Genomic DNA, 143,365 nt, shown 5'->3' with positions numbered 1-143,365 from the left:
GAAGCAGTCTTTCTGATGGGTGGCTGAAATAAATCCTATAGAGTAAGCAGCAGACTATCCTCTGCCTTTACAGCTTCAAAGTGGGTTTTTTTTGCTGGCAGTCACAGAAATGTTTCTGTTGTCTGGGACAGAGCATTGACTCTGGGGAAAAGAAAAAAGCAGCACAATGTGTTTGATTTGTCAGTGATCAAAGCATTTCCTTTTTTTTTTGGGGAGTGTTTTATACCTCCTTCACCTGTTAAACTTGTCTCTAAATAGATATTCTGTAGGAGCCACAGCGGGGAAGGCAGGCAGGGTGATGTTAAGAATGCTGTCCTCTGAAGGGCTGTACCTGCTTTTAGCAGTGGATTCTTGAACAAGTGCCTTGTGCTGTTGCTGTTCCTGTGAGGAGGACTGGAGGGGTGGTGTAGATGCTGCAAACCTGCAAAGTGAAGGGAGTGCTTCTGCATATTCCTTATGAGATTTCAGGTCGCTCAACTTCTTTAATGTGTTGCTGATTGCTCACAGCTTCTAATACTGCCTCTAAATAGATGAAAGTGGTCAAAAGCACCTCATCAGTAGCTGCAGTATTGCAGGATAGAGTCTTCTGTGCTTGGCTAGTGTTTGTCCTTTCAGTTAAGTGTAATTTTTGCTTTGAGCTCACAGCAACACTGGGCATGGGACTAAACTGTGTTTTATGGGGTGAACAGTGATCTTTAAGACAATAGAAAAAATAGAAAAGAGGTATTAAAAGGTCTTTGATTTTATCTTGGTGAGTGAATTTTATTGCAGGCATGTGAGTGTTAGGCACATGAGAAAGTGATAAAAAAACATCATCTGGGCAGCAAAATCACACAAAATCCTGAGCTCGTGTTGCTAGGAGTGCTCTCTCCTCTCAGCTGAGTGCCTAGCACCAAAGAGACTTAGGGATGCTGAAAAGATGCTGTCTTGACAGACAAAAATGCTTTATTTTGAAGCCACATTCAAGTGGATGCACATGATTGAAAACTGAATCCTTTGGGCAGTAAAGGCAGCAGGGTTGCTCCTGTCTGTGACAGGGTCACAGGCTGCACACCAGGAAGTGGAAGGCTGAGCCCCTGGATGAGCTTCAGGGATGCCACAATCTCAAAGGCTATGATCTGAGGACAGAGATACAGGCAGGAGTTTGCAATGCAGCCTGAGGAGGAAGAATTAACAGAAATATTTGGTATGTTTTCAAAGAAATCTCTCAATGGAAAACCCCATTGTGCTTTCAGAATTGACAGCCTCCAGGAAAAAAAAAAAACAGAGGAAGTTTGAAAAGGCTAGCTCCTTGGGAGGGTCTCCCTCAAATGATGGCACTAGTCTGATATGCTCTGTGTAGAGAAAATGATGGAGGCAGCATGGATTGCCCTCTTTGAGCAGCTGTCTCTCCTATTTCCTTCTAGTGGTGTTTTTGGTAATAATGTTTGTTCTTATTTCATGTTCTTATGGGTTGTTACAGTTCTGCACAGCCTGGCCCAGCAGAAAGACGTCAGGGCTTTTGCTGAGCTACAATCCACCCTTTCAGGATTCAAAAGTATATACCCCTGTGCCAGGGCTAGGACATAGAAATGACATAGGCTGCACAAAATATGGGGAGAGTTTCTGGCAGCTGAAGATCAGCATTGAGAATCTGCTCTTTAGTGTTTTTGTTGGTCCTGCACGACCCATATCCACAGTGCTTTGCCCCTGCTCTTTTTTGCTTTGCTCTGCTCTAGTGTGTCAAACCCACTCAGTTATTTCTTCATTTCTGTTTTCACTGTGTCCCAGATTGCAGAGACCTCCTTCCTCGTGCCTTTAAAATAAAACATTTCTTTCATGAAGTCCTGATCATCTCCTCAGATGCTAAAAATAAATCTCCCAGAGCCTTCAAAAGGTTGTTATTACCTGGCACTACACCTATAAGCTTTTGTTGCTGACTATATCCTTTTTTCCTAGCAAATGCTTTACTGACAGTGTTTGTTTCTGCGACTCATCCAATAATAGTTCAATGTAAAGTCTCGTGGATCTTGTGGATGTGAGCAGGCTTTATGTGTGAACTAGCTGAAGAGAAATTGGTGGTTCAGATTATATTTTACAGCAAAGAAATCTGTGCTCGCTCTTTTCACTCTACTGGATCTGCTGTTTTCATAGTGCTGGAGATAAGAACCTGGCCAAAAGAAGTTAACTCTTCAGAAAGGACTGGAGGAGCACAAAATGCAGTCATAGAATCATAGAATCATTTAGGTTGGAAAAGACCTTTAAGACCATGGAGTCCAACTGTTAATCTATTCTCAATTAAAAAAAGCTTCACAGATTTTAATTCCTGCTGACAGGAGTGGCAGCAGAACTGGCCTGATGGGTTTTCCTCCATACAGGTCTTTACACTTTTTTGCCAGTGGAGTGATCAACTGCAAAACTGTAGCACAAGTGTGAAGGACAGTATCAGGCTGGTTTTGAGCTACAGAAAGAGATGACTTCTAAGGGGAAAAAGACACGTTTCTCAAAAATAATAAAGATTTCTGAATTTGTCAATCTTTTAAGATGTTTTCTCTTCATTCTCAGAGTAAAATACAGCATTTTTCAAGCCAAAATAGTGTTTCAAACAAATATGATAAATGCGAGAACAGGGCTTTTTAATAGACTGGATGCATTAGTACCTACCAAAAACCTTGGAAAATTCATAACATCTTTATGTGTACCAGGAGGTGAAAGATCACAAAACACTTTTTTCAGTGTCTTGAACAGATTTCCTGTTTAGAATGTGTGCATGTGTGTATATGGGTAGTAATAATACTAGGAATTATGCAGAATCAAGAAGAATCTATCTGATTAGAATGCTACTACATATGAGAAAATGTAGAAGAAGAAAATCAACAGATTAGGTTAGCACTGAGGCATCTGTAGCTTGAGTCCTGTTAAAAGCCCAGGCTGTCTCTTTGACAGAACATGCAACTTAAGCCTCCGTATGAGTGTGAGCAGTTCTGTCTATGGAGATGTAACTACAGGTTGCGTTTGATCTGCTGTGAGTAGGACAGACAAATGGTTTTCCAAGCAAATGTTTCACAGACCTGTCTGTGAATGCTGTTGCATAGGAAACAAGTTTTCCATAGTCCTTTTGGATCTCTACAGAAAAGAATGACCAGATATATCAAGGGTTTGGCATGCCAGTCTTGGTGCATTGTTTGGTGTTAGAGTTTATGCTAGCTGTTTACAAGACCCAGGAGAGTACAGGAACAAGGCATGGAAATAGAAAATCAGTATTTTCAGAGCCTCCTGAACTTACATATCTATCTGCATGGTCATAAACTTATGAAATTCATTTTTACTCTTTATCAGGAACAAAGTTCGTTATCATGCTCACTCTCAAGCAATTGTCAATGGGGAAAATACTAATTATGTTCAGTGCTTGAAAATACTGAGTTTTTTACTAACAGCTGCAATTGCAGCGAGTTCCATGCTCAAAGGAGTTCTGTATTTAGCTGCCTCCCTGTGGTCCTGTCTGACTTCTGACTTCTCCTGAAAGCTGTCATACTAACAGTAACTGGTGAACAGAACAAGTACAACAAGATCTGTCTCATACAACGACTGTGTTCAGTGGAAGGCCATGACAGTGAGCAGACTGCGTCTGCTGGATGCGATACTTTGCTAGTAGACCTCTCTGTTTAGTATCACCGTGATTTGTATTTATCATGGTTTTGTAGGAAGCACATAGCAGGTGGAAATCAGGCAGTAAGGGAAGAGAGGATCCCACAAGCCACAGCCATGTCTCAGGGCACACACAGTGGCAAAATTAGTCAGATGAAGCAGCGCTGCAACACTGGAACCTCACACTGTGTAGCACCACCTGCATCACCAACCTGGGCACATGACAAAACAGTGCTAGCTGTAGTCAAGTCAAAGAAAGAAATGGCTTGGGACAGCAAAATTGCAATGGCTCATTTTAGCCTGTGCCAGGCTGTTGGGAAGCTGGGCTGGGGGTGCTGCTTCTGCCAACATGAGGGGTTGAGGTGTGCTGAGCTTGTTCCTCCTGGTGGCTGCACACCTTTTCCCAAAACCTCTCACAGCTGATGATAAAGGTGCATCAAGATTAACTCTCCACAATCCCTCCCCACTGCTTTTTCTGTTTCTGTGTTCATAGCAGCATGAGCTTGGTCCAGTCCTGGATCTTGTTGCTGATGTGGCCAGACAAGCCTCAAGGCAGCTCTGTGGCAAAAATACACAGTTGAACCTGCAGTGCTGGTTCTCTCAGGCATGGGCTGTGGTAACTTTGTGTTCGCTGAAGAGAAAAGAAAAGAAAGAAAAAGAAATAGAGCTCTGTTGTGCTCAGACACAACATGGAATAATTCCAAGACTCTTCTCTCTCTCCATGTACCTGCTGGTCAGAGGCAAAGAAATCTGAACAGTTCCTTGGCCATTATGTTAATCAGAAAGGCTGATCTGCTTATTATGAATATGTTTTGTTGCTGAAGCATCCAAAGTACTTGGCAATGCCTTCTGCATTCCAACCCCGTTGGCATTAAGTAGAACAGCTGGCCCAAATCAAGTTTGTAGCCAAGGAGATGGCTGCAACAGGGAGAACAGGGCCATGTTTGCTTTCAAACTGTTTAGAGATACCCTACATTACATTGCGCTGCAAAATGGAGCAATGAGCACTGCCAACAAACAAACCCCACCCATTTCACTCAGTGGCTAAATAAGCCGAATCAGACCATTTGGAATTACTGGATCCTGTTTAGACAGCTAGCCTCAGGCAGGCTGGTCTGCCCTGTATCTTGCTGCCTTCTCTATAGGGAACATAGGCATTCACTTTAGGAAGATGGCTTTCCTATGTACCTAGAATTAAGATATGACGTGTTTCAGTCAAGCAGAGTAAAGCCTACCCTGGGATCCAACAGAAAGCTGGGCTTTTCTGGCCAGTGTACAGACAAAACTAAAGTGTGTTTGATAGAGTTCCTGTACTAACTTGTAGAAAAGGCAGTACTCATTAACCAGGAACAAAAGGGAATAAGGAGAGACAGCAGTCTGGAATGATTTGTTTTTATTGACAGAAATGTCCTGGATGCAAATTAGGTTCCTTCTCAAACAATAACAAGTCAACTTATTTTACCTGCCTTTAGGTGAGAACTGCAAGCTCTGCAACAGGCTGTGGACTGATACTATTACAACTTGCTCCGTGATCTACAAATACCTGTGGTCCCTCAGGTCTCATCAGTTTATGTCTAACCCTAGTATTCGCTAGGTCTGAAGAGGGTTTCCCCACTTCTAGAGCTTTGCCCTTCTCTTCCATTGCTGCTTTTCTTACAGTAGTGCAAGACACAGAAATGTCTGGCTTCGCCCAGTTCTCACAACTGGTACCAATGAAGTAATACTGTTACACGGTGGTCTCCAGTGAGCAGGGTAGCATCTCCTGTTATGAGTATTATCACATAGATATGATGAGAAAAATTACATTAGGGTGTATGTCATCTGTTTTTGGTTTTTGAATTTGCTGCTCACTGCTGTGATAACATGTCATGTAAACAAGGTGTGGGCAAATTGGTTCAGAAGAGGTGGGGACAGAAAGCAGTTAGAACATGTGCAAGGCAGAAATTGTAGTTGTTTTTTCTTAGTAATTAGGGAAGCATATTTCTGTGATTCTAGCTACAAAAGCCACAAAGTTAGATTACATTAAAAAGCTTTCACACCATTTGAAACACTGAATTGCTCCTGGAGGGACCTCCTTAGACTTAACTGGAGAGCCTAATGCTCCTTATTTAGGCAGCAGTGTTTGTTGCCAAAAATTAAATGGTGTGACTCTTCTGCTGGCTTCTACCTCAGACAGATGGGAACCAGTCATACTCTCCTTGTAAGGCACAGTGCTGTGGAGCAGATGAGCAAGCATAGCTGTGCCAGCTCCTTACAAGCCATGTGATTCTCCTGCTGCTTCCACCACATCTTGCCATCCTTTCTGTGGTCCTCCTGCAAAAGATTATAATTTCTTCACAGACGCATTTGCAACACCAGAAGACATCAGATGTCCTAACCTGGTCAAGAAGCTCAGGCTCCTCAGCACACAGACAGTAATACCTGTTTCTGATAAATCAGTCTCCAGTGGACCCTGATTAATGGTGACAGAGTACAGATGTAATAAATCTGCCAAGTTTGGGGTAGCAGAGCACTGGAACAGGCTGCCCAGGGAGGTTGTGGAGTCTCCCTCTCTGGAGACATTCAAAGCGTGCCTGGACGCGTTCCTATGTAACCTGCTCTAGGTGGACCTGCCTTGGCAGCAGGGTTGGACTAGATGATCTCCAGAGGTCCCTTCCAACCCTTCTGTGGTTCTGTGGTCCAACAGATTCTGTGATTCTATGAAATCTAAGTGTAGGGCATAGTTCACTGGGGCCTTCATGAACACCCTTTAAAATGATGTGGTGGTTGAAGTCCTAGAGCCTTCAAGACGCCAGTGTAAGTTGTTACAGAGGCTAACAAGAAACAGTGGACTCAAAAAGTACGTGGAGATAGATCCTTCAAGGAAAATGAACCAAAGACAGCTTCGAGCCCCCTTGTGAGGGTAGTGCTGGGTCAAACTAGCCTGAAGGGCCAATAGTTAGTCCCAGTTGCATGAAAGGGGCCCTCAGGAATATTATAGCAGGTTGTGCTTACCCGTGCTACCTGCTTCACTGTGTACCCTTAACACTGGGAGGGTGATAAGAGGAGCATGAGGAGATGCAGCAGGACTCGTTTAAATTCCTCCTGCCAGCACAATCTCCTGGAGGTATCTCAGAATTTTTCTAGGCATCAGATCAACCACACAGCCACATGTAGGGGGAAGCATGAAAATGCTCTGCAGATTTTCTACCTTACTACTGAGGCTGTGGGCAAATGTGAGTGTTAGACAACACGCAACTTGATTAGGGAAGCAAGTTTCGTATCTCTGTGGCAACGCAGACAAAACCAAACCAAACCAAAGCACCCCCCGCCTTTGCTCTCAGTTTTTGCCTTCTGTAGAAAGCCGGAAGTGTCTCTGTCCCTGAGGGCAGTACTGTAAGAAAGAAGGAATTTTCATCATTCATCAGTTTTCCTTTCCTCAGAAGTTGATTACTCAGGTTTCTGCTTCCCCCCCGGTCTTTCCCAGCCCTGAAGGGGAGGCTGTCCTATAAGCTTGTGGGGTTTATGTACTGTGCTTTGAGACTTGCAAACCAAGTTTATTAACCCCACTGTAATCTATAAATCCCAGGCAGCTCAGCTGAACAGAACAAAGCTCGTGAGTCTCCTGGATGGTGTCTTCGGCAGACAAGCAGGGCAGCTGACACCAAGCCTGTTTGGAGTTTTTGCCTCTTACCATCTTGGTGTGCTGGGTCCAACAATCTGTTCAGACAATCATTTTCACTATCTATTGCTAAAGAAAAAACAGAGGTCAAGCTTCATATGGTCAGAAGCCAATGCAGTTTGTTATGAGTTTTGATTAGTTACTTTATGCATGTTACTTGATCTATGCATGCCTCTAGTCTGACTATGTCTATGGCTGAATGAATTAAAAAAAATAGTTCTCACAAAGTAGAAAAGCAAAAGTAGGAAAGTTCTCACAAAGCAGCTCCTCTCCTGATTTTCTAACTAGCTTCTTGATCTTAGTCTATGATTCTATCTACAAGGATGCTGGGGAGGGACTCTTTATTAGGGACAAGGGGTAACGGGTTAAAACTTAAACAGGGGAAGTTTAGATTGGATATAAGGAGGAAATTATTTACTGTAAGGTTGGTGAGGCACTGGAATGGGTTGCCCAAGGAAGCTGTGAATGCTCCATCTGTGGCAGTGTTCAGGGCCAGGTTGGACAGAGCCTTGGGGGACATGGTTTAGTGTGAGGTGTCCCTGCCCATGGCAAGGGGATTGGAACTTGACGATCTTAAGGTCCTTTCCAACCCTAACTATTCTGTGATTCTATGATTCTTTCCAACAGTAAAGCACAGCAGCTATGGGATAAGGTCAGGTTGAAAAGGTAGACATCTATCACTTGAACTCAACCGGGGACCCATTACCTGTGGTAGCAGAGTGCTGTTGCTGTTGAGAACAGGCAAGACAAGGACACAAGATCAAGATACAGCATTTTGCAGTCAGAAATTTGGTAGTGATTGTGAGGATTGTGAAGTAGACCTGTTGAGTTTAGTGATAAGGGTTTCATGGAATAGTGAAGGGCAAGAAGCAAGCAAGAGTACAGAAATGGTTAAAATGAGTTTTAAGATACACATGAAACTGATGAAAACAAAATTTCCTCTGAAGTATTTGCTCCTTGGTAAAGGACTGTGAGGTTTTGGGCCCCCACCATGGCAGAGAGGAACGGCTCTATGTTCCACAGTACCAGTCATTGGTCCCATTCCTGCAGAGGAAGTGCCCACGGCTGCCTCGCTCTGACATGTACGGGACTGGCACTGCAAGATGCACCATGGCAAAAGCTTGCAAGGCATTCAGGTACCCAGCTGCAAGGCTCCTCCATCCCTACCCGTACCTCATTTCAAGGAACAGCATTTACAAAGAGCAGAGAGAAATAGAAGCGCATATGTGGCGGAATTCCCTCTGCATGTGGATATTTAGAGACTTTTCCCCCAGCTCTTCAGTGCATGAGTTTGGGAACAGGATGGTGACAGTAGGCAAGCTGCAGCTTGAAGCAGAAAGATAGGCTAAGGCTGTGCCCCTCCTAGGGTGTGGTGCAAAGTACGGATTAACAAAGGCTGTTTGTGAATAGATACTGCTTGTGAATGAGGGTCACCTCTGAGTCCTAGTGAAGAAATGATCTCTTGATGTCAACATAATGTTTATGTTGGGCTGCGACTTTGTCAAAGCATGCTTTAAGCTTCACTGCTTTGCTATGTTGATATCAATATGCACAAGCTATTTTAGTATTAAAGCTTAAATGTACTTCTCTTTGAAAGGCATATTTATATTCAGGTGCTGCAGCTCATCGCAATTGGTTGGAAGATTCTCACTACTCTAGATGAAATACCTTTCTGGTTTTTCAGTTCATCGGATGTCACCTGGAATTTCCTAGAGCTCTAGACTGGGAATTTTTAATTTCAAATACGAAACCTCAAATGCACATTTTTAGGAGGCCAAAGCCACCTGGATTTTTTTGAGTTCTGTGTGTGTGTGTGTGTGATTTTTAGCCAAGTCATTAGAAACAAGAAGGCATAAGATACCATTTAGTTTTGTTGGTGGGACACTAGTGGTTGAATTACCTTCTGGGAGAGATTAGGTCAAGCGAAAGGTGAACGCAGTGTCTGGAAAGCAGTATTAATTTTAGGAGGGAGCTAGCAAAGGAAACTAGAAAGGGTTGGTACAAAATTGCAATGGGAGATACGGATAAAGCTTTGTGGTCTACATGTAAGGCTTTTTGCTCTTATCTTAGAAATGTGAATGGGAGATCTCTGCATGCCAGCTTTTTAGTGTAAACAAAAGTAGTCAATGATAGTGCTTATGATTCTTGAACTGTGAGTTGCTTCACTTTCTAATTGTGGGGATTTTTAAATGACTCAAATTCTAGTGTGCTGTGCTTCGTATTACAAGACTCTTTTTTATTACTCTAGCTAAGTCTTTTTTTCTTTGGGACCCACCATTTTACCATTTGTTGGAATGCCATTTTTCTTTATGCACAAACTCAATGTTCTTTTTACTCACATATTCTATGTTCTACTGAAATGAAGAAAAACTTAACATGCTTGAAAACTGTTCCTACCAGTGGTAATGAAGCACACCCTCACAGGCTAAGAACACAGTTGTGGCACTGCTTTCTGCTCTGAGTCTATAACATTATACAGGTCCATTCCCAATTCCAGAGCATGCATGTAATGATTCTCTGTGATACTGAAGCCTGCTGCATTCTACCACAGAGGTCTGCTTGTGACTGACATTTTCCCTCTATGGGGATGATTATGTGCGGTTTTTCAGCTGGACTTTTTTCCCTCTCGTTTCTGTGACCTGTGTCATGTGTCTGACATAACTGGAAGTAGGTGAGAGGAATTACTTTGCAATTATATGGCATGTTGTAAAAGAAATGCGTATGGTCTTGAGGGATTTTCTTCCTTATAAAACACTGTGCTATGTAATATAAATACATAGATGCTTTTGACCTTATTAGTAGCTTACCTTTGCATTCAAATAAATCAAATCCTCCTTAAGCATCTGCAGAAGCGATGCATAAATTGTTAAGTATTTGGGTTTCCAAGCATCCTTCCAAATGTACTGAATATATCAGCTGTCTTGTCATGTTATTGCTATTTTCCTTTCATTGGGCTCAGCAGAATGTGTCTGGTCCAGATTTACAGCAGCTTAATATTAAAGCATCTCTGCGCCAACACTGTGATTTGCTGACATTATGAATTATTAAAGCATCTGGGTGCAGGAATATACTTCAGAGAAAGCTTTGTGGGCCTTTGGCATTAGCAAAACTATGACAAGATAATCTGGGAGCTTTGGTACCTTAAAGAATGCAGCTTTCTTGGGGAACCTGAATGTGTCCATTATCTGAACCATGGTGAGCAGAGGCACTGAAGGATATACAGGTGCAAAGCATGCGAGGATTCGCAGATTTGTGCACCAATACTTGCAGAGTGCTGATGGAAGGGAGTCCATGAAACATTTTAGAAGAGAGAGTTGGTACTTGCAGCCCCTGGGTCCCTGAGGTGATAGGCTCACCAGAGCTTGCTGCCGTGGCCAGCTGCCTCGGGGCAGTGTGATTGCTGCCTGTAGAGCAGGCAGGGCTAAGGGGAGATGAGAGCTTCTGGACTCTGATGAGATGAGGGTGTGCTTCCAAAGTGCAGAGATGTCCCAGGTGAGGAAGGAGACACAGCAGCTTCTGGGGAGTGGACATAAAGGGTGGCTCCCTATGAGAGTCACTTCTAGCGGTTCTTGGTGTACACGGTCTTTTGTTATTTAATCTGCTGTTTGCAGCAGATGTCTGTGGAAGAGCAAGCCATTGCCAGCATTCAAGCAAAGAGTAAGACTCCTCCATAGAGCACAGCTGTTCTAGGAGATTTGGGTTTAAATCAGCGTGGAGCAGTTTGTGCCAGGTGGCAACCTGCTGCTGGCCTGGCAGAGGCTTTGCTTTTTCAGTGTCTCCCTAGCTGACTTTCAGCCAGTGGGGTCCTGTGCCAGATGTTGTACATGCCAGAAGAGACCCAGCAGTAAATCTTCAGCTGGGCTGTGGCCAAGCCTTCCTGTAATTTAAACTGCTTTGTCTGGTAAGGTGTATGAAAGGAATTAAAGGCACCTGTGCAAAAACTGATACAGATCCTAAGAGTCAGGCTCCAGGGTGGAAAATATTGAATGTTCTATTTTCTGTTTCATATTTTTAAATATAATCCCATTAGTATAGTGATTAAATGCCACATTAGATATTTAATTTCAATGTTAAAATTTCAATTTAATCTAGATTAACTATGGAAGCTATTTAATTTCTATATTTAGTATCTCTTCCCTGCCACACAACCCAGAAGGGGTTGTAATATGATGTGCAAGTTGAATTTCCATCTTGCTCTTGTACAATTAGACTGTGCATTTGAACAATGCATGTAGTCAAGAAATAAATTAATGCAATGGAAAGGGAATAGATTTTTCTCTTTAATATTTAAAAAATAATGAAGTTAGATGAGATTTTAATAGAAGAGGCTGAATACCAGGAGGTCTCAAAAAGGGATATCAGGGTGAGAGCATATCTGTTCACTGCAGGGTTATGAAAAAGGAGGAGGGAATGCAAGTGAGAGATAATATGCAATCAGACAGGGAAAAAAAAAAAAAAAAAAAAAAAGAGAAAGCCAGCCAACTGCAGAGAGGATGTTTTTGTACTTTGGGGAAAATATTTCAGTTTAAGCATTAACCAGAGAGTTGCAGAAATCCCTCTGAACTGTGTGCTGTGGAAGGCTTGCTGTCCTGTGCCTTTTCATAGTAAGCCTGTTTTAGTACACCCTTTTTGTTGCTCATTTCCTCCAAAGTGATACTGGAAGGCACTTCACTACTTGTCTGTTTAAACAATGAGCTCTACTTGTCCTGTGTCCAGAAGGCAGCTACTGGCACAGTGTAAACCCTCACAATAAGAGCTGGATTTGGTGGCTAACACCAAAAGGAAAAGTTGCAGGGTCTATTCTCAACTTCTTTGCAACTTGAACTAAAGCCTGCTGAAGTCACCAAGGGCATGTGATGTCACTAGGACTAGAAACTACAGGCTGGTCAGCCTTCTCTTGGTTCCTGGGAAGATGATGGAACAAGTAGTCCTGGAATCCATTTCCAGGCACATGAAGGACAAGCAAGCCATTAGGAGCAGTCAGCATGGATTCACCAAGGGAGTATTGAACACAGAAAACTCTGCTAAATATTAGAAAACACATTTTTACTGTGAGGGTGATTGAGCACTGGCACAGGTTGCCCAGAAAGGTTATGGAGTCTCCTTCCTTAGAGACACTAGAAAGCCACCTGGATCTAGTCCTGAGCAACTGGCTCTAGGTGGCCCTACTTGAGCAGGGTTTAGGTGAGATGACCTCAGGAGGTCTCTCCCGACCTCAGCCATTCTGTGATTCAGTGAATCATGGTATGATCTGTAGTAGGCAATTGATTCAGCATGTCAGTGTCTCAATATATTTGTTAACACCGCATCCAACGTATTACCCACTTTGCAGAAGTTCTGTATTGTTGTAGTGGTGAAGTGTTGCAATATTAGGAGATCAAAGTTGCTGATAATTATTTCTGTGTTGCCATTTTAGCATGAAACCGAGATCTCAGTGTGAGATTAAATCCTGCTGACTTTCACACTCCTATGCCTCTGTTCCTTCTGGGTCATCTTTGAGGAATGTTAGGCAGTGTTTGGGACCCCGAATGGGTATACTGAGAATACGTATAGTGGACGTCTGGTAGGTATAGTCCTTCTGAATGAATTGCATCATAAATTTGCCAGGCAAACTAGGCAACTGCCTTGATGGCCCTGACAGTCTCCTCCTGTCATATGTTCCTCTGTGGTCTCCAGGAATAGAGAAGAGGGCTCTTGCACCCTTCCTTCCCAGTGCATTCATATCTCAGGTCAATGTCCTCTGCTGACAGAGGTAACATGTGCCTTCTGTGAAGCACATCCACAGATGTGATGACCAGCCAAAATGAACTAGGTGACAGATATATTTTAGAATCCAGTATTTTAGCATTTTTCCACAGAATGAGAGAAAATAGTAGACAGCGAGCATTCAAAGACAGGTCAGAGACAGGGTACTTGTCACATACAGCTGAGTATCAGGAGCTGGGAACTAGATAGTTAAATATGTTTGACTTGACTTTTTCTGATGTCGACACTATTCTGGACTAAGCGCATTGGTTCACTATTTCAGCCACGGAGAAACTGCGTGCTGGGATACTTTCAGAAGCATTTGGGAGATTTATGATCAGAACATGAAGTCTTCTAGAAGTCAGTAGGGCTTCTGCCCCTAAATCTTTCAGTTGGCTTTTAAACTCACTCCTGTAAACTGTAAATGGCCAAGGTAAAAGGGATTAGCTTCTTGGCAGTTGTGTTAGCAGGTCAGTGACTGTGCCACTGAGAGGGAGAACCTACATTGATCAGTTGCATACAGAAACCTCTGAACACTTTGAGGCCTTTGCAGCTGCATTATTGAACAATGCATCTCAGGAATTCCTTCAGTGCTGACCCACTGCCCCAGTTAATTATTCAAGAAGTGTATTACTGGTGAGGACCATATTTCTTTGATTGCTGCCACATGTGAATTCCCCAAAGCCAGCCTCTCTTGAGGCAGAAGAGAAAAAGTTACCTGTCTCTTGCCTAAGAGTATATGTGTTACAGTCTGGTTAATGCTCATTGTGAGCAGGGCTATTGGAAATCATGTTAGATGGAGAGATAAAACTTCTTGGCTGAGAATGTATCTTCTGGCAATCTTAGATAACTGAGTGATTGCACGTAAAATAATCACACATAATGACAAAATGTTAAGGAGCTTGTGTCAGAACAACCAACCCAAAATTATCATGTCTGATGTCGCAAAGACAAAAGTTGCCTGGCTCAAACCACCTGCAATCAGTTTAAAGCTACATGGAGCTTTTATTTGATTTGGAGCTACACTTTTGTCTCTGTTTTTTGGTTTGTTTTGTTGTTTTTCTTTTCTAAATAATTTTCATTCATTCAACTTCTGTTCATCAAAAGTATGTCCAGAAGTGGTTCTTGAACACAGTCATCAACTCGCTGTGCTTCCTGAGCCTGGATAAATACAGTGTGATCACATAGAATCACAGAGTCATAGAATAGTTAGGGTTGGAAAGGACCTCAAGATCATCAAGTTCCAACCCCCCTGCCATGGGCAGAGACACCTCACACTAAACCATCCCACACAAGGCTTCATCCAACCTGGCCTTGAACACTGCCAGGGATGGAGCACTCACAACCCCCCTGGGCAACTGATTCCAGTGCCTCACCACCCTAACAGGAAAGAATTTCCTCCTTATATCACAGTGGCCTTTTGACCACAATTCAACTGAATAAGCTTCATAATGAGGTAAGTCATAATAGCACTTCAGGTCCTTTTGAAATACAGATAATGGTTACTGCAAAATATGTAACAGAGCTCTTTCTTTCTTAGTCCTTAAAAATGAACGAGTTTTGCTATTTCACAAGAGCTATTATTCAGACACTGGGACAGGCTGACCTCTGTTGAGTAATGACTCATGTTTTGAGGACATTAAAAAACTAATTTTGAAACTGCAGAGAGGCAGAAGATGAGTCTTTAAAGAACCCATGCCAGATTTCCAGGGAAATTAACTCCCTCTTCATAAGGAGGATTCTGTCTGTGGTTTAGTAAAAAAATGCAGTAAAGCCCTGTAATACAAGTCACGTGATATAAAATAGATGGGCATAATCAAATTTGTCTAACAATTAGATCAGGGTAAGGGTTTAACAGCTGACTCATAACAAGGGCTGAAATTGGCATAAAAAATATCTTAGTTGTAGGGGGAGAAGAGAGGGTCGCCAGCCTGACCTTACCAGTGAGAATAATTAACTATTTGAAAACTCAATGTAGTCTTTTTCTCTCCCAGAGGAAGATTTTATCCCCATTTGTGGGCTTTACACTGAGATGGGAAATGTTTTGGAAAAATATGCTATAACTGAGCAAGGAATATTTGGTTTGCTAGCTACTTGTCGAATCTTGCATTGTAGAAGAAATCGTATCATAGTGACTTTTGAATCTGTGAATCTGAAGTTTCTGGTAAGAGTTTAAAAATGAGAAATTAAAAGCATTCTCCTTTTTCTTGGATCCTGCACAGAATTTTCTCTGGTATGGTCACCTGATGTAAGTTTTGTCATGCAGGTAAAAGACAGATTTGTTTAAAGAACTGGTCTGTTGGGAGTTTGAATGGCTTGCAGGCATTACATGAGAAGGCAGAAATTTTAGAATTAAATTTTGGAAGCATATGCGGAAGAAAATACAGGAAGAGTAAGGAATGCACGACCCACTGTGATATGGCTGACTGTCTCACAGGTTGTGCCATAGTGCACTGGGGAGATTTTCTGGCTATTTCCTTTTGTGTAAGTCAATTCAAAGCCTAAAGGAAAGCACACAAATTTTACAGTTTCTTTAACACTAAAATCACTTGAGATATTCTACTTAATAATTAAGTATTTTTCTAATACTTGAAGTACATTACTAGTATCATTCATACTGTATTTCCTATAAAGAAACAGTTGATAAATTAAATAGGTTTCGCCAGTATTAACCTGAAAGAAAGCTGAGATTTTACATTAGCTCAAAATAGGATGGCGTTTATTTGTACAGTCATTATATGTAGGATTTTTACCACAGTAAAGGTCATTCTCATTGATTCTTTAAGGCCATGGCCTATTGGTTGACTCACAGCATATATATAATAAAGTCTTGAGACTATAATAAAAGAATGGTGCTTCTTTGCTCAAATGAGACTGGTTGCTAGGAACTTTTTAGAGCATCTTAAATACAGATCATTATGTTCACACCTGAAGGTACATTCATTCTGAACAGTTCAAAATCCAGTAGTATTCAGATGCTGAAAGATAGTCAAGCATTAGAGATTTCCCCTAGGCTCTATTTTCTAGGTGTTTTCTTCTTGCCTGAGATGAAAAGCTCTCAGCATAAAAATCTGAAAAAAAACATGAATAATGCTGGCACTACCCCAACATGTTCATCGTTGTGTTAATTGTCAGGGTAGTCTAGGAGCCTGAGGTCTCATGTTCTATAGCAGCACAGCCAGCATTTCCTCAAGACCCTGATCCCCTTTCCATCCCACTGCCTCCATCCCTCCTCTCCCATACACACCCCTTGCCTCCCAATACCTCAGTGCATATACAGTCCCCTCACTCCCTTTACATGTCTCTGGTACCCATCTTGTATCCCCCTCCTATGTATCTCTAGTGCATCCAGTTGCTGACTGTGCCTTCAGGGTTAGATTGTGTGGAACAAGAGAAGAACTTCTTGTATCGGTGCTTTTCTTGTAGCCTGCAAGTCTGAATTCCCATTTTATCTTCTGAATAAATGGAAGATACAAAGTGAAATAGAGCTGCCTAATGTTCTCAGCCCTAAGGAATATTCTTCCTGTTCTTATTTTAATTCTCATGCTTTTTTTCTGATTTGCCTATGGCTGGTTTGAAAATTGGTGCACCAATAGGCAATACCTATATACATGACCGATTGGCCACTATTGGTTTGGGTTGTTTTTTGTTTTTCTTTTTTCTGGGGGGGGGTGGGGTGGGTGGGTTTGTTGGTTGGTTGGTTTTGCATTATTTTTTTTTAATTCTGCGATGTTTTTTTTTCAATTCTGTTAATTTGGAAAAATTGTGTAAGAACTTAATGGGACTATGCTCCTTTCAATTTTGATTAAATCGGCATATAGGTTTAAAATAGAGTAAGAAGATTATGTTAGGTGGACACTGAGGCAAGGAGGCTATATGGAGTGAAGGTTTTCAAAAGCACAAGAGAATTTAGCAACATTCTTTGTTTGTGGGGAACATCATACCTAAAAAGTCTAAAATTTTACCAGATTGAAATATTGGCTGGGGGGATGTCCTGGGTTCAGCAGTAGCAGTCATTTTTCTCCTTCTTAGTAGCTGGTGCAGTGCTGTGGTTTTGACTTTGGCCTGGGAACAGCGCTGATAACACCGCTGTTTTCAGTTGCTGCTCAGTAATGTTTACTCTGACCAAGGACATTCTGAGCCTTATGCTCTGCCAGGGAGGACAGGAAGTCAGGAGGAAGCACAGACAGGACACCTGACCCAAACTACCCAAAGGGATATTCCATACCACAGCACATCACGCCCACTATATAAACTGGGGGCAGTTACCCAGAAGGGTTAGATCACTGCTCTGTCAGGCTGAGTATCGGTCGGCAGGTGGTGAGCAGTTGTATCCTCTCGCCTTGTTATTTCCCTTACCATTATTGTTATTGCTGGTAGCAGTAGTGATTTGTGTTATACCTTAGTTACTGGACTGTTCTTATCTCAACCTGTGGGAGTTGCATTCTTTTGATTCTCCTCCCCATCCCTCTGGGATCAGAGGGGAGGAAAGCGGGGGCGTAAGAGAGCAGCTATGTGGTTCTGAGTTACTGGCTGGGCTTAAACCACAAAGGGGGATTATTTTGCTTTTAATTTAGACATTTTTATTCCAGTGAAACGAAGATGCATCAATGTTGTTGGGACAATAAAAGTCTTGCTAGTACAATTTCTTTCATTCAGAAACAATACTAACACATGCAGTCTTTTATATTTTAACCTATAAATTTTCTACAGTAGGAAAGCCTACCAGTATCTCCACACTAGCAAACTTTATCTGGTGTATGGCTGTGCTTCTAAGTGTTTTCAGTATTTCTAGACCATTTGCTGCCCCTGTTTCTAGTATCACCTTGAACCTCTGTGAAGCACCAAAGAGCAATTGCTGTGGTATCCAAGTTTTATTTTCAAGATCAAACATTTTACTGACATAAGCCTTTGTCGTGGTTTAAGCCCAGCCAGCAACCCAGAACCATGCAGCCGCTCACTCACCCCTCCCACCCCCCTTCCTCCCCCCGTTCCTGGAGGGATGGGGAGGAGAATCAAAAGAATGTAACTCCCATGGGTTGAGATAAGAACAGTCCAGTAACTCAGGCATAACACAAACCACTGCTGCTACCAGCAATAACAATAATGGTAAGGGAAATAACAAGGGAAGAGAATGCAACTGCTCACCACTCGCCGACCGATACCCAGCCTGACCAAGCAGTGATCTAACCCTTCTGGGTAACTGCCCCCAGTTTATATAGTGGGCATGACGTGCTGTGGTATGGAATATCTCTTTGGGTAGTTTGGGTCAGGTGTCCTGTCTGTGCTTCCTCCTGACTTCCCCTCCTCCCTGGCAGAGCATGAGACTCACAAAGTCCTTGATCAGGGTAAACATTTGAGCAGTAACTAAAAACATCGGTGTTATCAGTGCTGTTCGCAGGCTGAAAGTCAAAACCACAGCACTGCACCAGCTACTAAGAAGGAGAAAAATGACTGCTACTGCTGAACCCAGGACAGTATCCACCCCTTATTCCATATTATTCACGTCATGCTCAGATCTCACATTTTTCAGTATACCATCACTCTTGTCTCATATATATATATATACACATACACACACACACAAAGAGAGAGATCATTCCTTAGTGCAGGGACCAATCCCTATAAAGCTGCTGAGTTCATCTGGTCAGTGATGTTGCAACAGCCTTTCAGAGCAGAAGAGGCTGTGTGCAGTGTTGGATCGTTGCCTGCTGATGATACCGCAGAACTTGTCTGGTTTCATCAAAGTTCATTCTTTGTTGGGATGATGGTTGGAGGGAAGTCACGGCCGGTCGCTAGTGACCTGAAGATATCTAGTTGGTGGCCTATTAAAGTGCTACATAGCGGGCAACATCATCCAATTGAGTTCATTGGCTGTTTTCCCCTAAAATCAAATCCCCCTGAGGTACACATAGGACTTCCCCATCTTCCTGCACTACCCACCAGGTATGTCTGGGTCCCTGAGCAAAAGCAATCCCATGGGTGAGTTTGCCTTTACCTGAAGCAGGAATAACCCAGACTGTCTTCCCCAGCAAATTCTTTATGTGCACCACAGGAACTTTGTCCCCTTCTACAGTATGTAAAATTTCTGACTGGACTGGGCCAGCCCTGTTGGCAGATCCTCTGGTGTTGACCAACCAGGTGGCCTTTGGTAAGTGTGTATCCCAGTGCTTGAAAATCCTACCACCCATTGCTCTCAGTGTGGTTTTTAACAGCCCATTGTACTGTTCGATTTTCCCAGAGGCTGGTGCATGGTAGGGGATGTGATATACCCACTCAATGCCATGCTCCAGTTCGTACTGAAGTTCTAGCATGTCCGGTACAGCAGCACCCAAGGGTGGTGTGTCTTCATTCAGGCCATGATAGTCTACTGTTAATCTCCACTCTCCGTTAGACAGCACTGCACCAGCTACTAAGAAGAAGAAAAATGACTGCTACTGCTGAACCCAGGACAGCCTTGTATCATATGTAATGATGAGTTTCCAGTGTCAGCAGTTCTCAGATGGGTGTGGGGTTTTTCAGAGGACAAACTGATGGGGAGCCGCTGGGGCTGGCACAAAGGAGGTAGCCATGAGCTGCATTTATTGCTCCCGTCAACTCCCAGCCTTCAAAAATGTGTTCACTATCACAATGTCATATTGGGATTCCAGAAGAGATTCCCTGCTCATTAGCATCTGCCTCATAACGTTAAGCTCATAACATATAACTATGGCTATAAGAAAAAGCAATATATTTTAAAGCATACTTCATATAAATTAAAGATTTCATTTAGATTGCGTATCAGTGTGCACACTGCACAAAAAGGCACCCTAGCATTTTGAAATAATTTTTGCAGTATCATTAATTTACAATTAAACTGATGGCAAAAGTGAGGATTTGGTACTGACCTTAAAGCCCCAGATGTGGCAGCTGTGCGGAATACCCTTGCTTGTGGGGGATGACTTGAAATGCCAAAAGCTGAAGGCCCCCAGACCTCAAAGCAGGTGTAAATATTCCTTTTTGATGTTGTTTCATATCACAATCTTTTTAAGCCATTCTTCCTGTGACTGGGAGGGCCCAGATAGGCTTTTTCTCTAGAACCCATTAGTGGGTAGTAGCATTTTGTGTTTATTCACTCTGTCTCACTGATTTGTTTAAATGCTGCCTGTTGGGTGTCCCCCATGGTAGTGTTTATCAAGAGCCTTCTGGTCAGACCCACCAGTTAGGCTTCCTTTATACAAGAGAAACTATCCAGAAAAGATAACCCTGTTCTTTCATTTTGTGCAGTACCTCTTTCCTGAGAACTAAATGAATGGCTAGCAAGTCTAATGGGAAACTGTAAAAGCTATTAGGTTGCAAGCCAATATCTGATAACGGGAGCAGCTATAGATTATTTATTGTCTGTTGGTTTCAGACTATGTTTGTAGTATTGACTTGGCACTGATCTTAGTATGCAGTTGCAAAATGCATTAGCAAAGGCCCCATTGTTTAAATATCCATTACAGAGCAACAAAATGTTTTACCACCTAATGCAAACCCAGTCAAAGCATGTCTTTGGAAAGAGTCTTCCTGGAGGAATGGATCTGTGCAGCAAAGGGCCGGCAGGTTTGTAGCAGCCAGAGAATGAGAGCTCAGAGTTTACCACCACAGTCAGACAATAATTGTGTTGAGTCTCTTTGAGCTGCATTTGCCAACATATGTGACTTTTTTAGGTTTTCTGCAGAAAAATACATCTCAATTCTGAACACAGAATCAGCTGAACTTGTCAGAAATTTTTATCAGGAAACTATGACCCCTTGTGTAGTCCACTAACAACAGGATGAGACTTAAATGAACAGTTTAGAAGAATGATTCTTCTAAAAGTCCTTTTGTCCACAATCATCTTCAGACTATTCTGTTTAAAGCTGCTGAAAATTTTCAGTCTCTCTGGATACTGTTAATTTATTCTCAGCAAATCCAACCCTAGCTCCCACATCCAGGGATTTACACACCAGTCTAATTTCTCTCTTTCTCGGGGGTGGTATAGAAGAAAGTATTTTGCCTCTGATAAAATTAAGCATAGGACCATACTTTGTTTTTAAAGATTTCTAACATTCATTATCGCATTTTTATTGCAAAATCTTAGATAATTCTTAGTTACACCACCTGACTAACTAAATTTGATGAGCTGCTCCCCAGTGAAAACTGAGAGGTATCTTAGCCCAGGCAGACACAATAATATATTTGGCTTTGACATCTATTAGCTGCATTATAGCTGAATATTATTTATTATGTGTCATAATATTAAGATTTTTGCTGTCCCCTAGTGGCTAGTTTATTTTCTGAGTGCAGTATGTCCATTACTATTTCTGTCATCCTGTAGGAAATTGTAAACTGGCTTGTAATTTGATTTATACCAGAGAATACACACAAACTTAAAAAACTCAGTTAAAAAATCCTCCAACATGAAAGCTAACTGCCTGATAAAGGCCTTATGAAATAACCAACAATTGTATACGTGTAGCTTTAACTTTTGAGGAACACGCCAGAGACTCTTCATGTAGGGTGGCTAAAATGCTTTCCAACTGCTAGCCACATCAATAATAAATAACCAACTCATTTGTTCTTTAATTTCCCCATAACTGCCTTTTCACACAAGCTTATGGTGAAAGATAAAAGCTATGAAATCTGAAAACAGCTGAAGGAACCAGATGTAATTTTTATTGAAGCAAGTAGTGGTTCTTTGACACTGTGCTGAATTTGCTTAACTTGCTGATAGTGTGAGATACACCAGACAATGTTTTGAGAGAGCAGGAGCAAAGTGACTCCCTCTGCTCTGCAATCTGATGTCAGACCATGCTTGTGCAACCAGATCCCATCGCCTGCTGGTTTAAAACCATTTTTGCACCAGCAGAGCTAACAGCTGGCAGCATTGTCCGATGTGCAGCATGAAGAGCACCATAACTTCATGAGATGAGATTAAAAGGAGTTTCATCAGTGAGTTTCGTGTCATGTTACTTGTCCCAGTCTGTACAATTAGTGCCACTACCACTGCAGTGACAGCAAGGTCTGCCTGGCTTCAGCAGACTAAAGATGGGAAGATGGGAGTAATGTATGAAGTCTGTAAAGTGGCTGCAGAACAGAAATGGTTGTTGAAATGTAGCTCATGCATTAAAACTCATTTAAAACCACTCATGTAGAATTACCAAGTCTTTCTATAGGTCTCCACAGAGTGAATCCATGAGAAGCATAGGGTGGCCTTCCTGCCTATGTTTTATGTCCATTAGTTAATTAAAAGAATAAAGAATACTCTACTGCTTAAAAACTTTTTTGTTACTTCTATTCTTCAGAACATGCTTTGAGGGTCTTCAAATATGTAGTGGGGGAACTGGTCTCCAGAGAACACCCGTAATGCTCTGCTACACTTCCTCCAGTCAAAGAGCAGTTATACAGCTTGGAATATGCTGTGTTTGAGCTTCTGCTGGTGGGAGGAGTAGCCTGGTAGGGCTTTGTACTGACCTATGGAGCAAAGCTTGGAGCCAGCAGTACAGGTCTCTCATAAACTCTGCTCTGAGAACCTCCAGTGTTGCCAAAACTCAGCATCTCAATGCAAGCCTGACAATATTTGGTGTTTTTCATGAAGCCTCTGCCTCCTGGCATCACATTGCATTTGACTGCTGGCCAGCACAAGAGAGCGCTAGTGTCCATGCCTATGGAACAGGGGGATTCGGGACAGGGGTGCCTCCACCTTGGTGCTGACTGACCTGTGCCAGGGCAGACTGAGTGGACTTTCAGTCACTTGGGAAAGCACCCTTTTTCTTGGCCATGAAAGGATCTGTTAGAGTCACACCCAGTGCTGGACTCATGCTGGTCCCACACACTGGTATGGTGACTTTATATTAGTATGCTATCCTGTGCCCAAAAAGACTCTAATCAAAGCAGTTAAGGAGGAAAGCAACCAAGGAAACAAAGTTAAGGAGGAGGGTGTGCTTTGGGGAGTGAGAGTGTGTAGGTGGGAAGGCAAAAAGGTGTTTGGCATGCAAAGGTGTGTGAAGTATCTGGCCAAGCAGCACAGTGGAGGGAGCAAGCAGAGCAAAGATGGAAAAGGTTTTGCAGTTTTCACCTATTCATATGGGGCTGGAACACATGACATATGAGGAAGGGATGAGACATTTAGATGTTTCAGCCTGAAGAAGAGCAGGCAGAGGACACCTTTTTTCTCTCTTCCGGTACCGAATGGGACACAATGGAGAAGACAGATTTTTCTCAGAAGCGCACAGTGACGGGACAAGAGGCAATGGATGCAAGCTAGATATGAGAAAGTCTTATTAGGTATAACGAAAATATTTTCTCCACAAAGGTTGTCCAGTGAAGTAACAAGTTGCCAGAAAAGGTTTCTGTCCCTGTCCTTGGAGATACTCAAAACTTAACAAGGCCTTGAACAGCATGATCTGCCTGGACGTGCTTTGAGCAGTGGCTGTACTAGACAGCTCTTAGTGATCCCTTCTGATCAAAATTTTTCTGTTGCTATTATATTTTGATGTTATTTAGCTAGTAAGTATTTCTAGATCTGGCTCTCGAGTCTTCCTGTGCAAACCCTGACATGAGGAGCTGATCAGCAGGATGCTGTCAGGACAAAACAATGATTAACAATTAAAACTTTTTGAAAGGGCTGGGCTGGCCCTGCTTTCATTCATAAGCATAAGTATTCAGATTACAGGAGGGTTAGTGGACTAGTGGTGATAGTGTAATTGGATTTCTTAAACAGAGCTTTTTTGTATAGCTTGCAAATAGGCATGTCATACATGCCTATTTTCTCACATGTAAATCTGCAGCTTGTCTATTTCCACTATTAGTGGAAAAGTCTTAGCTGGAATTTTCAAAGGAGTTTGATTATATTCAAGTTCAATTGAAGTTGCACCTGAATCTCTGTGAAGCTTCACTTAAAACAGGGCCAGATTTGCAAAGAGGATCTAGCCTAAAGGATAGTACCTGGCATAAAACAGTTGTCTCAAGATCTCCCACATCAGTGGAAGTCCTGTTTATTTTAATGAAATCCTATTTACACATTAGACCAATATGTAAATTGGTGTAAATTGTCATAAAATGCACAGTCAGGAGGAGAGAGATGGGGGCCATAATTTGGGCAGGCGCAGTGTCTTCCCAGTACCTCCACATCATCTGGGTGCAGAGGGTCCCAATAAGTTTCTGCAGGTGCAATTGTCCCCTGTAGTGTTGCACATTGCAACAATGCAGCCATAGTGCTTGTTATGAAAGTTATATGTAATACGTAACAGATGTCTGTTGCAAATGTTTTTTATATATAATTCCTATTTTTTCAAGAGGTTCTTTGATAGAAACACTAGTTAATTTCATTTTTTTTATTACTCCTTAATACCAGAAATGAAATTCATGTAGGGTGGCTATAATGCTTTCCATCTGCTTGTCACATCAATAATAAACAACAAACTCATTTGTTATTAATTTTCCATAACTGCACAGAAAAAAGCCGAAAGCTTTGCTCATTTATCCACTGCTCTGTTGTTGATACAGAGCCAAATGCAGTCTTTATTTTTAAGTCAATGGAGAAACTACATGGATGAATTTAAGCATATTGAACAAATTACACAAAATGATCTCTTATTTTGTTTGCACATCCGCACATGGTGTAAGGAGCAATAGGACACAGTAACACACGCTTCTGTATTCTTTCTTTCAGTAAGTCTTCAACCAAGCAGTGAAACTATTTTTTTACAACACTAAAACCCAATGCAACTAATATATTCATAATGGATTTTTATGATCCACTCTATATCCCCAATGGCTCATTTGCAGGGCTTAATGCAATTTTCCGAAAGCTGGAAAACATAATTCAGAGCAGCTTCCTGGTCTAAAATTACATTGATTCACTAATTCACTGTTTACAGCTTCTTGTTGCAGACAAGGCTTTATTTTTTTCCTACAAGACCCTTCTCAGTAAGTAAAATATAAACCAGCTAAAGACCCCAATTCTTTAGCTGAGTTCAGCAGGAAAGTGTTTAACCACATCTGCAACAGGCCTCAAGTACATTTTAAAACTGAAGCGTATGTTTAAATATTCTCCCAGAATAAAGAGGTTTTTCTAAACTCCTGCTAAAACCAGTCGAGAAGGGCTTGTCTACCAAGAAACTGAAGAAGATACAGCACACCTAAATTAAAACATGTTTAACTCTTTAGTGTGTTTTTTTTTTTTAATTAGGGAAACAGAAGCCAAGTCTCTGTTAAACATACAAAACACACAGCAGCAAAAAAAAGTAATTAATATAACAAAGAAATTACCATAAGAACACCACCCTGTCTGTTCGTTATCTCCTCCAAAAATGCTCAGTCATAAGGCATTGAATGTCTGTGAATGACATGTGTGCATTGCTAAAGTTTGTTCTAACACTTGGACATAGTGAAATCTCTTTGATCAAAAATGATGATTTAACCTGTTTTAAAGGTAATCATGAATTGAACTTCTCAGAAGTTTTGTAAAAAACCCCAACCTGTTGGTGTTTCATGGCTGTGGAGTCAAAAATGTTAGGTTTTTTTAAACAAAACTAATGCTTGTGACTTTCAATCTTTGAGTAAAACTACATACAGCCATGGAATCAAAGAATCATAGAATAGTTATGGTTGGAAAGGACCTCAAGATCATCTAGTTCCAACCCCCCTGCCATGGGCAGGGACACCTCACACTAAACCATGTCACCCAAGGCTCTGTCCAACCTGGCCTTGAACAGCGCCAGGGATGGAGCATTCACAACCTCCCTGGGCAACCCTGCAACACTGGAATAGTGCCTCACCACCCTAACAGGAAAGAACTTCCTCCTTATATCCAATCTAAACTTCCCCTGTTTAAGTTTTAACCCATCCATCCTGTCACTACAGTCCCTCATGAAGAGTCCCTCCCCAGCATCCCTGTAGGCCCCCTTCAGATACTGGAAGGCTGCTATGAGGTCTCCACGCAGCCTTCTCTTCTCCAGGCTGAACAGCCCCAACTTTCTCAGCCTGTCTTCATACAGGAGGTGCTCCAGCCCCTGATCATCCTCGTGGCCTCCTCTGGACTTGTTCCAGTAGTTCCATGTCCTTTTTATGTTGAGGACACCAGAACTGCACACAATACTCCAGGTGAGGTATCACGAGAGCAGAGTAGAGGGGCAGAATCACCTCCTTCAACCTGCTGGTCACGCTCCTTTTGGTGCAGCCCAGGATATGGTTGGCTTTCTGGGCTGCGAGCGCACACTGCAGCCGGCTCATGTTCATTTTCTCATCGACCAGCACCCCCAAGTCCTTCTCTGCAGGGCTGCTCTGAATCTCTTCTCTGCCCAACCTGTAGCTGTGCCTGCTCCAACCCAGGTGTAGGACCTTGCACTTGTCATGGTTGAACTTCATAAGGTTGGCATCTGCCCATCTCACAAGCGTGTCAAAGTCTCTCTGGATAGCATTCCTTCCCTACTGCATATCAACTGGACCACACAGCTTGGTGTCATCGGCAAACTTGCTGAGGGCGCACTCAATCCCACTGTCCATGTCACCAACAAAGATGTTAAACAAGACCGGTCCCAACACCAATCCCTGAGGGACACCACTCGTTACTGGTCTCCAGCTGGACATTGAGCCATTGACCACAACTCTTTGTGTGCAGCCATCCAGACAGTTCTTTATCCACCGAGTGGTCCATCCATCAAATTGATGTCTCTCTAGTTTAGAGACAAGGATGTTGTGTGGGATAGTGTCGAACGCTTTGCACAAGTCCAGGTAGATGACGTCAACTGCTCTACCCCTGTCCATCAGTTCTGTAGCCCCATCATAGAAGGCCACCAGATTGGTCAGGCTGGATTTCCCCTTAGTGAAGCCATGCTGGCTGTCACCAAGCACCTTGCTGTTTTTCATGTGCCTTAGCATGCCGTCCAGGAGAATGTGCTCCAAGATTTTACCAGGCACAGAGGTGAGACTGACTGGTCTGCAATTCCCTGGGTCTTCCATTTTCCCCTCCTTGAAAATGGGGGTTATATTTCCCTTTTTCCAGTCGTCGGGACCTTCATCTGACTGCCATGATTTTTCAAATATGATGGACATTCTTCAGAGTCTGAATCCTGCTGGCAAAATAAAGTCCTGGGGCTCTGTTCCTTATTAACCCAGAATATGGATATGATCCTGCTTGAACACTCCAATGATTTTGGTAGGATTGGTATATTCAAGCATGTCTTGCAACACCCTAAGATAAACATTACTTTTCTTTTTATAGTAGAAAGACCAAGTCTCAGAGAGATCAGAACGTTTAGGCAGTGCTATCCAAAGCCTAGGTGCCACCTTGTCTGCTGTCTGAGTCTGCCAGCATCTGAGATTTTGACATTCAAGTTCCTCCAGTGCTTGAAGGACTTCCCCCAGGCACATTTAGAGGCTTCTTTTTTTTTTCCTGCTGCTGCACAGATCAGCTTGCACCTCAAGCCTAAGCCTGTTGGAATTCACACTGTTGTTTGCTCTGTTGCACTGTTGTTGTTAGCCTTTTTAAGAACCATTTCTCAGATGTGCATAGAGACACCTGCTGCATTGGCTTCCATGTAAAATGTTCTTCCTGTGGGAGCAATGGGTGAGGCAACACCTTCGTCTTCTTCATGGCTTGAGGTTGGAGGATTGGCCTCAGTTCCCACATGTGCCCGGCAGCTTTGCTCTAACCACGGAACCACAAGTTCTTTGGCTTAAAGCACAAGCTGGGGAAAATGACGTAGCTCTCCACACGAAGCCATGCTGCTGGTAAAACCAAGTGAGGTGGAGAGTGATGTAGGCTGACAGCAGGACTGCAGCCAGGTGGTTTGGGATATTCTTTGGAAATAGGCATCCATGCTCCAAACCCTAACTACACAGTTTTAATAACCAAATCTCAAATTTCCAGCTGATTTCCCTAACCTTCAGTTTTAGCCCTTGTCGCAGTTGTTGCTTGATTTTAAGTAGAATACAAAACCAGCTTCTCTCCCGAAAAACAGCCTGTAGTAGGTGTCTAGGACACATTTTGAAGATGTGTTGTTTAGTAACCTCAAGCAAAAGCGAGAATAGGAGCTGAGCCTACTGTAGCCTATAACTCATCTGAGCAGTAGCCATTTGACATTGGAAAGAAAGGCATCCCAGTCCCAGGAGCTGTGCTGGAGGAACAGTGTAGGTGGTGAAGGTTCAGTGTGGGCAAGAGATTGAGACACACTCTTTTGGATGGCGTCACCTTTTCAGGCTATTTTCAGCAGCTCCCTGTTCAGCATGCTGCCTGTTGAGCTTTCCAGTCAGAAGCTGTCAATCCCTAAGGACATTTATCTGGGAACTGAACTGGGAGCAGAGGATTCCTCTGCAGATGTGAGTGGTTATAGCTTTGATTCTGCGAGAGTGAGTGCCCCACTGCCATTATGGATCTGGGCTTAAAATTCTTGTTTGGAATAAGGTACAATAAAGAAGAAAAGCGAAGACCAAAACCTCCGAGGCTCATTTCCTTAAGTTTCCCTTTCTGGTGGAGAATCAGAAGTGATTCTTTCCATGTGGGTGAGGCAGGCCTCCTTCACCCCAAGCAAGCACGTCTGCAGACTGATGACACAGGGCATCTCTTGAGGGGTGTTCGGCAGAATGAACCCCTCAACATGCAGTCTTGTAATAGGGGAACCTAATAAAATTGCCAGCTATTTCATCTATAAATGATTCAAACCTGGAATACCACGGAATAGCCGGTGATCCTCCAAGCCTAGTCCCCGAGAAGTTGCAAGAGCCTTGAGAATAGCACCATCTCCTGGACATTTCCCATATAGCTTTGGTTTTCTAAGCTGGTTGAAAGCACTTTCTCGATTACAACTTTCGTGATTTAGATAGCTTGGTTAACATACACCCTATTACTACCAAACAGGTGTTTGGCTAATGTATTCCCAGGCTTTGGCAATAGTTGAACACCTAAGCACTGTGAACCAAATGTGACACATGCTTAGGGCAGTTTCATCAGTGTAAAGCTGAGGACACATCATATTTGCCAAAAGGGCATGCCAGGATGCCTCTGAGGGCTAACTGAAACCCTTTGGGTTTGCAATCTCAGCTAAACTAATATTTCCATTTTCTCTAAAGTTTTCATTAGCAAGGTGATTTATCTCAAAGTCAGAAATAAAATAAAATAAAAATCAAAGTTTATTGTGTTCGTGTGGCAAGGTTTTAGAAGCATGGAGCTGCAGGGGTGAAATTAAATTCTGTGAAAAGGTGCTTCCCCCATGTCTGACAGAGTCAGTACCAGCCAGCTGCAGGATGGATCCATCACTGGCCAAGGCCAAGTCCATCAGTGACAGCAGCAGCACCTATGGGGTAACATTTTTAAGAGGGGAGAAAAAGTCACTGCAAGGGAGCAATTGCAGACGGAAAAGAGGAGTGAATATGTGAGGGCAGCAACTCTGCAGATACAAAGGCCAGTGCAGAAGGAGGGGAGGAGGTGCTGGGGGGGCCAGAGCAGAGGTTCCCCTGCAGCCCATGGTGCCACCCATGGTGAGGCAGGCTGTGGTCCACGGTGGAGCAGATCTCCACCTGCAGCCCATGGAGGACACCGCATCAGAGCGGGGGGATGCCCAAAGGAGACTGTGACCTGTGGAAAGCCTGCCCTGGAGCAGGTTTTGCTGCAGGACTTGTGACCCTGCAGGGACCCACACTGGAGCAGTCTGTTCCTGAAGGTCTGCACCCATGGAAGGGAGACACGCTGGGGCATTTCTTGAGGAACTGCGGTCTGTGGGAAGGACCGTGTTGGAAAAGCTCATGTCCTGTGGGTGAGACTTTGCACTGGAGCAGGCAAAACACATGAGGAGGAAAGAGCATCAGGGACAGCACATGATGGACTGACCACAGCACCCATCTTCCATCCTCTTGTACTGCTCAGGGAGAGGAGGTAGAGAAATTGGGAGTGAAATTGAGCCCAGGAAGAAGTGAGGGTTGGGAAGAGTGTGTTGTGAGTTTTGTTCTTATTTCTCATTGTCCTACTCTGATTTGATTGGTAATAAATTGGTTTTCCCAAGACAGCTCCAATTTGTCTGTGACAGTAGTTGGTGAGTGATCTCCCTCTCCTTATTTCGATCCATGAGCCTTGCATTATATTTTCTCTTCCCTGTCCAGTTGAGGATGGGGAGGAACAGAGTGGCTTTGGTGGGCACTCGGTGGCTAGCCAAGGTCAAACCACTACAATAATGTTATCCCACAGAGATCTCCCAGGATTGTTCCAATGTAGCAGAATACTTCTAATTCCCTTGCTTCCATACACGTGCTGCTCATGTTGCAGCCTAGCACAGTCCCATATAAGTGCATTGCACTGCTGAACACCCAAAATCCAGAGGCACATTTCTTGTCTTAGTAGTTTTCTGTTACAACTACAATAGGTTCAATCTAAACTAAAACTTCACAGTGTTAATCACATCAAATGGCAAAGTAACCTAGCAAGAAACAAGAGATGATAACTTCATGTAGTTTTGAGTCTTAACTGATAACCTTGAAACTATACATTTCCTGTTAGGAACAGATTTAGGATGTCAACAAAATATTTCTTCCTATAAATACAGCCACAATACGTGTTTCCTCCATCTACTCAAACTGATACATGAACATGCTGCTCTAGTATCAACAGTAAGAGTTTTTTTTCCTAAGGAACATCAGTATTATCTCACTTGAACAGATGTGAAAGTAATTAACATCTAGATAGTGACACATTTTGGACAAAGCCTCTGGCAAACTTTGCTACACCAGTGCTTTATCACATATAAATTATCACAGAAACACATACAAACCTCTTGAACATTAGCTGATAGGAGTCGATTATTAAATGTGTAGAAATAATTTTAATAATGCAGTTGGAAATGTTATATTTGGCAATACATATAATTTTACTATTGAAATCTAGAATTGTCTATATTGTTTCTGTTCATTCTGCTTTTTGTATTTGTATCACCTCAGTTGAGGGCTACCTAACTGCACACTTTTCTCACTATTGAAGAGTAATTGTCCTAGTAGTAAACTGCTTTGCTACAGCCTTTTCTTTTGCAGCTACCTTAATGTTTAATTTAACATCTTTGCTCACACTCTGAATTAAATACCATTCCATGTATTACCCACTAGACTTTTTAATGCTTGAGATACAGCTCAACCTTTTTCTTTTCAGATGAAACCTAGCCTGCAGATGAAGCCGCTGTCTGCAGCGATAGGACAATATGCTCTGCTTTGTTAGCTTTAATGCATTCACTAGGGTGGTACAAGTATTAAGACACTCAGATCTGCACGTGGGCTTTGCATGGCCTTAAATAGTACCTTAAGAAACCAGAAAATCCTTCAGTATCTTAGGGTCTATCATTAAAAATTGTCAGCTCTTTGCTTATTCTAAAACAGTGGAGAGAAAACTGTGTAATTCCCAATGTAACATTTTTTTTTTCCAGGAGTAATTATTGATAAGTTGGTAATAGAGGAGTAATTATTGATAAGTTGGTAATAGTTCATTTGGGATCTCTGCATACAGCTATAACTTTCATGGCCATACCTCAGTACTATAACTTCTTTCTGTTTCTCACTCATCTGATTCTGTGAATCTCAGCATGACCTTTCCCAGAAGACTTTTACCTGCATTCTGTTCTCTTGCATCCCCAGCAAAGCATTCCATTCAAGAAGGGAGGAAGCAGTTTTGTTTAATGCCCCAGCTGGTGTCATCCCTTTTTTTTTTTTCCTTTCCCCAGATCAAGCTCAAACTATTTGTTAAATCAGGTTAAAACTAAACCCAGGGTCAATCTGAGTTCAGCTAGTGCTTTCACTGCTGTCAGTCATATGTGCTACGCTTGCTTCTGTTAATAAGCCATGGCTTACAGAATAAAGAATAGATTGCTTAACAAGACAATACTGTTCATGTTCCACTCATGATGGAAAATAATTCGCCACACTTTACAATATACAGATGCACAGTGGGTTGAACATAGAGTTCAGACAGCTGCTGGTACAGGATGAGAAAATAGTTTTCCTTAAAAATATTTTTGTTTCACCTGAAGTAAAACTGAACTCTATCATGTTGCTATGCCCAAAGTCTTTCTAGAAACAACTGCCCTGTCTTGAGGAGGCTGAATGTATGGTTACTAGTTAAGTAAGTGTATTTATTAAAAAGGAAAGAGAAATTCCAGTAGCTGCCTTGCTGCAGAGAAGTTATTAAATAGCAGAAAGTGATCTGTGTAGCCTCTGTGCCCTAGCACCCAGATAACAAAATGGTCTCTCACATTGTACCTGCTCTGCATGTCTTCCCATGCAGTACTTGTCATCATCCTGCCCAAGCATACTGATGGCAGTGTACCCAGGTCAGGCTTAGAGAAACCGAAAGTGTGGACACTAGTCATGTATAACACAATGTATATTATGATATTCAGGGATCTAACAAGTGCTATCATGTGTTGCTTGCTATTGGTAAACTCTGCTATCATTTTTCACTAGGAACAACTGAGACTGTCTCTTCTCAATTAGGGACCCAATTAGGGACTTTTCAGTGTGAATGATGGTGCACGGAAAGAAGTACATTAGAGATTCCTAGAGGATGAACAGGCAGAAGGGTGTAATGAGTGACGCTGGCTGTTAAGGTCTCTGAATGTTCTTGGCTTCATGAATTCTACAGCAAGGTGTGCAAGGGGCTTGCCCTGAGATGGGGGAGACAGTGAGAAAAGCAGAATGAAGGATGAAGCTACTTCCTTCTTGTATGCACTGAACAAAGTCTGTCAAAGCGACCTGAGCACTTACACAGGCAAGACCTTTCCTTCAAGCTCCCTTCTGTCCCCAGGTAATGGAGTGGGGTGAAAGGTGGTTTCTTTTCAGACCAGTGTAAAAAGGGATCACCTCGGTGACAAATGGCAAACAACCTGGCTTGTTGTCTGTTGAGTATTGAAAGGCATCTCAGAGGAAGTACTATGGAACACATGCCTAAGTACACTGGTAAAGTTGGTGGTACAAATGGAGAGCAGCACTTTCTGCTTCATGGCTGACCTGCAGCCTATGAAGCCACAAGGTTGCCAAGTGAGAAACATGAGCTGAAATGCAGGCACCAGCTGGAGATGGGAAGGAACAATTAGCAGGAAAAATGTAAAAATATAATTTCCTCCTTTCTCTGTCACTTTCAATTTCTCTCTCTCCCTACATGATTACTTACGTAAAGTGACCTATACCATACAATTCACTGTGCATTTATTTTGGTGCAGAAGGCCACAATGATCCACTAAGCCTTTTCAAGACTTTGATTAGCAATTGCAGTTGCCCAGCTGGTCAGGTTTGTACTGCAGGACCCTCCCTTTCTGACAGCCAAACTGGGAGGCAGCAGGAGGAGCATGACAGTCAGTGCAGGAATCAGCTGGGAGAGACAAGAGAGTGAGCTCTGGCTGGAGGCACAGCATGAACGCCAGTGTAAAGGTGAAGAAATTTGGGTAGATTTGGTATTTAGAAGAGAGGGACCAGCTAGCTGTGTCTCAGGAAATTCCCCCACTTTCATGTAAGGTTATTACACTACAAGCATTATTAAATCCTTTCGCTCTAGTAATTTCTTGGGAACTCAGGTGAAGACAGGAATGATCAGGAAACTACTGAAATCAACCAAAACAACATGCAGGTGTTATGTCACATTTACACATAAATAATTGCAAGCCTTGATTTAGATCTCAGTTTGTACTGTTAAAGACAACTTTACTCTTACGTTTGATCCACAGGAATCAATTCAGATAATACTGACCTACTCTAAAAGATCATGCTTGGACATGGAGTTAAACAAGAGTAAGATTTTGTACTAACACATTTCATTTTTTGAATTTAAGGATTAATTTTGGTCAACATTTAGCCTTCCAAGTTATAATTAAGCATATACAAGAACTTATAAATTATCAGGTTGTAGACATCTGCTTTGTAACACACTTTGTTTTAGTTAAGAAAACAATTATTATCTTCTTGATTCAGTCTCTAGACAGCACACTGTGACTTACAGAATAGCTCTAGATGCAGAATTAGATGGTAAACTAAAATTTTTAAGTACTATGTTTAACACCTGCATTCATTTTAAAACCTGTACAGTACCTCAGAAACTTAAAATTTTCTTGGAAAAAATCTGAAGTCTACAAAGTGGAAGTTCAACTTTTCCTGGCCAGTCTTTACAAAAGCTTTCTAGATGTCACCAGATTTTCCCTAGGGGGGAACAAAACCCCAAACTAACCAGTTTGGATGGATGAATTCTGCCTATCTAAATTCTGCCAATCTAAATTCTGCTGCATAATTCCAGCTGGTTAGGACATAAGGCACTTCTTGTCCTCAACTGCTGCTTGTGTTAACAGTGGCCTAATCCTCCAGCAATAGCAAGAGGATATTGGACATCCCACTGTGTTTTGGTCCCCATTCAACAGAAATACAATATCAGAGCACTCTAGTCCTCATTTATTACAGCAGAGAAGGAGTGCTGTCAAAGGAGAAAGCTTCACTGGGATAACGAGCAGAGTCTTAATTGCAGTGGAACTAGGACAATGACATTTCATTTGCAGCATAACTGAGGTAAAATGAGGATATTCTCCTCAGGTCTTCCTGAGCCTTTTGAAATGATGAGATATGTGGGTGCCAATATTTCATAAGTGTACTGTAGGGTTATTTGTAAAGTTCAGTCTAGGCAATTCTTTGTTACTTCAAATATAGCCTAACAAGCATGTACAAATGAAGAATTTCCTGTAATTTGTTTACCCTTTCTGGAATTGCCAGAGCCTCTCAGAGATACAAGAGATGAGGAACTATTTTTCCAAATTAAAAATTCTATACTTGGATTTTCGTTCTTCTGAATTTGAACGAGAAGCTGAACGCTCTCCTAATCAATGCCGTTTGAAACTGAGGTAAAATTATTTTATAATTAGAAACCTCTTTGGTTGCATGAGATGAAAACAATGTTCATATGATGTCAAAACCCTGTGGTGGAGAGGACAGGTCTGGTAGTCCAAGAGAGCTGAAGCCATTGCAGCTCCACACTCGCAGGTGCAACCAGAAGCAAGGCCGTAGTAGTCCCAAAGGGCACACACAGAGACATATGTATACAATACACACATACATGTACTTGGCCCCACACTCATGAGCACAACAGAACGGAAAATGCACCATTCACACAAACACAAGCTGCACCAATGGCCTTGAACCCATGGCCCTTCACTGCCTCATCAGGATTGTCAGTCGGTGGGAAACATACTATACGTAAAAACAAAACTGGACTGCTCCAGTAACTGACTGAGACCCCCACTAACCGGTCCTGGATCCTCAGTTTCCACCTGTGCACACAACATGCCAGTGCCTGCAGCCCCACTCACAGGCATAAGCACACTGTGGGTACCCTTGTAAGTGTCACCTGGATCTTCTTCTCTCCAGTTGCCTCACACAGACACACACATAAAGATGTAAGCAGATCTCTCAGTCAACCGCAGTCCCCATAGTCTGCACTGGACCTCTGATTCCTCCAGTAGCCAACTCCTTCTGTGGGTTCACTCACAGAAGCACACAGCCCCAGCTCTCACGCCACCCCTGCTTGCCACTTAGTCCTTTGCTAGTGCTCACATACTTGCTCACACACCTGCACTCATGCCAGTCACTATGACCTGGAGGTCCTTCTTCCAGTTGCTGGCACTGACACCCATGCCCACATGTGCATGCAGAGTCCCTCAACCAGGAAATTGCTTAGAAACTGATTTTAGTGAGACGACAGGACAATCTGTGATGACCAGGTGTATAGTACAGCCAGGCAAGGCTTGTCTTGTCAGCAAGACAAGCTTCCTGAGCAGAAACATGTTTACATGTCAGCACCCCTTTTATCTCCTTAACCCTGTATTTCCCACACTTGTTTCTCCCCAAGCCTCCTCAATCCCTTGCTTTCCCCAGCCTTGGTTCTCCCATAAACATCCTTCAGTAAGTCTCAAACAATGTCCAGATGTTCTTCCCAGTATCTCTGTTGTGCGTTAACCCTAGCAGGCAGCTAAGCCCCACGTAGCTGTTGGCTCCACTTCCCTGGGATGGCTAAAAGTGAGAAAATTTATGGGTTGAGACAAAGACAGTTTAATGTGTAAAGCAAAAGCTGCACGCACAAGCAAAACAAAACAAGGTATTCATTCAATCCTTCCCACCAGCAGGCCAGTGTTCAGCCATCTCCAGGAAAGCACGGCTCCATCATGCAAAATTGTGACTTGGGAAGACAAATGCCCTCACTCCAAACATCCTCCCTTCCTTCTTCTTCCCCTAGCTTTTACTGCTGACTGTGACATCATATGGAATGGAATATCCCTGTGGTCAGTTGGGGTCAGATGTCCTGGCTGAGACCCTTCCCAGCTTCTCTTGCACCCCCAGCCTACTTGCTGGTGGCATGTGTGAGAGGCAGAAAAGTCTTCCACTTAGTGTAAGCACTGCTCAGCAACAAGAAAAACATCCCTGTGTTATCAACATTGTTTTCACCACAAATGCAAACCCAGTACAAAATAGTATGAAAAAATTCAACTGCCCTCTCCTTGCTTTGGACCCTGTTTGGAATTTTTCCGGGTAATATCTTTCACTGAAGTATTTTGCCTATTTTGTAACTGATAGTATGAATTAAAGGCAAACTGAGAAATGTCAAAAAAATAACATTTATCAGAACAAATACCTTGCTGAAAAAATGTTACCCTTCTAACTGGATAATATAACTGTTATTTATACAAAGAGTATAACATAAACAATTAAAACAAATACAGCTCCTGTTCTGCAGAAATGTGCACAAGTACTTAATTATTTAATATTCTTCACTCTAAACACAGGCAGTAAATCTCTACTTGCTCCTAGTAATCCAGAAAGAAGCTGATTTTGTTTGACTTGCCATGAGTATTGATCACAGAACAAATATCCCTAAAGATCACCTAGTTTTAGGGAAAAAAACTTTAATTCCTTTGTAAACAAGTTGGAGTCCAGGGCTCTTGATCACAAATGATCCAAAGCAGAACAGTTTCTGGCAGATCACTGCCCTCAGAAAGCTCAAAAATCCTCTTTGGTAGCTAGTGAGATCTGCCTTTACCCGGGTAAGGAGGTTCTATTCAAATTTTCCTTAAGAGTTTGTCCTTAGAAAATGAAGACCTTAATTAAAGTTACAGGTATTATGTAATTTTAAGGTTAGGCTTATTCAGAGTCACATACCCCTCAATTTAATTTTATTCTATGTTTAAATTTGCTTATCCTCTTGAATGTTTGATTTTGCAGGATAGAAGTTTCAGACTGGTATTTGGAAGTGTCAGAAGTCGTATGTAATTTGAAGAGACTGGAACATGAAGATCAATTTGACACTGGAATTCAAGTTGTCACCTTCAACACAGAGCCCTCAGCCCCTACCTACCTGTGGAGACATCATTGCTTCTCAAGGAACTCCACAGGGCATTCCAGGCTCAGGTATCCCCACATTATTGTGCTTCAGACCCTTCCAGACCCACTAAGCTGACTTAACAAAAGGATTGCAAGTAACATGGCTTGCACATCACAAGTAATGAGGTGCCAGAAGCAGTTCTCTGCAGTGTTGGAGAAAGGTCTTAAAAATTGCTTAGGGATTCTTGCAAGGTGAAAATGTAGCAACAGAATGACCAGTGGACCTCAGAAAAAGCAAGTACCAGCAAACTTAAGAAATGACAGAAAGGAGCTCTTTGGGAACAATAGGAAGAGGAACATACACTGCCTTTGGAAAGGAGAGCTCAAATGTACATCTGTAACTAATAGGGCTGACAGCAGTCCTTAGAAAAGGACCTGAGTATTATAGTACATTGCAAACTGAATATAGGTCAGCAATAGTATGTTACTGACAGGGAAGCAATTCTTTCCACAGGACCATAAGGTAACCCAGGTTGGAAATCAGGAGGTCTCTAGTCCTACTTCCTGCTCAAAGCAAGGTCACTTAGGAGGTTAGACCATCTTGCTTTAGGCCTTTATCCTGCCAGAATCTCTCTTGTTTCAATGTTCTAGGATGCATTAACAGAAGTGATGATGACTATGGTAATTATTCTGGTCTACTTGTGCTGGTGGAGTCTCAGTTTTACAGTTTGTAGGTTTTATATTATTTTCTATAATATTTAATATTATTTCTATTTTTGTTGTACTGAATTTAAAAATATCCTGACAAGTTGCAGTGTTGAGAGAAGAAACACAATCCTTTAGGCAAGCATGAAGGGGTGGGGTGGCTAATGAAGAAAATTAAGAACCCCAATATATAGCACTGCACAGGAAAATGTCCTCTGTCATCAGCTGTGCTCACGGACAGTGTCAAAGGACAAAAAATAATGGACTCATGTTGGTACAATATTTAGTTAGACGTCAAAGAAAGGCTGTTGGGTTTTTTTTCACTGCAAGGCTGATTCTGTGGATTCTTGTTCACTAGAAGTTAAAAGAATAAGTTTAAACAAGTATCTACCACAGTTGAGACTAGGCTCAGTCCTCACTACATGGGGACAGACTGGGGATCCTTCTAGTATAAAATTTCTGAGACAGGGATTGCTGATATGAGGTAGAGAAGGGGGAAAAAAAAAAGGTTGAAAAAATACAAGGTTATCAGACTGCCTCTGTTCCTCTCACACACCCACAAATGTCTTAAATACTAATCTTTGTGACCTTGCCAGTCTATTATTAGTGCTGCACTGGGTTTCTTCATGCCCACTGGTGATTTTCTGGCCTTTATTAGGACTTTCCCTTCTGAAAAACAGTCTTCCTTAGCTTTTGTCATCTAAATGCTTCCTCTGAAGAGTGATGAGGGCAAATACCGAAGTTTCCAGACACAACCTTAAAAGTTCTCCCTTCCATTTCCCCGAGTCCTCCCTCTTCTTTCTCAAACAGAATGATACTCAATAGTGACTGAAAGAAATGAAGACTTGAAATTCGTGTTTCTTCACTTCAGAAACACACTGCAGCAGCTGCTCTCCTCACACGGACACTTCCCCTGGAGTGGGAGAGCATAGGCACGGTCACAGCAGTGAGTGCCAGTGCTACCACTGTTCAGTCCATCAGGATTTTCAGACACACCCCCCCCAGCCCCAGGGGAATCAGCATCTAGAAACAAGTGGTACACAGGGAGAGCTGCGAGAGAATTTTAAAAGCATTTTTTGCTGTGAATTCAGGGAGTAAAAAAAGCAGAAAATAATTTATTTCTGAAAATGTGACTACCCAGTAGGTGAGGCCGCTGCTTTTTAAGTGAAAAAAACACCTAAACAAATAACAGGTAAGAACTAATCAGAACAACTACCAAATTCCAGTTTTTATGTAATAAATACACATAGATATCTGAACATGAAAGATAGAATTTGCTGGTTTCTACACTTTAACATTAAAAATATGTTCAAGTAAAGCAATTGTTTTTAGTCTTCCAACACTGCAGACATTTGCTTTGCAATGTTCACTCCTATGTAGTAAAATTAAGTATAAGGACAACAAAGTTGCCTTTTTTTTTTTTTTTTTTTTTTTAAGTTATCCATCAGAAATCCTTTAAAAGTTGTTACAAACCCACAGGCATAAACATCCATGTTAAAAACCACTGTATTAGACAAGTGAAAAGATAAGGCTGTCAGACATTTTTACCAGCAAAAGCATAGTACAGGCAACATTCCTGTCAAATGCACAGCAACCTGTGGTTCTTTTGGATGTGTTGAAGCCATGGGGTGGTAAAATCCTAGTTTAGGATTACCATTTATCTGTGTTAATGTGTTTGTGGTATTTTAGGACAAAAGCTGTCCTTCTGTTTTCTCTTCTGCCACAAAATGTTAATCCTGCAACAGATGGGGAATGGTTTTAGATACCTACGACTAAAAAATTATTCCTGTTCAGGGAAATGAGAGTCTCATGATAAGAAAGAAAACATGAGGGTGTATGGGCTGACAGAAGAAGCACGAGTAACAGGGACTCAATAGTGACCAGCCTGACAGGAAGTTCAAGCCCTTCAGTGGTCTGCATCTAGCTGTGTGTTATCAGGTGTTTGCAGCTTTCATAGACAAAGAACATGCTAAGAAAGGATGTGAAAGAAGCCATGGGGACCTGTTTTGGTATTTATTGAAAAAAATCTCTAAAGTGGAAAGGAAGTGTGTGAATTTCTGACATAAGTTAGGGTAAAAGCACAGTAGAAATTTGTTTCATTTAAAAATAGTGAAAGGGCAAAGTCCCTTGTAATTACCTTATACTCACCATAGAGTAAAGCTATTTTCATGGGTAGTTACTGTAAATTAGTTAAATCCACACCAAGAGTTGCTTCACATTAACTTGTTCTGGTCACTACACATTAAAATAAATTGAGCTTGCCTATATTGACTGTTTCTTCTCTTCACCGTTTAAATAATATCTTGTAAATTTGATTTACATTTTCAGTACAATTTAACTGCAAATTGTTCCATTTGTGTCTTTTCCCTCTTTCTCTCCATGTGTACCCTGCACAGGGCCTCTCTAACTCCCAAAGACTGTGGCTAGTGAATGCCTGGTTGACTTTTTGCTGCGCAGAGCAGATGGGATTGTTGTGGTATTTAATTTCACACTTGGAAAGCTGTGAGGGGCCACAAGCCTTGGGGCCAGAAGGAGTAGTAAGTCAGGGGCCCATGTCATGGTTTAAGCCCAGCCACTAACTCAGAACCATACAGTCGCTTGCTCACTCCCCCGACTTTTTCCTTGCCCCACTCCTGGAGGGATGGGGAGGAGAATCAAAAGAATGTAACTCCCACGGGTTGAGACAAGAGCAGTCCAGTAGCTAAGGTATAACACAAACCACTACTGCTGCCACCAGTAGTAATAATGATAAGGGAAATAACAAGAGAAGAGAATACAACCGCTCACCATCCGCCAATCGATACCCAGCCCAACCCAAGCAGTGATCTAGCCCTTCCGGGTAACTGCCCCCCAGTTTATATACTGGGTACGACGTGCTGTGGTATGGAACACCTCTTTGGCTAGTTTGGGTCAGGTGTCCTTGTCGTGGTTTAAACTATGTCAGCCACACAGTCTCTCTCTCACTCCCCATCTTCCTTCCCTCCCCCTACTCCCAGAGGGATGGGGAAGAGAATCAAAAGAATGCAACTCCCGTGGGTTGAGATAAGAACAGTCCAGTAACTAAGGTATAACACAAATCACTACTGTTACCACCAATAATAATAATGATAAAGGAAATAACAAGGAAAGAGAATACACCACCTCACCACCACCCACCAACCAATAACTCGCCTCACCAAGCCCGACCGAGCACCAACCGATACCTAGTTCAACTCCGCAGTGCCTTAGCCCTTCTGGGTAACTGCCCCTAGTTCTACATCCTGGGCATGATGTGCTGTGGTATGGAATACCTCTTTGGCTAGTTTCGGTCAGGTGTCCTGTCTCTGCTTCCTCCCAGCTTCCCCTCCTCCCCGGCAGAGCATGAGGCTCAGAAAGTCCTTGGCCAGACCAAATATTTGAGCAGCAACTAAAAACACTGGTGCTATCAGCACCGTTCCCAGGCCGAAAGTCAAAAACACAGTTCTGTACCAGCTACCAAGAAGGAGAAAAATGACTGCTACTGCTGAACCCAGGACAGTCCTGTCTGTGCTTCCTCCTGGCTTCCCCTCCTCTCTAGCAGAGCATGAGACTCAGAAAGTCCTTGCTCGGAGTAAATATTACTGAGCAACAACTAAAAACACCGGTGTTATCAGCGCTGTTCCCAGGCTGAAAGTCAAAAACACAGCACTGCACCAGCTACTAAGAAGGAGAAAAATGACTGCTACTGCTGAACCCAGGACAAGCCAGCAAGAGGACAGAGACCACAAGGCCAGGTTTCAAATTAACTGCATAATAAGAGCATTGTACAGGCATATGTGGGGGGATAGGAGATATACATCCTGCTGAGGCCAACTATTGATTGCAGGCAGTCCTAATAGTAGAGGGTGAAACAATAAAGTATCTACATGTTTGAGCAAGCATATCTGGGCAGTCTTAGAAGGGTAAAGCTGGTTTTCTGCTTCTGTGAATTGTCTTCTCTTGGTTTGCTCTGTGATGGTAGAGCCCTCCTAGAGAGCTTTCTACATCTACAGTTCCACATGGCATTTCTTTGAACACGCTTATAGGTCTCTGCATTATTAATGCCCTTTTGCTATGAATAGCAGCGCTGTTGTGGTTAAAGGCCTGCACACTAATGCACATTAATATGTCTGCCTGTGTGGTAATCACACATGTGACTGCAGTATCAACACAGCACAAGAGGACTGTGTTGGTAGTTTACAAAGCAGCTCCATTTGCGCAAGGTCAGAAGATCTCCACATATACATTATATTATTATGGTGCTGTTTAATATTTTCATCAATGACCTGGATGAGGGAACTGAGTGCACCCTCAGCAAGTTTGCTGATGACACAAAACTGGGAGGAGTGGCTGACACACCAGAGGACTGTGCTGCCATTCAGCGAGACCTGGACAGGCTGGAGAGTTGGGCGGGGAGAAACTTGATGAAATTTAACAAGGGCAAGTGTAGAGTCTTGCATCTGGGGAAGAACAACCCCATGTACCAGTACAGGTTGGGGGTTGACCTGCTGGAAAGTAGTGAAGGGGAAAGGGACCTGGGGGTCCTGGTGGATAGGAGGATGACCATGAGCCAGCAATGTGCTCTTGTGGCCAAGAAGGCAAATGGCATCTTAGGGTGCATTAGAAAGGGAGTGGTTAGTAGGTCAAGAGAGGTTCTCCTCCCCCTCTACTCAGCCTTGGTGAGGCCGCATCTGGAATATTGCGTCCAGTTCTGGGCCCCTCTGTTCAAGAAGGACAGGGAATTGCTTGAAGGAGTCCAGCGCAGAGCCACAAAGATGATTAAGGGAGTGGAACATCTCCCTTATGAGGAGAGGCTGAGGGAGCTGGGTCTCTTTAGCTTGCAAAAGAGGAGACTGAGGGGTGACCTCATCAATGTTTACAAATATGTGAAGGGTAGGTGTCAGGATGATGGAGCTAGGCTTTTTTCAGTGATATCCAGTGATAGGACAAGGGGCAATGGGTGTAAACTGGAACATAGGAAGTTCCACGTTAACATCAGGAAGAACTTCTTTACTGTAAGAGTGACAGAGCACTGGAACAGGCTGCCCAGGGGGGTTGTGGAGTCTCCTACACTGGAGATATTCAAGGCCCACCTGGACAAGTTCCTGTGTGATGTACTGTAGGTTACCCTGCTCTTGCAGGGGGGTTGGACTAGATGATCTTTTTAGGTCCCTTCCAACCCTTGGGATTCTGTGATTCTGTGATTCTGTGACTCTTCAAAACAATGTAGGGAGGAATTATCCATATTTTATTCTCACCTTCCCATTGTTTTGGATTTGGATTGACAACATAAAGACGAATTGTTTATAGCTCAGTGGGCCTATCACACCTCAGGCCATCAAGGAAGAGATGCAATGTATAGATTCATGATGAACATATAGGGTTCATGATGAAGGAGTGGACACAATCACACAGGTTATGCATAAATGTGAAACATGAACTGCAATCAAGTGGTTAAAGCCTCTCCTGTATGGAGGACGATGGCTGAAGCACAAATATGAGGAGGCCTGGCAAATTGACTTTATCACTCTCCCACTGACCTGCCAAGGCAAGTGCCATATGCTTACCATGGTGGAGGCAACCATCGGATGGCTGGAAACATACGCTGTGCCCCATGCCACTCACTGGAACACTATCCTGGGCATTGAGAAACATCCCTACCATGCACCAGCCTCTGCAAAACTGAATGAGACAATTTTGTGAAATAGTGCTTACTCTTATCAAGGACTTTTCAGTTTCTCATGCTCTACCAGTGGGGAGGGGGACAAGAAGCTGGGAAGGAGCAGAGGCAGGAAATCTGACCTGAACTAGCTAAAGGCATATTCCATACCACAGAACATCATGCCACATATATAAAGTGGGGGGAGCCGGCAAAAAGCCACTGCACTGACAGCTGCACAGGGATGGGCTGGTCATCTATCAGCAGGTAGTCAGCGATTGTATTGTGCATCACTTGTGTTTCTCAGGATTTATTCCTCCCCATTATGATATTATTATTATTATTATTACTATTATTATTATTATTTAACTATTCTTATCTCAATCTGTGGGTTTTACCCTTTTCTGATTCTCCTCACAATCCCAGCAGGAGGGAGGCTGGGAGTGAGTGAGCATCTGCATGGTGCTTAATTGCTGACTGGGATTAAACCATGACAAAGAGAAAGCTTTCTATTTCGTTTCTATTTGGCCATCATATTTGAAAAATCATGGCAGTCAGATGAAAGTTCCTGACGACTGGACAAAAGGAAATATAACCCCCATTTTCAAGGAGGGGAAAATGGATGACCCAGGGAATTGCAGACCAGTCAGTCTCACCTCTGTGCCTGGCAAAATCTTGGAGCACATTCTCCTGGAAGGCATGCTAAGGCACATGAAAAATAACAAAGTGCTTGGTGACAGCCAGCATGGCTTCATTAAGGGGAAATCCTGCCTGACCAATTGGTGGCCTTCTATGATGGGGATACAGAACTGATGGATAGGGGTAGAGCAGTTGACGTCATCTACCTGGACTTGTGCAAAGCGTTCGACACTGTCCCACACCACATCCTTGTCTCTAAACTGGAGAGACATCAATTTGATGGATGGACCACTCGGTGGATAAAGAACTGGCTGGATGGCCGCACGCAAAGAGTTGTGGTCAATAGCTCAATGTCCGGCTGGAGACCAGTAACGAGTGGTGTCCCTCAGGGATCGGTGTTGCAGGGATTGGTGTTGGGACCGGTCTTGTTTAACATCTTTGTTGGTGATATGGACAGTGGGATTGAGTGCGCCCTCAGCAAGTTTGCCGATGACACCAAGCTGTGTGGTCCGGTTGATATGCTGGAGGGAAGGGATGTCATCCAGAGAGACCCTGACACGCTTGTGAGGTGGGCTGATACCAACCTTATGAAGTTTAACCATGACAAGTGCAAGGTCCTACACCTGGGTTGGAGCAGGCACAGCTACAGGTTGGGTAAAGAAGAGATTCAGAGCAGCTTGGGGGTGCTGGTTGATGAGAAAACGAACATGAGCTGGTTGCAGTGTGTACTTGCAACCCAGAAAGCCAAACATATCCTTGGCTGCATCAAAAGGAGCATGACCAGCAGGTCGAAGGAGGTGATCCTGCCCCTCTACTCTGCTCTTGTGAGACCTCACTTGGAGTATTGTGTGCAGTTCTGGTGTCCTCAACATAAAAAGGACATGGAACTGCTGGAACAAGTCCAGAGGAGGGCCACGAGGATGATCAGGGGACTGGAGCACCTCCTGTATGAAGATAGGCTGAGAAAGATGAGGCTGTTCAGCCTGGAGAAGAGAAGGCTGCGTGGAGACCTCATAGCAGCCTTCCAGTATCTGAAGAGGAGCTATAGGGATGCTGGGGAGGGACTCTTCATGAGGGACTGTAGTGACAGGACAAGGGGTAACGGGTTAAAACTTAAACAGGGGAAGTTTACATTGGATATAAGGAGGAAATTCTTTCCTGTTAGGGTGGTGAGACACTGGAATGGGTTGCCCAGGGAGGTTGCGAGTGCTCCATCCCTGGCAGTGTTCAAGGCCAGGTTGGATGAAGCCTTGGGTGGGATGGTTTAGTGTGAGGTGTCCCTGCCCATGGCAGAGGTGTTGGAATTATATAATCTTAAGGTCCTTTCCAATCCTAACTATTCTATGATTCTATGATTCTATTTACAGCACCTTTGGTTTATTTATAAATGCCCACTCTGTATTTGGGGAGCAAGAAAATTGTCAAGAAATTGAAGCTGCAGATGAAAGAAACTTACGAAATAATCCTGAGATGATCCAAAAATATTCACCCCCTAGTAAAACTTACTAGAACTACACAAAAATGGTTTCATACCAGAAGACAGAACATAGAGTCTGAACATGGAGTATTTGAGAAAGTATGGGCTAGGCAAAAAAAGTTCAGAGTGGGAAAGCAAAACTCATACAGTACTTAGAGGGGAAAGGGATATTTAAGGCTATGAAACTGGAAATTGAAAAGGAGGTGTTAACTTAGAAACTGTTATTTCTGTTACATGCTGTTATGTAATGAAATTTTTGATGACACAGAAAAATTCTTCCGCATGTGAAATAAACTGACCAGAAAGGTTGATGTGTCTATCTTTATTACAGCAATATAAGAAGACCGAAACAAACTTCGTTATGCAACTGTGGATGTACTGGGTTTGGTTGGCAAGATTTCAGAAGCAGGGAGACTGCAGAGATGGCTTTTGTGACAAGATGCCAGAAGCTTCTCCCATGCCAAGTACAGCCATTTCTATTTGGCTCCAAGACAGGCCAAAGCTGAGCTAAACAGTGATAGAGATAATGGCTCTGTGATAACATATCTAAGAAAGAATAAAGTATTGCTCCACAGCAGCTGAGAGAGAGGAATGAGTATATGTGAGAGCAACAGCTCTGCAGACACCAAGGTCAGTGAAGAAGAGGGGGAGTAAGTACTCCAGGTGCTGGAGCAGAGATTGCCCTGCAGCCCTTTGTTAAGATCTGAAGGCTGTCACCCTGCAGCAAACAGAGGTCCATTGTGAAGAACACAATCCACCCACAGCCTGTGGAGGACCCTATGCTGAAACAATCCATGAAGAACTGCAGCCTGTGGAAAGGACTCATGCTGGAAAAGGTCATGGAGGTCTGTCTCCTGTGGGTGGGACTCCACACTGGAACAGGGGAAGAGTGTGAAGAGAAAGGAGCAGCAGAAACAATGTGTGATGAACTGACTGCAACCCCCATTCCCTGTCCCCCTGCACCCTTTCTGTAGACAACAGACCTTTGTCAAAGCTTGGTCATAAATGGATTTCTAAGGTAATCACTAAATTAAAAAAGTTCTGTTCAGGCGGTCTCCCCAAATGGCTTGCAATCTGATAGTTTTAGCAAAGTTACATTATTTCAGACATGCATGTCATCATTATTAAGATCCTGAATCCCTGCTCCCCTGGCTCTTGAGCGACAAACCTGCCTTTGGCAGACAGCACTGAGAAGTCTGTGTAACAACTGCTGTCCCCCATCTGGGCAGTGACATCATTTTGTGGCAGTCTCCTCATTCCCACCAATACCACCACAGCTATATACCTAGTTCTTCCCTGGCTTAGAGCAAAGGATGATATAGAGGCATGTGGACAATAAGAGGGTGAATGATGACAGCCAACATGGCTTCACCAAGGGCAAATCATACCTGACAAATTTGGTGCCCTTCTACAATGAGGCTACGGCGCGTGCGGATAAGGGAAGAGTGACTGATACCATCTACCTGGATGTGCAAGGCATTTGACACTATCCTGCACAACATCCTTGTCTCTAAATTAGAGAGGCAAGGATCTGACAGATGGACCACCCATTGGATAAGGAACTGGCTGGGTGGTCACACTCTAAGAGTTGTAGTGACCAAGCGGAGATCGGTGACAAGTGGTGTTCCTCAGGGGTTGGTATTGATACCAGTGCTGTTCAACATCTTGGTTAGTAACACGGACAGTGCGATAGAGTGCACCCTCAGCAAGTTTGCCAACACCACCAAGCTGTGTGGTGCAGTTGACACACTGGAGGGAAGGGATGGGATCCAGCAGGACCTTGACATGCTTGAGAGGTGGGCCAGTCAAACCTCCTGAAGTTCATCAAAGCCCAGTACAAGGTCCTGTACCTGGTTTGGGGGAATCCCAAGCACAAATACAGGCTGGGCACGGGCTGGGTTGGGAGCAGCCCTGAGGAGAAGGACTTAGGGGTGTTGGCTGACAAAAAGCTCAACATGACCCAGCAGTGTGCACTTGCAGCCCAGGAAGCAAGCTGGGCTGCAGCAAAAGGTGAGTGACCAGCAGCTCAAAGGAGTTGACCCTGCCCCTGTACTCTGCTCTCATGAGACCCCACCAGCAGTGCTGCATCCAGCTCTGGGGCCCCCAACACAAAGAGGGACATGTATGTGCTCCAGTGAGTCCATAGGAGGGCCGTGAAAATGATCAAGAGAGCTGGAGCACGTCTGCTATGGAGACAGGCTGAGAGAGCTGGGTTTGTTACACCTGGAAAAGGCACTGGGAAGACCCTAGAGCAGCTTCCAATACCTAAAGGGGCCTACAAGAAATGTGGAGAGGGACTTTTTACAAGGGCATGTAGGGATGGGATAACAGGTCATGTTTTTAAACTGAAAGAGGGGAGGTAGCTATAAATTAGATGCAAGGAAGTTCTTGACTGTGAGGGTGGTGATACACTCGTAGAAGTTGCCCAGAGAAGCTGTGGCTGCCCCATCCCTTGCAGTGCTCAAGGACAGGCTGAACAGGCCTTTGAGCAACCTGGTCTTGTGGAAAGTTTCCCTGGCCATGGCAGGGGCGTTGGAACTGGATGATCTCTAAGGTCCTTTCCAATCCACACCATTCTATGACTCCATGAAATCCTGAAACCGGCACCAGGGCTGCCGCCGTAGTGAGCGATAGCAGCGCGGGCACCTCTGCCACGGAGGGGAGCGACAATGCAGGTACCCCACGTCAGCCGCCCGCAGTGAGCGATCGCGCAGGTATCGCACCCCTCGCCGTGTCGGACAGCAGTCGCACGGAAGACCCGGCAGCCGCCATGGCGAGCGACGCTGACAGAGCAGCGGCGAATCGAGGAGCAGCAGCTAGAGTGCGTCAGCGGCGAGGGGCGGGGCACCCGCCGCGGGATATATCAGGCGCCGGGCAGCAGGACCGAGCCAAGCTGGAGATGAGCTGCTGAGCGGCGTGATCGCTGCTAGGGAGCCCGGACGCCGCCTCGTCGTTGTCCTCTCTCTTCTCCTCCTCCTCCTCCGTTCGTTCTCGCCTGGTGCTCGCTGCCGGCCGCCGCGGTATGGCTGCCCGTCTGGCTGAGGTGAGGCGGCTCACCGTGTGAGGGGTAACCTGGTGAGGCAATCGGACGGAGTGGCTGCGAGCCCAGCGGCAGCGGCCGGAGGGAGGGCGGCAGGCCCGGGGGGTCGCGGGGAGCGGTGCCCAGCAGGAGGCAGGTGGGCGGGCCGGGGCGCCTGCGGCGGGTGCAGAGCCTCGGGATGGGGGAGGCAGGCAGGGGCGGCTCTATCAAGCGGTGGCGCCGGGCAGGCTCCGGCGGCGGGGGGATACCTTGCTCGGCCTTCCCTCGGGTGGGCCCGCTACTCTCTGCCTGGCCTGGTCTCGCCTCGCCTCCCCGGGGTCCACCTGGGGTTAGAGTGGTATCAAGTTAGGTGTGAGTTTTGAGCCAGGCCACTCTGTGTTGCCTAGGGCCAGCCATCTTTTGTGGGGGCATCTACTGTAGCTTTGTAATTTACGGGTTACAGCCACATATGCATGAAAAGATCTATATACATACACCTTTATGCGTATCTATGAAAGTGATTATTGCAGTGCTACAGTACTCCCCTCCAAGATGGCTCTGTGCATGCGAGTATGTGCAAATAAATGAGGATATGCACAGTCACACACACACATACTCTTCTGCTTTCCTATATGTGGTGTGTGAGGTATTTTGAATTTTATTTTGAGGTGGGGTTGTTTCTTCCATCTTAAAACAACGGGAAACAACCATGTTTAAGGTATCTGTTGATGTAGCATTACTATCCTGCTTATGGAGTGTTAATTCCAGCCTGAGAAAGTGGGTTACTCTGGGAGCTAGAGCAAAAGATTTTACTAGCATCAATGGAAACCAAAATATACTATGTCTTTTATGTACATATTAATGTACTATTTAGAGGAAACCATTAAAGAGTGATCTTTAAGCTCCTTTGGGCTGTGGAGTTTTCAGTATTAATAGTGAGAAATTTGGAAAACTAGCCTGTAGTGTGGAGACAGTCTCCAGCTGGTAGTAGTTTTCTTGTGTATGTGTGTGCAGGAGAAAGGACGGAACTATTCTGCGTAAGTGCAGCTGCTTTTTTTTTTGTGTGTTGGTTCTGCACCACTGGTCATAGTCTGGTATATAACCCACCAGATTTTAAGGGGAGTAAGTATTGTGGCAGCATGATCAGTATAATAAAATCAGTGCTGCCTCATTGGAGGACCTATAAAAGATTGCTGTAGGTGATTCATCATGGTCTCACTTCTCCTTCAGACTCCTCCTATACTGCATCTTCTCTGTTTTCTTAACCACACTGGCACCTTTCTTGTTAAATTGGCCTCTGATTGACTTAGATACTGAAGAACTTCTCATTCCTTGTCTTAATGATGGCTACTAAGAAAACATTTCTATTTCATAGAGGGGAAGCAAGCATTAGGGCAGAGAGTGGTTTATACTTTAAATGTTAAAATTCAGGTGATGTTAACCTCAATCATCTTCCCAATTTCAGTACTATTTTATGAATGAAAAGCTGCTGAGAGCTCTGTTATAGCAGATGGGTGTTGCTTTCCCTTACCTTGCATCTTCCTTTACATCTGCTCTGTGGCAAAACATGCCTTTCCTTACTCTTGTGGAAGATATGTAATTAAAATGGGATTCTTCTGTACTTTTCCAATATACTCTCTCCAGTACTGTGTGATCAAGACACACAGTACAAAGTCTTTCTGGAGTGTTTCATAACAAGCTCCTTTACAAAGAGGCATTACTCTGAGAATTTACTTGGAAAATATGTGTAATTTCTTCTGTATGCATATTTGGGTAGATAAAGTCTCTTCACTGTAATAATTAAAAACATGTCTTTTTGTGTGGGTTTTTTTTTTTTAATTAGTATTGTAAAGATAACACAACTCAGAATGAACTTTAAATTCTCCTTACTTACCTAAACATCCTATCTGTGCAGGTTGCTTTAAATAGCTACCTATGTGTAACAGGTAACTGCATACGTATTGCAGTGCAGAATCTTTGCCAGTGAAAGATGGAAATTGACTTCAGTGTTAAGGCTGACACTTATTGATGCTTTTGTTTTTGTGTTTAAATCTGAAAAGTGGAAATGTTTAATAAGAAATCACTCAAAGAAGAACATGGAAATTGGGGCTGTTAGAGAGACTCTTCGGAGTAGAAGAGCCTTGCTTACATTCTTAGCACTGTTATTAATCTCCTACCAATCAGTGAATATCTAGTAGTAGTAATCATTTAAAGGTGTTACCAATTATGATTCTAAACTTCAAATAAAAACATAACATACGAGCTGAAATAATGTGTACTTAGACTTATTTTCACATTGCTATTCCTGAAATATTTCTCTATTCAAGTTACTAGTTTCTCATTTCCTAAACAGATAAATACCTTCCTCAGGACTTGCAAGGCTGTAACCTTGTCATTAAATTGTACCAGCTATATATTCTAGACAGCCGTAATCATCCTTTGATTTGTGAAATGTAAAGCTTGGGGCAACAATGTTAGAGGTGCATGATTTCTTTAGAACTGCTTTCATCATTGAATGTCTCTTGGGTGATCATTTCATAGATTGTTTAGAAGCAAAAAAACCTTTTTCATACAATAAAAACAGGTTTTGGAAAAAAAAAAATTGGTCAAACAAATTTCACCCCTTCTCTCAAACTTTTGCTTTCTGCTGCTAAAGCAGATTAAACAATCCTGAGTGGAAAAGCCTGTTTTAATGTGTTCTCTCTACTGCATTGTTTTAAATATGAGTGAAATGGCATGTGCAGTGTCTTGTTAGTTCTGCTCTGGCATTCCCGCATTTTTTGATTTTTTTTGTCTGTTTCTGCTTTTTTTTAATTTTTCAAACAATAGGATGTAACAGTGTATATTTATATATATTTCGTTAATGTTTTCCAGTGAACCTGTGATTTCAAATAAGTTTTTAGATAGCTCCCTAAAATATGTAAAAGAACACTGTTCCAAAAGAGTGATGAGCTTTCAAATCTTCCCTAAAATTTCACTAAAATTAGTGAGAATAGTCAGGATTAACGTAGCTTTCTTTGTTTTCAAAGTTAACTGGAAAACTTACTAGTGTTTTAAATATGTGTGTATGTACTGAATGATTCTTCAGATTGAAAATCTAGGAAGATGCATTTGTCTGAATTGTGTACTGAACTGTGTGTTAGCTATTCAAAGTAACATTTTAGGCTTTTTTATTCATTTTCAGATGGTAGGTGTTCCTCTCTTGGTCCTATACTTTGTTTTGTTGTAAGATAACATTTTATGAGCTTATTATAAACTGTAGAACAGGGGACCTGCGTATTTACAGTGCATTTAACCTTCTGCATATAATTGTAAATTGTCTATAGGCCAGGATGAGTTGAATTCATTGTTACCCTTTCTTCTAGGCTTCATCAAAACAAGTAAATTGGTTAGATAGGTTTCTTTAATTATATGGATCATTGAAGAGAACAAATAATTGGAAAAGGTGTGGTCTCTGTCTAATCTTTAATGCCTGAGGCAGTCCTGAAGATTGCACCCTGTTCAGAAGCTGGAGTGTAGCAGTGGTTGTGAGCCTGCTGCTGCACCAGCCTTTCCCAGGCACTGAGTACTAATGAGCTTTGAATTGTATGGAATGTTGCATTAACCCTAACTGACTTTATACTTCTAATACACCAGCTATAAAAATAAGAAATGTGTTCAGGTTAGCAAATGTATTGCTAAAAGACCAATCTTTTCTTTAGCTCTTCTGAAAGTAGCAAATCCTGCAATTGTAGGGGCTTTCTAGCTTGGATAGTGTTTGTCACAGCTGTAGCAGAATTAGCCAATAATAGACATTGGGGAATTTGAATGATTTGTGAGTTGATAATAATAAAATAGTTGGGAATGTTAACAATGACAGTGTAAATGTTAATACAGTGTCTGTTAGCACAGACAAGTTAAAAAGGTTTTAAAATGTTGGAGTATTTATTTTGAAATCTTTGCAGCAGTGGGAGTTTGTTGTCAACCTTTACTCTGAAGCTGCAGAACAGAGTTGTGAAGAAATAGGAGAAAACAACCTGATGCCTGCCTCTGAGGCTTAAAGCTGAACACTCATTTAGGGCTAATAGAACTAATTGTCAATGTTAATACTGTTCCGGGTTTTTTTTTTATACAGTACGGTGTGGTGATCTGTCCAGAGGTATGACTCGCTTATCTTTTTTCTAAACCCACTCCTAACAAGCAAGTAATGTCTGTTTTTCTGGAAAAGATTAGTTATTGAAGCTTTTGATGCACTTCTGAAAAAAAAAAATCAAGTATGTCTGTAATAGGATAGCTTAGGTACTTGGAGGTGTAGCTTAGAAGTCTGAACCTTGCCTATTATATACATATTACAGTGAGAAGCAAGGGAGATGTGGTCTATTTACAGAAATGTGTAAGGTGGTCTTCGAAGGATGTCAAGATGGTTCATGATGGCTGTAAGGACAGGATGACACCAGGAAGGTGTTTGTGTGTGAATTCCTTTCCAGTACTAGAGACATACTTGTTAACATTCTCAGACATAGAACTTCAGACCTGTAGTAACATGTTTATTGATAGCTAGCAAATGCATGCTACCAAATGTTTGGGGCTTCTTCATAATGCAACTGGGAAAGGTTGAACTAAACCAGCAGTGGCTATATGCAGACAGCTGTGGGAAATAATGAACCATCTGCAAGTACAAAACTGCTGAAGGCAAAGGCAAATGCAGAGCTGCTCAGGAATGTGCTCTGTCTACTAAGGATTTTGCTAAGTATTGGTTCTGACAGGAGTAAGTTTGGACAGTGGGGAAGGTGGTATGCTCTGAGCTGCTGCTTACGGTGTGATCCTGTTGGAAAGCTTAGAGAAGAGGGATGTAAGTCATTTGATGTCTGAACAGATTCTCGGGGGCTCTGAGCAATGAAATACTCTTTTGATGTTTTATTCTTCCTTTCTTTTGCAAACAGGACTTCTACATAAACAAGAAATACCAGCTCTTGATACTTGCTTTTTTCTTCTAGCTGGAATAGCCTACAAGATGCCAAACCTTTTCCTAGCTTCTTAGTGGTCTTGATGCTAAGTTTGAACTTGTGTTTCTTAACTCCATCCTCTCACAGAAAAGCATTTTACTTCTGGTTTTGCAGTTTTGGGTCAAATGTGCCTTTTTTCTGTCCTTCTGAAGATGGGATGAGGAAGATGAACATACTGCTGAGTCCAGTTGTGAGCTAGATTGGGGTAGTCTGTCTGTGTGGCCTTTGTAAAGGTAAGGAAGTAGTGGTGCTGTTTTGCATAGGCATACAGAAATGCTTACAGCTACCCACTGTATTTGTGGGACTGGGATGGTAGCTTGAAATATCTCTTCACAAAGTGACCGGGCTCAGACTGACACTCAGTAATGACTTCTTCATTATGTCTGTGGCCCAAGGATGGTGTCTGAAAGCCCTAATTACTTTGTTAGAACAGTTTTTTGGTGTCTGTGGCCTTCTTGTCATCTGACTTTCACCCTACCTTTCCCTTAAGAAACGTGAGGTAAAGGTCTTTGTGGTTACCTCTATACCTAGCTCCTCTGGTGTTCTTTGATCCCAGCCTGTGTTGGTAAGTCCACAAACTGCATTGCCTGGGAAGCTCATAATTTGGTTGTACATTGTCAAGCCTTCAGCTGTGTGCAGGTGAAAGAAGTTGCTACTGTAGAACTCCTGATTGCAAATAGCAGGTAAAATTCAGAATTAATTTTTATTAAACATTGTCATCTTCTGAAGATTATCTTAGTATCTTCAAGATACTGGGGTTGGATCAGGAAGTTGGAGAAAGCTGCTTTGGAAAAAAATGCAATTCTTAATCTGCAGTAAGACGAAGCTCTTACTGTAAATAATTCTTTAAATTCTTACTGCTCCAAATACATTATACTTAATGTAGTGCTGATTTCAGTATTCTGATCCTCAAGCTATTGTAAATTGTAGCTGTAGGGCCATATAGTCAGATTCTGAAACTTCTGAGTTTTGTGTGCCTGCTGGTCTGCAAGCTTTAGGGTTGACTGCCAGGCATCTGTTGTTGCAGTCCTCTTTATTTGTTTTCTCAGCTTCAGCTCTGTGACTTCCTCCTACTCCTGGGAAGATCCCGTGTTGGTTTCTATCGCTCTTTCTGCATTTTCATTTGAATCCCCCACAAAGCCAAGGCAACTGGTACTTTCTTAGTTATAGGTCTGCTGCTGCAAATGGTATTTTTAAAAAGGAAAAACCAGCTTCAATGCTACTTAACTCTTGAATTTCCTACATCTCCTCTGCTGAAAGCCATGACATCCAGAGATTTCATGTGGCATAGTTGTAGCTGAGACAACTGTTTTAGCAGCTCCTTGGGTATGGAGGGTATGATTGCAAAATTTAATGATCTACTCACCATTTGTAACCATGGTCACCATCACATTTGAATGTGCATGTGGAAATTCCCGAAGCAACCATAAAGAGTTGCTGTTGTTTGGCTGATGAGCACTGACTCATTAGTCTGTGCTAAATCGTCACAACGCCAGTATCACTGTTTAGATAGTCCACCATCTGTTTAACCATTGAAAAACTTGCTTTATTGTTCCTATGTCTGAAATTACTAGATCTTTTTGAGGTAGCCCTTCCAAACCAAAGGGATGACTTTAGAGGAAGGTACGAAGGTTTGAAAACTGAACCAGTTGCCAAGAAACATGGGTGGCAAGAGGGAGTAGGTGGTGGTCTGCTGATAGCAAGTGGGAAATAAAGCTCCAGAAAATCAGAGAGGGGGCATGTCTTGTCACCTTGTTGAACAGGTGGCTGGAGAAGCAGGAGGCAAACCTAGGGATGCAGAGTTGTGGAAGATGAGCAGGGACAAGAGCAGCATGGCTGGTTATGTCCCAGCTGGCCAGACACCTGAGGAGAGATGCTGAGTGTGGACTGCAAGTGCTGTGCTGCAAGAAGGCCTTTAAGATCTTTAAGAGTAGATGCTGTGGGGTATGAAGTGTAGAAGCAAAACTGGAGGGAACCGAGGATAGAGCTGGAGAACTGCAGACCAGCTGCTCTCAATGCTGAGGCATGGAAGGAAGAAAGAACAGTGAGCAGAAAGGAAAGGTAGGTTGTTGGGGTGTATGTGTGGGGTTTATCTGCATTATTTTTCAAGACTAAACGGTTTTGTCTTGTGTAATGAAGGGGAGATAGAAGAAACTGGGTGTTAGAAGAGTGAGTGCTGAGCAAAGGAGAGATCAGATATATGTCAAAGAGGCAGATCCAGGAAGAAGTAATCACAGTATTGTATTTGTCTTTTAGATGTTAATTACTTTCAAGCACAACTGGAATGGATTTAATTTTGTGATACTGAATCTGAGAAGCTGAAAGAGAAGACACAAATTCTTTAAGAAAAACTTTTTTTTTTCCTCCAGATTTGTTAATTGTGGCCATTTTGAGTGGTCTCAAATATAAAATTTTAATTTAGTAAAGCTATAGTGTGCTTTCCTCATAGGAAAGGCTTGTCATTAATTTCCCGAAACTCTGTACTGGAGAAAGTGCTCTTCGAGAAACCAGATTATAGTATCATTAAAATGTAAGACTGTGGGGAAAAATGTAAATAACATGTTAGTAGTTCGTGTACCTAAGAACTTGGCCTTTAATTAAATGGGCTATCTAATCAAATACATAGTTTTAATCACTTGAGCAAAACTAGGTGATTAATCACGTATACGCTTAACAACCGTACTACCTGTGTGTGAGAGTGAGGTTGCATAATGTGTCTTCCTAATACTACTGTCACATCAGTTTTTATACCTGTCTAGTTTTTTGTTCTGCTTTCATTAAAGACATAGGTTTGTAGTTTAATCGATACTGCTTTCTGCAAATCTAACCACCAGTTGATTAAAGCACTCTTGAGTGGTTTTGCTTGTACTTGCATTAATAATGTGCAGATACTTTTTTAACCTGGAGGATGCTTTCCTTTCCTGTTACATGTTTCATTCTGAACTCAGTACATAGACCTTTCTACCATAGTTCTTGCTGATCTCCACAGCAGTTATATTTCATATTAGGACTGGGGAGTTTGATCCTCTATGTAGATTTCACGATTGTGTTGTACAGCTAAAGTTAAATTAGGGTGGATATTTAATGAATGGAAAGGATTGTTTATTTTTGTTTATTTGCATTCAAATTGACAGCTTTGATTTGTGTCTCTAACGGAAAATCAGAGCTGCCTAAACTGCTTCATGTAGATTACGGATAATGTGGTTGGCATATTAATCCAAAGCCCGTGGTGGATGTTTAAAACAATTTTTAGATCAGTGTCCTGTGTTTCCTTAAGAACTTTCTATTTAGGATTTTATTAGAGTATTAGTAAATGTTATTTGGGATCCTATGCTTTTTTTTTTTTACAAAAAAACTCCAAGTTTTTCCTTTTATGAAAAAACCCTAAATTTATCTGAGTTGAAAAGAACTTTTATTTAAGATAGATATGTCTATATTCTTTGAAAGTGTGAGCAAAAGACAGACTGAAGGGAAATCTTATTTATATGCCTTAGTGGTATGGTGTAGGTAATGGTTTGAAGACTAGTTAGGAATATACAAAACCAAGCTTTTAATTAAAACCCAAGAAAATCTCCCTTACTAAGTAGTTGTGAAAGAAGAGTTAAGAGTTGATCTAATAGTATAGTACTATTGCTTTCTCAAGCCTTCAAGAAACATTAATATATACTCTATTATTTAGAAAAATAACTTCCCTTTCATAAAATGCCTTTCTGTTCCTGCTGTAGATGTACATTACATTGCAAATTAAAATTAATTTTGTTTAAGAATTGGGGATATTCATAAAACATAAAAGCTGTATTTTAGACCACAGTAGTGGTCTAAATATGTAATTATGGGGCTGGTTTTCTCTATGTATTTTGAATTAAAAAGCTCATAGTAAGTCAGATAGTATTTTGTATATGTATCTTAGCATAGGTTTAAAATCTGTTAATTTCTGTACTGGAGAAGGATGAACAACCTTTTTACTTAAATGATTCAGATTATATGTGGATACAAACAAGATGAAGCAACATTTAAAAACAACCCCTCCCAATTTAATGTATTTGTGAATAAAGAAGAAACAAAAGCAATTAAAATGCTTTGTGTATAGGACAGCTGGTAGTCTAAGCAAAGAAGCATTTACATAACCTGCTGCTAATAGAATTACTGCTAGTAGAATTTAACAATTTTAGAAGTAGCAGATGGGATGCTTTTCTTGTAGTTGAGGCTAGAAGACTGAAAATACTACTTCTAAATTTTATTTTTTTTTTCTTTCAAATTTTATGTAGTTTCACAGATTTCAGTAAACCCGCAATTGGACATTGCAAGGTGGTAAACTGATCTAGAAAACAGGAAGTTATGTTCCTGCAGCTCTGATTGAGAAGCTGGTATGGTGCTTTATTAGATCTGGTTCTGGAGCATGGTTTGGCACTTCTGTAGTCATGGCTTTATTTTCTCTGAAACGCCAGCAGCTAATGTGTACATGGGATATATATTTAATTCATGTGATCGACTCATGATGCTACCCTAGATGTAGCTTATAGCTAGTATGGTAGATCATGGTAAGATTATATTTTTAAAGTAGAACTTGGTTCAAGGTCCATGATGATTCATAAATACATGACAATAATTTAGGAGATCTCTGAGCTGACATCCTGCAGGCTGGGACTGGATTGATTGTCATGGTTTAGTGAAAGAATTCTGAAGATCATAGTTTGAACAACCCAATGTCTGGTCTCTAAACTTAAAATTATAGTAAGAAAAAAATAAAAAAGCCCAAACAAAACCAACAAAACCAAAAAACAAACCATGCACAAAAAAACCCCACCCAAAACCACCCAACAAAAACCCAAACAAAACCCCTAGCCAAACAAAAACCAAAACAAACTAACCAACCAAAAATTACAAAAACCCTTAAACCCTGAAAAATTATTACTGCTTATTGTTAAACACAATCTGAAAATTGCTCACCTGCTTTAGTTTTGCATGTATTTGTTATACCAGACATGTTTATCTGTCCCAGTTATTTTAGGGTGAAAAGACCTTGATGGATTGTTTGTGATTCCTTTTTTAAAAGTAAAATTACTAGTGCAGTGAGGTTGTGCTGTGTAAGTCTTCATCTATTCCAGTACTGGTCAAGGTTTGATACAACTTGTGTTTAAGTATCTCAGTCTCTGTGAAGTATTTTTCATACTGGTGTCTCTGGAATAATTATTCATGTTTTGTGGTTGAGGAGTTTGGGCAGATCAGTCATGTGATATCTGTGCTAGAGCTGGAAATTCATCTTGATTGCTCTAAATCCTTGGCTTGCAGTTTAGATTTCAGTTCCTCTAAGATAAAGGCACCTAGAAGGAGTTTTAAGCTGTATGTAAGCCCTCTGAAATGGTGTAAGAAACAGCATAGCTTTGGCTTCTTTTATTTCTGCTATTTCATGGGTCTGCAAGGGGATGAAGAGATCTCTTTATTCCTGCTGAAATCCAAGTGTGGGCTGGAAGCTGCACGTACTGTGCATCTCTCCTTCATGCACTTCTAAGATGAAATAGAGGTTGCAGCTATAATTTGTAATTAAATCAATTTTCAACATTGCACACTTACTCTAAATTTAATTTTTTGTGGGTTTTTTAACCTTAATGCTTATGGTAATAAAGATTTCATGAATAAGGAGCTGCCTCAGTTGCACAGGAATGTGTTCACTCATCCTGTTAAATGTGGGGTTTGTTGGTGTTCCTTGAATTGATGTCTGTTACCCTCTGGTGCTGCAGCTGTTCCTAAAAAAGATGTGCCATTTTTTTGCATAGTAGTTTGCACAATGCTGACAAGGGGGAAAGTCATATGATTCCTCATTAAAGCAAATGTTGCATATGTGAGTTTAATACATACAATCTTTAATACTACTATATGAAGTGATATGGTTATGAAGAGTGTAAGATTTAGTTTCTTTCGCTTGAAACATGAAGAGCATAATTTGCCTTATTTAAAAAATAAAATAGATTTTACTCCCCCTCTTCAAACACACATCAATGCTTTCTGTAGAAACAGTCATGATGACTTTGGTTGCTTAAGGCTACATCGCATGCACTCGGTCAACCTGACCGTGCTGACCAATTGGAGTGGTACCTCATGAACAGAGCAAAATCTCACAGTGTGTGACAAGGATTTGACCTGACAGTTTTACAGTTGTGCAGCGCATGGAAGCTTAGAGCAACAAAAGGAGGCATGAGTAACTGTGGCAGAGACTTGTGTTGTTCCTGCCAAGACAAATACTCCTGTCAAGAAAAACTAAAAACCTGTATTCTCCATTTTTGTTTTCCTCTCCTGCATTATATGACATTGGCTGGATGGGAGGCCATCTGTATTTTTTACTTTAAAGACACCGACAAAACAGTTGTGGTTTTGTGAGGAACATTTATTAATTCATTGCTACTGAAAGCCATTTGGTTTGTCTTTGGTAGGTTACGTTGCCTTTCAAAATGATTATTGTATTTTTGACTGTTGAATTACTTAATGCTTGGCTGTAGATTAGCATGTAAGAGTCTCTTTTCATCACCTGTTTAATGCTTTTAATGTAATTTGATAACTTTGTGTATAGTTCCTAATTTCTTCAGGGATCTAATGAGATTACATGTGAAATATTTCTGATCTTATCAACACTGAGACAAATTGTGTCACACAAGTGTTTGAGAGCTTGTAATTTTACATACTTTGTCACTAGTCTGCTGCATGGTACAAAATATGATATTAGCAGGGATGCTGAGTAGATTTTTTGGTTCAGTCTTGATCTGTATTGTTTTTTTTTGTCTTGTTTTCTTTTTTCCTATGTAAACCGTTCTCTGTAAATGCTGTAAGATGAAAAGTCAAAAGTAACTACTAGAAGTGAGTTGGGAGTGAATAATAGCAAAGTATGCTATATGAAAGTGGTGAGTAATTCAAACAGCTGAACAGAAAGGAGGTCTTTGATTTTTTGAGGGTAATTCAAAGAATTTCTTAATTAGCAGAATAGACATTTTTGTGTTTGGGTGTTCTGTTTTGCTTATAAAGCAAAGATAAGGTTGATGCTTTTATTTTTGTAGTGACGCAGTGGATGGAACTCAGAGAATCTACTGAACTTTTGCATATTTTCTGCTGTGGTCCTACATTATTTTATTCCAAAAAATGTCAGGAATTATTACCTAGGCTTCTAGTTATAGCTTGTGGCTTGCTTGTCATGTAGTAACAAAAGCTCAGCTCGATTTGCCTGTTATTTTCTGTTATCCAAGTGCTTAGGAATTTCTTAAGTAGTGGAGGGGTCTTTCCCCCTTCTGCCAGCAAACAGAAAATAAAACTTAATGTTTTTCATGTGTCTGTATTCCATTAAATCAGAATTTACCTGGCCTGTTGCAGTTAAATGGATGCTAAAGCCTCACCTTCTTGTAGAAGCAGTGACATGTAGTATCACACTTTACCTGTTACTGTTCCTCTTGCAACATGCTTTTATCAGGCTAGGCCATTTACATCTACTGCAGTGTTGCTGTTGTGTTTCAGAACTGTAAATGAGTGGATAAACCCTCTGTGCTCGAGGTAAGTAGGCCAGCATTGGATGAATTTCTTCCTGGCAGCAGCTCTTCTGGCTGCTGTGCATTGTTGCTGGATTTGAAGACATACATGCTTCACCTTTGGCTCTGAAGTCCCTTTGCTTGCAAGCTGGAGGAGCAAATGGAGCTGGCTGGTATCAGGTGTCTCTTGCCTGCTTCTGCCCTGTTAGCAAGGGCAGCATGAAAAAGGTGAGAAGAAACAAGTGGAACATTAAGAGATGCTGCTAAGCATATCTGAAAGAGATAAGCAATAACAGAAGGAATGTGAGAGACTGGAGGGGAAGGCAAGAGGAAATGGCAATAATGTAAGGGGGAAGAATGAGCTGAATTCAAAAGGAAATGGCTGTGTGGAATGTGTGTCAGATAAGAGGAAGGAATGAGCTGAATTTGAGAAGAAATGGCTGCAGGGAATGCGTGTATGTCTAAATAACATACATGGAAAGCAGTAGTGTCGTCTTCAGCAAGAGCAGTGAAACTAGCAGTTGTAAATTTCAGTGAAGTCATGTCCAAGTTTTTCTATTTTAACAGAAAAAAAAAATCCACTTCTGTAGGAGGAGCTTCCTCAGCTGTTCAAGTACTTTAATAGTAATATATTATTGCTGTCAAAACAATTTTTAAATGCAGACTTTGTAACTGTTACTGGGTTAGTCAAAATAAAAAGTTCCTTTGTGTTTGATTTACCTGTGTCAGTAGAACACTGGTGTATTAAAGGGGGGGGACTGGATATAAAGGAAAAAAATCCTAAACACTGGAAATTAATATTTAAAATTAAAAAAAAAAAAAAAAGACTCCATAGGGGAAACTAGGAACCATAGATCCCCTATGAAAAGCTTTGCCATTTTGAGAGTTGGGTGATGAGTTCCTGGGAGCTGAGAAAGATAAAGAGATCCCTGTATCCCCCCAGGCCATAGTCTTGTTGTACTTTATGCTTGTAGTTTGAAAGAAGCTAAGGGGTCTGTTTTGTGTATGGTTTTATAGACCTGGAAAAGCCTTAGCTGAAAAGCACACAGTGGATTCCGGGAGCTCTTGTCCATCTTAATTTGTGTACCTGTTTGACAATGAAAATTTGAATATAAGGGCTTTCAAAGGAGCTATTGCCACTATGGTTGATCTTCGGTGCTTCAGTTTATCCTCTCACCTCTTTGAAGTGTCTATTTAGTCTATTGTTGTCTCTTGTTTTAACAAGCTTGTATCATCTTTTTATAGTTGACGTGCTTTTTGAAACAAACAGCTAGTAGGCACATTGACTGGCCAGTTATTGAGAAAAGTTCTGAACATTGCTGTGGCTTCTTCAGAGATGGATTCAAATGCAGTCTCCAAAATAAACAAACTTCTTTTTTGTGATATTTCATGCTGTTCATTTGAGTGGACACTTATTGCCTAATATCAGCTGGGGGGGAGATAGGGAGATGGGCCTGCCACCTCAAGAGAGCATGTGATCTAATGTAGGTGTACTGCAAACAGGGATTTGTATGTTGGAGGGCTGGCATGTTTGGGTCTAGGGGGAATCTATGGGCTAAACCATTCTTTTCTGCTTATAAACACAGACTGGGTTTAGGGTTTTGGTTTTTAGTTTGTTTGTTTTGTTTTTTTATTTTACAGACGGGGTATTAATCCTAATTAAATGCTTGGAGTGTTTCTGGTTTGGATATAAAGGGCTCTAGAAATTAGTAGAGGGGAATATGTGATAAAATGTGCATCGTATCTCTCAAACTACCTACAGTAATAATCTTGTTTATTTCTCAAGAGGGTGTCATTCCCTGTGGATATATTGATCAACTCCAGTCATGAGGACTTGAAGAACTCAGCAGACAAGTACTTGTCTAACCTTCGGTCTGCAAGTCCAAACTGTCCTGAATTCTTGTTGCTGCCAGCCCACGGCAAAGTAAGAACCAGCCAATACCTTACTACCAGTTTTCTTGATATACTTGTAGATTTAAAAGATTTAAAATATCCAGTCCATAACTATTGAATGACATAATTATTTTAGCCAAGCTTGTGTATTTTACAAGTTCCTGATTATGTTAATCTATACCTTTTTTCATTCTGTAATTGGACTTAAATCTGGGCATTTAATCTGACACATTATATCAGTGACTATTTGCTGCTTCTAGGCAATGGATCTGTGTGCATTAAGAAAAAAACACAAACAAAAAAACAGCAAAAACAACACCATCACCACCAGAAAAAGCCGAAAAACTTTTCAACTGATGAGTCATTCTTTCCTAAAAGTCACAAAAATCTATTGTGAGCTAAGGAGTTCATGATTTACTGAAGCTAACTGGCTGTTTTTGTATATCAGTCCTTCAATGTTCTTCATGGTTGAGTTCAGTTCTTGATAAGCAAGTTTCACTAATTTCAGAAATGATTCTTTTCTTTTTATCTGAAATATTCTGTGACACTTATAAACACTTATCCCTTGTGTGATGGGTTGGTCAGTGCTGGTTTTGTCTAAATGCACATTTATTTGTATTAGAACTAGTACACTAGAATGTTGTATAGCATTAATGAAAAGTGACCTGAGAGGGTTCTCTGTGGGAAAAGAAGGTCACTGCTGCAGATTTCATGGCAGAAATTTCTGCAGGTGTTGTATGCCTAAATACTTGTTATTGACATCCTAGTTTATGGCATAGCATATCATAACCTTCTTAAGCTGGGTAAGCAAGTTTATTTACCACACCATCAATGTCTGTCTGGTCTTCATGCATTAATTATACACAGAAAAACATGTGAATTTAAATATCAGAATGTATTTCCACAAAGAAACTCCTGAAATATGGATTGATTTGACCCTTATGTTGTTCCTGATGGGAAATCAAGCAGACAACTTTGGAATTTCTAAAATGCGTGTAATTTAAGGGAAGAAAACCCTTTTGAATCCAGCCTTCCCACTGTAGCACATTAGGGGTGGTATTAACAAACAGCAGTTTTGCTGTGGCAGTTTGTTTCTGTGTTTGACTGCCTTCTTCATTCTCCTGTTGGCTTTGACAGCTTGCATAGCTGGGACAGTTAAAGTGGAGATACTGCTGGCTTTTTGTGCAACTTATTTTGGTTGTGCACATAAATGCAAACTGCTGACAGCAGAGAGTTGTAGCAGTATAAATTGCTGTAGCTAACTGGAAGAGCTTGAGAGCCAGAGCTCTTTAAAATTTAGTCTGTCTTTAGGAAGAAATGTCTAAAGTGCGGGATGGGATCCAATGCATGTCCTTTGCAGTTAACTTGTTAAGCACTCTGGTTTTAACATTTGTCATGCTTACCCTGCTAGACAATCTTTGTGTGTTTTACTAATGTTGTTTTAGCAAGAGTCTATTGAAGTGTTGTATGCTTTTGTTTCAGGTTCCTATTAAGTTGTCAACTGTGGGCTTTGTTCCTCTTTATGGTGAAGAGCAGACACACAAAGTTCTTGCTTTGTTTTCACCAAGGGACTCAATCACAGGTTTCATTTTAAGATTTTAATTTGTGTTGCTGTTTATTTTGCTGTGACAGATAACCAGGTCCTTGTTCTTTCCATGCTAGTGTAGTTCATAACTTTGCCACTCTTGCATTTGTTGTTCACTGTGTTCTTGTTCTCATACTATTATTTTTGTTGTGGATTCATATACATAAGTGATAGAACTTTGTATGCTAATCAGAGTAGAGGTGGACCCATTGAATTCAGAAGGTACGTAGCAAAACAGCATGGTGCTTGTCTGAATTCTAGTACAACGTGTATCTCTTGGTCTTTTTGTGTACATCTCATGTCTCCAAAAGGAATTTATTAAGCACTCATAAAATCTGTTAAATTACCTCTCATAAATTAAGAGGCTCTTTGTTAGAAATTATTGATCAACACGAAGTATAAAATTGTCTTTAGCATTAGGCATAACATAGCTTTAGCTAAGGGGGTCTGTTGCAGGCTGTCTGATCAGGAAGACTTGAGTGGATGAGGCCCTCTAGACAGATAGCCTCATGTTCGTAAGTCCTGGTCCTCACGAGGGACTTCAACCACCCTGAGATTCTGATGGAGGGTCAACACCGCAGTGTACAAGCAGTCCAGGATGTTCCTGAAATGTGTTGACAATAATTTCTTTCTACAAGTGATAGAACCAATGAGGAGAGAGGCTATGCTGGGTCTTGCCCTCACCAACAAGGAGGGGCTGGAGGAGAATGTGAAGTTCAAGGGCAGCCTTGGCTGCAGTGACCATGAAATGCTGGAGTTTGAGATCCTTAGGTTGGTGAGGAGTGTGCACAGCAAGCTCACTACCCTGAACTTCAGGAGAGCAGCCTTTGGCCTCTTCAGGGATCTTCTTTTTTGGAGTGCCATAGGATAAAGCCCAGGAGGGAGGAGGAGCCCAAGCAAGGATGTAGTGACAGGACAAGGGGTAATGGGTTAAAACTTAAACAGGGGAAGTTTAAATTGGATATAAGGAGGAAATTCTTTCCTGTTAGGGTGGTGAGACACTGGAATCGGTTGCCCAGGGAGGTTGTGAGTGCTCCATCCCTGGCGGTGTTCAAGGCCAGGTTGGATGAAGCCTTGTGTGGGATGGTTTAGCGTGAGGTGTCCCTGTCCATGGCAGGGGGGTTGGAACTAGATGATCTTGAGGTCCTTTCCAACCCTAACTATTCTATGGTTCTATGATTCGATAAGGATCACCTCTTCCAAGCTCAGGAGCAATGCATCCCAACAAAGAGGAAGGCTGGCAGAAACGTGAGGAGGCCTCTGTGGATGAATGAGGAGCTGCTGAACAAACTCCATTGTAAAAAAGGAGGCCTACAGATAGTAGAAGCAAGGGCAGTTAGCCTGGGAGGAATATAGAGAAATAGCCAGGACTGGGTTAGGAAAGACCTGATAGAATTAAATCTGACTAGGGACATCAATCAAGGGGCAACAAGAAAAATTTCTATAGGTACACTGCGGATAAAAGGAAGGAAAATTTTTAGGAAAAATTTCTTTCTGGGAGAGTTATGAGATATTGGAATAGGCTTCCCAAGGAACTGGTGGAATGTTTGTCCCTGGAAGTGTTCAAAACTGTGTACATGAGGCCCTCAGTGATATGGTTTAGTGGTGGTCTAGACAGTCCTGGGATAATGGTTGAACTTGATCATAGAATCATAGATTACTTAGGGTTGGAAAGGACCTCAAGATCATCTAGTTCCAATGCCCTTGCCATGGGCAGGGACACCTCACACTAAAGCATGCCACGCAAGGCTTCGTCCAACCTGGCCTTGAACAGCACCAGGGATGGAGCATTCACAACCTCCCTAGGCAACCCAGTTGGGACAGACCCAACTTTCTCAGCCTGTCTTCTTATGGGAGGAGCTCCAGTCCCCTGACCATCCTCGTGGCCCTCCTCTGGACTTGTTCGAACAGTTCCATGTCCTTTTTATGTTGAGGACACCAGAACTGCACACAATACTCCAGGTGAGGTCTCACGAGAGCAGAGGGGCAGAATCATCTCCTTTGACCTGCTGGTCACGCTCCTTTGGATGTAGCCCAGGATACGGTTGGCTTTCTGGGCTGTGAGCGCACACTGCAGCCAGCTCATGTTCATTTTCTCATCGACCAACACCCCCAAGTCCTTCTCTACAGGGCTGCTCTGAATCTCTTCTCTGCCCCACCTGTAGCTGTGCCTGGGATTGCTCCGACCCAAGTGCAGGACCTTGCGCTTGTCATGGTTGAACTTCGTGAGACTGGCATCAGCCCATCTCACAAGTGTGTCGAGGTCCCTCTGGATGGCATCCCTTCCCTCCAGCGTATCAACCAAACCACACAGCTTGGTGTCATCGGCAAACTTGCTGAGGGCACACTCAGTTCCACTGTCCGTGTCACCGACAAAGATGCTAAACAAGGCCGGTCCCAACACTGATCCCTGAGGGACACCACTCGTTACTGGTCTCCAGCTGAACACTGAGCTATTGATCACAACTCTTTGTGTGCGGCCATCCAGCCAGTTCTTTATCCACCGAGTGGTCTGTCCATCAAATTGATGTCTCTCCAGTTTAGAGACAAGGATGTCATGTGGGACAGTGTTGAACGCTTTGCACAAGTCCAGGTAGATGACATCAACTGCTCTACCCCTGTCCATCAGTTCTGTAGCCCCATCATAGAAGGCCACCAAATTGGTCAGGCAGGATTTCCCCTTAGTGAAGCCATGCTGGCTGTCACCAAGCACCTTGTTGTTTTTCATGTGCCTTAGCATGCCTTCCAGGAAAATGTGCTCCAAGATTTTGCCAGGCACAGAGGTGAGACTGACTGGTCTGTAATTCCCTGGGTCATCCATTTTCCCCTCCTTGAAAATGGGGGTTATATTTCCTTTTTCCCTTCAGGACCTGCGGATACGTTTCATCAGGTCCCATTGACTTGTGTACGTTTAGGTTTTTAAGTTGGTCTTGAACCAGATCCTCTCCTACAGTGTGCCCGAGGTCTTCCCTCTCACAGTCCCTGCGTCTGCCTTCCAAGACTTGGGTGGTGCATTCAGAGCCTTTGCCAGTGAAGACCAAGGCAAAGAAGTCATTCAGAACCTCAGCCTTCTCCAAATCCTTGTAGCCAGTTCTCCTGATAGCTTCCAGAGGGGGCCTATGTTGTCCCTAGTCTGTTTTTTATTTGCTACATGTCTATAGAATCCCTTCCTGTTATCCTTAAAGTTCCTAGCCAAGTTTAATTTGAACTGGGCCTTAGTTTTCCTAACCTGATCTTAAAGGTATTTTCCAATCTAGTTGGTTCTGTGAGAAAGGAAAATGTGGGCCCCCTCTGGAAGGAAGTGGGAGACCTGGTTACCTGAAATGTGGAGAAGGTTGAAGTACTCAGTAAAGTTTTTGCCTCGGTGTGCTAGTCTTTGCTAGCACACTGCCTGTGTTGCAGAAGGCGAAGGCAGGGACTGGGAGAATGAAGAACTGCTTGCTGTAGCAGAAGATCAGGTTCAAGATCATTTAAAGAACCTGAAAGTGCACAAGTCCATGGGACCTGATGAGATGCATCTGCAGGTCCTGAGGGAACTGGGAACTGAAGTTGCCAGAACATAATCAGTCATATTTGAGAAACTGTGGCAGTCTGGTCAAGTTCCTGCTGACTAGAAAAGGGTAAATATAACTCCTGGGGAGACCCAGGGAACTACAGACCGTTCAGTCTCGCCTTGATTGGCAAGATCATGGAGCAGATCCTTCTGGAAACTATGCTAAGGCACGTGAACAATAAGCAGATGATCGGTGATGGTCAGTGTGGCTTCACTAAGAGCAAATTATGCTGGCCACAGTGTTGGTGAATAAGGGAAGAGAGGCTGAGGTCGTCTACCTGGATGCACAAGGCATTTGACACTGTCCCGGCACAACATCCTTGTCTGTAAATTGGAGAGGCATGGATTTGACAGATGGACCACCCAGTGGATAAGGAATTGGCTGAATGGTCACACTCAGAGAATCATGGTGAGCGGCTCAATGTCCAAGTGGAGATCAGTGACAAGTGGTGTTCCTCAGGGGTCAGTGTTGGGACTGGTGCTGTTCAACGTCTTTGTTGGCAACATAGACAGTGAGTTGAGTGCCCTCAGCAAGTTTGTCGACAACACTAAGCTGTGTGGTGCAGTCAACACGCTGGAGGGAAGGGATGGGATCCAGAGGGAGCTTGACTCAAGTGTTTGAGAGGTGGGCCAGTCCAAACCTCATGAAGTTCAACAAAGCCCAGTGCAAGGTCCTGCACCTGGGCTGGGGCAGTCCCAAGCACAAATACAGGCTGGGTTGAGAGCAGCCTTGAGTAGAAGGACTTGGGAGTGCTGGTTGCTGGGTCATGTTGAGCTTTTTGTCAATGTATGCTCGCAGCCCAGAAAGCTAGTGTATGCTGGGCTGCAGCAAAAGGAGTGTGACCAGCAGGCCAAGGAAGGTGATTCTGCCCCTGTACTCTGCCCTCGTGGGACCCCACCAGCAATGCTGCATCTAGCTCTGGGGCCCCAATACAAAGAGGGATATATATGTGCTCAAGTGAGTCCAGAGGAGGGCCATGAAGATGATCAGAGAGCTGGAGCATGTCTACTATGGAGACAGGCTGAGAGAGCTGGGTTTGTTACACCTGGAGAAGGGGCTGGGAAGACTTTAGAGCAGTTTCCAGTACCTAAAGGCAGCCTAGAAGGAATGTGGAGAGGGACTTTTTACAAGGGCATGTAGGGTTGGGACAAGGGGGAGTGGCTTTGAACTGAAAGAAGGTACATTTGAGACACTGGCACAGGTTGCCCTGAGGAGCTGTGACTGCCCTATCCCTTGAAGTGTTCAAGGCAAGGCTGGATGGGGCTTTGAGCAACTTGGTCTACTGGAGAAGGCGTCCCTGCCTGTGGCAGGGGCATTGGAAGTGGATGATCTTTCAGGTCTCTTCCAACCCAAAGCATTCTATGATTCTGTGACACCTCATGGGTTTTGGGTTTGTAGTTTTTTTTTTTTTTGGTTGTTGTTGTTGTTAGGGTTTTTTTGTTTGTTTTTTTATTTAGTTTTGGTTTTTTTTCCCCCTTTCTCCCTTCCCTTCTAGTCCTCCATGTTTCCTTCCCATTTAATGCTATGTGCAAATTCTTCGTGATTGCTAATCACAAAGCCAACAGCCTTTTTACATTCATCTGACTCCCTAAAACTTCCAGTTTCAATAATGATGTCTGTTAGCAACCCAAAACTAAAATACATGTGTGAATGATACTCCTCTTGGCAGGCCCAAGTTCTAGTCTAAGGGTGTGCTAGAGCACAGTCGTGAAGGATAGTTCCTGTGTCTGAGAAACAGGATTTTGTATGTCATACTGCAAAAATCTGCATTTGGTTTTATTGTTCTCGGTTTTCAAATGAATTTTGGACTGGGGAGTATTGCATATGTGGGGTATATATAACAATTCTTGTGTCAGGGTAGAGTAAGAGCTGCATTAATATAGTGTCAGCTAGAAGTTGGTTATTGTATACTTCATGGTTACTGAGCGGTTACTGAGCAATACTGTAGTAATGCCTGGTTACTACAGTATTATTCCTAATTGTTTAGCAGCTTTAATGAGTGTTTCTCTTGGTATGGTAAGAATCATTAACTTTTTATTTCCCCTTGTTTCTTTCAAGCTGTAGCCCTGTATCTTGCTGACAAGTGGTGGTCGATTGATGACATTGTGAGAACATCTGTCTCTGCTAGACAGGGGCTTCATCAGGTAAAGTGTTCAGCATGCACCTCGTAATTATTCTTACCTTTCAAGGTAGTGAAAAGTAATGGTAAATAGCTAGTGTGTGGGGAGATTATGTATTTTCATTTAATTTAGAAATGAGTTGGCTGTCAAGTCAAAAGCAAAGTCAATGGGAATAGGAGAACAGGTAGTAGGGGGAAGGGAACTTGGTTGTGAAGATAGTGTCTAAAGCAGAAGTGATTCTTATGCAGTAAATTCACATGTAGGCTATTTAGATCTTAATGATAAAGAGGTTTTTTTCTTTACTTTTTATAACACTGTATATGTGGCTGTATTGAAACATCTTAGGGTGGTGCATTGTACAAGTAGTACCTGTTGGCCTTAACAGGAGACTAGTAAGCTAAAAATATTGTTGGGAATGTAGTTGATAGAGGCGAGCTGGAGCTGGTGTCTTGCAGTGGCAATATATGGGGTTTGTAAAAGTAAGTCCCCTGGTATCTGCTTTATTGCTCATCATTGACCTTTGTTACCATTACTGACATCTATGTAGCATGGAGTTTTGAGGGTTTTGTTTGGTTTTGTTTGTTGATTTCCAGTTTCAGAAAAAAAAATCTGTATTTTTCCAAGAGTGTAATTTATATCTGATCATGGAATCTGGGCACTTGTCTGATTTCTGTATTTTTTTTATTTAGTCTAGAGGTTTTGGCAATCAGCCTTGTTTTCCATGTGCTTCTTAATGGTAGGATTGTGATTAAATCAAGAAGGCTGAATCCTTTACAGGTAGGGTAGCTGAGACTGTGGATATTGGGGAGAAATCATGGTTCCTCCATTCTTCCTTCACAGTGGTGAACTTAAATTTCATGTGTAAGAGGAACCCTGCAGGACAGAGAAAAGGGTATTGAGTTCCTTATTTCATACCTCAAACTTGTAACTAGCTTTTCGACTGCATCATGTCCTTTTGTCTGCCATGCTGTTGGGCTGGAAGTCAGCTTGAAGAAGGCAGTAGTTTTCTACCAGCCTGCACCACAAGAGGATTCTCATCATCCCCACGTTACCATTGGCGAGTCAGAGCTTAAGTCAGTTCAGCAGTTCAGCTATCTGGGAAGCATTATTTCCTCAGATGCCACGATCGACAAAGAGATAGACAACAGAATAGCAAAGGCATATAGAGACTTTGGAAAACTTCATAAAAGACTGGTGCAATAAACACCTGAAGAAAAGTACACAGATTAGTGTCTATAGAGCCATTGTACTGTCTACTCTTTTATATGGGTCTGAATCATGGGTTATCTACCGCCATCACCTGTGACTCCTCGAACGCTTCTATCAGCGCTGCCTCCGTACAATTCTGAACATCCATTGAACTATGTGTCAAATGCTACTGTCCTTAAACAGGCAGGGGTCACCAGTATTGAGGCCATATTGCTGAAATCGCAGCTGCGCTGGGCAGGGCACATCTCTAGGATGAAGGATCACCGCCTCCCTAAGATTTTGTTTTATGGTTAACTTGCCACCAGTTGCCTCCAGAGAAGTGCCCCAAAGAAGAGGTATAAGGACTCCCTGAAACAGTACCTCAGCCTTGGCCATATTGACTACCATCAGTGGTCCACCTTGGCCTCCAATCGGGAGACCTGGAGACACACCATACATAATGCTGTTGTCTCCTTTGAGAACACATGCAGAATTAGTCTCGAGGAGAAAAGACAACGTAGAAAGAATCGCACCCTGCCTATACCACCCAAGGAGACCTTTCACTCTGCTTTTTGCAATCGGATTTACCTATCCCACATTGGCCTTTTTAGTCACCAGTACGCTTGTAGTAAGCGTGGGTAAAGCCCTTCCCAAATCTTCATTAGTGAAGTCAAGCGATCAGGATGATGATGATTGTGTTTGGTGAATGTTCCTTAAATCCAAAATTCTTTTTGCATTGAAATCAGAACATTCCCCCCACCATCATACTCCCAGCACTTCTCTCAGCTTTACCCATTGTATTAGGAGTGATGTTGAAGTTGTGAAATATCCTGTCTGTGGTAGTCCTTTTACTTGACCTGTTGGTATGGCTTACAGGCATCTCGGTGTGTTCAAACAAACCCCAGAGCTTCATCCTGCTTTATCACTTACAGCTTTTCTTGACTCCATCTGCAGCCATGCTAAGTGGAAGCTTTGAAAAATAAGGTCCTTGATATGTGATTGTTAACTAATCTGACTACTCTTCTATATGTTCTCTGTTTCCTTAGGTTAAGTCTGTTGGAGAGAGGATTGTTCTCTATGTTTTGAATCGAATTATCTATCGGACACAAGAAATGGAAAGAAATGAGATCCCATTTCTCTGTCATCGTAGCAATGAATATGCTAAGATCATGTGGAAAGGAGGAGAGGCTATTGGGTTCTATTCTGTTAAACCTACAGGTAAAATGGTTGAGTATTGTGGGATTTGAAGGGGCTAAAGGGGAGGAGATAGCTTATTTGGAGAATGTTGTATTTAGTAGACATTCTAAGCCTTGCAGGCCTAATGCATTGGTGGATTGGTGTTTTCCTGAAATCATAAGCTGTCAGACAAACATCAAAATTTTTAACATCAAAATTTTGATGTTAAAATTTCTAGCTTAAACGCTTACATGCTGTAGCAGTCTTCACATTATGCAAAATAAAACTGTAGAGATTAGGGATTAAGTAGATCAGAAAGCTTTTTTCTTTTTTTTTGTCTTTTTTCTGTGGAACAGTTGCTTGCAGTTGGCTTGAGCTGTGTTTGGTGTTTTGTTTTTTTGGTTTGTTTGGATTAGATTTTCTTTGGATCTAGCTCCAGATTGCAGAAATTTTTTTCCTAGTAGCTGGTGCAGTGCTGTGGTTTGGCTTTAGTCTGAGAATATGCTGATAACACACAGATGTTTTAGTTGTTACACTGATCATTCAGTCTCTCGTCCTCTGCCAGTGAGGAGGGTATTCCGTATCATAGAGCATCCTGCTCAGTACATAAACTGGGGGGAGGTGACAGGGAGGTCCTGACTGCTGTTGGGGTCAGGCTGGGTACTGGTCAGCAGGCGGCATCACTTGTCTGCCTTAGGTTTTATTTCTCCCTCTCTTCTGGTTCTCTCTCTTTTCATTACTAGTATATTATTTATTTTGTTTCAATTATTAAATTGTTCTATCTCAAACCAAGGTTTTTACTATTTTTTTTCCCATTCTGCTCCCAGTACCAACAGGACATGGGGTTGGTAGCAAGCAGCTGCATGGTACTTAATTGCTGGCTGGGGTTAAACCATGACACATTACCACATAAACATTTTATAGCATGACAGTATAGAAAATATGCTCACAGGCATAATTTTCAGCTACACCTGGTGATAACAAGAAGAGATTCCCTTTCCTTCCGCCCATGCATTCATTCAGAGGCTACAACTGAACTGGCACGTTTCTGTTATTAATGTTACAGACTTCCTGTTTTTATTTTTTTCTAAAACATTGTGGTTTCCCTTTAGTTATTTTGGAATTTGTGTTTTTCATTTTGTGCTGGGTGAAACTTAGTATTTGGGTAGGCTGTTTAGCACACTAACTGCAGTTTGAAGAATAACAATATTTGGATCAAGAAGAAATAATCTTTTTTGTTGTTGTTGTTTCACCGCTAGAGGGCATTAACTAATTCAGGATTAATGATGGTTTGCTGGAGACTTCCCCTATCTAACATAAGTACATGCCTTCACAAACTTCAAAAATAAAATAGTAAACTGTCTGCATCACTGACCTATTCTGGTCTACCAATCAAGATAGAAATGCAACCAGCTAATACATTCTGATTGTCTTCTCATTTGTTACATGTCTCACAATGCCCTCGCATTTGCTTGTTCTGAGTTAGCAAATACTGAAGGCTAATTTTCAAGGCATTATCAATTTTTCACCCATGTTTGATAGTGTACTGTGTTCTGCAAATAAGTAGTCTACATGGAGAAAGACAGCTCTGGAAACAAATGGTTAAGAGAGTGGTGGAGCTTGACTGGTATCCCAAAGGGCGCCCAAGGAGTGTACCTCTTTGCCCACATTATTCTTGCTTGAAAAATGCAAATAAGTGTGTCCATTGGTCCCAAAAGTACAAAGTTGCAAAGACTAAGTATGTTGTATAGACAACTGTATGGTCCTCTTTGGCCTTGTTAGAGGAAAGGGCAAATGAGGTCCTGAAAATGGATTGAATAGTTGATGGGCTATCTTACTGCTGTTATGTGTCATCCCTTTGTCACCACTGAGTCCATAGCTACCCTTTGAATCCTCTGATACTGAAGTGCCTCTGTGTTATGACAGTCTGTTTCATCTTTTTTTTAATTATGGACATGCTGTTCATGGAAGAATTTCAGTGCAGTGTTCTAGGATTCTTTTTTTATTTAAAAAAATTGGTATTACTGTTTCAGTCTTTAACGAAGAGCTGAATTAGGATCTTCGTATTTGTCCTGATCTACATAAATGTGCAATTCAATAATTTTGTCTCCTTTTCCCTCCTCCGTCAGCTTCATTTTTAGTAATTTTCCTATGGAATTGTATAGTTAGCAGGGGAAAGGTTCACTTTGTAAATCTATTCTGGTACTATAGACTTTTTCTAGCATATTAATCTATTGATGTATCTTGGCAAAATTATGAAGCTTGCCCAAAGAACCAGTAAATGGCTGATAGCAATTACTTATTTTTAAGGAAAGATAGATTTTTATCATTTTATATGACTAACAATTATATAGTTTGGTATATTTTTTATAAATTATGAAAGTCTGTATTTGAATATGCTAAAATCCATGCTGCAGCATGCCAATGGATATTTTTCACCCTGTTGTTATTTCAGGAAGTATTTGTAGATCTCATTGTGGTAAGAATTACAAGCTGCCAGTGCTAGACACAGCTTTTGTAAGACCCAGACATCGTGAGAGAGATTCTGGGCTAATCATTTTGGAAGACTTTGTGGATTCCTTCAGTGAAAAATGTCTTGGACTACGGTACCCACTGTCGTCCTTCATGTACACAGGCAAGCTCTTTAATTTATTCTTCTGATCTTTGTGCTTTCTTTACATGTCCAAATGAGTGCTATCATTCAAGTTTCATATTTGTGGCTTCATCCTCAGTTTCTGTATTAAATGTTCTGCTCACTTAATTCATGCTTTCTCAGAACTTTATAGTCAAATGTACATACTAGGCTATGTTTTAACTTGGGTATAAGAAGGTACAGCTCCAATGTACAAGGGAAACATGGCTTTTCCATTAGGGATCCAAGAGGGCTGTGTCACCTAGGAAGTGATGCACAGTTCTAGAAACAATGTCAGCTGGGACTGTGTTCAGGCAAGGAGCATGATTTCTTTGTCCTGTTTCTCAAGGCTAGTCCTATTCATGGGCCATCTGCCAGGCTTCCTTCTGTGAACGTTTTCACCTGACTGCCTTAGCCACTGGAAATTTTCTGCTTTTTCAAGTACTGCTGTCTGTTGTCAGATCTGACTAGGCCTGTTAGGCTTAAACCAGCAAACTGTACTGTGTAGAAATTAATGCCTAATCCATTTCCCTGGTCAAGGAATTATATGGCAAGGATCTTGTCCACTGGGATTATGCATCACTGCTGAATTGAGTGAAAAATTGTCCTGGATTCAGCAGTAGCAGTCATTTTTCTCCTTCTTAGTAGCTGCTGCAGCTCTGTGGTTTTGATTTGCAGCCTGGGAACAATGCTGACAACACTGTTTTTAGTTGTTGCTAAGTAATATGTACTCTGACCAAGGACTTTTTAAGTCTCATGCTCTGCCAGGGAGGAGGGGAAGCCGGGAGGAAGCAGAAACAGGGCACCTGACCCAAACTAGCTGAAGGGGTATTCCATACCACAGCACATCATGCCCAGTATAGAAATAGTGAGGAGTTACCTGGAAGGCCCAGATTGCCGCTCAGGTTGGGCTGGGTGTTGGTCAGTGGATGGTGAGAATTGTGATGTGCATCACTTGTGTTTGTTTTCTTTTTCTTTACCACTTTTAGTTTTATATTCTCTCCCCTTGTTATTTCCCTTATTATTGGTGGTAGCAGTAGTAGTTTTGTGTTATACCTGTTACTGGACTGTTCTTATCTCAATCCATGGGATTTACATTCCTTTGATTCTCCTCCCCATCCCTCCAGGAGCAGGGGTGGTAGGGAAGAAGTGGGGGGAATGAGCGAGCAGCTGCATGGTTCTGAGTTACTAGCTGGGCTTAAACCACGACAAAAATGGTGGTTTTACTGGTAGCTGTTACAAAAAAATGTTAAAGCATGCCTCTCCACGTGTATATTTAGTATGTGTATTTGAGAGAAAAAAGGTGGAGGGACAGCAGGGAAGAAAAAAATCCAGCAGTGAACAGTGAGTAGATGGTAAACCATGCAATGAGAATATGTGTACATTCCCAAAGACTGCTTTTCATGAGTGCCTATAATAATATGGGGTAACAAAACTCACTTGACTTACCTGCCGAAGAGCTCCATTCCATTCTTGGCTGGGTCCTGTGGTTGGCATGGGCAGTGACCAGTAAAGTTGTAAAACTCTGAAGTGGATGCTTAAAGAGGCATTTCTGTCTGGAGTTTTGGATAATAATAGAAAGTGTTTAAACCTGAAGAAAGGATTTACTGAGAATGAGTAGGGCAAAACAAAATTATGTTTATTTCATCGAATCACAGAATAGTTTTGGTTGGAAGGGACCTTCAAAGATCATCTAATCCAACCCCTGACTTCAGACCCCCCTGTTCTGTTGAACAGTTCTTTCTTTGTTGGCTTATGTGTATGATGGAAGATTGCAAGTTGCTTATTTCAGATAAACTTTAAAAACTGAAGTACAGTCAAGTATATATAATAGAGTGGGTTTTCTTATATTTGTTTAGCTTGTAAGCAGTATCTTGAGAAGTACCCTTCAGATGAAAACCTTTTATATGAAGTGAATGGACCAGGATATTGGTTCCAGAGAACATGTGTTGCAGCTATAGTGCAAAGGGAAAGGCTCCGATTTGCAGGTATGGGTGCTTTGTTTTGCTTTCTGGCAAATGTTTCTGAGAAATGTTGCAAATGTTGAACAAACACTACAAGTACAACAGTGAATTCTGTGAATACTGCCCATGGAAACTAGCAGAAAGATTTATTTATTTTTTTTTTGTTTTAACGTGTTGTGAGGTCTGTTACGTTGTATCTGCAATGGTTAATTGATCTATAAAGGTACTATAATCTTCTGTTTCCCATTTCCTCTTTCAAATCTCAACAGCAGAAGCTTCACAGACAGAAAAGAGTTGCCAAGCAAAGATCCATTTTCTGGAGTCTGCAGCAGTGTCTGAAGCAGGTGGACAGAAGACTGAGCTACAAACACAGTTAAGTGTAGGTACACAGACTATTACCTTTTTTTTTTCTTTGATTGCATTATTACTAAAAAACAGAGAAATGTTTCTGTCTGCCTCTAACTGGTCCAAGTACACACTATATATAAAATACAGATGCTTTTGTTACTTTTTGAGGGTGGATGTTATGTTTCCCACTGATTTAACACTGATGGGGTAAAAAATACTGGGTTGGGGTTTTTTGGGGGTTGAGTTTGTGTTTTGTTTATTTTTTTGTTTGGTTTGGTTTTTCCCCAGCATTTCCGATAATGGGGTAACCCCATGAATGTAGAAGGTCTGTGATACAACTGTCAGGGTCTATAGTTGGAACTGTTTGCTAGCAGATAAGAGAAGGGAGAGTACTTCAACTGGCTCTGAGATTTAACTGTCTAGAAAGGCTGTTGGAACAGTAGAGTCTCTACTCTTGAGAATGAGTAGAGAGGATGAAGAAAAGTGATCATAAAAGTGCATATTTGCACTTTTGAAAGTGTTTGGCTGGCATTCAGAGTTAAATATTGTCCATATAGGAGGAGTGCAGCTTTCTTTCTATGTATTATTATTTTTTTATTTCTACTTATTTGAAATATCAGATTTCAGCTACAGATGGATATGTGGTCATGAATATGTCTGTATCTTTTGAATATTATGAAGCTGTTCCTGTAACTCATTTGTGTTCTGAGGCCACACAGAATTTGCTTGCCAATAATTTGTGTGCTTTAAGACTGTCTGTAGTACTGACATGAGTATGCTCCTGTAGAAGTCAGTGCTTTAATTAAAAATAGGAAATAATGGCTGTATCAATATTCCCAGGTAATTAATATCTAAACCTCAGACTTTAAATGTAAGTCCAGTGTCACTTTTCCTAGTTGAGAAAACTAGCATTTCCCAAAGCAAAACTGACAGCAAAGTAGTGGTGTTTTTAGTCTCTCTAAATGACCAGGAAAAACAACTCTTAGTTGTCTGTCTTTTGTAACAGTGTCTCGGGCATCATTACTGACTTCCTGATTTGGATTCCAATAATGATCAGATGGGGAAAATGATCTAAAACATGTTGTGGTTTAAGCCCAGCTGGTAACTCAGCACCATGCAGCCACTAGCTCACCCCTTCTTCCCCTCCACCATGGGTGGGATGGTAAGGAGAATTGAAAGAATGTAAAACCCATGGGTTGAGATAAGAACAGTTTTAATAACTAAAGTACAATATAATACTACTAATAATAAGGGAAATAACAAAAGGAGAAAGTATAAAACTAAAAGAAGAAAGGGGAAAAAAGCCCAAATAAACACAAATGATGCATGATAAGATTGTATCACTGTTATCAATTGTATCAATTGCTAACCAGCCGCTGACTGATATCCAGCTTGACCCGAGCAGCAGTCTGCCCTTCTGGGTAGCTCCCCCCATTTATATACTGGGCATGATGTGCTGTGTTATGGAATACCCTTTTGGCTAGTTTGGGTCAGGTGTCCTGTCTCTGCTTCCTCCTGGCTTCTTGTGCCCCTCCTCACTGGCAGAACATGAGACTGAAAAGTCCTTGATCAGGGTAAGCACTGCTTAACAAGAACTGAAACATTGGTGTGTTGTCAGCATTCTGCTTGGATTAAAGCCAAATCACAGCACTGCACCAACTGTTGGGAAGAAAATTAATGTTATCCCAGCCAAAGCCAGGAGAAACATGCATGTTTTGGTTGTAGATAACTTTGATATACTTGGAGAAGATAGCAGAGGAACAGTAGTTCTTAGGAATTTTGTTGCGGTGCCCTGTCTCTACCTTCTTCCAGAAGAGAAAGAAGGTAGATTCCAAAGTGCTTCAACTCCTCATAGTTTGGTAGAATTGCTGACAGCTCTCTTGTTGGCATCTGCACTATCTACCAGCAGTTCTGCAATGCTTTGAAAACTGTTGGACCACCAAACAAAAGATACCCCACCTTCTCATGCACCAGGAAAAAATATTCTCCAACTTTCATTTTCACTCTTTACTTAGTGCTTCTTATTTTATGTGTTTTGATGCTAGAATAATTTGTCATTATTCTACAAATTCTTATGTATTTAAAACCCACTTGAAACTACTTCAAGCAGCAGAATGTAGGTATGGCCGCTTCCTGCTGGCCTTCTTGAGTGGTACTGGAAGTGAGGCTGGAAATGCAGCAGCATTGTGGGTGCTGATTGTTGCCAGTTCTAGACTACTTCTAGCAGCTGAGAGCAACGTGCATATCTTTGTGTAAATGTGTAAAGCTTGTATCCACTTCAGAGTATGAAGTGCTTGACCACTGAGTCCTTAGCTACTTGCAGGAAAAAAATAAAAGCATTGGGATGGTGGGGAAGAGCAAGATGCAAAAGAGTGCTAGGGAGAGGGAACTCTGAAATAAACAGCATCTTGTGCTGACTGTGCATATAACCTGCAGTACTGCTGATTTACCCAGTTCTGTAGGTTATTTTTCTGTTTGGTTTGTTGTGGTTTTGGTTTTGCTGTTTGCTCTTTATTTATATATGAGCTGCTGTATTCTGTTGCATGCCACAGTAAAAATAAGACTAAAAAATAGAATACAAAAATTAAACTTTCCTGCTATATTCTGTCAAATACTGTAGTGTATGCCCTTGAGTTTATACTGAAAGGGGAAACAAAAGACTTCTAGCATTTAATTATGTGGGCACCTGCTATAAATAGAATGGTTAGCTAAAAAAGCTTGGTATCATTGTTTATAATGGCATGTTACTTTGAAGTCTTGCCTTCTGTGTTGAGGCCAGAAGTAAAATGCAGAAAAAACAATCATCCTTGTAATAAAGATAATTGAAAAAAATAAAAATCTCTTGAGATAAAATAAATACATGAAAGTATCTTAAATTACAAATGCTTGTAGCTGCTTTTCCACAGGATCATTACTACAAAACAGTGCTTTAGAAAGATGCAACCACAGATAGGGAGATGAACATACTTCAATCAGTTCAGAAAGTTTTGGAGTAACATTAGCTTTTTTTTTTCTTCACAGGCTGAACCTCAAAAAGGTAAAGAATCGACAGATGTCCATGCAAGCACATCTGAAGGTAAAAATAACCTTGATTATCAGTATTGTGATTACTGTGGATTAGTAGGTTAGCAGACTCTCTTTTACTGCTTTCAATCTCCACATAATCATCTGTAAAATGTATAAAAACCTACCTTTCTCCAAGGTTCTGGGGCTCAACTCAAACCTTTCAGAGGACTTTGGGTAAAATTGTTGAGTCTTGGTAAAGATACTACGCATGTGTATTCAGAGAAGTACCACAATGAAATGCTGTTTTATTTGCGCTCAGCTTTAATGAGTACTAGGGGGAAGAATTACATGCAGATCTTAGACTGCATTTGTTCACTGGTGTTTATTTTGGTGTTCTATTTTGGTGTTTTTAGTTGTGTTTTTTTTTTCTTCCTAAGACCCTAACACAGCTCCTGCTTCCATTCGGACACGAAGCAGTAATTTAAAACGTCCCAGGATAGGAAAGATGAGACAGGAATCTGGAAGTTCCCAAGGAAACGAGGAAAGTGTGTCAGAAAGCAGGTAGAGAAGCCTGTATTTGGCTGATTTCTTACTTTGTTGCTTGGGCCATCATAAGCTACATCAGTGTCTCACAGTGGACTACTTAACATTTCTATTTCTTCTTACTGTCCTTCCTTGATTTTTAAGTAACTAAAAGTAAAGCGTGATGTGGGAAAGAAAATTGAGATGCTACCTGAAGAGTGATTGTACCAAACTGTATGTCTCTGATAGCTCAGCAAATACTGGAAATCATAAGAAAACAGTGAAGGTTGAGGGTGTTCTGTTAGAACTTAGTCTGCATGAAGGTAAAAACATCTGTATTCATGCAGCATAGTTTCTTGTGATAATATAACTGAACAGGTATCCACAGTGCTGTGTGTGATCTTCGGAGACATGTCCAACTGTTTAGTCTGGGAGCTGGTTACTGCTTGTCACTTAGTAACAAAAGTTATAGGAAGCCACCTGTCTTCAAAGTAAAGCCCTTTTATACAAATTCTGATTTTAAAACCATCCTATACAAACTTACATCAGGGTAGTGGGGAAGTCATCTCCAGTTATCCTGTGCAATATGGTCAGTTGGGGATGTGAAGAATTGTACTGCTTGCATGCAACAATTCATACAAGACAGGGCCTGAAGTACTAATTTGTGATGTCTTCCAGAAAGCAGAACTGTGGCTAGTGTAAATAAATTACTGCTTCTTTCCTGTGTGAGTATATACTCTTCATAGACATATACTGTTAGCCTCCCTGTGTGAGTGTCTCTCTGCATTTGTTGTTCATCTCCAAAAAAAAAAGACCTCAACCCTAAAAGCCTCTTCTGAAGAACTGAAGATAACCTGATTATTTTCTAGGAAATCCCTCAAACTTTTGTTCACTTAGGCCTCTTCAACTAAAAGTAGTTGAAGTAGTATTTTGCTAGCTGATATTTGAGATTGTTGTTGAATGTCAGTATTTTGGGACTTGCAAAATGAAGCCAGTGAGGTGCCCCAGCTCCTTTGAGTAAGATGTGTAACATTGTGTTTATGAGTAGATCTAAGAGAAATCCTGATGGCAAGAAGGCAGGGTATCAGCTTGGTTCTCTCCTTTCATGTGTGTTAGCAAATACAGCAGGGTTTTATGTCAGGGACTTTCTCCTGTGAAGTGTCTTCATCTCAAGACTGACATCTGGGATAAAACCCTCCAGTACTGCCTTTACTATGAAATGGTAAAGTAGCCTCCTGCAAGTCTATTGCTTGTATGTAATACTAAATCTAAGTTTTATGTTGAGATAGTATTACTACCTATCACGTGCATCAGAGCTTCATCTTCAGCTATTTGCTAATTCAGTCTCTGGCTCGTTAAATCTTCAGACATGATGTATTTATTGCCTTAAATTCTTTTCTGGTCATGGTCTTTGTAATATTCAGTGATTATACAAACATACTTGCTTTTATAACTCCATAATTTTAATTAGTTTCTACAGTGGGGGTGGGAGAAGTTGCTTTCTTTCTCGCCCGTTTGTGGCTTCCAAATATGCAGTGGATTACTGCTTTCTATTTTTAAAATAACAAACAAATTTCTGACTTTCATCTTATTTGCAGGCATGATATAGATGTCTTCCTTTTTTAATTGCCAAAGCAATTTTTCCTAGTTGCAGGTGGGGTTTTTTTTCCCTAATGAGTTAGTAATTTTTAGATGCATTTAGTTTTCTGGACTCTTATTTTTAATGACAAACATGTGATACAGTGTTTCATCATTGGTCATGAAAGAATTTCCCTGCTGAGATCACTAAAATTATGTATTAATCTAAAATATTAAAGGCTGTATCTTAATACCTGCTGCAGGCTGGAACCTCCTGCCCACACATTTGAAAGCTCTGAAGGTTTAGTAGAAGTATCTGAGGAGAATACTGTTGAGAAGAATGAGGAAAAGACTGATGAAAATGAGGGCCAGCCTTTATCAGAAGCGGAACTGCATTTATCAAACCCTGAGAAGCGGAGTGAGGAGGAGGTGAGCTTGGATGTCATAGGGATAGCAGATAAGTTTGCAATACAGCTACAGTTTCTTTTAAATATGGCCCTTGCTGCCTTGATCCATGTGACTGTTAACTCCTTGATTTTCATATCCATGTTACGTTGAGAAAGATAGCTGAGAAATTGAGGCTAGTATGGAATTAGTTTTAAGGAATATTCCATTATATTTATTGTGAAGAATAGAGCTCATAGTATCCTCATAAGGTGAATTTCTAGCTTGTCTACCAATGTAATTTCTTAATTGATTTTCCTGCTTGCATATTCCAGAGAACTGGAGTAAGGTCAAGATCTGATCCAGTATTTCTGATTTATTTAAAATTAAAAAAAAAAAAAGTCTTTGAAAAAGCCAATAGCTGGTATGCTTTGGTTACTACTTGGTTGGCTCTTATTACTTCCTCACATAGAGCTTGCCTCCTTTGCTGTCTAAATGCAACTTTTATCTGCACCTTGTTAACAGCTTGAGTTTAAATCTCTTTGTGCCTAGTGATGCCTCTAGGGCATGTTCTGATGGGTGAGAAAGTGAATCTTACACTATGTTGGGTTTAAGGAATGACTGCAGTAGGTATGCTTGTGGGATGCTTAAAAACTGCTTGGCTTGGCTCCTAATACTGTAAACTCTGGTTAGAAATTTAGTGCAGGTGACACCACCAGGTTAATAAACTGGTTACATTAGCTACTCTGCTCTAAACTGTGCTTTCTTTGTACACATATCTAGGCATCTGAGCTATCTGCTTCTCACATTAAGCTACAAATTTAGATCACAGATAACACCCACTAGTGTTGGGGAACAATGGCTGACTGTAATCTTGACATAGAAGTGGGGGGGGGTGGGTGGTTTTTTTGGTGGGGCTTTTTTTTTTGTTTGTTTTTGTTTTTTAGGAAACTCTATCAGAGCCTCTAAATGGTGAAGTAACAGAAGAAACTCGTAAGACTTTTACTGTGGTTGAAGAGGAAACAGCAAATGAAGGTCAAAGTAGTGAATCAAAATTGCAGTCCGAGAGTCAAGAAGAACCCTTAATGCTGTTTGTTCCGTTAATCCTTGAGTCTGCAGCAAAACCTTCAGAAGACACTATATCAGAGAAGGTGAGAGAATTGAAACAAAATCTGAAGTAATTTTTCTTTCAGAGTAGCCCCCACCACCATATAAAATTCTTGGGAAAAGTAATTATTAGACCAGATGATGTGAATCTTTGAACAGAATAGACTAACATTCCTGTTTTGATACGCAGAAGTGGGTCAAATATGCATGTGATACCAAAAATGATATGTTGTTCCAGTTTGCCTTGACAGTAATGAAATAGCTTTCTCACTACAATATTAGTTAGATACAAGTGAAAAGCCACATCCTTACTTTGTCTAGTAATTCCACCCTGAAGTGTGCAAGCAATTAATGGTAAAATACCCTTCTAGAAACAGATTTTATTGGGTTTTGCTTATAGTGCAAAAGCAGATTATTATATACTACCAAAATGATAATTGTATATGTCCAAAATAAAAACTGCCTTCCCACCCACACCCTGGGATTAATTTCAGAATGTTTTTATTGAACCTGAATAATCCTTTGAATAATTTGAATTTGAAAACAGGGACCAACTGTGGGTGATTCAGAAATGCTGACTGAAGAAAGTACATTGAAAGAGGAGGACACTGAAGAACAGCAGGAACCTGAAAAGGCTGCCACTGAAAATGCAGCTGCTTCAGCATCAAAGGAAGAGCCCTCTGACAGTGGCCTACCCAACTCCATGGTAACTGAAGCAGTAGAAGAGTCTGTTTCTGAAAATGTCTCTCCCAAAACACCTTCCTCATTGGAAGATCAAAATGAGGAAGCAGGGCACAACTCACAGGAGGCCCCTGTTGCCCTGAGTCAGAGTTCTTTGATAATGGTTGAACTTGATGGGGTTTCTTTTCAGCAGCCTTCTGGACAGGAAGCACAGAAGAACCAGTTGGAAGAGCAGTCGGAAGAGACTGTTGAGCAGATGGATCAGTACACGCAGACAGGAGCAGAGCGGGCTGCTGACAGCAGCTCTGAGGAAGCAGAAATTGAGGTACCTATTGTAGATCGGAGAAGCTTGCGAAGAAAGGTGAAAAGCCACAAAGGTCCACCCAAGAAAAAAGGAAAGCCACTTTAGAAGCGGAATATGGATTGTCATCTATTTATAAGAAAGTTGTTTTGTGTAAAACACTAGGGCTTAACTAAACCATATGGGACATGGGACACAAGTTTAAAATTCTGGGTTGGACTTCCTTTGGGGATTCATAACTTTCATGAAGTTTTCTTGAATTTTTAGCTATAGACATTGAGCTTCAGATTATGGAAGTAAACAGCCTGTCTCCTCCTTCTGTAAAGGATACATGCTGAATACAGTTGTGCTAGCAAAGGGAACAATCAGCTTATTTCAGGTGGTAGTTGTGGAAGAAAAATGCAGCCTGAAATCCTGGCTCTGTTGAGGTTCCCTAAATTCCATGAGGCCAGAGATCACTCTAGCATTTATTAAGTAACTGTTTTCTACTCTGGGGGGAAGCAGAAAAAGAAAATCCTTCCTTGCTGCTTGTTCCCTCCCCATAGACTTTCTCACATGAGATTGAAAGAAAGAAATATTCTATAAATCTAGGTCTCCAAATACAAAAGAAGGTAAAACTCACTAGATAAAAGCAACATAAGCAGCATGTGTCTTTTGTGAGAATTGCTTTAAACAGCTGTGTGAGTAGAAGCACGGTCAGCACAGTGTATGCCATGGTGCACTCTGAAACTTTTTCACTTGGGGATTAAGAGATGCCTACTCAGTAAATTACTGGTAGCTTCCAAAGCAATCAATTACCTTCCTAACTATCTGCATGTGTTGAGTGGATACTTGAATGCTGGTTACATTACAGGAAGAGTAAGACAACTTTTGATTTTGTTTTTGTCTGAATGGAAGCAATGCTTTGTTTTCCGAATAGTTATCAGACAGAACCAGCCAACTATTAAAATACTGTCTGCCCAGTGTGACTTCTGTGAACACTGGCATATCAGGTGGTTGTGACATTCATTAGTGTGAATATTGGCGAGTGTTTCAGCAAATGCTGGCTTGCCACACTTCTATGCCTTTAGGGGTTAGCAGAAGATTGCTTCTGAATACTTCTGATTCCCACTTCCTTTTTCTAACTTGGGTGTAATCCCTGGAATGGTAGCTTTTCAATTCACAGCTTTCCTTAAAAGCAGCAACCAAACTTTGCTGTAAGCAAATAGAAACATAAACAGGCTTTTCATGCATGTTCCTCTTGAGAGAGTCTCCTGGCAAGACATGTATTTAACTTAATTTGTCACACCTAGAGTGAGTTTACTACTTAGATGGCAAAGTTTTTCTTTCAATAAAGGAAGCTCCTATTTTTTCCTGTTCAGAGAACAGGAAATCACACCACTACTTGTCCTGCTGTATGTCTTCTCTAAGAGGGCTGAACTAGTCTCCCACAGTGCCTCAAAACCAGAGGTATCTAGAAATCACTGTTCAGGACTTAAGAGTACAGGGTTCACTTGAATAGTTGCAATGCTGTCTTAACTGTTATTCCTGTGAATCTGATCTGAGAATCTGGTTTTGGTTTTTATGCTTATACAGTTTAACTGTATTTGTAAGATATTTTTAACTGTATAAGATAGATTCATACCATTTCTTTCAGCTAATGAAGTACTGTGCCCCTTTTTAATCTGGTAAGAGTAGCTTGTGGCAGGGGAGGGGGGGGAGATGTTTTTTAAAAAAACCCATATGTTATGTGAACTCTAGATTCAGGGGGTGCATGAGTTAAATCTGGGTTTCTTTAACTATTGCATGTAGCTGTAACTTCCTATCAATGTACATAAAGGTATTCCTTATGAAGCCAGTGAGTGATAAATGGTCAAGATCTTTCATGATTGTAAACATATTCAAGTGAACCTTAATTATTTCTAAAATTAATCCAGCACTTTCTATAAAACACGTAAGACAGAAGTTCTGTTGTATGGCTTTTCTTTTACTGCTAAGATGTATTGCATAAAAAAAAAAACCACCAAAAAAACCCCCAACATAAACCCCACAAACAAAAAAACGAACATAAAACCAAAAACTGAACAGAAGGTGGCTAGAAAACAAATCTATTGCATTGTGAAGAATTTGTCAGTTGTGAGGGCTGGTGGCTTAAAGTATAGTTGTATACATTGTATTGTGACTTACTGTCCATTTTTAGAGCAAACTTCACTAAAGACTGATCTGCCAAATACTTCTATCAATTACAAATGTATCCACTTTCAAAAAGTTAAGGATTCTTTCGTTTATGAAAAGTGAGTCCTAGTTATTTCAATTACTTGTAGGTAACTTGATACATTATTGCTTGTATTCTTTGAGGTTGGAAAACTGTTCATGAGAAGGTAATGTCACTTACCTGGCTTTTACGTTTCACAGCTAAGTTGGAGCCGATTTCAGTTATCTTTCTTTAAGATATTTGCAGTTTGAATACACAAATATTATAACAGGATCATTAGGTTAGGTCAGTCTTGGTTTCTACTAGGAGCAGTCAGCTTTCTGATTGCATTTTAGTGCGTCAGTTTTAAATACTGAACTTAAATTCACATCTCCAGGTATACCCTGTGAGTAGATACCTGTAGATTTTGGGTACCTGAAAGAGTAGCTGATGGCCAGCTTGTCACATATGGAATGTAAGCAGTTGGGTGTAATTAGCAATTTTGGTAACTAGTACAGTCTTGAAAACTGGACATTGTTATGTAGTTGCAACTGTACTTTGAACTAAAGGGTGCAGTTTATAACAACTTCTTTGGCATCAATCATGCAGTAGATACAGTAGCAAAATCAGAATACTGATTTTAAATAATAGTTTTTATTGCTGTATTGATTGTCTCATTGGAACAGTAGTTTAATAGTCTGTAACTTGTTCCATTAATACAAGGGAACATACTGACCACTGTCACTGACTGAAGCGCTTTACCTTGGGGAAAAAGCAGTTTTTAGGCTTGGATGATTTCTTTCTTTGATCCATTAACTGTCTTGCTACCATCAAACTCACAGAATTTAAGATCTTACTGCACCAGCAACCAGTGATTAAAACATCCATTTTACACAAGTTTGTACCAAATGCTATTACAACATGCTGTGTAACTACATGTGTACAGTGAAATCAAGGCGGATTATTTTTGGGCTTTATTTAGCCTAGGAATAGAGTTTAAAGAGTATTAATTTGTGACTTCAGCCTTGAGCTTAAATGGTAATGGTCTGGATTTGAATCCAAGAGTTTTTTCAAATGTCTGTCTTTTACTGCTTATTAACAGGATTTGCTTTTCTCATTATTATCTTTTGGTCTATTTTCATTTCATATAGGGTTCTTGTTTGCTCTTCTCATGTTTCATAGCCCTTTATGTGAAAGTGTATACATGTCTTATTTCAAAAGTACTTAAGTAATTTGAAATTATGTCCAACCTTTGTTTTGCTCCTTATACAACATCGTTTGCAGAAGTCAGTAATCAAACTGATCATTTACCATCTCATGAACACTACTTAGTTAAACATAGCAACAGATAGGCCCAAGTTGCAGCTTCTCTGCTTTAAGTGATCATTATGAAACTTTCCAAAAGGATACACTTCCAAGTGGTGGTAGATGTTTTCTAAACTAGTGATATGCTGTTTATGAATCTTAAGAAAGCTGTATTACTATTCTGGAGTATTGTACTGAAGTCTTGTTACCGTCAGTTTTTCCTTTACTTTAGTACTGTCTTGGCAACTTCTGAAATGTTTTGAAGTAGTAATTAAACTTATATTTTGTGATTACTTTTTGCTTGGTTTATAGTATGAGTCCTTTCTGCTGTAGAGGAGGCATGTTTTGAAGTGTTTCAGTTTTCTTAGAATGGCCATGATTTTGCAATCTGCCTGCTACCGAGGAGCTTTAAAAGCTCAAAAGATTATTAACTGAAATGTATTCTATCAATTAAAACAATTCCCTGTACCTAGTTAGCTTATGGAACAGACTTTTTTTTTAATAAAAGCTGTATAATAGGCTGTTCTGAATTTTACAGTGTATGTTCTGCTGTTTATACCAGCTATGCAAGATGATATAAACAGCAGTTGTTAAGGTAGTTTGCTGTATACAAGCCAACTAGAAATGTTGCTACTGCACTCCCACAGCATGGTAGACTAAAATGTGGTAAGTGCAACAATGTTTATTCAGCCAACAAGTTGCATATTTATAGCACAAATGTAGTAATGTTCTTGAGACAGCTGTACAAAATGAAAGTATTCTATTCATGTTACTTGTTAATGTGCAGTAAAGGCTAAAGTAACAAGAACTTCAGTGGAGGCTTATGTTTTGACAAATGCCCTCTCTCCAAGCAAATGACTTACTGGCTTGCAACCCTCTCAAGTTTCAAATCTCTTTTCACTACAAAGAAATAAAAATCATAGCAAGTAATTAAGTGTAGACTAGGGTAACGTGTTAAACTAACAAAGTCGCCTGTTAACAAGAGAAGGCAGTTGAGGTATAGCTAAAGTGCCTCTATCATAAATGTAAGAGAAGTTAAGCAAGCTGGTTCAAAAGCACCTAGCTTGATTTACTGGCTGGAGTTTGAAATTTGAAACATTACCTGAGATTTGAAACATCATGAAGATGATTAGGGGATTGGAGTATGTGTCACACAGGAGGCTGAGAGCTGCAATTGTTCAGACTGGCAAACAGAAAGCTCGGGAGGATTGATCTTTGTGTGTGAATACCAGGTGGGGGAGAGGAGGTGGCGGGGAGTATAAAGAAGGTGGGCCAAGACTCTTGGTGGTGCCCAGTTACAGGAGAACCTAGAATATACATTTTATTTAAACATAAAATTTAAACATAAAATGTCTTAAACTGCAAGAGTGGTCATACACTGGATCAGGTTGAAAAGATCAGAGAAGTGGTGGAGTCCCCATTCTTGGAAATACTCAAAACCTGACTGGATGTGACCCCAACACCCTGCTATAGCAGACTGTGCTTTAAGCAGGGGGATTGCATTACACCATCTTAAAAGATCCCTTCCACCTTTAACTACTCTGTGATAATATAATCTGCCACTCAGTTTACTTATTGTAAGTGTGACCACCACTAACCTTGAACTCATGTTAATATAAACATCCCCAAAGCCAATGTATTCATATTCTGGCTTCTGAAGTATCTTGAAAGTTTTGTTTGAAAGTTTTCTTCTTACAATATTAAGAGGTTGGAGTGCCCTCGTAAACTAGAGAAAGATTGCAAGGCTTTAATTTGATGTGGAATTTGTGTTAAAAAGCTCCTTGGCATGAAGCACTATTTAAGAGTCGGAGTATAAGTAGGCAAGTATGTTTATTTGTAGTCATAGATTGTGCTGAATTTGTCTACTACCAAATTGTTGACAAGAAGATTACTGATGCAGTTACATACATCACCAAAAGCTTCCAGTCTAGAAGCAGCTTTTGTTTCTGTATTTCAAAGACACAAGCTAAACATATATTGATCAGTTAATGCTTGTGATCTTTAGTTTTTCTTGAATGTTTCTTAAAGCCACCAAAATAGCTACAAGGAGGATCAGGGCTGTCATGCCTTTCTCAAATTTCACATCTTAAAATCCCTACAACTTCATATATTTAAACTTATGAAACTGTTCTCCTCTTGCCAAAAACTACAGTGGTGAACTCTCCAGCCCTTATTCTTTCCATTAATGCAGCCATGGAGGCAGAGGGGAGAAAAATGTGAGGTAATGATGGAGTAGGAAATAGCTCATGCTTCTGTAAAGGCAAGTATCAAACAGTGTTTAATTTCTGATGTCAGTCTGCAGGAAAATTCTAGCTGCATTCTTCCAGCTTTCCCAGAAGTAGAGTACAAGTCAATATATTCTTCTGTACCTTCAGCTATTACAGTAGGACATCATGTGAGACGGTTGTATTTCCCATCACTAGAAGTGTAAGCTGAATTAAGAATTTATACAATATACCTAAGCCAGGAAACTGCTACTGTAAAAACACCACTAAAGTTCAGATCAAATCCATACCACATTAGCAAAACATGAAAATTGAATTCCTTTATTTGGACAGCATTCAGCTGAACAAACATACTAAATACAAAAACCCGAGCAGTTGTTTTTGGCATCTTTAAGTTCTTTACCAGCCTGTGGGGGTGAATATTCTTGAATGGTTGAAGGTTCCAGAGATCTTGCAAACTTGTTGAAACTCCACTGATTTTGCAGGAGCCCATGTCCAATGTTTAGTATCAAACACAACTTAAACAAGTAGAACTGCATTAATGCAGCCATCGTTCTCTGGATTGTTTGTTACTTGTGCATATTTCCCTGGAGAGAAAAGGAATTAAATGTCTATGTTTGCAAGTTCAGTCCACCCATCTCTTCTAAGGGAACTCCTGTTACAAACCTGAAATGCATTTTGAAAGCTAAATCTTATCTTTGCTGAGCTGCAAACTTAGGTTCCCAAACTTTTATTTAGGCTGTTTCTTATGAATGGATCATTTAGAGTTCTGCACAGATAGGGCAGGGAGGGGAAACCAACACAGGTTCTGCTACTGTCCAGGTCACCCTCTCTGACCCTTCACAGCCTGGTCCTATGAAGATGCTTCTACCTGGAACTTCCATTGAAAACATTATAATTGTTCCTAGTTACAAGGTTACATCTTTATACACTTGCAGCATTGCTTAGTGTGAGACACAGGCAAACAAGTTGAATAGTTATTCTGAACTTCCTTTAATTTGAAAGTGTGAATGGAAAGCCTAAGATTAACACTTAAAGCTTGCATTTTTAGAGCTGCATAGTAGTTGGTTCAGCTACAGCCCAAACCTAACAACCTAGCAAAGATCTTATGATTATAGGCCATGGGCTCAATGATACATCAGGCAACAAAGACCTAAAAACATACAGAAGTACTTACCCCATATAACTTTGCCCCCTTGTGTCACGAGGCCCAGCTCACTCACGTTCACCTCAATGATGGTACCCTTGGTAATTACACCGAGTGTGGTATACAAAGGAGAAGAAGGATTCTTTTTTACACCAAGGATAGGTAGGCAAAAAGTAGCTTTAAGCTCAGGATGTGTCACATGTGCCTTCTTGAAACGTAAGCCCTGTTGTGTAAGGAATGTTAGAATGAGTATTTTTTTTGAAGTCTTCATGACTAATCTAGTTTAATTTCAGCATTATAGTCTCAGTTTCCTATGTTTTGAGATACTGGTAAGAATGAAACAATTTAGTACACAGAATGCTGTCTGCTTCCTATCTAAGACCAGATTTACCCAAAAAAACGGATCAATAACAAGATAAAGTTATCCACGTATATTTTCAGAATGACCATTTTTAGTTGTAGTACAAGAAGAATGCTTGCTACCTCAGATGGCTTCTGTTCCATTAAGAAATGAGGTAGTTATGGTAATGCATTTAAGGGTGCTACGGGGTTTTAAGACTAAAAATTTTTTCTTTTTCTTATAAAGCTGAAAAATCTTTTTCACATGCTGTAAAATATTTAATACCCATCTCTTATAACACTATCTAGTGACCTGTGCTTTGTGAAGGGTACTCACCATTAAATATCACAGTCTTTCATGACATTAAAAACCTAGGCTTCTATGTAAGACCATCAAAATAGTAATGAGGTATGATCCAACAGGCAGCCTGCACACTGATTCTGTTGATTCCTGTGAGGAAACAGGAACGGGTACTTCTAGAAGACCTACAGTGTCTTGGTGAATCAGTTTTTTCCTCCTGTACACTGCCAGGCTGCTAGAGCTCAGGCACTGTTCTGCTGGTGTGTAAGAAAAGGTCAGGCTGGAGGCATAGCATTTCCCTTGTGTACAGTCATGACTGTGCTTCAAGCTTACTTAACGAGCCAAACAGAAGGAGTTCTGGAATCCTAGAAGAGAGATGGCTTTTACAGCTGACAGAACCATAGCAGCTTGAAAAAGAAGCCTCCAACTTTAAAAGCTATTCAGTGTGTCTTTGCTAAGGGCCTTCTGTGCTAATTTGAGAGCTTGCAGCTTTAACTTACTGGCATCACCTGAGTTAGGGGAGTATGAGCAGAGGTATTTCAGCACAGGCTGTGGCTGCAGGGGCATCTCCCTACCCTCAGGTTATTAGAAGTTTAGATTTCTGCAAGGGAACTAACAGAAATGCTCTACATCAACAGTAATCAAGTGCATTACCATAGAAGAAAGCTTCCTCCCACAGGAACTCAAAGCAGTAAGTCAAAGAATTAAACATGCTTTAAGGCTCAAGGACATTACCATTGGTCGAATGAATCGCTCATATTTAGGAGGCTTCCTGGTAAACCCATCTCCAACAAAGCAAACTTTTGTGACCATTCTCTTCCAGGCCTTCTTCTTTCTCTTTCCTGTACGAATCACTTTTAAAACTTCAGTTTCTCCTTGTGCACGGACCTTTGGGACAGGAACTTCCCATTTCCCCTAGAACAGTCAACAGTCTTACATTGCTAAATGAAGGGACAACCAAAAAATAAAACAAAATTTCCCTAAAGCGTAGTCATAGACTAGACTTTTTATACAACTCATAGCCAACTTACTTTAATCGGCATTTAAAATTATTAATGCTTACTTTTCAGTTACTCAATGTTTCAGGTTTTACTTAGACATTTCTTATAGGCTGTAAGTCACCTGAGTATCAGCCACTCAAAGTGGTCACTGTCACAAGTAATTCTAAGTATGTGAATTTTAATACAGTTACTTACAGCTTTTTCTTTTCTTTTCTGTTTGATCATGTTAGATAGAACCTTAGCCCGGGACTGGCCTTCTCTGTCCAGCAGGTATGCTGGTACAGCTCCTTTAGGTGTTTTTTCATCATTCTTTTTCTTTGCATTTCTCTTTTCATGCATTTTAATGCTGCAATGAAAGAAAAACAGTATTAAAAATAGGAGAAAAAAAAACCCCACTTATTTTTCAACTTAGCTTGTGCCAGCTGAAAATTTCAAGAGACATTTGTAAAGAAGTGCATATGTATACTTAAGGAATAATCCTAAATTCTTTTCATGGTGAACTAGTAATTTCACTTAATGTAACAACTGGCAGGCTACACAGTGCATAAAAGCCTGTCCATTCCTATTAAGACTGAAACACAAGATACGCATTTTATGAAGGAATTTCTGAATCTCTTAAAGCAAGCAGCCAAGTACTTCGAGAGATTGCAGCCTTCCTCTCAGACAAAAAATAAACTGCTCCTCAGACTGGACAGCAATGCTTGCAAATCTGAGGCACATATGTGTGTAGAAGGAGTTGTGTTTTGCTCATTTTGAGGCCACTTGGGCAGGGGTGAGAAGATGCACAAACTAGTTAACAAATCCAACAACTTTACAAATAGCAGAGGAAAATTACTGTCTACACTTGGAAAACTAGCAAAGCAACATGGTGGACAGTTACTAAGTTCATTAGAAATAATATTGCCAACAGATTAAATTTCAGTTTCTAATAGCAGAAAAAAATTTCAGGAAAATGCATCTGTTTATCTACGCCTGATGCTGTAGTTTATCCTGTAAGACAAGCCTCGTGTTCTGATCAAACACTGTCCACGTTACTGTATGTTTTGTATTAACACTGCTAAAAAATGCCTGCTGCCTATTGCTATAATAATATACAGCACTTGATATAAACCCCCCAAGTAAATGCATTCATATTTTTGTCTTATTTACGTTAGTCACTGCTATGGCTAATTAACACCTATCTTAAAGAATGCTTTTAGGAGCAGAACTGTTAACATCCACTGACAAGAGTGGAAACCTGGAATGTCTTCACGGTGGCAAAGCCCGCTCTCTCCTACACCCTAAGCACCATTTAAAAATATACCAAGTAACAGATACTAGTTCTTAGTTACGGTATTAACGTCCCGCCTCATCCTTCAAATGCCGGGATGCCCGGAAGGTGCCAGAGAGGTCGGTACTCACGTTTTCTTCATCTGGATCTTCTCGGCATGCCGCTGCTTGTGGTAGAGCTTGGCCTTCAGCCCGATCATCTTCTTGGCCTTCCGGGACCGCTCGTGCGCCTCGCGGCCCTCCTTCTTCCTCCTCTTCTCATGGTAGTCCAGGCGGTACCCGTACCGCTTGCGGTGCAGCTCGATGTACTCGTTCTGCGGCTGTGGGCACAAGGCAGCGCGGTGAGCGGAGACCGGCCGGCAGAGCTCAGGCCGCACTGCCGCCGAGACCCGGCGCCGCTGCGACACGCGGAGGAGCCCGCGGCCCCCTCAGCTCGGCCACCTTCACGGCTGCCCCGTCCCGCCCGGCGCCCGCCGCCCCTGCCCACCCCGCCGGCCCAGCTCCCACCATGGCTGCGGCCCCGCGCCTCGCCGAGCCCTCCGTCCGGCAGCTGCCTCCGCAGCGGAAAGGGCGGCCCGGATGGGAAGCGGCCCCGGCTGGAAACGCTCCTCAGCGGATCTTTGGTTCCTCCTGGCGGAGAGGCGGCCTGCGGCCCCCGAGGGCTGCGCGCCCGAGTTGTCAGGGCCAGAGGAGAGGGAAACGGGGCGGCGGAGACCGGGGCAGTGCTGTCTGCACAGGTTGGGCCTGCCGGGTCGGGGCAGGACGGCGGAACCGCGGGAGGGCGGTTTGGTGGCGGGGGAAGGAAAGAGGAGCGCGCCTTCCGGCGGTATGGCGTCGGTCCCGGCCCGGCATGGGCTCTCGGCGCAAGGCCGGGCTTCCGCGTGTTAAAGCGGTTCGTGCGGAGGCAGGGCCTGCCGAGGAAGGCGGCCGGGAGCGGAGCGCCGCCGGGCAGCTGCCGTCCGGCCCGACGGCGGCCTGAGGGCACGGCGCCCTGCGGCTGCGGCTGCGGCTCGGGAGGGCCACTGTGTGGCTCGCAAGGTAAGGCGGGGGTGCGTGTGCAAGCGAGCCTGCACTTCAGGCTGTTTCTCTTTGCTGTGGGACTGCCACGAAGCGTAAAGCCACTGGAACTGGATGTTGGTGTTTTCGTAAACAAGCAGCAGCCAGCTGGGAATGCTGCTGAAGCTGCTGGTTTGGGGCTCTGTGTCACAGTGGTTTGGGCGATGTTTAAAAACGCACGGTGGTTAATATTAAGCTTTTTTTCTTTTTTTTTTTTTTTTTTTTTGTCCCAAATGGGTACTTTTTCTTGCCCATCCCCTGTCCCTTCTAGATCAGAAGAGCTATTTGCACTTCACAGATCTGTAACCCATACCCTGGAGCTTATCTGAGTGTGAGTGTGAACTCTTGATGTTAATTTTTCTGCTTTACTGTTTGCTAATTTCCTTATGACATGTATTAGGGTTTGTGGACATGCTTTTATGCTTCATTTTTAAAGCTTAATGATGTAGATGACTTAAATTACGTAAAATCTGTTAGCTTTTTACAGGTGATAAAATCTATTTAATCTGCAAAGCAGTAACCTGAAGAATAGTAACATGGTACAACTTAAACAGTGAAATTTCATATTTAATCTATATGGAAGTAATACAGTTGCCCATTTGTTGTCATAAGCATTTTGTGTAATGTTTACTTATGTTGGCAGGGAACAGCTTTAGAAACGGGAGCCAGGATGTTGAGAATTACAAGGAAATTTTCAGTGAACACATTGAAGTCATCAAGTTTGTGCAGTGAGGTACACTTTTTTCCCAAATTTTGTTACTTAATCTGTGAGCAAACAAAATATTTAGGTTAGTGTGAGCAAACTGCGAACAGAATGCGTAATTTCATGTTGGAATCAGGTGTGACAGATGTCAGAGGGTGGAAGCTGGATTTATAATTTTTCTGTAAACTTTTCTAGTTATCTGTGATTTTGACTACCTGGCATTTGTCATTGTTAAGTTTATATTATTTACGTCAATAATTAGACCTGTTTAAAATATAGTGGCTACCAGCACGTTTTGATGCTATCATAGATTTTTACTAGACTTGCAAAATAATATTGGGGTTGGACTTGATTTAAATCTCAGTGCTACTATCTTCATGCTTCTACTTCCAAATATCTGGTATTTTACACTTGTCTAAGTAGCCAGCAAGAGTATCCAATCCTATAGGTGTTTGGGGTTTTTTAGTTTATTTTTCTACAGGCAAATATGTAGCTACAAAGTATTCTTTATAATGATAAACATTCTGTATTATTTTTTTCTCCCTTTTAAGCACATGTATTTCGGGAACACAAAAATGGGAGTCATAAGTGTGGTACAGCAAAAATGCTGTCTAAGAAGCTACAGTTCTCCACCAGGTATAAGTTTAAATTATTTTCTTAATAGTAAGTGTTACTCCACAAATGAGTAAGAATACTTTCTGTATTGTGTTTTACTGAATTCTTTTGGTCACTATCTATCGAATTTGGTGTATGAAGCACAATGAAAGCAGTTTAAAGTTTCAAGGACTGAAGTGTTTTCTATTGCTGCTCTTTTCTCAGTAGATGTATGGTATAAAGCTTTTAGAAAATAATAATAAGGAAAGATACAGATGTATAAGAAGTCAGGTCAGTTTTGAAGTGTGCTGGAACTCCTGTCCAGTTGCCTGAAGTACTAATTGGTTATCAAGTAACTGATGATAACCAGCATGTTGGGCAAGGGGACAAAGACAGGAACCTGATTAAATGAAGTTTTACGTTATCATTAATGTATTTTCTTTTCAGGATAAAAGAGAGTAAAAAGAATAAGATACTTGGAAAACAGAAATTCAGTTAAAAGGATTTTTTTCTATTTTTTGAGTAGCTACCCTGAGACTGAATGGAAATCAATTGAAAGAAGCTACTGTTATAGTACGGGCCTCTTTTTCTACACTTTCTTTGCAGCAGGGTGGAGATGGGAAGAAAATATTGGTTACTGGTGGGTAACCAGCTTCTTTAAAAACAAAATGTCAATGAATTCAGCGCTGTCTGTCTTAGCAAAAGCTTTTAACCTACAGTCAGATACCTGAGAGGAAGACTTACTCTTAATAGCTAATGTCAGCACAGTCTCAGTTTCCATGTATTACTGTTTTTCTGTAGTTGTTTCTGCAATGTCATTGCTGGCTACTGTATTTATGTCCTGTTTTGCTGTGCTGAGTATCTCAGTGTGTCACATGGAGCCAGAGCTTCATTCCATACACAAGAAGGTATCATGACTTAGGCAAGCAAGAAATCTGCAATGTACTAATGTGTTATTTATGGGCTATGTTAGAAACTGGAGGGTAAAAGGAAGTGTTATTTGCAGGTTTTATTTAGGGTGGTGGTAGGTGTTGGTGAGTTTCCAGCCTGATAACCATGCTTCTCCTAACATCAGTCTTTCTTCTCATCAAAGTGTTAACCTTTAAGATGCCTCCTTAATGTGTCTCTGGTAAGAGCGATGATCTGTTGTATATGGTGAAGGAATGTTATTTTAAATATTGTTGAGTTCAGTTTGGTCTACTAAAGGTACAATAAAGTAGGAGGACACCTTTCTGAAACACAAATGACTTAAGTAACTGGATTATGGATTAGTCTCATAAAAATATAGCCTGGCTGTTGCATATCAATGACGGACTCCAGTTCTGGTGAAATCTAAAAACCTTTATTTCGCATGTTGCATCCCTTTTATAGTCTACTAAGTGCTAAGCAATAACTTTCCACTCTTTTACTCCCTCATCATTCTAATTTAGCAAAACTACTAAGGGTTACAAATATTCAGTTTGGTCTGTCTTTGAGGTGCACATCCAGCTTTATGTTGCAAGCTGCCTGCTTTGTTTTGCTAACCGATCTTTATCCTTCATTGTTCTCTTTACAGTTCCCAAGGCTTAGGCTGACCAGGGCATTAACATCTGGTGTTTTCTTCACGGTTCCCAAGGCTTAAGCTGGACCAGGGCAGCAGTACCTGGTATTTTCTTTACCGTTCCCAGGGCTTAAGCTGGACCAGGACGATAACTCCTGGATCCATTTTGTTAGCTATTTCTATCCCATCACCCACACCTGCAGCTTATTTTCCAACTAAATGGGGTGTGAGAGAGGAAATACTTTTTAAGAAAACACTAATGTAAAACTCACTCCCATGTTTGCTTAGCGTAGGTCAGTTTGTGTTTACTTCTGAAGGATTATGCTGTCTAGCTTCAGCGTTTAAAGGAGAAATGACTTTTGAAATTTGCTAATAGCTGGTTCAGATGAATGTCAGCATTACAGTTGTTGAACTGTGACATGTTTTGTTATTGCTTCTGCAGAGTAAGATTTTGCTGCGCTGGTGATACTGCTATGTGTTGGCTTTTTCCTTTTGTTTCTGAATTACACCTGTTTTGAAGAGTTTTGTTGGGTTTTTTTGGAAGAGCAAGAGAGTAATTTGTTGAAAATATGTATCTGTAGAAATCTGAATCCAAATCTTTGTTTTAATAAGTTTTTCGGAGATTTCTTAAATATATTTAATTTTGTTGGAATAATTTCTACATTGAGATGAGTCTTAAAAACTGTTTTGTTTGTCTCTAGGGGATGTTAAGTCTCTGCGTTCTGTTATTAATCCTCATATATCCAGGTACGTCAAGCTAGCTTCTTTTTTGGATGTAACTGGCAGTCAGAGCAATTGATGTGATGAAAACTCATGGGTTGTTGCTATGCCCATCACCTGCGTAGTTCATATGCGTGTTCTACATTGAAGTTAGTATTCATTTACCTTACTCTTCTGACATTTCAACATGGCGTGGTTGTTGGTGTCAAAGCGGTCTTGGGCTGCCTCTTTTTTACATCATCGGAACCAGAACTGGGCTCTTAGGGAACCTCCAAATCCAGGATGGGTGCAGGAAGCTGACGAGGGGTAAGGGATGTTGTGGGATCTAGACAGTGGCTGTGGGCAGGGAACTTTGTGTTCACGGGATCACTCAGCTGTGTTAGATGAGGGCCTTAGTAAGGAGGGCAAGGTAATTAGGGGGTGAGCTGCCAAAAGAATGGCTTGGGGGTGAATTTCCCTTAGAAGACTATTACTGTCCAGAGGGCGAATTCAGCTAGCATTAACAGTGATTATGGGGGCTGATGGCAAGCCTGTAATGGACTGAACTAGTGAAGCAACTTTGGAAGTTACTGGTGAGTTACTTCAGAAAGAAAGACTTTGCTGAATTGAATCAAGGACAACTTCATGGGAATTTGGGTGCTATATTTGGGGTGCAAAGGGTATGTATATGATGGATCGTTTCAGGCATCAAGGGTTACTGGTTGGAATGGAGGAGATGGTGGAGGGGCTGCTTCTGTTTCAGAAAGCACACTGTCTCAAATATGCAGCAGAAATAAAATGTTATTAATCTGGTGTGCTATTCTGAGTGAATATTAATTGCTTATGCAGATAACATTATCGTGGAGTAAAAAATTGCCACAGTAAAAGCAATGTTTTCCCTTTATGCAGAATCCGAAACATTGGCATTATGGCCCACATTGATGCAGGGAAGACTACCACAACAGAGAGAATGCTGTATTATTCTGGATACATAAGAACCCTTGGAGGTTAGAAATACTTTCTGAATGTCATTTAATAGTATACAGTAACTTGCAGTGCAGTTAGAGGTTACTGGTAGAGTATATTCCAAAGCTGTGCTGGAGTATAATGAGATTCTAATGCACATTTCATTATGTTCAAAGGCAGTTGTACTGAGAGAGATCATAGGTTCATATTTTACTTTTGTTGGACTATGTTTTATTCAACATATAATTAAAGGATCTCCTTGTTTTACTTGATGCTCATCACCTGTTCTAGTAAGCTGGGTTTTCAGTTCTGGTTTGACCTATAAAGAAACCAGGTTAACAAAAAGTAACCATTTCTGTTGAAAGCCACAGCACAGGAAGAATTCCATGCATCAGCAATTCTCACAGAATTCTTAAAGATTAGAAGAGTCACACAAGCCTCCATTTGTGCTACTTTTTGGCCTTTTAAATATAATTCCCCATTTTCTACTGTGTATGAGAATGGTAGATGTTAGGCTTATGGAGCAGTGCAACTTGGTGGTCTGCTTCCTGCTTGTTTAAAAATGTGGAACTGCTTCTTTTTTATAAAAAAAAACCCAAAACAACCCCTTCCCCCAAAAAAAGAAACCAAAAAAACCCAAAACCAAACCAAAAACCAAAACCAACGCAACCACAACCTCCTCTTTGTTCTGGGTGTTGTGGGAGGGCAGAATTCCAGTTAAATTTAGTTTTAACTTAATTACCTTGTAATTAGTAAGTTTTAAAATGTAAGTCGCATTCCATACAATGGGTGCAGCTGGTTTGGGTTGGGATTTTTTTGTTTTGTTTTGTTTTGTTTATTTGTCGGTTTTGGGGTTTTTTTGTGGGGTTTTGTTTGTTTGTTTGTTTTTTAATATTTTTTTTTGTGGTGTTTTTTTGGTGGGGTTTTTTTGTTTGGTTTTTTTTAGCTGTAGTTTGTTCATGGTTTTGGATTTCACTTTAGTGTGGTGTTACTAGGATTAAGAACAACAAAAAGGTTGCTGGAATCGCTTGCCTTTAATTTACTGAGCATTTGTTCCCTGGAAAGGGAGCCTGCTTAAATTAGCTGACATGACCATTTTCTGGAAAAGGCTAGTTTTCATCATTTATACATATATAAAAGGGACAGTATTTCCAAATCTCTCTTGGCATCTCATCAGCTGACAATTTCAGATTTTGGATTATTTATCTACCAGCTATAATCCTGCTTTCTGTTCACAGATGTTGATGATGGGGATACAGTGACAGATTTTATGGTACAGGAGCGAGAACGTGGTATTACCATTCAGTCTGCTGCTGTTACTTTTGACTGGAAGGACTACAGAATCAACTTGATTGACACCCCAGGTACTGCACTTCAGCAGTACACATATTACCAGGGAAGAGTAGATTAGGCGGGTTGTTGTATAGTGTCTTAGTTTTAAATATGGTGCAATATTTAATTGGTTTAATTGCATCAGTAAAAAGGCCAATACTGAGCTCCATTCAGTGTTGGCTAATTATTGTTTAATGGTGCCTAATCAAGCTTGTTCAAAGTGAGGCCAGACATTTTCACATTACATTGCTCTCAGTTCTGAGATTGCAATGTAACAATCTTGTGTCTTTCAAGGACTGATGGTGGATTTCTCTGCAAGTGAAGACAGGGCTGTTTTGATATGATTAAAAGAAATTTTAAATGTAATCACCTGTTGATGTTACCAGTTTGAATTATGATGGTATAAAAGGAAGTTTGTTTGTTAGGTCATGTGGACTTTACAGTGGAAGTTGAGCGTTGTTTAAGAGTCCTGGATGGAGCAGTAGCGGTATTTGATGCTTCAGCTGGTGTTGAGGTAAAAATAACCCATTTTTGTGGGGGTTTGTTTTTGGTGTTTGGTTTTTTTTCTAATGACTTAGACTGAAATAATAAGTAGTACAGAGATGTTGCTCTGCATTATCTCTTTTGATGCTTTGATCAAAATTCAGGTTCGGGAAGCTGTGCTTTAAAGTCCTTCAGTGTACAGGTATTTCCATGTTAATAAGGGACAAACTAAGTGGAATTTGCTTTAGTATCTGCTGGGGTGGTTATTTTGTTGCTGTGCTGTGCAAACTTTGAGGTGAATGCTTCTTCCTAACTCCACCAGTGGAAAGAAATTAATACCTGTACATTTCTCATTTTCAGTTGTCATGTAGAAAAGAAAATAATTTTCATAGAGAATTTCTCACTCCCCAGTGGCCTGTTTAACATGCCTTTTGAGGCGTAGTACGGAAAAGGTGGAGACAGACTGGAATTTGACATTATAGCATGGGATATTTGAGTAGTTCAGTCCTATAGATAAGTTACGTGTTGTAAAATTGCTGTGTTCCATGGGAGATGCCTTTTTTCTTGATGAGGGAGCTCTTCTTGATCAGTCTGAATCACATGATTTGACTTGCTGCTGGAAAGCATTTAGGTGCCATCATACGTGAACCTGAACTGCATAACAGCACCTGCACCCAACAACAAACCAATTAGATCTGCTTGTGTTTTTTCTGAAACTGTGTAGGAAATTCTTGCACAATTTCCATGTATTGGTAAGAGACTATTTCTGAATCTGAACTGATTTTCATGTATGCCTGTTTTAACTTTAAAACAAAAGTGTATATCGTAAATGGCTCAGCAGTACACAAATTAATAGCCAAAACCACAGCAGTTTTTATTGTTGTTTGTGTAGCCACAGAAATGCTTGTCTGTGTGTGCTTAAGTAGCTTATCAATAAAGCCTCTACATTACTGAGTTCTTTCCATATATATCCATTGTAAGGCTTAGTTTCTCTCCATGTTGCCTTCCCATATGCCTGTGTGCCCTTAGCAAGGGAGGGGGAATAATGATAGCTGAGAGATGAGATGAGCAAAGCTGCTTGTGGAGTTCATCTGTGCTGGTGGATATGGGGTTGTTGCAGCGCTTTCAGCACAGTTTCCTCCTGTACTCTGAACTTGGTCCCTCAGTGATACTGGGGAATATATAGTTCAGCTGTCAGCACTAATGTTTCCATTTTGCTTTAGGCCCAAACTCTGACAGTGTGGAGACAAGCAGATAAACATCAGATACCACGAATATGCTTTTTGAACAAGATGGACAAAAGCAGGGCAAGGTATTTGGACAGTTACTTTAATCATTGCTAAAAATCTTGAAAGAGAATGTATCTAATCCAGTTAAAGTTTTTCTGTTGAATATAGAGTAAGGCAGTTATATTAATATTTATTATATGTATCTTTGGTTACACAGGTGCATATTTTTATTTAATTTTTGCAGTAAATAAGGAATGATAAACTGATTTTTCTATGTTCTGTGTAACTTAGTTTTTGGTTTTTTCTTTACATAGTTTTACATACGCTGTTGAGAGTATCAAACAAAAGTTGAAGACAAAACCTTTGCTTTTACAGGTATGCTTAGATATTAAATGCTTACTTGCTTTCTTTTGAATAGGCCTGCTTTCTTTTGAATAGGCCTGCTTTCTTAGTGCTTTGCAGCTGTCTAAAATCTCTGCTCTATTTGCAGTTGCCCATTGGGGAAGCCAAGACCTTCAGAGGACTGGTTGATGTGGTCACTAAGGAACAAATAATTTGGAAACCTACTTCTGATTTGGATGATGGAAAAAATTTTGAGCAAAAGCTGCTGCTGGAGGCCGATGATCCCAACCTGTTCCAAGAAGTCCAGGATGCCAGAAATACTTTAATAGAACAAGTAAAGTTCTAAAGTAAATATATAATATATTTAAACCCGTTATTTAGACCAGTAACAAAAATAGCATGAAAGGGACCTTTGGAGGTGTTTCCTGACCTGCTCAAAGCAGGCCTAACTTCAGTGCTAGATCAGGTTTCTCAGGTCTTCTTGAGTTGAGTTTTCACATCCCTAAGGATGGTCATTGCAAGCTGTCTAAGCAGCCTTCCAGTGCTCAGTCATTCTTGTAGTAGAACATTATTTCTTTTATCCAGTGGGAATTTACCGTGTTGCAGCCTGTGACAGTGACACTTGTTCTTTCCTTGTGTACCTGTGAGAAGACTCTGGCTCTGTTTTTCCTGAAGCAGGCCCACCACCCCACCATTACAAGTAGTAAGAGGCAGCACTTGCATCCTGCCTTAGCCTCTCCAAGTTAGACAGACCCATCTCTCTGAGCCCTGGCTGCAGTCCAGCCACCTGAGTGCTTTTCCACTGGACTTGCTGCAGTTTGCCAGTCTCTTTTTTGCGGGGGAACCTAAAAACTGACAATGTTTCAGATGCAGCTTCACAAGTACATGGTAGAGGGTACTAACCTTTTGCCCTGATCCACTGGCCGTGCTCTTAGTGCTCCAGCCTGGTGTGCAGTTAGCCTTTGTCACTGAAAGGGGATGCTGCTGCCTCATGCTCACTTGTCCATCAGGACCTTCTGGTTGACTTCTGCAGAGCTGTTTCCTGGCTAGTTGATCCCTGCTATGTATCAATGAATGGATTTGTTCTGTCCCAGGTGCAAGATTCTGCATTTGTCCTTACTGAACTAATTTCAGATTTTCTTCACTTCCTTTCTGTCTGTCAAAGACATTTGCTGCACATTGGAAACATCAATATGGAATGGCAAAAACATGCTGAATACAGATAGTTGAACTCCCTGGTTCTACAATATGTGCACAAAATGGAAAATGATCCCTGCTTAATAAATGGGGAACTGGAGAAACCAGATACTAAATTTAGCATTCAGTTGGCTAACATGGCATCTTGCATTGTCTCAGATGCCGTCATTTGCATGAGGCCTGACAGATATGACCCAGAACCTGCGGCATATCTGTGCCTTTCTGGAGTGTAGCTAGAAGCTGGATGGGATGTTACAGGCTGGTCAAAATGACACTAAATACTGTATTAGGCACAGCTGAATCTCACAATAAAAATCTAGGTTTAGATCTATCCAGAAAAGTCTGTGGGAGAGAGGAGAAAAGACAGTATAAATATTTCTTTAACTAGATTGTCATAGTGTGAAGGTAAGATAATAGAAACCTGATCTACTTGATAAGCACATTTTGACAGTTTAGAAAGGGTGAAGAATGGAAGAATTAATGGAAGTGAAAGAGTAACGTGCCTGTTGAGCAGCACAGAGCATGTGAAATAGTTTGTCCAGAGTGTTCTTATTCTCCCCTCAGGCAGAATTTTAAGGTCCCACGTTATTTTGTGTCATTTATATAATGATACTGGAAAATTTGATTGTACTTGAGAAACTAAGCAAGTCTTGTCTCCAACTAAAAAGGTATTTTTTTTATTACATTCAGTTTGCTTGTATGCAGTGTAGAAGTGTGGTAGTGATTACATTTCAGTGCATATTTTTATAGGCAAAAACGTTGGAGGTTAACAACTGTGTTTTTCTTGGATAGCAGTCCATTTTGCTGAAAGGGCTGCCCTCCATACAACTTCGAATAACACTGTGCAAATGCATAAACAGATGGTGCGAGGCTTTCAGTTTCATTTGATGCATCAAAATTGGGGAGATCCATTTTATATTGCTCTGAGTTCAAAACACGTACGTAATCTGGTTTTAAAAACTTCCAGGTTTTAGATTGAGGTGTTATTACTCAGCCTCTTGTCTTAGGAAGGGTACTGTCGGATAGAAAACTGCAAGAACAGTGTTTGACTCTTTACCTTTGGTTTCTGGGCTCTTCCTGAAGCAGGAGGGGGTGCACCACTAGTGTGATAATTGAGTTATCAAAAAATATTTTTTTATATACTTTCCTTTATCTCTCATGTTTTAACCGTTATCTTGATGAGATTTCTGATTGCTTATCAAGAGTTCATTTCAGTATTTGCTCAATTGCTATCGTAGCCGCTAGAGGGGGCAAAATGCCTTCCTGCATGTTGCTTTTCCTCGGCCTATGACAGTGCAAAGGAGGCGTAGTTTTATTTGTCAGCCTTGGCGGTACAGTTTGAAAACACAGGTGAGCTCTTGGACCTACAAGCCTTTGACATGAGGGATGTTAAAATGCCCTGAAAGCTTGTCTGGTTTTGGCCAGCTCACAAAGGTTACTTGCTGCTTACTTCAGACGTTGGCCTGTTTGCATATGTGAAATACATTCAGTTATACCCTGCATAGCTGTCACTATATGGCTGCAGGTTTTTCTCAGTTTCAGGGAGATCAAACATTCTCTCTCCCACTGATGTTTTGCCTGACAGCAGCTTTGTAAGTTAATACCCTCATCCCCATACTTTCTTGGAACCTTCATTCCCATATTTTTCTATGGTTTGAGTTTATGATCTGTGATGTCTTTAAAGGCTTCGTTCCTGCTCTCTTTAGCTATATATACTGAACAACTAAGATTTGTGACTTGTCTGTGAGACTGCTGTATGCCAAATGAACTATTCTGTTGAAGGTTGCAGATCTGGATGATGAATTTGCTGAACTGGTTCTAGGAGAATACAGTGAAAATTTGGACTTAATACCAGCAGACAAGGTAATTTTTACATTATTTACATTATTTATAAACAAGTTTTTGCTAATTCTTATCCTGAAGTGCTGTTTTTTAAATTCCTCTGGTACATGCAACTGATGATTTTGCAGATGTGCTTTTTTATCAACAACAAAAAAAATCACATCAGCTTTTGTAGCGAATTTACAGCACTGAATTTAGGAAAATACAGTCAAGCTTAGTACTTTAACTTTTTACAGTAATGCAATAACTATGATTCTTAGACGTGCTAGGCACAATGTTAAAAGTAGGGTACCTTTGTTCAGGAGTGGTGGCTGCTTGGTTGTGTGGTTGTTTTGTCTGGGTTTTTTTTTAAAGTTAGACTGCTGCAAAGGAGTTTAGAGAAAGGTGAATGGAATTTCCAGGTGGACTCAGTGCAGGACATGTCTGAGCTGCTGACCTTTACTAACAAAAGTAGCATCTTAGCTTCTATGAATGGTTAGATCTTCAGACCCTGCATGCTGAAAGTGGTGAGGTACAACATTCTGAATGAAAAGGACTGTTAGAACAAGAACAGGTGCAGATCTGCATGAAATGTTTAGAAACCTGAGCAGTTTGGTTTGTGGTTTGGAGCTCATTAAAAGCAGCGACGGGAGTTTGGATGAGTGCTGTTGTATTTGCAGACACACTTTTTAACTTCTGTGGATTTGTTAGCCATATCTGATAGCTGGAATGTAGTTTAAGGCTAAACTGTAGTTCACATGTTAACAGAAACTAATTCTTTCTTTGCAGTTACAGTCTGCTATCCGCAGAGTCACGCTAGCTCAGAAAGCAGTACCTGTACTCTGTGGCAGTGCACTGAAGAACAAAGGAGTGCAGCCATTACTGGATGCTGTTACTATGTACCTGCCTGCGCCTAATGAGCGTTCATATGAGTTTCTGTAAGTAGAGGGAGGAAAGGAGGGTCAGGAAAAAGCATGAATAGCATAGTAGGAAAGCATAAAAGGAGGAAATGAAAAATATTAACAAAGCATCCATATCTTTAAAAATTTGTACTGGTTCTGTTTATTAAATAACAGTAGAGATGTGCAGCTATAAAAAACACACCCGAGTACTGACCCTTCTTTGCTCAATTTTACCGGAATTGTGTGCATTTATTTCCAGTTGTCAGACTTGCACTTTGGAGTTCTAAAGTCTGTTTTTAATCTCAGGATACTGCCGTTTTACAAAACTGGGGTCTAGGAATCATCTTTAGTGCTGGCTGAGCCACGTGATACTTTGTGTATCCTGCTGGAGCTGAAATTGCTTGAGTTAACGTTTTTTGATATAAATTACGATTTTTGTTAATTCTGCCTCTGTTACAGTAAGAAACCTGTCGCTTCTTAAATGAGTGGAAATTTAGGTAACTGTGAGTTTGAGTGGATTAATCCTACAAGTATTGTTTTTGTTGTTGCTTTTTATGTTGCAGACAATGGTACAAGGATGACCTGTGTGCCCTAGCGTTTAAAGTTCTCCATGATAAATGTCGTGGACCACTAGTTTTCATTCGTGTTTACTCAGGTTCACTGAAACCTCAGTCAGCTGTTTATAATATTAACAAGAGTTGCACGTGAGTAAGACAGAGGTGTGACTTAATGTAGCATTAGAAAATCTGTTAAAAGTCCCATGTAATACAAAAATTTCATTTTCAGGGAGAGAATGAGCCGACTGCTACTGCCTTTTGCTGATCAGCAGATTGAAATACCATCACTAATGCCTGGCAACATTGCCCTTACTGTTGGGTTGAAACAGGTAATGGAAAATACTGATTTTGTAAGGGACCTTGTTTTACTAGTGTCCTTTCTACTTCTGTGGTGGTTTATCTCAGAAGTGTTCTTGGTTATTGTGACTTATGTAAACTTGCTTTATTTGAAGTACTTGTACATGTACTTCCTCCTAAAATGTAATATTACAATGTACAGATGTCAGTAATTGACCTCAGAGATGCAGTACTGATTATGTGGGAAGGAATGTAAACTGAAGTTGTGTTTTAGTAGGGTTCTGATCTTCGATGTATATTGTAGCTCTTCAAATACATTGTCATGGGGAGATCTCCTCTGGGGAAGGAGGGTGATGTTAAAATAAGTTACTCAAAAGCAACAGTTTAATTTAAGTTCAAGTAAGTTTGTTTCAAGCTTTCTTCTGTTAGTTTAGCAATTCAGTGTTTTGTTGTCTGAACAGGCTGCATAGATCTTATTTGCACAGATTTTTTTAAATGTAATCAACTTTGTCATGCGTAAGCAGATTTTAATTTAGCAGTACTGTTCTTTGTGGCTTTATATCTTGACTGGTAAGTTAGACTTAAAGTGCAGTGAACTGTACAAAGAAAGGTTAGTCAAAATTTGATCACAGATTTTCTTCTTACATATTATTTTAGTTATTTGAAGAGTAATTGTTTACAATAATTGTTTATAAATAAGTGTATAAGTGGAGTTTAGCACAAGTGGTTTTGAGGAAGAGAAATGGTAAGGGTTTGTGGTTTTAGTTTGTGGGGGAGGGGTGTTGTTTGGGGGTTTTTGTTTTGTGTTTCCATATTCCCTCCTTTCCCTGTCCTGTGTCTTTTGGGTGACTGAGTGTTGATCTGTAGAGTGCCACTGGAGATACCATAGTGTCATCAAAGGCTTCAGCAGTAGCGGCAGCACGCCGAGCTGAAAGGGATGCTGGGGGAGAGAAAAGATCTAGCAGTAACATGGAGAGCCTTCTGCTGGCAGGCGTGGAGATCCCTGACCCTGTCTTCTTCTGTACAATTGAACCTCCTTCAATGGCCAAACAACAAGGTAGAACATAGCTACCTAGGAATGTGATAAGATACTCTACAGATGAGGTACTTGAGCATAACCATATTCTCACCTGGTTGACATGAATGAGTTGCACAGATTTATCAGTCTGTGATCCAATAAGGCCCTGTTTGGTGTTTTGCACGGATGATATATTTTAGATCATGGTTGTCCATATCCTGGACATGTCCATATCCTATTGCCATGTCAAGCAGTACTAGTACTTTTCTAGATTTTGTGTCTAGAAAAATAGTAGTTCCTCATTCTGACAGAAGAGACTGAAGCACTTTCATTTCCTACTGTCATGCTTAGTTAGTTGACAATTTTTCTTATCTGTAAATAGGGAGCAGTACTTTTTACTGACTTGATCAAGCACAGGCTCCATTCTTTCTTCATACAAGTACAAAATTCTACTCCAAAAATAGCATTTTTAATGGTCAAATGAAAGTACTCCTTAGCATGCAATTGATTTGTTGAGAGAGAATCAGAATTTGCAAGTTGCTTGTAATTTGAGCTGACTTTGCCAAAATCTGTGCTTCTCTAGTGTCCTTTGGATTTCTTCGGAGAATAAGATTTGACCTTATGAGAAAGTGATGTTTAGACATTCATTTTGATTCTCAAATTACTGAAGTCTCTATAGACATAATGTTTGTTTATGTACAGACTTGGATAATGCATTGAGCTGCCTTCAGCGTGAAGATCCAAGCTTAAAAGTGAAGCTAGATCCTGACACAGGACAAGTAAGATGAATCTTCTATTGCCTGCCTTTAACCAAGCTTTGTTTTGGAACTGTCAAGACCACTCTTCAGTTAGTTCATTTACATACTGAGGTTTTCTTGAATAGAAAGGACTTGCTGTTCATAACATGTATTTACAAAGTTCTGCGCATGAAACTAAAATGGAGCCTTGTGCACTCGTGCTTTACAGAGGAGAGGAAGTCATCCTGTGCTCTGCGTGTTTGTGACAGCTCTATTTTAAAAAAGCTTGAGTTACTATTGAATAACCTTTTTTATAGTGGTCACAGTAGTGGTAGTTACCCTGTCACTTATGCGGTGTTTATGTCAGATGATCTAAAGCAGTCCTGTTTTCTCTGTAGGCACCCTGGCATTTAAAATATTTCTAAGAGACTATTACCAGCATGCAAGTCCTTGTGTAAATAGTTTATATTAAAACCTGAGTTTTGCATGGTTTTCCTCTTCTCTCTTAACTCTCTTCTTATTAGACTGTTCTTTGTGGCATGGGAGAACTACATATAGAGATCATTCATGACCGAATCAAACGTGAATATGGAATTGAGACTTATTTGGGACCTCTTCAAATAGCATACAGAGAAACAATCCTAAATGCTGCCCAAGCTACAGGTAAAACAAGTGAATGGAAGGAACATCTCGTTCCTGGTTCTGGCACTTGATTTACTTTACATGCTCTTATGAGTGACTTTCAGATGAATTTTATGTATTAGTGTCATTTCCAAATGGGATGTTTCACCTTCTTTTTCTTTCTTCTCCCCCCAACCCTCCCAGATGTATTGGACAAAACAGTAGGAGATAAACGACATTTTGTAACTGCAGAGTTAGAGGTGAGGCCTAGGTTAGGGGAGAGAGCAACCACTAAACCTGCCATTGAATATGCTGTGGGTGCCATTGAAGAACTGCCCAAAGAAGTCCAGGGAGCTATAGAAAATGGAATCACAAATTCATGCATTCAAGGTAAAGAAAGTTTTATGACAGCTATACTGGTCTGACATTTCTGCAAGAAGCAATTTATTACATTTCTAGGAGGAAAGACTCCTTGGTAGCTTGAAAACTAACAGATAGTACTTAGTAGCACCAGATGGAAGGGAAAACTCTGGTATTTCCTTTACTACAAAAACTGCCAAACATTTTTTCCTTGTGCCAGGAATGGAAGACAGCATGCCTTTTGGTTTTATGGTTTATTTCTTCTCAGTCACTCAACACTGAGTTTGGGGTTCTTTTGGCTTGCTTTTTAATTTGGTGTAAGAGATAAGGTGTTTACTTTATGATATCATGTAAACCACAGTGATGTAACTAAAATGGTCTGAGACCAACATGTACATACCACACTTTAATAAAGTTACTGATTTTTTTATATTTTTTTTTTTTATTTTCAAATACGTTAAATCTGGTACAATAAAAAGCCTTACCTAATTGCAAACTACAGGTTTTCTAGAGGACTAAAAGCATCCTTTATGTTTGATTAAAAATAGAAAGTATTTAAGAAATTGTGGCCAAAGAACTCTCCCTTATAGCAAAATTACTATGCAGTGAATTGATAAACACAAATGACTCTAGAAGAAGCAGCATGAGGTGGTTTTTAGGTATTGCTGTGGTGAGTTGGAAAGCATGTCTTATCTCTGGTTGTAGAATGGTTCTTGACTGTGTGCTTTTTTCATGCTCCCTGAAGACACTTCAGAATTGTGCCATCTCCAGCCTAAAATTCATGCTATGAAGTACTTAGAAAGCTCATAAATAAATAAAATAGATCTGGCCATGTTCTCTGTAGGAAAAAACTCTTGTGTTTTTTCTCAGATGTGGCTCAGGCTTCCCATCCAGTCTAATACAGTTTTTTGGTGTGGTTGAGAGTTCTGGGCTGAAGGGAGATAACCTACTCTTGTGATTCGTCCCTCATCACTGAGTTAACCCTGTAGTTAAAAAGGTTTTTTCTTTCTTGTGATACACCCCCCCTTTTTTTTCCCTAGGGCCTTTGCTTGGATTCCCAGTTCAGGATATAGATGTGACAGTGCAATCACTGACACTGCATCCTGACACCTCCCATACAATGCTATCAGCCTGCATCTCCCGTTGCGTGCAAAAGGTACAATGAAACTGTAAGCTGCCGCAGAAGATGGCAGATGCCATCTGTACGATGCTGCAGCAGGATATATTACTGGGAAAATGTGTATCTGGCAATTGTTGTTCTCTGGCAGTGAAATGCCCTCACTGGGGCCTTCATAGCTTTTGGAAGTGGGAGGCAGTGTTAGCTCTAGTTATGCAAGTACTTATTAAAAAAAAAAATCAAACTACCACAAAAGGCTTCAATGCAACTCTCCTTCTGTCCCATGTAGGCTTTGAAAAAAGCTGGTATTCAAATACTGGAGCCCTTAATGAACCTAGAAATCACAGTAAGTGAAGATCACCTCAGTGCAGCACTTGCTGACCTTGCACAGCGGAGAGGTAGTGTTCAGGAAATCCAGAGTCGTCAGGATAATAGAGTTGTGGTTGCTACTGTTCCACTAGCAGAAATGATGGTATGTGATTTTCTTACTAAAGCTAAAACACAAATCTGGTCTTTTTTTATATTCTTAAAAATAATTAGGACTCAGCTCACTTTTCCTGTTGTTATGGGTGAAGAAGTTTGGAATGGTTGTTAAAATATTTTAGTTACTGAAGGTCTGAAGCAAGCGCCCACAAATATAGTAGTAGTGTTTTTGTGCCTGATTCAGATTGTTAAACCAGCACGTTTTCAACTGTAAGTCAGAGAATTAGTAAATACTACTCAAACAGGTTTTACAGAGACCAAGTGTTTTTATAAGTGTATTAGATTGACTCATTAATATATTGCACTTTTAATACACTAATATTTAAAAAAATTAACTTACTAGTATGTTGCAGTATACTTCTGTCTTTCTCTCACCTAAGCATCTTTTGTGCTAACTTACCTTCCCATTATCCTAAACTGAGCGATGTATATTCTCCATTTTGTCCAGGGCTACTCAACAGTTTTGCGCTCTCTAACATCAGGCTCAGCAACCTTCACTTTGGAGCTTGCCAGTTACCAAGCCCTGAACAGTCAAGAACAAAGTGCACTGCTTCAGAGGAGGATGGGGTTGGTGTGACTGCTTTACTCTGTAGAACAATAAAGGTATTTTCTGTCCTCCCTCTTAAATATTTTCAGAAGCCTATTTATATGCTCCAGTATGTTCTTGTGGGACCAGCTGGTTGTGGTGAATGATGAATTAGCAGCCTCGTGAACAGACTGCTTTTAAATGTCCAAGGAAGTTTTCAAGAGACTATGTTCTTCTAGTACAGCCTTGTAATTGCAAAGCAGCTAAACCAGATATGCAACCACAATTTGCTGCTTTGCAGATTCTTATCTTGCAGATATCTGTAATGAGAAGTGATGCAAATCCTCTTCACAGAAGTGAGCACTAAGTGCACCTTAATATGCCATTAGGACTGTTTACTTACTGAAGTAAGTAAAGTTCCTGAAGTTTACTTACTTCAGTGTAAGTCTCAAGTTATATGGCCATAAGTGAAATAACTTTACAGTTTTGGCAGTCTGTATCTTGACTTGTCTTCAGTTGAAAAAAATACAATTAATAAGCATTTTAAGCAGTACAACTGGAAGTATGGCTTCCTATATTGTTAGAAACAAATTTGAACCAGAGTTCAGAACTGGGTGTAACTTCTACCCAAGTTTGCTTTAGCAAGTAAGTGCAAAGGGTGTTTCTGCAAATTCAGTAGTATCTGTGCAAAAAAATACAAGGCAGAGTTCTCCTAGGACAGTGATCCCTACCTTCTGCCTTCGATTTTTTTTGTTGACCTTTAGAAATGAGCGATTTAAGCTGTAATGGCTCTGAGTTGCTATGTGCAAAAAGTTCTGATTTACAATTATCTTGTTACACAGAAAAGTGGCAAATGATAAGATACTTTGAAATAAAAAGACAGTTTGCTTTTTACTTAAATAACATAATAGTGTCATAGCTTTATTTCCCTCAGGTTTAGAATGTAAAGAAACTGGTAACTCTGTGGTTTCAGTATTTCACAGTGAAGAATCCCCATGTCTAATGAAAGCTAAAAACCGTAATTTTAACTGCAACAAGAATGTCAAGTAGCTTTATTCTAAAAGTGAAAATTTTGAGTCTTGGTTCAAATACCAAACTGCATGTACATATATATATTCATACCCTAGAGGCACTTCAGGCTCTGACAAGAAGTCTTTGCAGCAGTTACTATCCCCTTGCTTCGTGGGCACAGTATCCAACAAACACAGGTTCAGCTGATATCCCACGGCTGTTAAAATAAAGTGGAATATGCATTATTATAGTCAAACAACTGGCTGATTGTGTAGGAAGGGAGATACTGGCACTCTATTTTAATCTTTGTGTACACAAAACTACTTCCAAGAAATAACAGATGGCCTATTCAGAGCGTGAAAAAGGGCCCTGTTCTACTCTTTATTGTACTTGTTATGTACAGTTCTGTTTCAATCAGATGTACCAGGACATCAGAAAACAGGTTGAAAAGCTTAAATTCAGCGGCTGGTTGTGTCAGTGTTCTGCAAAGTGTATTGATTTCACTGAGAAGTCGTAAGAATGTGAAAATATGAATTCAGTGACATTTGATCTTCTTGCAGACCCTACCTGTAATGTTTCCTTCATATGTGGCTCTAATTACGTAATTTTCATTCATTTTCAGGGGAAGGCAGTTTCAGTGAACATGATTTTTTCCAGCTACACTATCATAAATTATTTTGTTCTCATGTATCCTTAAAAAATAAACAAAAAACCCTGTAGCTTGTGGTGGTGCAGTAAGAGAGTATAGTGAAAGAACAGGTTTCACAGTTACAGTAGTTGTAGTTGAAATTCTAGTGAGCTAGACCCTAACTGCTGTAGTGTAGGATGATATATGCTGGTGTTTAAATTGCACTTAAGAGCTGCAGTGAAAGAAACTGAATAATGAAATAGCTCAGCCTAACGGTTGCTTGCCCAAGGCAAAACCTACTCTCAGTAAAAGACAAGGTTGTTGCCTAGGTCTCTGGCATACAAGTCTGCCTTTTTGTTTCCCTTCTCCCATCATCATTTCTCTGCAATTTGGGTTGTTGTCTCCTACAGGAAGCTGAGTTTAGATCAGAGTACTGTGAAAACTATAGGTGGTATTGTTTCAACAGCAGTGGCTTCAGACTTGGGTAGACAGAGCTACTGTTCTTCATGTGACCATGATCTAGCAGTTACAAAAGTTCCACATACCCATTCTCTCAGTCCCTGGTCTGCAGCTGCAGAGCAAGACAGAGTTGTTTCTTTCCCTTTTTCAAAGACCCTTTGGACTGCTGCTGTTGCCACAGTCTTTACATGTGGTGTATGAAAAGGTCAGTAGAGATGTAGTCCTTTGCTCATGCTCTAAGGCTACAACAGCCTGTTTAAATAAGCTCTTAAGTTCACACAGTGCTAAGGAAGCCCCGTATATATGAAAGGCAACAGAATTGTGGCTCCAAAGAATGCTTATTTCATTGGGGAAAGCAAATGGTTTCTGTCATGTTTTTCTGGTTCAAAGCCAATATAAAAGGAATAATTTTCAGGAGGACATGTCCTTTTATTAACATAATCTGTTTATAACAGGAATTGTTCACTGCCAGCAAAGCAGTTTTAGCACCGGGAAGTAGTTTAAGGCAAAAGTGTGCAACAAGTACAAGGAACAGTCCTTAGCCTGCCTCCCCATTCTGCATCTCTCATGCTAGCACTAGCAGGGCAGCTACAGTGACCTGTATAAGCTATATAAGAATACACCAGTGTATTCTAAGGAAGAAGATGGAGATGCAGCAGCAGTTAGCCAGGTCCAGGGACCTCCTAATTCTAGAGGAACAGCCACCATATACTTCACTGTTCAGTTGTATCAGTGTTTTCTCTAAGCCCAATCAAGACATGCACCATCCTGTTAAGTGGAGTCAAATTTGGACTTAAGACCTGGAAATCACTTCCTTCTACAACTGCAAAAATACGAAGACAGCACTAGCAATTATTAACCAGCAACCCATCTAGGTACTTTTGGGAAAGAACTACAGAGAAGAGTATGTTGTGAACTGACTTTGGTGGTTTTTTTTTTTAAATGAATTAAATTTTATCAGGGGCTCCTTCTCCACCCTTTTCAGTCCCTTATATAAAGCAGTACCTGAAAGAATAGCTCTCCTGTCTTGTGTAATCCTCCCATATACCCTTTAATATAATTTTTGTCTGAAAAAAAAAAAAAACAAACAACAAGACCCTAATCCCAATTATGGTGGTGTTTTTCCTTTAAAGGAAAGAGACAGATGGATTCTAGAATTTCACTGAAGAAAAAGTTCTGAAAATTTTAGTTAAGACAGGAGTTCTAGACTGTTGTGCATCTGTTCTTCCTCTTCTATGGACACAAAACCCCCTATGGGATGACATTTACCTACTCAGGTTAGACTGCAAGCTCTCCTCCCTTCCTTTCCAAACCAGCAGTTTACACCTGTACTTGAACTCCATTTTATCTATAAGGTGTGAGAACCAAGCTTTACTATAGCTAGTAATCTTACCGGAGCATGCGGCATCGATGATTAGTCAGTCTTTTATAGGCATCCTCTAAGTCAGTTACATTACTGCTGCTCCAGAGTCTTTCTCCTACAGCACTTGCTCGAGGCCTGTAAAGATATACTAAGGTTCAGAGTAGGTGTGGTCTGCAACCAAGAATGGGTTAAAGTTCTTAATACCAGGTCTTGTATATCCAGAAGCATCAATATTCATATCTGCTCACGTTCAGCACAGAGCACTGTTATCACTATCATACAGTCCTGCTGGATTAATTAACATTTCTTGTAGCTGTCTTTATAAAATCTAACGATAAAGCAGTTCATACCATAATCTTGGTGTGAGGTTAGTTGCATCCACGAACTCCCCCCATAGGCAGGCTTCTCCACCTATTAAAAGCTTTTTCTGTTTTTCAGATCCTGGATTAAAAAGAAGAAAGTTATAATTTCTATTTGCAAAAAAAAAAAAAAATAGGCATATATCAACAATTTCATTTTCCAATAGTGAGAGAGGATTAATGTTCAGTTGCTTTGTTTTATCATATAAAATACCTGTCCTGAGCACTAACTTAATGTTCGGGTAGTCTTGTTACTGAATGCAATAACTACTGGACAATTTGTCCAGAGAATCAGTTTACACTGTTTGTTGGAAAGGATTTTACCCTTTATCCTCTGAAGCCATTCCTCAGCTTTCTGACATTCTTCAGAGATTTCAGTCTTTATTTAAACTGTTCATTCTGTCACACACAGCACATTCCTTGAAAAAGCTAAGAAGTCAGGTGTTCTTCCTAATCCGCTTTGAAAGCCTACCTTGCACAAAATGAAATCCCCAAGAAAAGCATTAAGATGTTTGTATCAGCTTTAGCCAGAGGGAGAGAACACGTCTTTTTCTAGAACAGCCTAATACTCCAGGAGCTTGCTAATGCAGGAATTCACTGTCTGTCTACCACAAGCAGTTGTGCCATTTTGCACAACTCTGCCCCTAATGCACGATGCATCTGGCCAACTAGACCAGCTTCCTGCCTCATACAAGCACCAGTGCCAGATTCTTGAGGAAGGTAACACTCCTGTGTGGAGCAGAAATGGAGAGTCACAGTTTTAATTTTTATTTGAGAATTTTCCAGAGTTCTAGCTGACATTAAGGTCCTCCAATGACAGTGTATCAGATCATAGTGACTGCACAACCACTCTAATTAGCCTTACTCTTTCCATTTACACCTTACCAAAGACAGAACATGTATATAAAAAAAAGTAACAAACCAGGGAAGTTAAATGGTTCGACGCTGTAGTATTTCTTCCAGTCTTGCCCATAACTAATGTAGTCTAAGTACCAGGGAGCTGCCAGGATCGCAGTGAACCCAGCTCCAGTGACACTGCTCAGTTCATGAGCATAGTTGTTTTCCATCCACACTTGAACTACAGTGTCTGGTTTCAGCTAAAAGGTGAAAAAAAAAAACCAAAACAAACAACAAAACCCAAAAACATTAAAGACAATCCTAGTTGCTGTTATCAGGGAAAAGGATGATGGATTTCAAAACTCTGTATTTTGTTTTGGAGAGGAATATTTTGGGAGTTCCTTTTGTCATTTCTGCCCCCTCCCCCAGTCTAAAGCTGATTAGCTCTTTGCTGGTTTTAGAGTTTGCACTAGAGTGAGGCCTAGGTTATACTATAAACAGTTAATGCCCTAAGAGGGTTCCTACATGGACCAGTTATATCATCAGCTCTGAAAAGCTGAGAACCTCATGTTACTAGTGCAGATGCAGAGTTATGTGATGAGGGAAAGAAAAAGAAAAAGGCAGCTCATAGAAACTTCCCTACCTTTTAGAGTGATGCTCTAAAGCATATTGTGCTACCTGTGTCCACCTTTAATGCTGGTGTTCCTGTTCCACCTATTTTACATGTTCAGTAAATAATTTTAAGGTAGGCCTCACACGTGGGGACACTTGCTAAAGTTAGTAGACTTGCTTTATCTCTAACAGACACAACCATAACTAATTAGTAGTCTGCTTCAGAAGCCTCTCACAATATTGTGCTGTTATGCAAGAGTGTCTTACTCATCTTCCCATCTTACCTGTACTTTGTTATCAAACACTTCTTGCCAGACCATGTATCCTTTGTTATAGGAGGAAACAATGTCCAAAATCCTACAATTTAGAAATAAGATCATGTTTGTGAACTTCAATGAAACTGGTACAGGCACATGAAGTAGCAATATATTCTACCCTAAAATACATCAGGCCTTTCCCAGCACTGTATAGGGGACCAAGAAAAAAAGATTTTTTTTCTGGTTTGGGCCTTCTGTGCTCTGCCTCAAAAAGCATGTTCCCCCACGCATAAGGATAGTCTGTGCAGTAACACAAACTGATGTTCGGAACTACCAGCAACTCACACACGTCTAAATACATGTTATTTAAGACCAAGAGAATTAAATGGCTGCAAAAATCTTAGGACTTTTCTTCCCCACTTTGTGTACCAACATTACAGCAGATACAGTCTGAGACATCCAATACGTCCAGAGTGTGCACAGAACTAGCTTACCTATCCTTGTTGTGTCCCACGTTTTAAAGCTGTTAACTTCACACTTAGTGTATTAAAATACAAGAAAGTGGATATTCCCCAATACGTTTTCAAAACAATGTAGGCTAACCTATGTCAGCTTCAGTATCTGCACCTCAACACCACCCTCAAACAGTGGCTATAAAAAGCTGAGCAAGAATTAAAAAAAACAACATACTTCTGAATATAGTAAGATTCCAGTTTAGCATAGTCAATGCCAAATCCTTGCTTCTTCATGAACTCTTTCACATCGGGGTTAGATTTCCTTAAATAACAACAACAAAACTAATTAATTAAAACCAGACAGAGAATAATCTTGTTTTGTTTTAAACCAGACTTCCCAGCCATTTCTACCTGCATACAGCACACTAGCTGATGCGTTAGGCACACCACTGCCTGGATTGCACAACAGAGCAGGAGGCTGACATGATTTAGTTTCTTTTGAAACAGTTTCATCTTCATCTGAAATAAATCAAATAGTCCTCCTTCTCTGGTAGAACTACTGGAGTGCATGTGCTGAAGCAGCCTCTGGCAGGCTGCTTCGAAATCCTAAGAGCTCTGGGGTTCCTGGCTTGTCTGTGACTTTTTGTGAAGGTTGCACCAGGAGGTCTAGGAACTGAGCAGCTATAGATAGTACCAGGGGATCTGAGCGGGTTACATAAAGCATTTAGGAAAATGCCCCCAAAAGCAAACCAACACTTTCTGACAAAGCATTTGTCAGAAATTTTCTTTTTAAAAATTAAAGCAATTCTTTAGTGTTCAGATTTGATGTTTCAAGAGAACATACAAATACTAACAAGATCAATTCGAATACTCATCCAATTAGATCTGCTCCAAATTCTGTATTACTAGTTACTCTAGCAGTGAGACTCTACAATATTTAAACTACGACCACAATAGTAAAAATCTATAACCAGTTGAAGAACTCTATTACTATATGCCATACTACTTATACAAGCACACAAGAGTCAGTACTGTAATACTTAATGTGAGCAGATTTTTCTGGAAGGCAGAGCTCAATGGAAAGAACTGCTTTTCCTCTAAAACAGAGCATTTAAATGTTAATTATCTTATATAGTACTTTTCTACGATGCTAGTTCTCTTTCCTGCCAAGTTAATTTTCATAAAGAAATCCTTTGGAGTACCTGAACATTTGTGAAGCTACTAGCCAAAGCAAAATTCTGCATAACATCCTTGTTTGCTGAGGATCACAAGCACTCTGCCTGTAAATAGTTACAGAACTAGGAGTGTGGATCTTTGGGTAAAGCGGTGAAAACTGTTTCACACAGCTGAGTTCCACAACTGATCCATTTAGGCAGGTTTAAGAGGCACTATGTATTTTACTCTTTGAACTGTCACCTTACCAACAACTGAAGTTCACTTCATCTCCTCCCAAATGAATGTATGCATCTGGAAATACACTGCTGATCTCTTTGAAGAATTTAGTCATGAAGTCATAAGTTGTATTCAAAATCGGATTTACAGGTCCAAAGGACCCAGTTGGCTGTTCTCCATTGTAACAAGGAGTGAGAAGATCTTTTTGACCTAATAGAAACAATTAACAGAGAATATTCAGTTCCATTCAGTAGTTTGTATGCTAACTTTGCTAGCAGGAAGAGGCAGCTACCTATATTAAAAAGGTTAATATTCATGACTTAAGTGCTCATCTATTCTAAGTATAATCAAATAGATGTGGAATGAAATAACCTGACAAAAGTTGAAGAACCCTTTATCTGGAAATCAGGACTCAGACTGTCAGATTTGTGATTTAACACACATTAACTTATGGAGCATGTCATTAAACACAGCTTCTGGATGACTACTTGAATAAAAAACCCTTAATGTATCTAGGAAGGAAGCCAATTAGAAGGACGCCAAATAAAATGAGCATGCTTCAGAGGCCTCTCCTCTTTTTATTACTCTGCTTTGTTAACACCTAAGTAGGTGGGAACTATATGGCTTGAGACGGATGTCCTACCCTGGTCTGCCAGGAATTTACACAAGAAAGGAAGGTTAGACAGAGACCAAAACTAAGCACTAATCTTGAGTCAAGATACATGAAGCAACAGGAGCCAGGATAACAAAACAGGAAACAGTTTATTATATGTAGGTTGGAGAGTCCCAAGTCCAATTTATTTGGTAAACTGTGGTTCCAGCAGCAGCACTTTCCTGGCTGTTTGTTTCCTACTCTGAGCATGTTTTCCCCAAACAGGGCCCTAGTGGTAGATTGCTTCAGCTACCATCCTCACATGCCTTGAGACTTCTCAGGAATAACTTGAATTTGAACGTAAGCAAAGCATAGTTGTCCAGGTTCATAGGCAAAACCAAGCCTGGCTCCTGTGCATCATGTTAAAAAAGCTATTCTACAAGAAGGTATCAGGAACAATTGATTTTAGGCAAAGGAGCTGAACCTTGCTCTTAATATGAATGTAAATTCTCATGTATCACCAGGCAAACAGCTGACTTTTCTTAGTGCTCTGTAATAGCAAAAACCACATGAGCTGAAGTCTTAGAAAGAATGTTCAGCAAATTTAGTTTTTGCCTTGTTCCTTTCCTTCTCATTTTAAATTCTTGAGAAAGAGCCTGAGGCATCTTACAACATTGTAGCCACATCCCCACTGGATAAGCACAAGATTTACCCCATGGTTAAAGCTAAAGCTATGAAGTGCTAGAAAAATCTTCATTATTTCCAGTTTGGTCAAAAACATCTTACATTAACTGCAGTGAAATCACAGTCAGTGCACTTTGAATTAAGGCAAAAAAATTGCTTGGTCCTTGAGTACACTTAAAACGCCACCACTTTCAGGATTTGATTCTCTATCAAAAAGAAGTATTATTCTGAAACCTAGAAGACAGAGTGAAGAGGCATCCAACTTTGCTGTGTTTTTTACCCTGGCAGATTACCAGTTTACTAGTAGACAGAAACATCAACCACTTCGAAAGAACCTTTCCAAAGCAGAAATCTCTGTACTAGAGACAGCAACTCAGTATTTCTAGGCACTGCCTTATTACTCTAAACTCAAGAGTACTGGATGGGGGGAGAACAACAACAGGAAGTCTAAGGCAGACAGGATATTATCTGTGCATCACACACATGTCCAGCACAAGACGTGTCAGCTTTCTCCACTCACCTTAGTTCCTCTAACACATAAACATCGTGACCATCACCGAGTCTGGCCCTTGTGTGTGCTTCTTATCCAGGGCCTTTCAAAGCACTTAAAAGGCTGGTTTTCAATATTTTATTTGCTTGCTACACCCCACTTACCACAATCTCTTAACCATTAATACTTTTTTGGACATACCTTTTCCCCAAGATTGCGTGTGTCCTGGGGTATCAAACTCTGGGATAACTCTAATGCCTCTTAACCGGGCATACTCAATCACGAGACGGACATCAGAAGGAGTATAGATGTGGTTATAGGAGTATGCTCCCTGTAAAGTATCCACATTTAGAGGCAATTTACAGAATGTTATACCAGCAGCTCACAAAATTGGGATTGAAGTGTTATAATTTAGACAACAGAGCAGTTTTACAAGTTGTCCTTTTCTGGTTTATCACATGTGCAACTGCACTTGACAGAACTTTCCAGTTTACTAGTGAAAAAAAACCCCACAACCATTAAAGTTAACCCCTTTTCCCATGCTAAACCAAATCTCCTGAGGAGACCGTCCTTTCCTCCTTAGCTCACAGTTACTGAAGAAAACAGAAAAGCTAGTTTCTATTCCATCAGACTTTTTAAAAGATACATTTTTCAGTTCTTCTGTACAGAGGCAAATTAGTTTTCCCTTCCACCTCTGCATCATCAGTTCTGAAATGTGGGGCCCTTGCTACACAACATGCAAGACTAATGGAAAAATTCTGCCCAGCCAGAAAGAATAGTGTCTTCTTCCAGCACCTCTGCTAGTCAGGTTTGATACAGTGACCAATGTAGCATCAGGGCACGTTTGTTTTGTGACACTGAATTTGAGCATTATTCCATTCCCGTGCAGCCAACAAATGCGACAAATGAGCCACTTTGTTACAGTTTGGTGAAACAGATGCTTGCCAAAGAGCCGAACTACATCATGACTCCTCATCATTAATAGCATCTTAAGCTTCCATTTATCTGGAAAGTTTCCACAGTTGAGTTACTCAAAAAAGATAATGGTAAACAAGAAGCCTTTCAAAAGGCTATTAAGACAAAGGCCATCTCCCTCTCCAGGTGTCAGTGGGGAATAGGATTCATGGCATCTGCTCAAGCATTGCCTACATAATTTTCATGGGGGTCAGACTCCAGCAAGAGTTTTAAAACAGAATCACAAGTCTTGTGCTTAGACTCAGTCTACTTAATTATTCATGCTTGATTTGGCTACTACTGTACCATGACTGAACAAGAACCTCATGATAGCTTTCCGTAATTAACAAAATCTGCTGTGAATCTGGAAATGCAGAGATACATCGCACTATAAATGTTTTAGAAAACAATCTCTCACTTTTGGACCTTTTATAGACATGTTATGTTTTGTAAAGTTAACTAGATCTCAGACAGGGCAAAAGTACTAATACTGCAGTGGTTTTAAACCTAGAGCTGACAGGAAAATATCTAACATTTGTTTGAGTAACAGGAAGTCTACCAGTTAAATAAAAGAACAGAAATCCAAGCAGTGTTCACCACAGCAACTTATTTGCACACCACTACTGCCTGAAGACCTGCAAACACCGAGGATCACTGTCACCAGCAAATTTGCACAAGAGTTAGGAAGGTCATTTACCATGCATCCACCAAGGAAGAGTTGAACATAGTCCAATAGACACTCGGGTCGGATCCTGAACTTGGATTTGCTGGTTACTGGTCCTCTGGTACTGTTTCATTATCAGCTAAAGCACATGTATTCTGGTAGGCTCTGCATTTTATTTTAATGAAACATGTGCCTGATGTCTGCCCTCCCACCCTGCTCCAATGATGTTTACTCACCTTGTCACTTAACTCAGGGAAATAAATGCTCTGGTAAGGGAATGACTGATCATCTACTATATGCCAGTGGAGAACATTGAACTTGTTAAAAGCCATGGCATCCTGTAACAAATAATACAACACAGTCTAGTTAAGCACCTCACTCTCACAGAAAACCTATATGAAAATGGTGGTTTTGTCCCAGTGTATCCTGCATGCCTAAAGCAACAACAAAAAAACCCAGCAAAAAAAAAAAAAACAAAACAAAAAGCATACCATGTTTCACAAATCCTAGAGGCATACACCAAAATACATGAGCCTGTTTATGCTACTATGTCTCCATTCCTCTGCCATCTATTTGGACCATTTCTGTCAACAGTCATACTACACTGGCTGGTAGAAGGGGATCTGCTACAAATGCTTATTAATTTTTTCCACTTCAGAACATACCTGGGTAATTCTCTTTGCACCATTTCAGCTTACAGAAAAACTTATACTTTTCTACTTACATACTTTGAAACTTGAAAACTAAACAGCATGAGAGTTTCCTACTATTTGGTACATCCCTACCTGTTACTGGCTTCTGCAGAATCCATTTCAAATGCATGCAAAATAAACCATGCATTTTCCCTGCAGAAGATAGCGTTCTCCTTGTATTTTCAGTCAGTACAGTGTCAGTACTACCCTTTTTTGAACTTGAAGATAAATGTTAACACGCTTATTTTAGAATTACGACTCCAGATGGACAGTTACACACATACCCCGAGTCATGCAGGTTTATTAGTTAAGTATTGTGTGCTGCAAAGTTCTCTACATTGTTCATGACTGAGTAATTGCAACACAGTTGCTTCCAATCCCTTGTCACGAAACAATTACTTTCACCCCTACTCATTAATTTTTTTCCACCAAGCTGGGTTTAAAGAAGTGATAAATCTCTACAAGAACCCCCATCAAATCCAAATGAAGACTTAATATTTTGTCCATTCCCCCAAAATTATCTTGTCTGTTTTATTAGACAGCATAAGTTTTAATTACCAAATGTCTTCATTCATTTCTATCAAATACCATCTTTCCACATAGAAAATTGTATCTCCTAACCTTCACCTCAGCCACCTTCCTCAGAGGCAATGCCCTTCTTGAAATACAGTACAACAGCTGAACACAAACAAGAAATATACTTGATATGCTGCCTTAAGTGTCTAATTACTACATGTAGTGAAGGGATTACTGCTACTTTTTGTTAGGATAGTCTGGATTCAAGCAGGCACAGGGGTGGGAAGAAACACACACTTGTTCTTAAATCAGCAAAATGACAAAGTGTAGCTCTGGAAAAGTATTAAGTACCACAGACATAATTTAAGGAAACAAAACAGTAACAACAATTACAGAAACACAGCAGTGGTTAGCAGTCTCAAAAGTAAAGTTACTCTTTAGGCACTGTCTTTTAGAAAAGACCACAAATATTGACACGAGTAACTACTTGACTCTTCCAAGCACCTTCACCTGCAAATGGAGCACTGGACAAACACTATCTGCTGAACAGGCACTGATCTTAAAGGAAAATACAAGTGGTAAATACCCATGGAGAGGCAAGTTCTGAGCATAGTTCAAGGACCTCAGAAATGAAGACTGGTTTTACCTGCACTCTCTTTCTCCCCATCTTAAGCCTGCTCTGTAGAGTTCTGCAACATGAAAGGGAAATTTCTGACACTATTTCATCTTGGAAAAGACAAGACAAGAAATTGCATATTCTAACACTCAAAGGTTTCTTCACTTCAACCCACCAAATAAGCCCTGCAACAAGGATTTCAACAGCAGAAAAGGGGAGTAAAAAGAAAAAAGCCCCAAAGCTATGACTACACAAATTTACTACCTTCCCATCAAAGTGGAAGCATGCAGTTCTCAGTGTGCTTACTTAAGCTTTTTTTATTTGGTTTTTTGTTTGTCTGTCTGTTGTTTGGTTGTGGGGTTTTTTTTTTTCTTTTTGAAGGGATGCAATGAAAGAAAGCAGTAGCTTCCAGTGAACATTTCCAACTTTCCCCCTCGCTCTGTACTACTGAACTACTGGCTTGATTTTAGCAGTCTAAGAAAGGACTACCAAAACCCGGTTATTGAAAAGATTGGAATTTTCCTGCAACCACTGGCACTGAAGCTAGGACTTGCAAGGTCTCCCATGTCTTGCTTGGTGACAAGTCAGATGTCTCAAAACATGCTTCCAGGAAATAACCTGAGCTGGTTTAGGCAACAGAAAATACAGAAAGTCCAAGATACCACAAATCCCAGCCTCCTTTACAGATTTACTAATCCTGAATCTGCACACCCAACTGCTCTCCAGTGTATGTTCTGACATTCACTTAGCAAAGTTCGAGCTGTCCTTTTAGAAGTCAGCCAGAGGAGACAAGTTCTCCTTTCATACCAGCTCCAGCTGCTTTCACAACAACAAAACACAACAACAAAAAGCACTTATTATTAATGACATAAAATCACCCACTTACCAGGTTTGTGAGAATAGATTTCACTGGTAAATAATGTCTTGAAGAGTCTAGTAAGATTCCTCTATGAGCAAATCTTGGGAAATCGTCAATTTCAGATTCATTGACAAGAAACTATGAGAACAAAATTTAAAAATTAGAATTCTCAATTTATTTTCATCATACTTACTTTTTAGCCTGTTAACAGCTTTCCAAAGTTAATTTTCTGAAAAAAAATACTTAATGTAGCTATGCTGTTTCTAGAAAAGCACCTAATAAGGAACGTGGTTGTTTTATCAGGACTGTGGTTTAATAGCTATACTTACGCTTCCATAGTCATCTTCATGAACCAACTGGCTGAAGGTTTCCAAACCTGGGAAATAAAAAAACCAAGAAAGGGATCTGGAGTGTAACCCAGTACTTGTCCTTCAAGTTTTAGTTAGAAACAGGACTGTAACTATTTACAGGCATTCACACAGCTAGAAAGAATGTAACTGGGTTTGTTTCTCTTCAGCAGTTTCCTTAATTGCTCAAGCACCACAGTTAAATTCTAAAGGGAGAACCATTCAAACTCTACCTTATACACAAATACTGAATATTAGCATTATAGCTCAGCTGTACCAAATTAACACTTGAATAGTATGGAGGTTACTGAGTGTAAGGCAGGAACCTCTGGTGTTGTCAGCATATATTCCTGTCATAACTGGAACTGGTGAAGTTTCTAGTTGAGCATGAAAAATCTGCTAATTTGGACTAATATTCCAGTAAGCACAGCAGACTGAAGCTTCAGCATTATGGTCTTCTTGGTGACGTGTCCACCGTGTTCAATCATCAGGTGATGTCGAGAATAATTTTTTCACACTGTAGATCAGAGAGCTTTCTAGCACCCATGATTTAATTGGTCTGACTGATTTCAGGCACAGCCTGATAGTGTGCCAGTGGATCTGAGATGCCAAGCACCCAGACTGAAGGTATGACCAACACATGTATGTGCACCCTTCCAGCCTCTCTGCCCAAGCATACTTCCCATGAAGGACTGAACGAGGGCAAGGCTCAGTGGTCAGCTGGTGCTTGTCCACCATGGAGTTTGTATAAACCCAAAACAAATAGCTCTATAGGAAAAGTATCAGCTTACCTCTTAAAGCACCCCATACCTCATCTGCTTTCAGTGTAGCCACAGGCTCAGTTACAGTTAAATGATCTAAAGAAAAGAAAGAAGTTATTCCTCAAGAAAGCACGGACTGACAGGATGATGCTAACAGGCATTAGAGATCCTTCAAGTGCCACATCTCCATTTAATTTTTAAATTCTAATCAATGCTGTTTTTAACAGTGATACTGTGCAGCTATTTTCAATTTATGTGCTCCTGAAATAATGCAAGCTACTAGTCAGAGAGTCAAGAGTTAATCAGTAAAATGATAAAGCAAATATGTTGCTTAATAATGGCAATGTCAATGGCACACAGGCCAGAATTCCAGCCAAGTTGAACCCAACTGTCAGTGGTGAGACTGCCACACTGGAGGGAAGGGATGCCATCCACAGAGACCTCAACAGGCTCAAGAGGTGGGCCAGTGCAAACCTCAAGAAGTTCGGGTGGAGCTTTGAGCAACCTGGTCTAGTGGAAGGTGATCTTGCCCATAGCAGGGGGGTTGGAACCAGATGATCTCTTAAAGTCTCTTCCAACCCAAAATATTCTGTGATTCAATGGAAACACAGCAGGTGACAGTTTTGCATTTAAGACATAGGTGATAAGGGTTGGGTAACTAAGCCAGACCTAACTGCAAAGTTTACTTCTTTTACCTTCCTTTTATATAGATTCTGCTTACATAATTTTTTCGAGATATAGCTTGTTAAGTAATATTGTTAGGTGCTTTGTATAATGGTCTAATTACAAAGAGGAAAAAAACCCGAACAAACCCCAAAACAGACCCTACAATCTAACCAGTGTATGAGCAGGGCAGCAAGATAAAGTAAGGTAAGTTAAATGAAGAAAGCTATCTGAAGGTGTCCATAACAGTCCTCCCTTAAGTTCGAGTACTGAAGTACAGTACAAAGGACTGCATGAAAAAAAAAAAAAAACACAAAAAAACAAAAAAAAACCAACACCAAAACCCAAACCATTTTGGTTTTACATTTAAAGTGATTCAGTAAATTTTAGAATTTTAGTGAAGAAATAAATATCTTCTAAATCCATTTTTTTTAAATTACATACATATATAAAAAATAAATTCTATCTACTAATCTATAGGTTTAGATTATTATTTAAACATCAAAGCAGTAATAAACCAACCAGAGTACACACTCAAAGCAGCAGAGAAAAAAAAAAAAAATCAGGAGTAAATTGCTGTTCAGCGATTTATCGGGTCTGCCTCAGAATGAAAGAGCAGCTAGATAAGTTATACAGCTAAAAAATTTATCTCAATTACCGGAAAAAAGCCATTCAAGGACATGAAGAAAGTACCTCAAGTTTCCATTTTAACCTAAGCACAGATTGCTTATACTGGAATTTCTGGGTGAGAAAGAGAACTTAGAAGACTACTGGAATCTCCACAGATTTCTGTTCTAATCTGTAGTTCAATCAGGATTTACTTCTGAGACAGCAGATTATTTTCTGGAGAACAAGTTTTTTATGGCTATTTGAAACTTTTTACATAAACAGGCAAGAAGACAGCAGGGAGAAGGGCAGATAACTTGTACTTTGGTTACATATCCAATAGTCTTGCTGTAGGATATAGTCTATAGTCACTGACTCATCTATGCCATCTGTATTAAGAAAAGGAGACAAACTGCTCAATCCAGCAAATTATTAATAACTGTGTATTTCAGCATATGTCCTCTGAGCAAACAGAAAAGTAAAACCTTGCTGAAGTCTGGAGAGCTCAGCTTACTACATGAGGAAAACTCTTATGTTATTTGTAACAGAAACTCCTTTTCTACAGCAAAGGGAAAAACTGATTGTTCTGAGGAGTGGAACCTAAAAAATCACAGGATCTGACAGATTCTCTAACAGATGAGAAGAACCAGTTTTCCTTAAAGTTCACAAATCCATTTGAAGTTCAACTAGTAGTAAATATAACCAGTATAATACCCAGTGGCAGAAAAATTCTAAAGTGTTAGCAGTTTTGCTGCTCTACCTCATTTGCACTGAAATGTACAACAAACTTGCACATAAAAACCAACGACTTGGTTAAATGGACTAAAAAAGATTTAGTAAATTTAAAATCAATACATTCTGTTACAAGTCTGGTGGAATTAATCCTGCTCCAGATGTATGACTTTAAGATTAGAAGGATTTTTTTCTAAGGATCTGTATCCTGGATACTAAACAACTGCCTTGTACAGTACAGAAGATTATCCCAGGACAGAACTAGATGAGTTGAGTATATTGAATTGTGAGCTAACCCGCCCAGACAAAAAGAAATACTCTATTTATCCTTATTTCTGTTAAACTTCTCTAGTGACTAGGACTTGATTTTACAGTACTTCTCCAGCCTGGAATTCAGTCACAGAACTAAAGAAGCAGAGCAGAACAAATCCAATATAACCACCCTGTTTTAAATCCTCTTATATCTGCTGATAGAAAGTGTATTTGTAACACTGCATGACAAAAAGGAAGTTTGAACAAGTACTTTTTGATTTTCCTGAGATAACAGAAATACCATGTACATGAGCCACTGTAGGTAGCTTTCAAATGTAGCTATTTCTAAGGACAGCAGATCAATAAGTAAATCCGGCCTTCAACACCCTGTACTGAAAGAAGGGATGATCTCCTGACTACAAATAGATCTCACCATACATAACTGGGCAGCGCACGGCAAAATACCTCAGATTCTTAATGACAGCTACGAGGAAGGGTAGCAGCCGGTAAATGAATTGAATCCTAGTTAAACTGCGGAAATCACAGCCTACCCTTCTAACCAGCTTTATGATTCACTGCGGGCTGAGATCCCCACAGCATTAAGAGCAAGGCTTGTCTTCCGGTCGGTACTATTGTGGAATGCTCCCGAGCGCCACCGTGAGCCCGCGGTTTGCAGTTCCCTAAAAACACCCCGTCTGCTGACTTATACAGCGGACACGACCGGGGCACGGCGCTGACCCTGTCAGCAGCAGCAGGAGACCGACACGCGGTGCCCGGCTGTGCGCGGTACTCACAGGCCTCGCTGGAGCCCAGGTGCGGGTAGCTGTGACAGCCGGAGTGCCGGGACTCGATCACCACCTGCAGCTGCAACAGCTCGGGCTCCGCCCGGCCGCCGGGCGGCCCGCCGCTCCGCCTCTGCCAGCGGGACTGTCCGAACATGTACTCGTAGTACCTGCCGGGGAAGCACAGGCGCCGCGGGGGCCCTGAGGTAACCGCTCCCGCCGCCGCCTGCAGCACCCCCCACCCCGCCGCCACTCACCTGCGGAAGGCGTCCTGCAGCAGACCGCAGGCCGGCCCCGCCGAGGAGCCGGCGCCGTGCAGCAGCTGGAAGCGGTCGGGGGCCAGCTGCAGCTGACGGGGCGAGGTGCGGACCCACTGCGGCAGGGGCCACAGCGAGTCCTCTGGGCCCGCGGCCGACGCGTCCCCCCACTCGCCCGGCTCCGGCCCGGACTCGGCCCGCGGGGCGCCGTGGCGAAGGCTGGTGCTCACCAGCACGGCGGACACGAGGAAGAGCACCATCAACAGCCCGGCTAAACCCATGGCTCTGCCCATAGCACCACGGCCGCAGCGCCTCCGACAGCCCGCGGCCAGCAACTCGAACGGCAGCCCGGCCCCGCCTCCGCCATCACGGGGCTGAAGGGGGCGGGCTCTGCGAGCGCGGCGGGTGCTGAGGAAGTGCATGGTGCCGCAGCGGGGCCGGCCCGCCGTGGGGTCTCGTCGTGAACCCGCCCGGGGGAACAGCGAGAGGGCGGCGCTGGGCCCGAAATTCTGGGCGGTTTAATTTCTTTATGGAAAGGTCGCTACGTTCTTATGAAGGGCAAATTAACACATCTCTTGTACTGACGACAGTCTCAGGAGAAACCACTTTTTAACAGGCTGCAGGCTGTGTTATAAGCTATAGCATGAATAAGCAGAAGTCTGAGTTGCAGTGAAGTATTTCAAGCTTTAACCAAGCAAACTAGGTGTTTTGATGTCTCAATTCAAATTTCGGAAAGCTATTGTGAAGTGTTCAGAAGGCAAATCAAGCCTTTGAAAGCTAGAAGGCACAGTGGGGAGGAATTCAGGCTTTAGGCCAGCTCTAATTGAATGATTAATGCATACTCACAGGTGTCATGGCTGTGGCTTTGGCTGATGCACCAGTTCAACCCCTAGAGATGGGGGAGCTGACACCTGCATGGTGTTAGTGCAGTGTGACTGAGGAGCTGGTCAGCCATCGTTCCCTGGGCAATGTAGAAGGGTAACTCTATAGTCACATGGTCTGTGTTACAAAATAGGCTCTTAAAAAAAAAACTAAAGAAATAGAGTGTCTCTGTAATGAAGGTTCCATCTGTTTGCAAAGAACACGGCTTGCTGTAGAATTACCAACAAGCAGTAGGTAGGGTTTGTCCTCTTTCAGCCTATGTCCCTTTGAGAGTTTGTGGGGGCAGCTCTTCTTTCCTCCAGGAAGGCTCCCTGGGAGACGCTGGTGGTTTGCTCACCTAGTGAATCACTGCAGGGCTGGGCTGCACAGCAGTTTAAAAGGTGAGTCCCAGCTGTCCCCAGCGCTGCTCTTAGTCACACAGTCAGATTTATGTGATCCAGATCCTGGACTCAGCAGGTCTAGGAAGCTGATCTAATCTCACCCCCTGCCAAAAAAAGTGGTGGCACACTAGGAACAGGGGGAATAAACTGCAGGATGAGAGGATGGTTGGGACTATGCCAGGCCTGTTTGGATGATGAACTGCACCTGAAGGGAATGAATCAAAACACACTGGTTTTGTTAGTAGCTGTGTAAGCTAAAATGCTAACTTGTAAATTAAAACTGCTCTGTTAATTGTAAGCTAGGATGTTGGGTGATCAATTGAGACTGCTCTGGTGAGAGCAAGATGGGCAAGTGTGGCCTTGGGTACGTATAAAACAAGGATAGCCTTTGAAGATAAGGCAGAAGTAACCAAGACAGATGGGGCTAGTTCACCCCTCTGTAGTCAGCCGGGTGTGAAGATAAGAAAGGAGTGACCAAGACAGATGGGGCCAGTTCTTCAAGATAAGGAACAAATCAGAACAAACTGACCTGAAACACGGATACAGTTCTTAAGTAATTCACAAGAATCTTTTGTACATGTGCAAGCACAGAGGTCAATCAGTGGGCACGGCGAGGAAGGCTATAGGTGACCACCAGAGACCCCTCAAGACCACCACTCAGCAAGAAAGTGCATGTGTAATTAAAATGTAAATATTACAATTAGCTCCAGGAAATCTAGTTAATATGTAAAGCATTTCCCAGAGAAGTTGTAAATATGCGTAAGTTCGTTGTATATAAGGATGCTGCTTGTAGACTCCAGGCATGCTCACCTTTGCGAAATGATTCTTGTGTGCACCCAGTGCTGTAATGAGGAATGCTTGCTTTCTAAAACTACAAATCAAGTCTTACAGAGTTTCTTCAAGTGTCTTTTGTGGTAACAGCTGGATGTGCCCATCCCTCAAGCTGTCTGATGCAGGTTATACATAGCAGCAATTTACTTAATCTTGTCATGCTATAAGTAAAAAAGCAATTCTGCATTATGTGATACCAAACAGGCACACCGCACATAATGCCTGCATATATGCTTTCCTGCACACCAGCATGCTGTGAGATATGAGGAAATGGCAGTGCAGTCTTTTCTGGCCCTCCCAGGGGCCAGGCTGCACTGTGTGAACTGGCCCCATCTATCTTGGTTACTCCTCCTATATCTTCAAAGGTTACCCTTGTTTTATACATATCCCAGGGCTGCACCAGCCCATCTTGCTCTCAACAGAGCAGTCCCAATTTATAACCTAGCATCTTATCTTACAACTAACAGAGTGGTTTTAATTTACAGGTTAGCATTTTAGCTTACATAGTGACTAACAAAACCAGGGTGTTCTGATTCATTCCCTTCAGCTGCTACACTTTGCTGTTCAAGTAGTGGCAGAGGTTTTTGCTTGTTGACATACGCCCTTCCCATTGCATGGTGTGACTGTCTTCTTAACTGTGCTGACTCAGCTGTTCATGTTGCTTTCCTCTAGTCATCTTTTTAGGCATATTTAGAAAATCAGGATTATTTCATAGGTTTCTTTGGCACAAATGAGAGATCAACAGACTCTGCTGGGGAAGTAGAAGGCAAAGATGAGTGACCAAAGTTGCTGGGAGCTGTAAGATACTAAAGTCTGCTGTTTACAAGTAAGTGTTAACCAGCCTGGCCATCACACTTGAAGGTGGCTGTAGATGCACTAAGCATTTTTGCTGTGAGTTCTCTTTTTAGTGGTTGTAGCCTATTTATTAGTTACCTAATAAATACTCACCTGTTTATTACTGACAGTATTTAAATAAGCTATTCTGTGCACATTAAGCTAAGTAATTTCTGCATTTGTTTTTCCTTCTCTGGGTTGATTTTCTGATGATGAATAAAGAGAGCAAGTAGTCTTTCCTTGTGTAAGTCCATGAATATAGTTTCTTTTACCCATTTGTATACTGGACAAACTTGAGGAACTTAGTATCTGTAAGACAGCTACCTCTCAGGCAGTTTTGCTTTAGCCTTTTCAGTGGGATTTAAACGTCTCAGGGTGGAAGGGTGGAGCAGACAGACATGAAGGTGCTATCCTCATTTTCTGAGGAAACCTAATGGTGGTCTTTAATAACAACAAATGATCTGAGTTTGCATTAGTATTTTTAGACACTATTATGTAACCCAGTTTTATATTGCATCTCGGGCCTGGCCTGGTTCTAAGCTCACAGGGAACAAGCAGAGGATAAGCAGGGAGCTTTAGAATTTAAGAAAATTTGACTGCAGACTGCAGTCCTCTAGTATGTAATCTTCAGAGGCCTGCTTATTTCAGTGGGATTTTCACTGTGCATGGCAGACTGGTAAAACAGCAGAGCTGGGACTGTAATTGTTTCCACATGTGCACAAGCAGAGGAAACATCAATGTGATTAATGTTCTTTAAAAAGTAAATAAGTAATTAAATTTTAAAAGCTTTAGTTGATCCAAGAGGCATATCAAGGGGAAGTTCAAAAGCAACAAAGAGGCTGGACTAGTATTGCAGAGAGGTGGAATGGAGTCTGAGGTTAGACAGCAACAGGCTGATGAGTGTTTGTGCTTTCCCCCTGCACTTTCTCTTTAGGGAATGAATGCAAAGTCTGGAAGATCCCAAGCACACACAGATAATGTGCAATAACCACACTTAAGTTATTATTAAGGGCAAGAAAACGACAGGCTCCATGGCTAGACAGCATGTTTTAGTTACCTTGTCTCTTACGAACCTCAGAACCATGACCACCCAAAGAGCTTTCTTATATTTCACAGTCCCCAAACAAACACAGTATGCCCCCTCTGCCATGTGAATGAAAACTCTTGTGTCAGTGATAGATACACATCCACATGCCCTGGCAGAAGAAATGGTTCCTTACGTCCTCAGAGGACAGTGGAACACCAATGGAATGTATTTTATGCAGTTGTTATTCCCTATTAGTTTGTGGGGAGGCATCTGTGAGATAAGGACTTTCTTAGTGGAAGTTATTAGTAGAACATGTAAGTGGCAGGACATGGCATGGTCATTTCCTTCACCTGAAGAATATGCACTGTGGGATTTAATTCTTGAGTAATTTTTCTTCTACAGAATTACTAGTTGTCTCTAACTTGGCTTTTTTAGATAATCAGATATGGATTTTGGCAGTGGAGGAGAGAGGCAAGATCATATGTAATAAATGAAATAAACGTGGATGAAGCAGGAGTCTGGGAAGCAAGGAGTCTTTTGCAGGTATCTGTAGAAATGAGGAAATAAGGCTATAACAGTTAGGTACAGTGGCAGAGGAAACACTTCAGCTGAGACATTTTAACCTCACTTGTATAAGGAGGCTTTTACAATGGAAGTACATTTTGGGTAAGAGGTACACTGTGTTTTACATACTCATTAGGGTGGGACAAAGTAATTATTTTGCTTGGTTTTCTTTTTTAAATTATAGGTAGGCTGGTACATCAAGTGATAGCTAAGACTTTAGTGATAAGAGGTACCATTATGTTTCTAGACTGTACTGTGATTAGCAAATGCTGTTTTAAAGTATCTGTGAATTGTTTATGACTTTATACCCCTAACTCATAGGACAACCTGGGAAAGCAATGAGAGTATTTCTCAAAGATCACTATGCTCCAGTACCAAGTTAATGTCTTGAATGTGAAAATCTATCATTCTTTTTACTTGACCTGTCCTATAAGTTTGATTTCATGCTTCTGAGAGGAATGGATTTTGATTCTTTTTTTGTTGTGGACTTTTTGCTTAGATTGTAAACTGTGTAGAATGGGAATACATTCTTATCTATGCCTGTAAAGACTTACACAGCTTCATAGCTTATGAAACGACGAAGTTGTGCTTCTACTAGAAGCCTAGCAAATGAGTGCTAGAAGTATTATTTTGCATTTTTATAGAAATTTTTAAAAACTCAGAAGTGGAAACATGAATCATTATTCAGATAAGGAACCTGCATCCCCTGGTTCTGTCAGAGTGGCTTTTCCATTCTCTAAGGTTAAAGTTAAGTGTCCATTAGTTATAGCCTAACCCTTTCTTCTGGGTGTTCTAAAAAAGGGGAAAAAAGTGCTACAGTGAAAAATAAAATGTGCTACGGTTACAGCTGAACTTGACTTTTGCAACAGAATTGTACAGATTCCTTCACAGACACATCCCTATGTTAAATAGGAGGAAAAAAACCTCCAAAAGCAGTTTCAGCCATTAAGGCATCTCAAAGGTTCATCTTGCTAAATAAAATGGTGGAATAGGGCTGGACAGCAGTGTCTCTTATAGGAGGAAGTGGTAAAGCTGGTCTCAGTTGTTCCAATTCTGCTGTAGCTATAGCAGTCACTTCAAAGTGACTGGAGATCTCTCAGGATTATTTCCAGGTATGCAAAGAAATTTACTATGCATTCTCTGCAGCTAACTCTCCTTCGTACCTGAGAAATAACAAAGCAGCAGAGAGGAAATAGCAACTTGCTAATAGACAAGTAACATTCTGTGGCCACTGCAGCTGGTCAACACATGGGGATATTACTGCCCAGTAAACTAAGGTGTGAATTGACACCAGACTGGGAATTCCACATTGGTGTCTCTTGAAGACATCTTTAGAGTAAGTACAAGGCCTGTACATTAATTTTTGAATGAAATTATCATGTTTAACAGAGTGTGTTTTTCCCAGTATATGGAAACCGCGTGCTAATTTACCCACTGCACATCCAAGCTAAGCTAAGCTAAATTCATAAGTTAGCTGAAACTGACTTAACTTACAAGTAAATGTTTTCACTGATGTTGTAAGCAGTTCATCTCTTCCACTATATGAGTAGCAAAACATACAATTTTAGTATGAGTAGTGTATACCTTTGCATATGGGCCGGTATCTTTACATGCAGTAGCTTGCTTTGTAGGTAAATGCCATGGGTGCCTCAGCTGAGGCTTGCCTACAAGGAGGTTTGTGACTGAATAAGGCAGGATGACAATTTCATACTACAAGTAGCTGCTCACATTCATTTCCTATAGGGGAAATTTGTGAAGATTCTGCAGTTTGGAAATAAACTTCTAGCAGGGAGTCTTTTGCTGCACTGTAAATTCCTAATCTATTTTACACATGATCTTCTGTATGGTGATTGTATGTCCAGATTTTGCCAGATGTACCTTCTGTTTTATCCTGGCCACCTTGTACAGCTTTAAGAACACAATATATACATCAGGGGTGTTCAGGCACCAGTCAGATCTGGAAATCTGGAAACCCTTTACAGCCTAGAAATCCTGTGTGTGACCAGAGAGTCGCTGAATTATGGGTATAGGACTGGTTGACTTCAAGTATGTTGGTTGGAGAGAATTTCAAAATGGAAGAAGATTATACAGGAGCTGTGTGTGAGCTGCACACTGAGAATGCTGGTACTGATGTTGACACACATAGGTAATTAGGGATGAGAACTAACCAAAACAGGATGTTTAACTGATGTAACCTGAAGAAAACTCACAAGCCAAAGCTGCTTCAAACAATAGCAAGTACAGAATGGATGCACACGCCAGGCACATGATGAGTGTAAGTATGTGAACCAGCTACAAAGCAAACCGTGGACACAGTACAGATAATATATACATACTGCTTTGTAAAGGGAATTGTGGTTTAGGATGCCAGCCTCACTGTGTGTTACTGTCTGATTAGTGTTTTGGTGTTTGCTATGTTATTTGAATACAAGAAAATCTGAATGATTCTGATACTGAGGCAAGACTGTGGCTTCAGTATCTACGCCCCTAGAAGGTGTGAAGAACATGACAGGAGAAAGCGCCAGCATATGCCAGATACACAGAAGTCTACTGGCTAGCTATAAAGCCTCTTGTGTTCTTCTGTTGATTTGTCTGTTTGCTTCACAGCTGTCTGTGAAATCTGAGATTTGGAGCGATGCTGACTCCAGGTTTGGGGATGTCAGACTGACAGATTCTCTTGTTCTGGTGGAGAGCTGCTGCTTCCAAATAGATTGCTCTAGGATCTTTAGTTTCATCAACCCTGGTTCAGTCTGCAGTGGTTGCAATAAGATATCAGGAGAAAAGACTGAAGTGAGTAAGGGCACTTGTACAGTCTGAGTAATGATTTGTGCCTGATCATTACTTGCTGGTTTCTCAGACCACTGTCCATCACTGCACACACAGTTTGGCAGGGTAGGACATGGTAGAGCAGTCCTGGGTTAGAAGCAAGGTAGTCAGCAAATGAGTCAGTGTTTTGAACATGGAGCAATATCAGCTGTTCATATAGAAGGAGAGTTTCTTACGCTTCTAAGGCCACTTCCCTGAAGATTTCCAGATCTTTCACCACTATGGCCCAAACATTCAAGTAGTTCTGGCCTTCTGCTAAGTAAAGTTGTCCTGTTTCTGCTGCTCCTTCCTCCTCAGGCGGAGGACTTCTCACACTTCCCTTGCTCCAGTGTGGGGTCCCTCTCACAGGACAGTCCTCCGTGAACTGCTCCAATGTGAGTCCTTCCCACGGGCTGCAGTTCTTCACGAACTGCTAGAGCGTGGGTCTTTTCCACGGGGTGCAGTCCCTCAGGAACAGACTGCTCCAACGTGTGTCCCCAGCAGGGTCACAAGTCCTGCAGCAAACCTGCTGCAGCACAGGCTTCCCATGGAGTCACAGCCTTATTCCGGCATCCCCCTGTTGTGGCGTCGTGTCCTCCATGGCCTGCAGGTGGAGATGTGCTCCACCGTAGACCTCTATGGACTGAAGGGGGATCACCGTGGTCTGCACCACAGGCTGCAGGGAAATCTCTGCTCCAGCGGCTGGAGCATCTCCTCATCATCTTCTTCACGGGCCTTAATGTCTGCAGAGTTGTTGCTTTTGTACATTCTCACTCCTCTCTGTGGCTGCAATTGGCATTGCACAGTTTTGTTATTTTTTTACCCCTTCTTAAATCTGTCATCCCAGAGATAGTACCACTGTTGCTGATGGGCTTGGCCCAGGCCAGTGGTGGTGCATCCATCTTGAAGCCGGCTTGCACTGGCTCTGTCAGACACTGGGGAAGCTTCTAGCAGCTTCTCACAGAAGCCACCCTTGTATCCCCCCTGTACCAAACCCTTGCCATGTAAACCCAATACACGCAGCTGCACAGCAGCATTTTTTCAGAGAGGTGAGATCAGGCTGCTAAGATCCCAAAAGAGCATAGTGCACCCACATGAGCAGGCTGGTGAATCAGGAAGAGGTGTGGTACAGGAAGGCACCTGCTAATGTGTTATGAACCAAAGGCAGACCCACACAAATATAATTATTGTACATTTGTCTGAGGTTAAATTACTGTCTGAGCACCTTAGTCAGTTATCTGTTGCATCACTGTAATAAAATAGGCATTGAAAAGACAGATCCTTCTACTTCCTTTGCTTTACACTAGGCAAAACTGCCTGTGTGTATAAGCTCTAAAAGGGATTGTTTTCTAGAGAAGCACCTTGTTAGCACTGAATATAAACATGACAGAATAACTGAAATGGCCAATGACAGAGTAACTGAAATGGCCAAGAAACACACAATGTCTGAGGTATAAAACCCTTGCAAGTTTTATATGTTGGAGACTTCATTAATAATCGAAGAGCTAATACAGAGAGCTTTTTTCCCTTTATTTTTTAAAATTAACTCTAGCAATATTACAGAGGAAGAGGGCAAAAATTTTTCCTCCCTTCTGAATCCTTGTCTTTGGCAGCAGGTGGTGCTATGCTCTCAATGAATCACTGTTTGGCTCTCATTCACAGAATCACAGAATCCCAAGGGTTGGAAGGGACCTCAAAAGATCATCTAGTCCAACCCCCCCACCCAGGGACATAACCCTGAAAGTGGAACTACAGGAGTGATGGAACAGCAATTAGTCTCGTCTGCACCTTTTGTTAGCTGATTAGAGAAGTCGAGCTCCTCCATGATGTGCATATATGACAAGGTAAATATTGTTTTGTCACTGAAGAAAGCCATGCAAATCAGATGCCGACTTAATTATTACTTGTATTCAGAGTACTTAACATTCTTAACATTCAAATTTACTGATTACAGATTGCAGGATAACAGTAATGTTCCAGATTCTGAGACTGGGCAAAATTCTGTGCACAGGGGTAAGCCCATGTGCTTCAAGGTCACTGAAAGAATTTTCCAGTAGCAAAAAAGCTAACCTAGGTATGTTTAGAGAGGCAAGAAAGAGAATTATTATTTCTCAGGACCTGAGTGGATCTTCTTTTCTTCCTGCCTTCCTCCTTGCTTAAACTTTGGATGAGTTCAATTGCTGGGTACTTACAAGTTTGATCTCTTTCTCCTAATGATTTTACTCTGTGCTAGGTCCCCAGTAAACACACGCAGTGGTTTCAGGTGCAGTTGCAGTTCTCTAGGGAGGGCTATGCTGTGCCTGTTGTGATGAGATGTCCAATTGCTGGACAGTACAATTTATTAGGAGAGGATGACAGACCTATAGGCAGAACTCAGTTCAGACAGACTTCAAGAAATTCAAGGATCAGACTAACAGAAAACTCATGAATTTCAATGACAAGAGGTGTGCAGGGGTAAAATAGTCTTGTGCATCAGTACAGGCTGGTAGCTTCGGAGCAGCACAGGGACACACCGGAGGGGCTACAGTGTTTCATCCATAGGGGCTTTTGAGCTTGGCCAGGTGAAGCTGTGGCTGACCTCACCTGGTGTTGCTGTTAGTCCACCCTGTGCAAAAGTCCTTTCCTGCCAACATTCTGATGAATGCTGCTGAGACACAGTGCCAGCTGCAGCAGATCTGTTATACACAATTAAGTATATGCAGTGATTAAGATACAAATGTGTGTGACATCAAAGTTATTGCACACAATACCTAATGATACTGTCTTCTGCCCTCGTTGGACACCCTTAACTAGGTTTTGCTGTGCTTCTCTGCTGCAGCTAGAGAGAGAACCTGCTGCTTCATTGTGGCTCTGTCTTGGCGTACTGGGGTAAGAAGCATGCAGGAAGAGCTCACCTGGACATGAAGCAGAGCTACTGCTGTGTTTATGTGGTGCTGGAAGGGCAGTAAGTCTTGTAGGGAAAGTAAAAGAGAAGAAAAAGGCTGTTACTCAGTGGTCCATTGAGGTTAAATCCTGTAAGTCAAATGCTGGCTCAAGAACAGTCAGATCACCTACCAAGAAAGGGATTAACAAAAGGGGAAAGGCAGAGGTGTTCTGAAAATGTTCGGGGTTGCTTGTGTTATGACATCTACTTGGTACCAGCAGATCCGAAAGATCACATAGTGTTGCCCACGAATGTGTTCTAGTGAGTTGCCAAACTACATTTGATGCATTGTTCACTGCAGGCAAATTGTTACAGATTTGCTGTTATTTTAAAACAGGACTGTGATCCTGAAAAGCAGCAAACTGCATGCAGGGTAGTCTATTAAGAAGAAAATAATTTAAAGCCTTTTTTTGCCATGTCAAATAGAGCCTCCTTAATGCAGGGTGGAGTGGATAGGGAATATGATGGAAGGATGTATGAATTAACCTCCTTAGGCTCATTTAATTTTTATCATGAACTTTGATTACAGAAGAGTCATGCTTTAAGGAGCAGTAAAGAAGCCAGTGTATACAAACTCTTCCACTGGTCCTTCTAAAATGAAACAAGAACATGTGTTAGGATTACAGCATGTATGCAAACAGGACCCAGGGTACATATAAGACAGATGCATTTTCTGGTCCAAAAAACATCAGATAGATGATATCCTTTTCTCCTTGGATTTCATGAGAACTGCAAAAGGAATAACCTATGTTTTAGACAGTAATATGGGTAACTGTATATTGAAAAACCCCCAGAGGGATGAACTTTAAGGATACTGTTTTGTTTTTAACAACACTCGTCTTTCTCTTGGACAATAAAGTGTTGTAGTGAGAGCTTGCAGATGCTTTCAATAAAAACTGATAGTGGGACACAGGTGAATGAATTACTCTGAAGACTGAGGATGAGGCAAGTTCTACCTGCCATATAATTTGCAGCTGTTCTGGTTTAGCTTGGGATTGTTCTATCTTTGTGACTTTGTTAGCACGTTTTTGGCTAGCATGTTGTATTTGGAGAGCTGTGTCTCCTTTGCAAAGTATTTGGAGACCTCCTAACTTAAATGCTACTGTTGGTATTTATAGCCCTTACGTTCTTAGCTTTGGAAAAAAAATCATTTTGAGCATAGAAGTGTAAGTCTTGTGATGTTTGTAACAAGCTGCTTGTTTTGAATTCTCTAATATGTGCTTATATTGCTGTACTCAGTCAAGTTTAATTTAATTCTGTTAGATATGCCATAGACATATTCTAAGTGACATATCTGATCCCTAGAGATGTCAGGATATTCAGCAGGAGTTATGCAGAGTCTATTAATTTAACCAGTGCTTCTTTGTGGGATCCAAAAAGGAAAAATTCACTTACATAGAATCATAGAATCAACTAAGCTGGTAAAAATCTTTAAGATCATCAAGTCCAACCTTTACCCCATTTCCAACACAGAAACATTGCAGAGAATATACAGGATATTTTTCTTCCAGCACTGCACAAGTGCATTGTCTCTCTTTTCTTGGTGGT

General features: G+C 41.1%; 4 protein-coding genes across 9 annotated transcripts; 2 read left to right on the top strand and 2 right to left on the bottom strand.

Annotated features, from left to right (window-relative positions):
• The first annotated feature begins 48,743 nt into the window (after positions 1-48,743).
• Positions 48,744-89,162, top strand: FAM169A (family with sequence similarity 169 member A). Of its 5 annotated transcripts, none has more exons than XM_065662931.1 (14): positions 48,744-48,880; positions 63,139-63,276; positions 64,728-64,827; positions 70,443-70,528; positions 72,739-72,910; positions 75,324-75,503; positions 77,360-77,488; positions 77,734-77,843; positions 80,834-80,888; positions 81,256-81,379; positions 83,182-83,347; positions 84,250-84,453; positions 84,957-85,115; positions 85,284-89,162. In XM_065662931.1, exons 1-14 carry the CDS (start codon positions 48,860-48,862, stop codon positions 85,497-85,499), a joined length of 1,860 nt encoding a protein of 619 aa, XP_065519003.1. In that variant the 5' UTR covers positions 48,744-48,859; the 3' UTR covers positions 85,500-89,162. The 5 variants fall into 5 exon arrangements, with proteins under 5 accessions (XP_065519003.1, XP_065519002.1, XP_065518999.1 ...); XM_065662930.1 differs by having other exon boundaries at positions 85,281-89,162; XM_065662927.1 differs by having other exon boundaries at positions 77,737-77,843; positions 84,957-89,162.
• Positions 89,163-91,399: 2,237 nt separating this feature from the next.
• Positions 91,400-95,766, bottom strand: NSA2 (NSA2 ribosome biogenesis factor). The gene is made up of 6 exons (XM_065662933.1): positions 95,659-95,766; positions 95,284-95,471; positions 94,078-94,228; positions 93,617-93,796; positions 92,272-92,464; positions 91,400-91,681 (listed from the first exon to the last, which is right to left on the bottom strand). The coding sequence occupies exons 1-6, from the start codon at positions 95,659-95,661 to the stop codon at positions 91,614-91,616; spliced, it is 783 nt and encodes a 260-aa protein (XP_065519005.1). The 5' UTR covers positions 95,662-95,766; the 3' UTR covers positions 91,400-91,613.
• A 282-nt stretch (positions 95,767-96,048) lies between these two features.
• GFM2 (GTP dependent ribosome recycling factor mitochondrial 2) lies at positions 96,049-116,524 on the top strand. 2 transcript variants are annotated; one of them, XM_065662925.1, is made up of 22 exons: positions 96,049-96,189; positions 96,479-96,538; positions 96,851-96,940; positions 97,462-97,546; positions 99,746-99,791; positions 100,653-100,750; positions 101,948-102,073; positions 102,467-102,555; positions 103,748-103,836; positions 104,068-104,128; positions 104,244-104,429; positions 107,075-107,155; positions 107,903-108,051; positions 108,579-108,719; positions 108,802-108,901; positions 109,737-109,926; positions 110,590-110,666; positions 111,149-111,287; positions 111,450-111,635; positions 112,646-112,761; positions 113,012-113,194; positions 113,654-113,832. In XM_065662925.1, exons 3-22 carry the CDS (start codon positions 96,878-96,880, stop codon positions 113,780-113,782), a joined length of 2,334 nt encoding a protein of 777 aa, XP_065518997.1. In that variant the 5' UTR covers positions 96,049-96,189; positions 96,479-96,538; positions 96,851-96,877; the 3' UTR covers positions 113,783-113,832. The 2 variants fall into 2 exon arrangements, with proteins under 2 accessions (XP_065518997.1, XP_065518996.1); XM_065662924.1 differs by lacking the exon at positions 96,049-96,189 and adding an exon at positions 115,365-116,524 and having other exon boundaries at positions 96,483-96,538; positions 113,654-113,808.
• Positions 114,754-132,075, bottom strand: HEXB (hexosaminidase subunit beta). The gene is made up of 14 exons (XM_065662932.1): positions 131,572-132,075; positions 131,327-131,484; positions 128,310-128,375; positions 127,501-127,547; positions 127,199-127,309; positions 124,725-124,826; positions 123,072-123,201; positions 121,134-121,314; positions 119,948-120,034; positions 119,285-119,357; positions 118,474-118,648; positions 117,543-117,633; positions 117,223-117,327; positions 114,754-114,959 (listed from the first exon to the last, which is right to left on the bottom strand). Exons 1-14 carry the CDS (start codon positions 131,991-131,993, stop codon positions 114,899-114,901), a joined length of 1,809 nt encoding a protein of 602 aa, XP_065519004.1. The 5' UTR covers positions 131,994-132,075; the 3' UTR covers positions 114,754-114,898.
• Between the last annotated feature and the right edge of the window lie 11,290 nt (positions 132,076-143,365).

This window comes from Lathamus discolor, chromosome Z (genome assembly GCF_037157495.1).
Source record: "Lathamus discolor isolate bLatDis1 chromosome Z, bLatDis1.hap1, whole genome shotgun sequence".
NCBI lineage: Eukaryota > Metazoa > Chordata > Aves > Psittaciformes > Psittacidae > Lathamus > Lathamus discolor.
The sequence above is the reverse complement of the archived record's forward strand: the minus strand, read 5'-3'. Positions and strand labels throughout refer to the sequence as shown.

Coding starts and splice junctions, on each gene's coding strand:
- NSA2 (XM_065662933.1), bottom strand. Junction 93,797..94,077: donor AGAAAAGAAAAGAAAAAGCT/GTAAGTAACTGT, acceptor TGACTGTTCTAG/GGGAAATGGGAAGTTCCTGT. Junction 92,465..93,616: donor AGCGATTCATTCGACCAATG/GTAATGTCCTTG, acceptor CTTACACAACAG/GGCTTACGTTTCAAGAAGGC.
- GFM2 (XM_065662924.1), top strand. CDS start 96,878: ATGTTGAGAATTACAAGGAAATTTTCAGTGAACACATTGAAGTCATCA. Junction 99,792..100,652: donor ATTAATCCTCATATATCCAG/GTACGTCAAGCT, acceptor CCCTTTATGCAG/AATCCGAAACATTGGCATTA. Junction 107,156..107,902: donor ACTTAATACCAGCAGACAAG/GTAATTTTTACA, acceptor CTTTCTTTGCAG/TTACAGTCTGCTATCCGCAG.
- HEXB (XM_065662932.1), bottom strand. CDS start 131,993: ATGCACTTCCTCAGCACCCGCCGCGCTCGCAGAGCCCGCCCCCTTCAG. Junction 124,827..127,198: donor AATCTATTCTCACAAACCTG/GTAAGTGGGTGA, acceptor TATTTGTTACAG/GATGCCATGGCTTTTAACAA. Junction 114,960..117,222: donor CATCGATGCCGCATGCTCCG/GTAAGATTACTA, acceptor TTATTTTAACAG/CCGTGGGATATCAGCTGAAC.
- FAM169A (XM_065662926.1), top strand. CDS start 48,860: ATGGCTGCCCGTCTGGCTGAG. Junction 64,828..70,442: donor ACCAAGGGACTCAATCACAG/GTTTCATTTTAA, acceptor GTTTCTTTCAAG/CTGTAGCCCTGTATCTTGCT. Junction 75,504..77,359: donor GTCGTCCTTCATGTACACAG/GCAAGCTCTTTA, acceptor ATATTTGTTTAG/CTTGTAAGCAGTATCTTGAG.